A 125333-nucleotide genomic window follows, 5' to 3' on the forward strand; every position below is an offset into this window, starting at 1 on the left:
GATAATAATACTGCTGATTAAGTGCTGGCTCAGCGGGAGTTCATACCGTTTATAGCGCCTTACTCAAGGGCGCTACAGCTTAAGACCAGTGGGGATTGAACTAACGACCTCATAGGTGATGTTAAGTGTTCTTACCGTTTTATCACGTTGCCGGTATAAACAATTAACTGCAAATACAAACAATTAACTGTCCGAAAATTCTATCAAAAACTTTCGGATTGGGTCGAGTAAGACATCTACAAAGGTTATATGGGAAATCCGGTTTTAACTTTTAAATTAACCAAACTAGGATAAAAAAGATTTGAATAAACTTTGAATAATATCTTACACGAATTCGTATTCTACTTCTTGTAGGAAAGCACTTCTCCATCAATTCTAATGCCAAGGCTTTTCTAGCCTCAAATCAGACTTGATGCCGGTTCACACCGAACGACGAGAAAACCGTATATGACCTGTCGGCCAAATTTAATCGTTATTATATTGAACATGGTCCAATTGTGTATTTTTCGCGTGCTCTTGAAAAAATTGTCGCTATTTGTTATGTAGAGCCAGTGTGAACTGTGTTTAATTTCCTGTATAGTTGGACTGTATTATTTTATAAATTTAAAGAATATGGGTTAATAGTGTAACCCTTGGATATACAAAATGTGAATTGACAGTTGTTTGTTTTTTGTGTTTTTCCCGGGCGATTTTATTTGTGACATTTAGTATATATTTTTTGGTTCCTAAAAACATACACCTAATTTTTACTTTGCCAAGTTTTATATTTAGAATTAGTTATCAGTTAAATACCATAAGAAAGGATGTAGTCGATATACGAAAGACGTTGTTGTGTGTAATGTACTCGTGATTATGTTTATCGCTATGTATGTAACCTGGAAACCAGATTTTGTAGTGTGTACGTGTAATAACGTTTTTGTTTATGTGTAATGTTCGGTTTGCTATTTTTGACCATTTCTAACGGGTCTTAAACCCTATTTTAGACATTAGAGACTTAAACTTTATACATTACTGCCATTATATTTGGATAAGAGTACCCTTAGGAGTCGATACTTTTTATGATTAGATTTTTCTTGACCTTAGTCCCTACATTCTAACATCACTAAATCGTAACCAAAATTACACGTTTGACAACCGACACCTTTGCTTAAAAGAGCTAGATATAACCAAGTAGAGACAACTTAACAAGTTGGTCAACGATTCAACTTTCTTTTAAAGGCAATGACATGGGACGAACTTTAATAACGCAACATTGTATTAACACTGGTGACCCTCTTTCAACAAATCAATATCCTAAACGAATGGAGGAATATTATTAACAAACGACAAATAAACGTAGCACCCTTTTTACCTAATCTTTATATAAATATAAGCACATATTAGGAATAAACCAGATGTAATTGCAATACAAATGATATACCAATGTGCTACTAGTTATCCAAGTTTAACCAAAATTAAATTTTAAAAAATACAGATTTTCAGCTATACAAGTGTATTAGAAGTGCCATGACATCACAAACAAATATTGTTGACGTCATATTACAAGATGCTAGGTTAAGAAAAGCAAAACATTAATTATTACAGCTTTAATATAAAACATCAGCAAAAAATTTCTAAAAATAAAGTTATTTAATAAAAGCTACTACGTTTTTAATGCTACAAAACAGTATATGCTTCATTCAATTAATTTTCATATATTCACATTTATTTTAAAATAAAAAAAGATTTTTTGTAAGTTTATTAAAAAGTTTAATTATTATTTGTACCAATGTTAGTCTAAAAATTACAGAAAATAGATTTTGTATTATTATATTTCTAGTTTTATAAATAAAACTTTTAACATATTTTAAAGAAATGAAATATTATAAACTAAAAAGCAAGTTCATTAAAAAGAAAAATTTATACAAAAAGCACAAAAACAAAAATTATATTTTTATCAGTTACAAATTTTTTTTTTTAAATGTTATTTTCTTGACAACAAAAAGCACAAAAATATTTGAATACTGATTAGTTAATGATTATCCACGTGATATATTGAGTGATTGTGACGTAATAAATTAAACCACATAACTAAGCACAGCTTATTTTTTAAATTTTTGTGAAACGAAAATTGTAATTTAAAAAAAAATTTTTTGCACCGGTTTTGATAGCGTTATTTAAAAAAAATGCAACTTTAATAAATGCACGTATTTTAAAATAAAAAAAGTTTGTATATTTTAATCAAATTGTAGTAAATTTAAAAATTATATCAAATAAATTTAGTAACAAATTAGCTTTTAAAAAATAGCCAACATTTAGCAAAATTATTTTTAACCAACATTTGAACAACATTTAAGTGACAAAAAGGTTTGTTTATTTACAGAAATTTTGTCCTTTTTCAATATTTGTTTATTTTTAGACCAACTGCTGCTTCTCAAAGAACTTGTAGGTTGGATTCTCGTAACCATTTTGTTGCATTTGAAGTAATTGTCTTTCTTCTGGAGTGAGGTGGTCGTTAACCTGAACATAAAAAGTTTATTTTTCATATTTTGTGAAATATATTTAGGCCAAAAAAGCAAATTTGGTATTTTTAAAATTGGAATACTTGTGGTTTATGACCTTCAAAAAAAAAAATTTAATATTTATCAAGTATATTGGCATAGGTGTAGTGGTTGTACACTACATAAGGTCCTGGGTTTGATTCCCAATGCTTACATGCTCTTGGGTAAGGCGCTATAAACAGTATAAACTCTGCCAAAAGGCAACACAAGATTGGGTTGGGGTAAATAATGTTACTCTATGTTAAGGTTGTTAGGTCGACCTTTCCACATAAAAATAAAGAAAATTAGTTATGCCAGTTAAATAAGGGAGAAAATTAGGCAGTACAGTGAAGTACAATAAAGAATAAGCTAGGACCACACAGTATCAAAGTTTTTATTAAAACCGTAAGTACAAGAGATCCTGAAATACTAATAGCCTATCATCTGATAGTAAATATTTGAATAGAACTAGGGTATATATAAGGTTGGAATATATAATATATGTCATTAAGAATGGTAAATGTAGTAAGAAATTTGGCAAGAAATAAATGTAAAATGTACAGTCCAGAAAAGTAAAAAATGTTTTTAAAAAACTTTAAACAAAATTTAAAAAAAAACAAAAACAAAAAAGAATTAATTATTTTATTCTTAAGACAAATAACAAAATAAATATTTTATTAACCGTTTTAAAAAAGAGCGAAAATAGTGAACTCATACCTGAAGTTTAGTAAATTTTTTCTGTCTGATTACCGACCTCCTGTTAACACCATGAACAACCACAGCAACTAAGGTCACAAGAACAAGAAATCCAACAGAGACGGCAATCCAACGAGTGAAAGAAGCTTCACTGTAATCCTGGTATTCCTTATCGGTATCCACAACAGCTAGGGGCTAAAAAATTAACAAAATTTTTGTTAAAATTTAATAGATCCTCCACTTATAAACCTGGATTTTTACTTATAAGTTACTGATATATCACTAGTTTGTCTGTGATAACTGCACACCACGAACACAAGTTTTTGTATTTTTTTAAACGGCAATAAATTGCTCATATAAATATATATATGTAAAGTCAACTAGGCTTTATTATATTTAGATTTATATTATTTATTTGCATTTTTAAATTTTAAAAATTTACCAATTTGTGAGCCTATTTTATTTAAATTTTAAATTTTTACTAAGATATGAAATATTAAGATGACCAAAATTAATGCTGCCACCGAGAATTAAACTTAAAGCTAATGTAATAATTCAACATAGAAATTAATCAACTCACTTGTTGTTGGTTAAAGTCAGCATCAAAATCTATTTCAATTTCAGGAGTCTGAAAACATTTACAAAAAATAAATTTTAAGTATTTACCATGAAAATTTTAAAGTATTTACTACACAACTAAAGTAGTAAGAAAAAATTTAAAGTGTTTACTCGATAAATTAAAGTATTTACCGTGGTTTCTTTAAACAACCAATCGTCATCATCATAATCTTCTTCTGAAAAATTAATATTCATTTAAGATAAACAAATACACAAATTAATTAAAACATTTTATTAAATTATTTATCCAGCAGCATTGTGTAGTGGTCAGAACACTTGGCCTCACTACATAAGATCCTAGGTTCGATCCTGACTGGTCTCATGCTGTAGCGTACATAGGTAAGGTGCTATAATCGCTATAAACTCCTGGTGAGCCAGCAGTTTAATCAGCAGCAGAATTATCAGGCAATTATAATCTATAATATCCCAAACTGCCATATTAGCTAAAGACTAGGTTGGAATAACTGTTGTTACTCTATATTTAGGTCATGAAGTCAACCTTCCCACAACAAGAATAAATAAAATAAATAACAAGAATAAATAAATAAAATAAATAAGAATAAATAAATAAAATAAATAAGAATAAATAAAGAATAAATAATAAACAAATAAAAAATTAGCAATACCTTCTTCCTCAAGATCATCTTCATCGTTCATTTCTCCTTCTAATGCTCCTTCAGTTTTTTCTTCGTCATAATCTTCTTCTGTTGCATCCTCATCTTCATCATAATCTTCCTCCATGTCTTCCTTCAGATCTTCCTCTACATCCACTTCCACTTCTTTGTAATATTCCAACTCTTCATCTTCAGGATCTATCATAAAAATCACAAAAAAAAGAATTTAATTTTCTGCATCTAACAAACACTTTATTACAAAAATTTAAATATTTTTGAAATCATGAAAATATTAGAATTTCCAACATTTAATTTAATAATTTACAACCTAATTGAATCTTCCTCTAAAATGTTGCTCTCCTAAAGTCTTTCCAGCCCAGTCCTTTTTATTCTATCTCGATGATTGCCAGAATAAAGAGCAATCAGATTAAATCGTTTTTCACCTTTAAATTCGAGCTCAACACCTGAGCCTACTCCGTCTTGGCTGCTAGGTAATAAACGAACTGTCATTAACAGGTCAGGGCGTGCCCATAACAGTCTTTTAAATATTTTACTTGTGTTTGTTGACTCCATACCAGGGCCTAGCATAATGACTTCACCATTTCCTGAGCGTAATCTCATCCACAAGCTTTTAAGGAACCTAGGGAACGATTGGTTTGGGTTTAAATGAGCTTGTGAGCTTATTTGTTCACTACTTGTGTGATTTGTTGGATTGTTTATGTCTTTTATTTCCCCAATAAATAATCTTGCTTGCTGTCTTTGATATGCACAGTGGAAATAAAGAGCTTTAAAGTTCACGTCTTTTCGAAAGTGTAATCTTCTGTACAAATCGAACGATAATTCTTCAAAGTTTTCGCGGTCAGAATATTCAGGCAAATTTTTAACTAGTTCGTAAAACTCTATTTGAGACAGAAGTGGGTGACTTTTATGACCAATGTTATTCCAGGTTAACATGTCACGTAACAATAACTCTCTCCATAAAAATTGGTCACTACAAACTTCTGACCAATGACGACTTGTCATCGATAAATTACAAATATCAACGGTGTCTAACTTTGATAGTATTACAATCTTGCAATAAAATGGAATATCATCTAAGCTGATCTTTTTACAGTTTTCTGTTGTAAGGTCATCTTGTGTAAAGTGTTCTTTGACTAAATGTAAAATTACTAGATTAATATATTTTACTCAAATCATTAGTTGCTTGTAGTAAATGGCACAAAAACTCATTGAGTTAAAGAAAAAAAAATTGGCCTACCAAGTGCCAACATTAACCTAATTTATTGTAATAGCACAAAATAATATTAAACAAATGGAATATATATTTTTTTTTTTGGGGGGGGGGGGGGGGAAGGGTTTTCGTATATTGATAAAAGTAAATAATAAATATGATAGGCTATACAATTAATATTACAACAAAGCGACGGGAAAAAATGACAAAATCAATTTAATGATTTAAAAAATACCAAAAGTATTAATGTTTACATAAAAATTTTAAGTATGTTATGACATGGTCACCAAACCCAAATTAATACCCCTATTTAACTCATCGAACTTAAAAGTAAAATTTGGCAATATTGTTACTTTCAAACCCTTAAGAAAGACGCAATGAATGGTATGAACTCCTGCTGAACCAATACTTCAGCAGTTTAATTATTGGCCAATTAATTAATCATAAAATCCTAAACTGGCAACTGCGTAACTGATGTTACTCTATCTTTAGGTCGTAAAGTCAACCTTTTCAAATCGAGAAGAAAAAAAAAAGTTTTAACTTTGCTTTTTTACCTTTGCATGAATTTATTTCCATATTCGAAGTCTTAGTAGTTCCATCTTTGAATTTCAACAAACATTGATCACAAAATAGTCGAAAAGCAGCAACCACGGTTCCTTCTTTCTGATTGGTTGAATTTTGTTTAAAATTGTTGTGAAGTAAACCCATTGAACCTTGGCAAATTGGGCGGGTCAAATCAGAGAAGTTTTCTTTTAAATTATTCATTTTTATAAATTTTTCTAAAAGACATACATAGCATTTAGTTAAATGAATATTGTATATATCTTTATCCTCGATGTGGGAAAGTCGAATACTCGACCTAAACATAGAGTAACATCAGTTACTCCGACCCAGTCTCAAGTTGCCTGTTGCAGTTTAAAATATTATATATATTATAATTACCCGATAATTAACTGCGGGTTAAGTGCTGGCTTAGCAAGAGTTTATATCGTTTATAGCACCCTATACGAGGGCGCTACAGCATAAGATCACTGGGGATCAAACCCAGGACCTCATTTAGTGTAGAAAGTGCTGTTACCACTACCAGACTACCACATGCTGCCGGTATATTTAATTTTAATAATAAAAGTAATAAAACCAGCAGGTTTGCACTACTTTAATTTAGAATTGATGCTACTGTACACTTTTTAAGCACAAAAAAATGTAGATAAAGTTGTTTTTATCTTGCCCTTTATTATTTACATATGAAGAATAAACAAGTTAAACTTAAAAATTCCCTTTTTTGTAACTTATCTATGATTAAAAATAAAATACACCATGTTTCCATAATACCCTTTTAAAAATACATTAAAAAATTTGCTGACATATTCGTAAAAAAACTATTTATCCTGCATTTATATTTATAAGTATTACTATTTTATTATTTAATAAACACTAAAAACAACACCCTTATCGTTAATTGCAATGTAATTAAATATATGTTATACAGTTATATTAGTCAGTTAGTGTTATGATAGTCTAATAGTTTACGTTTAAAAATTGTCCAGAATTAGCTTACGTTTCACTTACAGAATACTTTTTTATGTTGTTTTTAAAGTGACGTATTAAAAGTTACGTTGTTCAGAAATTACATTTTCCTTATTTGACTTATGAGAATAAATTTCCCCTATTTCGAAATTCTAAGGGATAAATATTTTTATATATATCTTTATCCTCGATGCGGAATGTCCGACTTCACGACCTAAACAAAGAGTAACAACCGTTACCACGACCCTGCTTTAAGTTGCCTTTGGCAGTTTTGGAAAATACACTATAATCGCTCAAGGTCCTGACTAAGCGCTGGCTTAGCAGGAATTCATATCCTTTATATCGACTTACTCAAGAACGCAACAGCATGGCAGCAGTGGAAATTAAACCCAGGACTTTATATAGTGTAGAAAGTGTTCTAATACTATATTGATACTATATTGAACCCAATTCTTTTGGCTTTTTTGCAAAACTTTCCTTTACGCGTTTTTAATTTTAATTTATACATTAAAAAAATAAACCCATTAAATGTTTTAATTTAAGTATTTTAAATTTAATTTTTTGGCTTTAACTAGTTAATAATTATAAAATTTTGTGTTTTTAAAATTTCCTTAAAATGTTTTATTTTATTTTTTAACAATGACATCATAAAGAAAAAATAAATTCATGATATTTAGCACTTGTTAACTATTACATCATTTTTAAATAAAAATTTATCTAAAGACCCTAAACAAAATACGTCAGAGAGCAAAAGGCAGAGCACTTTAAACACAAAACTTAAACCATACAGAACCGGTAATAATAATATTGACATTAACACAAGACCTTCGTGCAACAGTGTTTTGACAAAGTTCAATAAATATTCCTATTTTAAGCGTTACTTAAAACCACATCCATTATTTGCTTGTTTAAATACAAAGAACGATGGAAACTTATTTTTTGGCTGACTGCATAAAAAACATTACTTCATTTTTAGCCGAACTGACAACAATAGTTCTTTTAGTTACCCAAAACAAGATCACCTTATTTTACTTTAAAATGACGCAATACCTGAATAATCTTCTTCAAAAGCTTTGTTCTTTCTGTGTATAAATATAGGTGTCCTTGCATCTTTAACGACAAAGTACAAGCGAAGAGTGTACAACGAACAATACGATATAGAATAGGGGAGTGCCCCCTAAAAAATTGGGTGTGTTGTTTGTTATTTTAGTAAAATTTATAAAAAAGCAAAGTTATATTAAAGCAGAAATACGAGTTCAAATATTATAAAAATAGTTAAAATATCGTTTTGTGCATATAACAAAGCAATCGTAGTAATACGGTTAATTTACAAAAGCATTTTGTGGTTTTATTTTTTAAACAGTGGGGCTCAGGGTCATTTATCTTTTATATGAACGTATATGTTGTTGTAAGATTATATTTATTAATTTTGGTTGTGTAGTTAATCTGGAACCTTAGTTAAAAACTTTTTCATTTAAAAATGGGTTTTGTCGTCACTCCAGCAGACTATGAATCACAATCCTATTACACTGCGTTCCAAATTTAAGTTAAAAGTTTAAGGCAAAATTGTTGTGGTTTACAAATTTTTACGTGTTTTACTCTAACAGTAAATTTGTCATCAGTGAACCAAAAAGCGTTAGGTTTTTAACTGTATGCATATATCTAAAAGCGAAACTAGACCATTTTACTTTTTCTTACAAACAGCCTTCAAGACTAGCAGTCAGATCGTTTAAGTTACTGCTGTCAACGATTTATAAAACTTGTAGATGTACCTACATAACAAAAACTATTATTATGACATAATTTTTGTTTATTTAACGCTTTGGTTTGCCTTTTTTTTAATATATATATATATATATTTTTTTTTTTAGGTTTTATATTTTTTTGGGTAGTTGTATGATATTGTGACGTGTTTGAGCTATCTGTGAACGCCGGACTCAAGGGCGAATAGTGTGGCAATGGTGCGGTTCAAACCCGAAACCTTTCGGCTCGTAGTCCGACGCCGTGACCGGTTCGCCACACTACCGAACTTCTTATAAAAATATTGCTTAGCCTAACAGAATCGCTCAGCCTATGCGCCCACTAGCTTGAGATTTTATTGATTGGGTTGTCTTACATTATGCTCAGGTTTGTTTTAGCGAACAATAAGTACAAGTTATACTAAAATAAACTTTTATTAAAATATAAATTTATTAAAATTATTAAAAACTTTAGAGTGCAAGAGAAAAATCTACCAAACCATATTTTAAAACAGCGTTTCTACAATTTTTACGTCATAATCTACTAGAGTCTTTTGCGTATTTTTTTAAAACTTGAATAACAGACGATATGTAAAGAATTAAAATATAATATTTAGTGCCTTTTTTAGCATATCATACTCCGTATTTTCATTTAAAAATGTCAGCCAGACAGAGAAACTAAGCTCAATTTTTAACTTAAAATTGTTATGCGAAAACTCTCTTTAAAGAACATTTATTTTTTGTCCGCTCAGAATGATCGGGTATAAGAAAATGTTAAGTATATAAATACATTTAAGTTATTTTAGAGTGAGCCTCTTACTTTAAGTTATAAAGATTGAATCAAAGATTAAGTTTTTGTATGTTGATTGTCGAGTTTACATTTTGTTTATTAATGCTTAACTTTTATTTTTATTTTTTTGTATACATCTTTATTCTCGATGTGGGAAGGTCGACTGCATGACCTTAACATAAAGTAACATCAGTTACCCAGACCCAGTCTCGAGTTGACTTTGGCAGTTTGAGATATTATAGTCGGATAATTAAGTTACTAATTAAGTGCTGGCTCAGCAGAAGTTTATACCGTTTATAACGCCTTATTCAAGGACGCTACAGCATAAGTTCACCTGGGATTGAACTCAGGACCTCATGTAGCGTAGAAAGTGTTCTTACCACGACATCTTGCTGCCGGTGATTGTTCAAGTGATTAAATTTTCTTTAACTTTAGGCTGTAGTTATTGTAAATGTTAATTATAGTTTTTTACTTTTTATGACTTTATTTTGCAGAAATTGCTTAAACAAAAATATGTTTTGGGTTAAGTTATTGGTGTTAGTGTTTTTGTTTGTACGCGGACAAAACGTCAGACAAGTTGTTTTAACTTGTGGCAACGATGACGACACAATGGAACGTGGACAACCTGGGGCTCCCGGAAAGAGGGGACCGATCGGACCTCCCGGATTCAACGGAACTTCCGGATTTCCCGGTGTTAATGGTGTCAGGGGTCTTCCTGGAGCGAAGGGGGAGCCGGGAAACTGTGATGAATGTCAGAGTTTGCTGCTTGAGTTGAAAAATAAACTCACTGAGCTCGAAAATCGATTTAATGAAACCCAAACAGTAAAAAGTAAGTTAACACAAGTAACCTTTTATTAATTTGCATATTTACCCAAGTTTTTGGTTTTTAGTAATGCCTAACATGGACTGTAATGGTTTACCGGACAATGCAGAAAGCGGAGTATACGACATAATCATAAACAATAAAATAACACCAGTTTATTGTGATCAAACCACAGACGATGATTTTTGGATAGTAAATATTAATTAATTTTTGTAATTAGTATTTTTAATTTATTAAAAATATTTAAATTAAATTAACATTTTAACTTCAAGGTCATTCAAAGACATTTCGATGGGTCTCAAGACTTTTACTTGGATTGGGATAACTACGTGAATGGATTTGGAAGTGTATCGGGCGAATATTGGCTTGGTAAGTCCTTGAAATCTAATTCTTTAACTTTATTATTTGTGTTAAAGTTGTCTGTTGCATATAATATATTAAGACATTTATATACAGGTTTAAATAACCTTTACCAGTTGACAAAATCACGAAGATTTGAATTAAGAGTTGATTTAAACTCCTGGAACGACGAAAAAATCTTTGCAAGATACAGGTAAAAAAATATAAATTAAATAAAAAAGTTTTATTATATAAACAACTTTGTATTTTAGCAACTTCAAAGTTGGAAATCCTGAAAGTTTCTATCGATTGACTGTGGAAGGATATAGCGGTACTGCAGGTTTGTAAAATATAATTATGTTACTGGCAGTGTTTTAGTTAAAAAGTTATACATATATGTCTTATGTGGTTAATTAGACCTAATAACAAACAAAAAACAATTATTTAAAATTATTAACTCACAAATACCGCTTTAAATATGATTACAATAAGCGTATGTTAAAGACGCTTTTTTTATCGTAAAATTTATATTTAAAAATATTTATTTTTTATAATTAATAGCTAAAAAATCCTCAAAAAAAGATTAGCATAAAAGGTGTTAGTAGAAATTATAACAGCCTTCTTTTCAGTATAACTTTATCTCTAGACACGTGATCGATCTATGCGAGGTTTCGTGGCAGTTTATAAAATCAATCGCATTTCTAAACTATGGTAAAATATAGATAATTAGATATAGTGCATTTTATATGCTTTAATTTGTACAATTTACCACGATTCAAATGCACCAGCAGTATTTATATGGGTTTAATTGTTTAAATTATAATACTGAGTTTATATATTGTTTAGAAGTGTTATTTAAAAAAATCGATTACAACAATATAATAAATTATGACGTCACAATAGTTTATTATTTTTTGCACAATTTTTATTATTAAAATATTATTTTCGTATTAAAATTTTAATTTCTAAACAAACAATGGCTTAGGTTACGTAACAATGAGAATAAATCTTTATTTTTTTTAAATCTACTAATTTAAAATAAAAACGGAAATTTTGAAATAAAAATTAAATATTTAAGATTATATAAATTAAAATGTTTTTTTTTATTTATTATAAGGCAGTTAATAAATTTATAAAAAAAAATAAAAATTAGTTTTTTTATGTCGAAAAGTTCTCAAAATTATTTAAGTAATTAAAACTTTTTATAATTTAGTAAATTGTTTAACTTTTATATTTATGCAGGAGATTCGATGAGTTGGCATAATGGGATGCCGTTTACAACATTTGATCAAGATCATGATAGGTGGAGTGGTGGTAACTGCGCTAACAACAGTCATGGTGCTTGGTGGTATAACGCTTGTCATTACTCAAACTTAAACGGAGAATATCTTGTTGGGGGAGTTAAAAATGATCGTGGCATAAATTGGTATAATTGGAAAAATAATTATTATTCGTTTAAAAAATCTAAAATGATGATTAGGCCGTTGTAAAACATTCGTTAATTAAGGGAAATAATTAAAAACGCTTATTTGTAAGTTAATTATTTTTACTTATTAAAAAACTGAAAACTTTAAAAAATATGAAGTTTTGCATATAATCCTAATTAAATTAAAATATAAAATTGTTAAGCCTCCTTTTCATTGGTTTTAAGTAAAAATTATTCATTAATAACATATTTGTAAATAAAAGGGAATTAACTAAAATAAAAACCAAATTGTAAAATATTTGTAATAAAAATTGTGTGTATAATTAAAACTAATAAATGTTTATTCATTTAAATATGTTAATAGAATTCTGATCACATATTAAACGTCAATCAAATTTGTTTGCATTTATTGTTAATTTAAATGTGATTATAATGTGTAAATAGTTGTGCTAATTTTTATTTTAACATTGCTTTACCATTAAAATAATTCTGTAAATAATCTGTGTTTATATAAAAATTCAATCAGAAAGTTTAAATATGACGTCACAATACTTAGTTATTTGTAAATTTGTTTTAAACTTTATACCTGCTAACTGACGTCACAAAGACATATCCTATATGACGTAATAAAAATACGTCACACAAGCATACTTCGAAAAAAAAAAATAATTTTATTCATAAAAGTAATAATGTTAATGACGTCACGGGGTAGTGACTTGGTAATGACGACACACAGCTATGTCGAGGTACTGACGTCACATGTACAGTAACGTCAAGGTAATGAATGACGTCACATTAAGTAGTCTGGTACAACCATTTTAACTGGTTTTTGTATTTTAGTAAAATTTTTTTTTTTAAATTACACGTTTGACAACTGACACCTATGCTCAAAAGAGCTAGATATAACCAAGCAGAGACAACTTAACAATCTGGTCAACGATTGATTGGCATGGGACGAACTTTAATAACGCAACATTGTATTAGGTGACCGCCCTTTCAACAAATCAATATCCTAAACGAATGGAGGAATATTATCAACAAACGACAAATAAACTTAGCATGTGTGCCCCATTTATACCTAACCTTTATATAAATATAAGCACATATTAGGAATAAACCAGATGTAATTGCAATACAAATGATATACCAATGTGCTACTAGTTATCCAAGTTTAACTTATTTTTTTAATTCAAAAAAACACAAATTTTTAGCTATACAAATCGTGTTAAAAGTGCCATTTAAATATTACCTCAGAGAAACGATATACATACCTATATAAAAACTATAACTTTAGGTTATCACCTAATCAATTTATTAAGAGAATATATGTTTAATCAATTAGCATCAATATACTATTGCACAAAAATGTAATTTACATGAAGTATTAATATTTGTATAACTAATTAAAACACAAGCATAAAGCACTTTAAATCAGCTGATATATATGGACATAGTGAAAAACGAATAAATTTTAAAATGGCATTTTTACACTTCACAAAAAATCATTTATAATTACAACTATGGTATATTACAGTAAATATTGTTATCAATTTTTTTTAAAGGCTTACTAATACCTAATATATTTTGCAAATTAAAAATCCATCAAATTTAAAAAAATAAATTTTAATATAATTTTAGTAATATTGTAATGACTCTAGGTTGGACAAAAGAATTAAAGCTAAAACCTAAAACTGTAAAATTAGCTTTGTAACATCTAAGTTTGGTAATAAAATGATATTTTGCTTAAACAAAAGTGAAATTTAATTTTAATTTATATGTTTGGGATAAAAATAAAAATGTTTTTTATAGAGGGTTCATAAATCTAATTAAAATTTAAACTGTAACATCAGTGTATGTAAAACTGTAGCGATCAGTAAAATTTTGAGCTTCCTTGACCACTCTGATATGGTTGACTGTGTTGTTAAAATGGGTTTCTATGATGTCATAATTCTCACTATCCTTAATATTTGGAAGATCTTCTTCAATTTTGGAGATCAGTTGATTAAGTAAATCAACCGTTACCTTAATCATAACAGTAAAAAATTGAAAAATTGTTCGATAAAAGTTAGAATAATTACCTATTTTTGGCTACTAATAATTAACGTAATAATTAATTATTTTTGGCTATAATATTTTTTCGTATTACTTTATAACTTACTACATACAGTATACCATTTTTTTATCCATATTTTGAAAAAAAATTATTTGAACATGAGGTCCTAGGTTCAATCCCAACTGCCTCAAGTAAGGCATAACAAACTTTTGCTAAACCAAAAACTAATATTATCAGATTAATTAACAAGCAATTATAATCGAAAATATTCCAAACTGCAAAAGGCAACTCGAGACTAGGTCGAAGTAACTAATGTTACTTCATGCTTAAGCTGTAAAGTCGACCTTTTCACATAGAGGATAAATAAATGCAAAAAAAGACTGTTTAAACCAACTTGCTGATTTGCAACCTTGTTCGAAGAAGTAAATATACTTGTTGAGTATTTCAACAAACAACTGCAACTGAACAGCTGACTCCATGCATTGGTTTGCAGTCTTAATAGCTTTCTTCAAACATTCCATAACTCTGTGGGAATCCTTCATCTAAATAAACTATTGGGTAATTATTATGTATGTTGAATTTAAACAAAAGCTAGCTTAAATGGTAACTTTTTTTACCTTAATTTATGAATTTCGGTTAAGTAGTCTAAGTTAAAATTAGAATTATTCACATTTTTTCTAGAAAAAAACTGTAGTCAGACATTTTACTCCAATTTTAACGTGTTAGGTTTTTATATTTTTTGGGAGGGAAGGATGTGGTGTTATGATGTGTTTAAGCTACATGTAAACGCCGGGCTCAAGGACGAATAGTGTTGCAATGGTGAGGCTCGAACCCGAAACCTTTCGGCTCGTAGTCTGCTGCCATGACTGCTTAACCACACTACCAAACCCATTTTACTCTAATGAAGGATAAACAAATTAAATTACCTCTCCATCGCTCTCTTGCGTTCGTCCTGACCAGAACAAATGTGACACATGTGCCACGGCTCGTGACTGATCAGGTTTTTTCAGCAGATGTGCCGTGGCATGAGCACACTGGGCACGCAAAGGGGCATGGTTTTCCTCGCTGAAACAGTCACAACGCTCAACTGCACTGACAAGAAGGGTCACTGCTGCAAGTTGAGCCCGACTATCTGAAACTTCCTCTTCACATATCGAAAAAGCCTTCAAAAAATGAAGAGTTAAAAGGAAAATCTATTCATAACAGACCTTGAAGGAAGATATATATATATAGATGTATGGTCACAACTCTTAACTAATATTTGCTCGTGATAATTTTTCCTTGCCCCACAAACGAAAGTTTTATTTAATCTGTATATCGTCTACTAAGCTTTATTATATATAAATTATTTAAACTAAAATATGGGTAATAAAAGCAAAAATGATAATATTTATAATTTTAGGAAACTGTTTTCCACTGAAATTGGTTTATTCTTTATTTGTTAAACAGTTAACAGTTTTAAATTGCTTACTTGTGAAAGATATTCATAAGCAATAGCTTCATGGTTGTCAAATTTTAGTTCAGATACCATGATAGCACCTTGTATGAACAACCTTAAAGACAAATCAGGGAAACCAACTGAACAAAGATTGTTGTTCATTGTTCGACATAACTCATAAATCTTGCAGCATTTTTTACTCCATTTTGCATCCTAAAAAATTGAAAAAATATTTTATTATTGATTGACCGGCAGCATGATGTAGTGGCAAGAACATTTGCTACACCACACAAGAGATCAAGAGTTCAATTCCTACTGATCTCATACTGTAGCGCCCTTGAGTAAGGCACTATAAACGGTATGAACTCCTGTTGAGTCAGCACTTAATCAGCAGCATAATTATCGGACAATTAAAATCTATAATATCCCCAACTGCTAAAGGCAATGCGAGACTGGGTCGAAGTAACTGATGTTACTTTATGTTTAGGTCGCGTATTTCGTTCATTTTAACAAAACAACAAACAACCTTTATTGAAAAGTAATCAAATATCTAACAAATGAAAAGCAAAACATTTTGTTTTATTTACCTCTTCACTTATTTGTTTGTATCTGGCAGACAATCTATAAGCAGAAAACACAGCAGAAGTGATTGTGAACGACATCCTTTTGTCCCCACCTTTCTCAAAGTGACCGAATGCTTTGTTTAATATCTGCAACAAATTTTAGTAATTTTTACATTTATTTATCCTCGATGTGAAAAGGTTGACTTTATGACCTAAACATAAGTAACGTCAGTTACCGACCCAGTCACGAGTTGCCAGAAGTAGTTTGGGATATTATTGATTATAATTGCCCAATAATTATGTTGCTGATTAAGTGCTGGCTCACCAGAAGTTTATACCGTTTATAGCACCTTACTCAAGGGCGCTACAGCATGAGAGCAGTAGGGATCGAACCCACGACCTCATGTAGTGCAAGTGTTCTGATCACTACATCAATTAACTAGTACTCTTAAATAACCCGTTTGACACAAGATTGTATAAAAAGTCAATGCAATACATGAACAGATCGCCCTTTGTGCACCAACTTAAATAATAGTAACTGGGAACCTCGACCAACAGCATTTAAACAAAAATTTTCAAAAAAATTGAACAAAATTTTTACCAAATAATGTTGGTCAGGTTCGTCTGAATAAAGAAGATGAACAAATCTTGATACTAGTCCCTGTTCTTCCGCAAAATCCTCCGCATCTTCGTCTGAAGTTTGATCTGCTTGGTCCTGGATCAACGGGGAGATTAACATCAACAAATTATCGACCTGTTGATCAACAAAATGTATTAAACATCAACAAATTATCGACCTGTTAAGCAACAAAATATATATTAAACAACAAAATTTCAATCTGTTAAAGGTGGGTCAAAAAAAGTAATATTAAATAAATTCTGTAGAAACTTTAAAAGGCCAAATGATAAATCTAATTCCAGCAAAAAAATCTTTTAAAGAATATTTATAAATTCCTACTTGTCCAGCATCGAGTATATTCGTTTCATTCTCAAGGGCGTTGTTAATAATTCTAATTGCTATTTGCTTTCGAGAAAAGTAGTCTAAATGTTCATAGAGTGGAGCAAAATACCTAGATTAAGAACATATTTTTTATTTTACATTTACTAGTGAATAGCCTGCTTTATAGTCGGCATTTTAATTGTCATAATATGGTCACAACTCTTAATTAATATTTGTCTGTAATAATTTACCCACGCACCACAAACTGCAGTTTTGTTTATTTTAAAGGTCTTTTAATTGAACATACATACACATATGTATAAAGTTTACTAAACTCCATTACATATAAATAAGGCCTAAGGGTTAATTGAGCATTGACAAAAAACTAACAGATAAAAAAGATAAAATTCTAAAATTAAGCCTGTCCATCAAAACTTTAAAATTAATGTCTTGAAATTTAATTTATAAATGATGCGGTTTGTACGTATACATATAAACCGGCAGCATGGTGTAGTGGTAAAAACACATAAGGTCGTGGGTTTAATCCCCACTGATTTCATCCTGTAGCGCCCTTGAGTAAGGCGCTATTAACGGTACAAACTCCTCCTGAGCCAGTAATCAGCAGTATAATTATCGAGAAATTATAATCTAAAATATCCCTGCCACAGGCAACTCGAGGGTCGGAGTAGCGTATGTTACTCTATGTTTAAGTTGTGAATCAACTTTCCCACATCGAGGATAAAGATGTATACAAAATAAAAATATATAAATAGAAGAAAAAAAATTTTTAATAAAATTTAGTAAATAGGTTGTAAATTAATTTACTTGATTTGCAACACCGTTAAAATGTTGTTGTATTTGTCGATCGGAACCAATAAAAGTTTGGACAACTCTTTGCACAATGCAGCGTCTTTTACACTTGAAATTCTACAGAAAAAAATTGTAAATATTAAAAAAAAAATTCTGAAGTTCTATAAAAAAACTTTAATTAAAGAACACAAAAAAAAACGTAAATGTGGAGTTTAATTAAAGTTATAAGAGAAAAGAGATCACATATTTTGTCCGGTTCCAGACAAAACATAATTACACAACGACTCTCCTAAATTCCCTCGTCTAGATTACAGTGTGAGAGAATTATCACCTACGGATTACGCTTCAAGAGAATTCTCTCCTATGGTAAATGGTACGTTGTTTTGCCTAGACCCGGACAACATAGACCCGAGAAAAGAAAACACAAACGGCTTACGTCTCAATTTTTCTTTTCCCGAACAATTCCATCGTAGACTCGAACACTTTATCAATATAATCTACTCTGTCCGTGTAACATTTAAAAGCAAGGTTCACCAACGCTGTATGCATGGACACTACATCTTCAAGCAGCATCTCTTGTCTTTGCTGGATATTTAAACAACAATTACTTTGGTTTAAATAGTTAACTGTCCATCCTACAAGCTGGGGTACATTTAAAGTGTTGAAGTGTGTTTAAAAGAAGTTTAAAAGAAAGTTAAGTTATCAGCGCACCACAAACAGCAGTTTTTTTGATTTAGAAGGGCCATTTAATATAATGTATTTGACAATGAAAATAAAAAGAATATTGGTTAACTGGTAATTTGGTATACTAGCCATAGCGGGAGACAACAAACCGAAAAATTTCAGGGTTTGAACAACACCAATGTCACACTACTCGCCCTTAAGCCTGGTGTTAACATAGAGCTTAAAACATGTCAGAGTAGCACACCCTTACCTCAAAAAATGTAAAAACCTACTTTAAAATGACATAAAAAAAAGTAAACCATTTTTTGTATAAAATACATTATTTGGTAATACTTGTAATAAATTACCTCAGTTATTTTGTCAATTTGTTCAGAGAAAATATCGAACAACATAACTTCCGGTGGGATTGCATTTCCTTTGTTTCTTGTCACAAATAATGCTAATCTGAAATACAACAAAATAGTTGTTGTTTGTTTTATAAAGTGTTAAATTTTGAACATATTAGAACTACGGCTTTACTCTTAAATGTTGCAATTTAATATAATTAACAGTTTAATAAATTTAACATTTTATCCACTAATTAATAGCTTGCCCTATAGTCAGCATTTAATTTGTTGAAATCTAGTCGCAACTTTCAACTAACATTAGCCAGCGATAATTTACCTACTTTTACAAATTGCAGTTGGCCTGTATTTGGACATAAACATACACATTGTCCACTAAACTTTAATATATGTAAGTATCATAATTGTACAGGTTATTGTTAAAAGATATTTTAGAACACAAATTATTTTACAATTTTGTCAACTTTTTTGCGTTAAAAAAACCCACACAAAAAAGTTTCTACCCTATAAAAAGAGCCTACCTCTCGATAAGAGCAATAATGGTGTTTTTAATGTTAACATCAGGATGGACATCAGCACAAGCGCAGAGGAATCCACGAAGAGTTTGGATGTGAAATTCATCAGGAAAAACCTATTAAAAAAATTACAATATTAAGATTACAAATTATTCATTCACTAATTGAAGATCAGCTTAAGGTCAAAATATTAATAGTGTTTTTTTTGTATATATCTTTATCCTCGACATGGGAAAGTCGAATGCACAACTTAAACATAGAGTAACATCAGTTACTCCGACCCATTGTCGAGTTGCCTGTGGCAGTTTGGGACATTATAGATTATAATTGCCCGATAATTATTTTGCTGATTAAGTGCTGGCTCAGCACGAGTTTATACCGTTTATAGCACCTTACTAAAGAGTGCTACAGCATAAGATCACTGGGGATCGAACTTAGGACCTCATTTAGTGTAGAAAGTGTTGTTACCACTATCAGACTACCACATGCTGCCGGTATATTTAATCTTAATATTAAAACTAATGAAACCAGCAAGGTTTGTACTACTTTAATTTAGAATTGATGCTACTGTACACTTTTTAAGCACAAAAAAATGTAGATAAAGTTGTTTTTATCTTGCCCTTTATTATTTACATATGAAGAATAAACAAGTTAAACTTAAAAATCCTTTTTTTTGTAACTTATCTATCATCAAAAATAAAATACACCATGTTTCCATAATACCCTTAAAAAATACATTAAAAAATTTGCTGACATCTTCGTAAAAATCCTATTTATCCTGCATTTATATTTATTACTATTTTATTATATAATAAACACTAAAAACAACACCCTTATCGTTAATTGAAATGTAATTAAATATATGTTATACAGTTATATTAGTCAGTAAGTGTTATGATAGTCTAATAGTTTAGGTTTAAAAATTGTCAAAAATTAGATTACGTTTTACTTACAGAAAACTTTTTTATGTTGTTTTTAAAGTGACGTATTAAAAGTTACGTTGTTCGGAAATTACATTTTCCTTATTTGACTTATGAGAATAAATTTCCCCTATTTCGAAATTCTAAAGGATAAATATTTTTTTGTATATATCTTTATCCTTGATGCGGGAAGTTCGACTTCACGACCTTAACATAACAATCGTTACCCCGACCCTGTTTTAAGTTGTCTTTGGCAGTTTTGGAAAATACATTATAATCGCTCAAGGTCCTGACTAAGTGCTGGCTTAGCAGGAATTCATATCCTTTATATCGACTTACTCAAGAACGCTATAGCATGGTAACAGTAGAAATTAAACCCAGGACTTTATCTAGTGTAGGAAGTGTTCTAACTATTGCACCACACTGCCAGTATTTTTTAAAACGCGATTTATTTTTACCCATTTATTTTAAGTATATTAATTTTTTTTTAAATAGCAAAAATTGTTTATTTAGTTTATGATACTATATTGAACGCAATACTTTTGGCTTTTTTGCAAAACTTTCCTTTACTAGTTATTATTTTAATTTAAACATTAAAAAAATAAACCTATTAAATGTTTTAAATAATTTAAGTATTTTAGATTTTATTATTTGACTTTAACTAGTTAATAATATTAAAATTTTGTGTTTTTAAAATTTCCTTAAGGTGTTTTATTTTATTTTTTAACAATGACATCATAAAGAAAAAATAAATTTATGATATTTAGCACTTGTTAACTATTACATCATTTTTAAATAAAAATTTATCTTAAGACCCTAAACAAAATACGTCAGAGAGCAAAAGGCAAAGCACTTTAAACACAAAACTTAAACCATGCAGAACCGGTAATAAGATTACTGGCTTTAACACAAGACTTTCGTGCAACGGGGTTTTGACAAAGTTCAATAAGTATTCCTATTTTAAGCGTTACTTAAAACCACATCCATTATTTACTTGTTTGAATACAAAGAACGATGGAAACTTATTTTTTGGCTGACTGCATAAAAAACATTACTTCATTTTTAGCTGAACTGACAACAATAGTTCTTTTAGTTACCCAAAACAAGATCACCTTATTTAACTTTAAAATGACGCAATACCTGAATAATCTTCTTCAAAAGCTTTGTTCTTTCTGTGTATAAATATAGGTGTCCTTGCATCTTTAACGACAAAGTACAAGAGAAGAGTGTACAACGAACAATACGATATAGAATAGGGGAGTGCCCCCTAAAAAATTGGGTGTGTTGTTTGTTATTTTAGTAAAATTTATAAAAAAGCAAAGTTATATTAAAGCAGAAATACGAGTTTAAATATTATAAAAATAGTTAAAATATCGTTTTGTCCATATGACAAAGCAATCGTAGTAATACGGTTAATTTACAAAAACATTTTGTGGTTTTATTTTTTAAACAGTGGGGCTCAGGGTCATTTAACTTTTATATGAACGTATATGTTGTTGTAAGATTATATTTATTAATTTTGGTTGTGTAGTTAATCTGGAACCTTAGTTAAAAACTTTTATATTTAAAAATGGGTTTTGTCGTCACTCCAGCAGACTATGAATCACAATCTTATTACACTGCGTTCCAAATTTAAGTTAAAAGTTTAAGGCAAAATTGTTGTGGTTTACAAATTTTTACGTGTTTTACTCTAACAGTAAATTTGTCATCAGTGAACCAAAAAGCGTTAGGTTTTTAACTGTATGCATATGTCTAAAAGCGAAACTAGACCATTTTACTTTTTCTTACAAACAGCCTTCAAGACTAGCAGTCAGATCGTTTAAGTTACTGCTGCCATCGATTTATTAAACTTGTAGATGTACCTACATAACAAAAACTATTATTATAACATACTTTTTGTTTATTTAACGCTTTGATTTGCCTTTTTTTTAATATATATATATATATTTTTTAGGTTTTATATTTTTTATTGGGTAGGGGTATGATATTGTGACGTGTTTGAGCTATTCGTGAACGCCGGACTCAAGGGCGAATAGTGTGGCAATGGTGCGGTTCGAACCCGAAACCTTTCGGTTTGTAGTCCGACGCCATGACCGGTTCGCCACACTACCGGACTTCTTTTAAAAATATTGCTTAGCCTAACAGAATCGCTCAGCCTATGCCCACTAGCTTAAGATTTTATTGGTTTGGTTGTCTTACATCATGCTCAGGTTTGTTTTCGCGAACAATAAGTACAAGTTATACTAAAATAAACTTTTATTAAAATATAAATTTATTAAAATTATTAAAAACTTTAAAGTGCAAGAGAAAAAACTGCCAAACCGTATTTTAAAACAGCGTTTCTACAATTTTTACGTCATAATCTACTAGAGTCTTTTGCGTATTTTTTTAAAACTTGAATAACAGACGATATGTAGAGAATTAAAATATAATATTTGGTGCCTTTTTTAGCTTATCATACTCCGTATTTTCATTTAAAAATGTCAGCCAGACAGAGAAACTAAGCTCAATTTTTGACTTAAAATTGTTATGCGCTTTTAAAGTGCATTTTTTGTCCGCGCAGAATGATCGGTTATAAGAAAATGTTAAGTATATAAATACATTTAAGTTATTTTAGAGTGAGCCTTTTACTTTAAGTTATAAAGATTGAATCAAATATTAAGTTTTTGTATGTTGATTGTAGAGTTTACAATTTGTTTATTATTGCTTAACTTTTATTTTTATTTTTTTGTATACATCTTTATCCTCGATGTGGGAAGGTTGACTGCATGACCTTAACATAAAGTAACATCAGTTACCCCTACCCAGTCTCGAGTTGACTTTGGCAGTTTGAGATATTAAAGATTATAATTGTCCGATAATTAAGTTACTGATTAAGTGCTGGCTCAGCAGAAGTTTATACTGTTTATAGCGCCTTATTTAAGGACGCTACAGCATAAGTTCACCTGGAACTGAACTGAGGACCTCATGTAGCGTAGAAAGTGTTCTTACCACGACATCTTGCTGCCAGCGATTGTTCAAGTGATTAAATTTTCTTTAACTTTGGGCTGTAGTTATTGTAAATGTTGATTATAGTTTTTTACTTTTTATGACTTTATTTTGCAGATATTGCTTAAACAAAAAACATGTTTTGGGTTAAGTTATTGGTGTTAGTGTTTTTGTTTGTACGCGGACAAAACGTCAGACAAGTTGTTTTAACTTGTGGCAACGATGACGACACAAGAGAACGCGGAGAACCCGGGGCTCCCGGAAAGAGGGGACCGATCGGACCCCCCGGATTCAACGGAACTTCTGGATTTCCCGGTGTTGATGGTGTCAGGGGCCTTTCCGGAGCAAAGGGGGAGCCGGGAAACTGTGATGAATGTCAGAGTTTGCTGCTTGAGTTGAAAAATAAACTAACCGAGCTCGAAAATCGATTTAATGAAACCCAAACAGTAAAAAGTAAGTTAACACAAGTAACCCATAATTAATTTGCATATTTACCCAAGTTTTTGGTTTTTAGTAATGCCCAACATGGACTGTAATGGTTTACCGAACAATGCACAAAACGGGGTATACGACATAATCATAAACAATAAGATCACACCAGTTCATTGTGATCAAACCACAGGCGATGATTTTTGGATAGTAAATATTAATTAATTTTTTTAATTAATATTTTTAATTTATTAAAAATAATTAAATTACCATTTTGATTTTAAGGTCATTCAAAGACGTTTCGATGGGTCTCAAGACTTTTACTTGGATTGGGATAACTACGTGAATGGTTTTGGAAACATATCAGGCGAATATTGGCTTGGTAAGTCCTTGAAATCTAATTCTTTAACTTTTTTATTTGTGTAAAAGTTGTCTGCTGCATTTAATATCATAGGACTTTTATATAGGTTTAAATAACCTTTACCAGTTGACAAAATCACGAAATTTTGAATTACGAGTTGATTTAAACTCCTGGAATGACGAAAAAATCTTTGCAAGATACAGGTAAAAAAATATAATTTAAATAATAAAGTTTTATTATATAAACAACTTTTTTATTTTAGCAACTTTAAAGTTGGAAATCCTGAAAGTTTCTATCGATTGACTGTGGAAGGATATAGCGGTACTGCAGGTTTGTAAAATATAATTATGTTACTGGCAGTGTTTTAGTTGAAAAGTTAAACATAAATATGTTTTATGTGGTTAATTGGACTGACTACCAAACAAAAAACAATTATTTAAAATCTTTAGCTCACAAATACCGCTTTAAATATGATTACAAAAAGCGCATGTTAAAGACGCGTTTTTTATCGTAAAATTTATATTTAAAAATATTTATTTTTCTTATAATTAATAGTTAAAAAATACTCTGATTTTTAATCCAAATCGGTCTTTTTTAAAAGATCAGCATAAAAGGTGTTAGTAAAAATTATAATAGCTTCCCTTTCAATATAACTTTATCTCTAGACACGTGATCGATCTATGCGAGGTTTTGTGGCAGTTTATGAAATCAATCGCATTTCTAAACTATGGTAAAATATAGATAATTAGATATAGTGCATTTTATATGCTTTAATTTGTACAATTTACCACGATTTAAATGCACCAGCAATATTTATATGGGTTTAATTGTTTAAATTATAATCCTGAGTTTATAATTTGTTTTTGGAGCGTTGGATAAGTGTTATCTAAAAAATTCGAGTAGAACAATATAATAAATTATGACGTCACAATAGTTTATTATTTTTTGCACAATCTTTATTATTAAAATATTATTTTGTATTAAAATTTTAATTTGTAAACAAACAATGGCTTAGGTTACGTAACAATAAGAATAAATCTTTATTTTTTTAAGAATCTACTAATTTAAAATAAAAACGTAAATTTTAAAATAAAAATTAATTATTTAATATTATATAAATTAAAATGTTTTTGTTTTTTTTTATAAGGCATTTAGTAAATTCGTAAAAAAATTAAAATTTAGTTTTTTTTTATGTCGAAAAGTTCTCAAAATTATTTAAGTGATTAAAACTTTTTATATTTTAATAAATTTAACTTTTATATTTATGCAGGAGATTCGATGAGTTATCATAATGGGATGTCGTTTACAACATTTGATCAAGATCATGATAGGAGGCATAGTGGTAACTGCGCTAACAGCTATCATGGTGCTTGGTGGTACAACTATTGTGGTTACACAAACTTAAACGGAGAATATCTTGTTGGAGGAGTTGAAAATGATCGTGGCATAACTTGGTTGCGTTGGAAAAATAATCGGTATTCGTTTAAAAAAGCTAAAATGATGATTAGGCCGTTGTAAAATATTTGTTAATTAAGAGAAATAATTAAAAACGCTTATTTGTAAATTAATTATTTTCACTTATTAAAAACTAAAAACTTTAAAAAATTTAAAGTTTTGCATATAATCCTAATTAAATAAAAATTAAAATATAAAATTGTTAAGCCCCCTTTTCATAGGTTTTAAGTAAAAACAAATCATTAATAACATATTTGTAAATAAAAGGACATTAATTAGAATAAAAACCTAATTGTAAAATATTTGTAATTAAAAATTGTGTGTATAATTAAAAGTAATAAATACTTTTAAAATATGTTAATAGAATTCTGATCACATATTAAAGGTCAATCAAATTTGTTTACATTTATTGTTAAATTAAATGTGATTATAATGTGTAAATAGTTGTGCTAATTTTTATTTTAACATTGCTTTACCATTAAAATAATTCTGTAAATAATTTGAGTTTATATAAAAATTGAATCAGAAGGTTTATATATGACGTCACATTACTTAGTTGTTCGTAACATAGAAGAATTTAAATAGAACAATTAAATTTAAGTAAATTCTACTTAAAATTTGTTTGTATTAAATGTAAATTATTTTAATAAAACATCATAATAGTTTTGAAAGTTTTAAACTTTATATCTGATTTATATTAAGTAAATTATTTTAAACATTTGCAAATATTAAGCTTATTTCTTATTTAAAAGAAGCTAATTGACCAATACATAAAATATTTACAAATTTTTAATCGAATAAATTTGTGTTTTAATATCATGCACTTTTATTAAACTTGTTTGCAAACTTATGACGTCATATAATAGAAATTAAATGCCCCAAGCTAAACAAAATTAAGCGTCAAAATTTAAGCAAATTTTGCAAATTATAAATATCGTTTAAAATGTTATTTAGGCATATTTATATATTTGCAGTAATGGTTTTATAAAAGCAATTTAATTTTAAGTTTCGACGACTTTAAGCAAATAATTTTAAAATCTCTGATTTGGAAACTTATCTAGTTATAAATATTAATATAGTAGAAATTAATTTATATTATAAAAGACAAATTAATTAAGTGAAGTTAGGTTAATGTTACAATCATATTTTCAGAATTTTGTTTAATCAGTTTTAAAAACGCTGTGACCTTATTCAAAAAGAATCACACATTACATATATAATATAAAGATTAAGCTATAATATAAATACTCATTCAGTCCAAAACTAAATAATCTAATCAGGTACTTAACTTAAATAAAAGGAACAAGTTAACAACTTTGACTTTTTTAAAGAAAGATTTATAAAAAAAAACATTTATTATATAAAACAAGCAGGTTTTTATATTGGTCACCCCGATCTAGAAGTAGAAGAAAGTTGAAAGTTTAAGTCATCAGGTTCATCGTCGAAGTATATATTGTCGTCGCTAGGAGGGGCAGTAGGCATGGGTTCACGCAAAAAAAACATGTTTGATTTGTTGGGTTTATTAAACCAAATAAGGGGGGGTTCCCTTATATCGCCAATAGGAACCACTTTTAGTTTGTATTTAAAAAAAACAAAAAAACACAGTTTTTATCTTAGTTAATATTTAAACTAAACGAACTTAAGTTTAAAAGACGTTTTCAAAACTTAAAAAATGCCCAAATAACAGCAGCCAGACGGTAGTGGCATACATCGTTTAAAACTGAAACGATTAAACCCAATAAACGGCAAAATAAAACATATATACTTTTATATTTCCATAGTTTACTGTAAAAATATTAAATTAACGGACTTAATTTAACGGAAACACAATTTAACGAAAGTTAACAGGTCCGTAAACGATCTTTAAAGTTAACTTAAAAGTTAAATTTTAACAAAAAATTTAACTTCGTTATTTAACGATTAACGCAATGACATTTTGGTAACCACCTTTAGAGGTACTTCGTGTTTTAACTACGCCAAACGATTATAAAATTATTTTCAAACAAAAATGCTTTGAAGTTGGAGCCTTAATCAGAAAATAGTTCGCAGATACGTCCAAGTCGTGTAAAAAGTTGCAAAGTTAAACCTTCGACCACAGTTCTTGCCTCCTGGTCAGGTATTGGATAAGCCTCTGGCCACTTAGAATAATAGTCCATAGCTACAAGCATGTAGCAATTTCCTTTTGTTATACAGAGCATTGAACCTAGCACGTCGATTGCAACTTTTTTCACTGGGTATCTCACCGTGTGTAACTTTAATAAAAATTTTAATATTTCAATTCGATTTTTTCGGGAGGCACACTGTTTACAAGTTTTGCAAAATGTGCCTATATCTGTTTTACTGCAGGACCAGTAGTAAATTCTGCTCGACATATCAAAAGTTTTCTTTACGCCAAAATGTCCGGTAGAAGGCGCCCCATGCATTAATTTGATAATTACTTGGTGCATTTGATTTAATACAAGTAATTAAAAATAACAGTTTCTTTTATCTGTACTTTCCCATTTTCAATATAATCTTTTATTTTGAAAACTAGCGAATTCCATTAAAAGTAATAAGATTTAGCCGCTTGACTTAATGGTGAAATTATATCCCATTCAGGCCGTACATTGTTTATTTATATCCCATTCAGGCCGTACATGTCTTTTTTTCAACTTTACTGCACGATTTAAATGATTCACCACAAGAGCGCTGTGATAATGCATCAGCATTGTTATGTCGTACAATAATTTTGTTCTGCTTTCCAAAGCGACTTGGTAAAATATTCCATAACACCTTTGGTCCCGTCAACTTGGACCTAACTCAGTACGGCACCCACGGCATAGTTGCTGGCATCGGCATCTATTATATATTAACCCTTTTCTGGTGGAAATTGCAATATGGGTGCGGAAACCAAAACAGTTTTTAAATTACAAAGAACTTGCTCACAATCGCTTGAACATGTCTACTTAACTCATGTAGGAGCCTAGCAATATCGATGAACCCGCGAATAAACTTTTTGTAATAGAAACATGAACCCATAAAACTTTACATTTTTTTAACATTCTTTGGTTCAGGCCATTCCTTTATTGTTTCTATTTTCTTTGTTAACGTTAAAATTACCTTTCTTGCTATACCACTTGTCCAAGATACTCCACATTTTGTTAAAATAGTGCGTATTTCCTGGGGTTCAGTACCAGTTTAGCGTTAGATAAACAACTAAAAACTTCTTTCATATTATCAGTCTTTCAAAAGTGCGGCCATAAACTAAAATATCATCTATAAAGTACACAATACATTTAGAATGGGGTACGACTGAAAGTAAAACTGATAAACACCACGTACCTCCCGAATTTACTCGTAGCTTGTACGTAACTTTCGTAGCTTGTACGTAACTCTCTTACGCAACGCCGTTTTCGTTTTGTGTGATTCTCTCGTTTTGTGAACAAAACGTTGTTTTATCTAAGGTGTTTTATCATCTGAGTCTTTAAATATATATACCCTTACCCCAACCCTATCTAAGTTTGTTGTTAAAAAACATTCAACAAACGTAAATAGGGTTGGGGTAAGGGTATATATATTTAAAGACTAAGATGATGTCTGCAAAACAACCGTCGGTGTTCAGTAAAGTCGCAAACTTAAAACAATAGGTCTTGTCAATAGGTCAAACTTAAAACAATAGGTTTTGTGTACGACAATTGTTTATCAACAAGCGTACTGCCTAATTTGGGACATAATCGAACTTATAACTGTTTAATTAAACTATATTACAGTTTAATTAAATTATATTACACTAAAATGTAGTAATTTATAGCTGATGTTTATTATTCGCATAGGCTACATTGCGAGAGAGCTATCTCGTAAATATTACGCAACTCCTAAATTCACTGGTTTTGAGAACGTAACTTTTTTTTTGTTGAGTTACGGACAGTTAACGTGAACCGAAAAAAGTATACAACTTCAATATTATTAAAAAGGAAAGGCTTTAAAACTAACAACACGTCGCACATAAACACATTTAGGATAAAATAACCACGTTGCCTTAAAATATGTTACAATACTAACAATCACAACTACGATCGCCCATAACAACTGCACGGCCAAATGAAATTGCCTGCGTAAGCCAGCAGGGTTATAGTTTATAAATAATATGATTTATGATTGGTGTAAATGTTGGGACAAAAACAATGGCTAAAATTATTGAACTACAATCACCGTTCTTATTGTCTTTATGACGTCATGGGGTTGTTAGTCTTAATATAACGTTACGCTAATTTAGCTATTAGCTCCATGTGGGTATTTCAGTTTCTAATAACTGATTTTAATAAACAATGTTTTAATAAAATGAATGTAAATTAACATTATTTAATTACCTTTTTCTAATATTGTAAACCAATTCTCATATTTCAGACTTAATTGTCTGTTAAACATACAAGTTAGGTGGCGCATTTTGTTCAAATACCTTTTTAAGGCGCGAAAAAATGTTAGAAACATAGCAGCATACTGTTTCGTTATTTTAGATTAATTTATTTTTGATGTTACAAAGTAAATTTAGTAACACAACCCTAATGTAATTTTTGTTACTTCGACCCAGGTTAATTTTGTCAAATTTTCATACATTAAACCTATTAATATCATATAAGTAATACCAACCCAAATATATTTAAAGTCAAGTTAGTACTGACAACGGATTAATTATAATGTTACTATAGAAAAGCAGCAAGCGTCGAACCAGGGACTTCGTGTAGTAATGCCAAGTGCGACTGCGCCACGTGGCCGGTCATAAATTTGTTAATTAAAAACAAAACACATAACTACAATAAAACAAAACTCGACAAAACACTAAAATTTTAGCTAATAAACTTATTAACTTTAAATTGTAGAAAGTTAAATTTTCATGACACGACATATAGTTTTAAGGAGAATTAACTCTAATTTAAGATAACATTGATTTACATATATTATTTGTTGTGTTTTACAGAGAGTTATTAAAATGCATAAAATCTTTGTTAAATTCCTGTGCTTTGTGTTTTTGTTCGCACAAGTTCAAAACACCAAAAAAGTTGTTTTAACTTGTGGGAATAATGATAACACATTAAGAAAAGGAAATTTCGGAAAGAGAGGACCGATTGGACCTCCCGGAATCAATGGTGATGGTGTTCCAGGTGCTCCCGGTGTCCCCGGTGCAGATGGTGCTCCAGGTGATAATGGTGCCCCCGGTGCTGATGGTGTTCCAGGTGATAATGGTGTTCCAGGTGTTCCCGGTGATAAAGGTCTTGATGGTGCCCCCGGTGCTATGGAAGCTTCGGGTTCTTCCGGAGCGAAAGGGGAACCGGGAATCTGTGATGACCGCCAAGAATTGCTTCTTAAACTGGAAAAGAAAATCTCTGGGCTTGAATCTCAGCTAAGGGGTATGGAATAATTTAAGTAAATATAAACAGAGTTTATTGCAACAACCTGGCAATTTTCGAATACCTAGGATTAATATTACCAGGATTTAAATCCTAATAAACTGTATTTATATATATTTTAGCTTTGCAACTCCCACATTGTAAGAGTATAATCATAAACAATGATACTGCTATTTTAGGATTGTCACTGTCGGATTGTAAAGGTTTTACCAACAATACAGAAAGCGGTGTATACAACGTTATTATAAACCAAAAAATAACTTCAGTTTATTGTGATCAAACTACACATGGCGGTGGATGGACAGTAATTATTATTAACTTTTGTGCTAAGGTTTTTGTAATTATTAAGTTTTCATAGCCTTAAGCAATAGATTTAGTAATTTACAAATATTAATTTACTTTTACACTTTAAAGGTCATTCAAAGACGTTTTGATGGGTCTCAAGACTTTTACTTGGATTGGGATAACTACGTGAATGGTTTTGGAAACATATCAGGCGAATATTGGCTTGGTAAGTCCTTGAAATCTAATTCTTTAACTTTATTAGTTGTGTTAAAGTTGTCTGTTGCATTTAATATATCAAGACATTTATAAACAGGTTTAAATAACCTTTACCAGTTGACAAAATCAAGAAATTTTGAATTACGAGTTGATTTAAACTCCTGGAATGACGAAAAAGCTTTTGCAAGATACAGGTAAAAAATATAATTTAAATAATAAAGTTTTATTATATAAATAAACTTTTGTATTTTAGCAACTTTAAAGTTGGAAATCCTGAAAGTTTCTATCGATTGACTGTGGAAGGATATAGCGGTACTGCAGGTTTGTAAAATATAATTATGTTACTGGCAGTGTTTTAGTTGAAAAGTTATACATAAATATGTCTTATGTGGTTAATTAGACTTAATAACAAACAAAAAACAATTATTTAAAATCATTAGCTCACAAATACCGCTTTAAATATGATTACAATAAGCGCATGTTAAAGACGCGTTTTTTATCGTAAAATTTATATTTAAAAACATTTATTTTTTTATAATTAATAGCTTAAAAAATACTCTGATTTTTAATCTAAATTGGTCTTTTTTTAAAAGATCAGCATAAAAGGTGTTAGTAAAAATTATAATAGCTTCTTTTTCAATATAACTTTATCTCTAGACACGTGATCGATCTATGCGAGGTTTTGTGGCAGTTTATAAAATCAATCGCATTTTTAAACTATGGTAAAATATAGATAATTAGATATAGTGCATTTTATATGCTTTAATTTAAACAATTTACCACGATTTAAATGCACCAGCAGTATTTATATGAGTTTAATTGTTTAAATTATAATACTGAGTTTATAATTCGTTTAATTGGAGGGTTAGTAAGTTATTACCTTAAAATGCGCGTAAAACAATTAAATTAACTATGACGTCACACCAGTCTATATTTTAGTATTAAAATTATAATTTGGAAACAAACAATAACATTTACTTCGTAACAATTACAATAATTTTGGTGCGTTGGATAAGTGTTATTGCAAAAAATCCGAGTACAAAAATATATCAACGAAGACGTCACAATAGTTTATTATTGTTTACACAATCTTTATTATTAAAATTTTATTTTGTATTAAAATTTTAATTTGTAAATAAACAATGGCTTTACGTAACAATAAGAATAAATCTTTGAAAATTTATTTAAAAATTCTCAAAATTATTTAAGTGATTAAAACTTTTTATATTTTAATAAATTTAACTTTTATATTTATGCAGGAGATTCGATGAGTTTCCATAATGGGATGCAGTTTTCAACATTTGATCAAGATCATGATATGTGGAGTGATGGTAACTGCGCTAACAGCCATCATGGTGCTTGGTGGTACAACGTTTGTCATCACACAAACTTAAATGGAGAATATCTTGTTGGGGGAGTTATAGATACTCGTGGCATAACTTGGTATCGTTGGAAAAATATTCATTATTCGTTTAAAAAAGCTAAAATGATGATTAGGCCGTTGTAAAATATTCGTTAATTAAGGAAAATAATTAAAAACGCTTATTTGAAAATTAATTAATTTTACTTATAATAAACTGAAAACTTTTAAAAATAATTAAAAAATTTAAAGTTTTGCATATAATATAATTAAATTTTACTAATTACAAGAAAAATTGTTAAGCCCCCTTTTCATAGGTTTTTAGTAAAAACTAATTATTAATAACATATTTGTAAATAAAATGGCATTTTTTAATTGTAAAAATATTTGTAAATTGTGTGTAAAATGAAAATATTTTTTTTCATAAAGTTGTAGCTTATTATGCATAAGCTAACCTTTTAATAACATTAAAAACAAAGAAATTTAACAGCTTAAAATTACGTGAGAATTATTTTTGTAATCTTTCATGATTTTGTTAAAACTTCATATTAACTTCTATTACGATATACTTTTTTTAACGTTTTTTAATCTTAGACTTGTTTTCCTTTTTTCCAGATTTTGACTATTTTTCTAACCCTATACTATATAAGAGTCTTTTTTAGCCTATATCTAACCAAAATTAATAAAAAATCATACTAAAATTTAAAACCTTAATCCACTCTTGAAACCCAAAATCGCACACACCAGAAGCGTAAGGGGTCGGCAAGGGGGGGCAAAACTTGTTAGAGATCAGGTAATTCGCTCAAAATTATCTAAGGGCATGTAAGGAACATATTACATTCTTGTCCATTACTACTTAACATTGTATTATATTGTGCCGCTCGTATTTGTATGTGTTGATTGCTTTTGTAATGCTATCTACTACAAAAAAAATTAAAAAAATGTATATTTTTTTCACTTATAAAAAATAATTAGTAGATTGTATTTTTTTGTGCTTGTATCATGTGTTTATTGTTTCATTTTTTCGTTATCCCGAACTTTCCTTTAGCTGGAATGATGTAACTTATTATGCATAAGCTAACCTTTTATCAACATTAAATTTAACAGGTTAATTTTACGTGGAAATTATTTTTGTAATCTTTCATAATTTTGTTAAAAATTAATATCAACTCTTATTATGATATGTTGTTTAAATGTCTTTTAATCCTGGACTTATTTTTATAATCTAAAATTTTCTTTTAACATGTTGTTTTATTTTGTTCTATTCTTAATAGTAAGTTACTTTTGTGTCTTACAAAAAGAGTTATCTAATGTCTTACTAAAAAGCAGTTTTAATTTTGAAAATCAGGATTTTAACGTTTTGTTTTCATCGTTAATGAATTTTGGAACTTTATTTTAGTAAGAAATTGCCGTATAATATAATTATACCTGCGTATACAGTGAATTTCCTGCGTGGTTATTTTAAGAAATCCTGCGTATACAGTGAATTTCCTGCGTGGTTATTTTAAGAAATTCTAACTGTCAGTCAGACAATACCAAATTAACTATTTTTTGTATATATCTTTATCCTCAATGTGGGAAGGTCGAATGCGCGATCTAAACATAGAGTAACATCAGTTACTCCCGACCCAGTCTCGAGTTGCCTTTTAGCAGTTTGAGATATTATAGAATATAATTGCCCGATAATTATGCTGCTGATTAAGTGTTGGCTCAGCAGGAGTTCATACCGTTTATAGCGCCTTACTCAAGGGCGCTACAGCTTGAGACCAGTGGGGATTGAACTAACGACCTTATAGGGGGTGTAAAGTGTTCTTAACGCTACATCACGCTGCCGGTATAAACAATTAACTGCAAATACAAACAATTAACTGTCCGAAAATTCTATCAAAAACTTTCGGATTGGGTCGACTAAGACCGCTACAAAGGTTATATGGGAAATCCAGTTTTAACTTTTAAATTAACCGAACTGGGGAAAATAGTTTTAATAAACTTTGAATAATATCTTACACGAATTAGTTTTATATTTCTAACATCACTAAATCGTAAAATTATTAAAATTACACGTTTGACAACCGACACCTTTGCTTAAAAGAGCTAGATATAACCAAGCAGAGATAACTCAACAATCTGGTCAACGATTTAACTTTCTTTTAAAGGCAATGGCATGGGACAAACTTTAATAACGCAACATTGTATTAGGTGACCCCCCTTTTAACAAATGAATATTCTAAACGAATGAAGGAATATTATCAACAAACGACAAATAAACTTAGCATGTGGGGCCCATTTATACCTAACCTTTATATAAATATAAGCACATATTAGGAATAAACCAGATGTAATTGCAATACAAATGATACACCAATGTGCTACTAGTTATCCAAGTTTAACTTATTTTTTAAATCTAAAAAAACACAAATTTTTAGCTATACAAATCGTGTTAAAACTGCAGTTTAAATCTTACCCCAGAGAAACGATATACATACCTATATAAAAACTATAACTTTAGGTTATCACTTAATTAATTTATTAAGAAAATATATGTTTAATCAATTAGCATCAACTAATTAAAACACAAGCATATAGCACTTTAAATCAGCTGATATATATGGACATAGTGAAAAACGAATAAATTTAAAAATGGCATTTTTTCACTTCACAAAATGGCGTTTTTACTCTTTAGCATACTACAGTAAAAAATGTTACCAATTTTTACTAAAAACTTACTAAATGCCTAATATATTTTGCAAATAAAATTCACCAAATTTTGGTAAATTTACAAATAAATTTAAATACGATTTAGTAATATCTTTTAAGGAAATAAACGTAAAGCAAAAAAAGCTTTTAAACATTAAAACTGACTTATAAGAATGAATTTCCCCTATTTCGAAATTCTTAAAGATAAATATTTTTTGTTTATATCTTTATCCTCGGCATGGGTAAGTCGACTTCACGACCTAAACATAAAGTAACAACCGTTACCCCGACCCTGTTTTAAGTTGCCTTTGGCAGTTTTAGAAAATACACTATACTCGCTTAAGGTCCTGACTAAGTGCTGGCTTAGCAGGAATTCATATCCTTTATATCGACTTACTCAAGAACGCTACAGCATGACAACAGTGGAAATTAAACCCAGGACTTTATGTAGTGTAGGTAGTGTTCTGACTATTGCTTTTCTAACCATTGGCATTATTTTTTAAAACGCGATTTATTTTTACCTATTTATTTTATGTATATTAATTTTTTTTTAAATAGCAAAAATTGTGCATTTAGTTTATGATACTATATTGAACCCAATTCTTTTGGCTTTTTTGCAAAACTTTCCTTCACTAGTTATAATTTTAATTTAAACATTAAAAAAATAAACCTATTAAACGTTTTAAATAATTTAAGTTTTTTACATTTTATTTTTTGGCTTTAACTAGTTAATAAATATAAAATTTTGTGTTTTTAAAAATTTCCTTAAAGTGTTTTATTTTATTTTTAACAATGACATCATAAAAAAAAATTTAATTCATGATATGTAGCACTTGCTAACTATTACATCATTTTTAATTAAAAATAAGCTTGCGACCCAGTGTTAAACAAAATACGTTAAAGTACAAAAGGCAAATCATTTTAAACACACAACTTAAACCATGCAGGACCGGTAATAATAATATTGACATTAACACAAGACCTTCGTGCAACGGGGTTTTGACAAAGTTCAATAAATATTTGTTTTTTAAGCGTTACTTAAAACCACATCTATTATTTACTTGTTTGAATACAAAGAACGATGGAAACTTGTTTTTTGGCTGACTGCATAAAAAAACATTACCTCATTTTTAGCCGAACTGACAACAATAGTTCTTTTAGTTACCCAGAACAATATCACCTTATTTTACTTTAGAATGACGCAATACTTCCTAAATAATCTTCTTCAAAAGCTTTGTTCTTTCTGTGTATAAATACAGGTGTCCTTGCATCTTTAACGACAAAGTACAAGAGAAGAGTGTACAACGAACAACATAATATAGAATAGATAAGTGCCCCAAAAAAATTGGGTGTGTTGTTTTTTATTTTAGTAAAATCCATAAAAAAGCAAAGTTATGTTAAAGAAAAAATACGAGTTCAAATATTATAAAAATAGGTAAAATATTGTTTTGTGCATTTGACGAAGCAATCGTAGTAATACGGTTAATTTACAAAAGCATTTTGTGGTTTTATTTTTTAAACAGTGAGGCTCAGGGCCATTTAACTTTTATATGAACGTATATGTTGTTGTAAGATTATATTTAATAATTTTGGTTATGTAGTTAATTTGGAACCTTAGTTAAAAACTTTTTTATTTAAAAATGGGTATTGTCGTCACTCCAGCAGACTATGAATCACAATTCTATTACACTGCGTTTCAAATTTAAGTTAAAAGTTTAAGGCAAAATTGTTGTGGTTTACAAATTTTTACGTGTTTTACTTTAACAGTAAATTTGTCATCAGTGAACCAAAAAGCGTTAGGTTTTTAACTGTATGCATATACCTAAAAGCGAAACTAGACCATTTTACTTTTTCTTACAAACAGCCATCAAGACTAGCAGTAAGATCGTTTAAGTTACTGCTGTAAACGATTTATTAAACTTGTAGATGTACCCACATAACAAAAACTATTATTATAACATAATTTTTGTTTATTTAACGCTTTGGTTTGCCTTTTTTTTAATATATATATATATATTTTTTTTTAGGTTTTATATTTTTTATTGGGTAGTTGTATGATATTGTGACGTGTTTGAGCTATCCGTGAACGCCGGGCTTAAGGGCGAATAGTGTGGCAATGGTGCGATTCGAACCCAAAACCTTTCGGCCCGTAGTCCGCTGCTATGACCGTTTAACCACACTAGCGGACCTTTCTTTAAAATATATATTTTTTTATATCATCTTTAATAGGTTTTGTATTATTTTATTGGGGAAGGGTGTGCTGTTATGACGTGTTTTGAGCTATCTGTAAACGCCGGGCTCAAGGTCTAATAGTGTGACGTTGGTGCGGCTCGAACCCGATACCGTTCGACCCTTAGTCCGATGCCGTGACCGGTTCGCCACACTACCGAACTTCTTATAAAAATATGGCTTAGCCAAACAGAATCGCTCAGCCTATGCGCCCACTAGCTTGAGATTTTATTGGTTAGGTTGTCTTACATCATGCTCAGGTTTGTTATAGCGAACAATAAGTACAAGTTATACTAAAATAAACTTTTATTAAAATATAAATTTATTGAAATTATTAAAAACTTTTAAGCGCAAGAGAAAAAACTGCCAAACCGTATTTTAAAACAACGTTTCTACAATTTTTACGTCATAATCTACTAGAGTCTTTTGCGTATTTTTTTTAAACTTGAATAACAGACGATATATAGAGAATTAAATATAATATTTAGTGCCTTTTTGAGCATATCATACTCCGTGTTTTTATTTAAAAATGTCAGCCAGACAGAGAAACTAAGCTCAATTTTTAACTTAAAATTGTTATGCGCTTTTAAAGTGCATTTTTTGTCCGCGTAGAATGATCGGTTATAAGAAAATGTTAAGTATATAAATACATTTAAGTTATTTTAGAGTGAGCCTCTTACTTTAAGTTATAAAGATTGAATCAAATATTAAGTTTTTGTATGTTGATTGTAGAGTTTACATTTTGTTTATTAAAGCTTAACTTTTATTTTTTTGTATACATATTTATCCTCGATGTGGGAAGAATGACTGCATGACCTAAACATAAAGTAACATTGGTTACTCCGACCAAGCCTCGAGTTGACTTTGGCAGTTTGAGATATTATAGATTATAATTGTCCGATAATTAAGTTACTGAGTAATTGCTGGCTCAGCAGAAGTTTATACCGTTTATAGCGCCTTATTCAAGGACGCTACAGTAAAAGTTCACTTGGAATTGAACTCAGGACCTCATGTAGCGTAGAAAGTGTTCTTACCACGACATCTTGCTGCCAGCGATTGTTCAAGTGATTAAATTTTCTTTAACTTTAGGCTGTGGTTATTGTAAATGTTAATTATAGTTTTTTACTTTTTATGACTTTATTTTGCAGATATTGCTTAAACAAAAACATGTTTTGGGTTAAGTTATTGGTGTTAGTGTTTTTGTTTGTACGCGGACAAAACGTCAGACAAGTTGTTTTAACTTGTGGCAACGATGACGACACAAGAGAACGCGGAGAACCTGGGGCTCCCGGAAAGATGGGACCGATCGGACCTCCCGGATTCAACGGAACTTCCGGATTTACCGGTGTTGATGGTGTCAGGGGTCTTCCCGGAGCGAAGGGGGAGGCGGGAAACTGTGATGAATGTCAGAGTTTGCTGCTTGAGTTAAAAAATAAACTCACTGAGCTCGAAAATCGATTTAATAAAACCCAAACAGTAAAAAGTAAGTTAACACAAGTAACCCATAATTAATTTGCATATTTACCCAAGTTTTTGGTATTTAGTAATGCCCAACATGGACTGTAATGGTTTACCGAACAATGCAGAAAGCGGGGTATACGACATAATCATAAACAATAAAATCACACCAGTTCATTGTGATCAAACCACAGACGATGATTTTTGGATAGTAAATATTAATTGATTTTTGTAATTAATATTTTTAATTTATTAGAAATAATTAAATTAAATTAACATTTTGATTTTAAGGTCATTCAAAGACGTTTCGATGGGTCTCAAGACTTTTACTTGGATTGGGAGAACTACGTGAATGGATTTGGAAGTTTATCGGGCGAATATTGGCTTGGTAAGTCCTTGAAATCTAATTCTTTAACTTTATTATTTATGTTAAAGTTGTATGTTGCATTTAATATATTAAGACATTTATATACAGGTTTAAATAACCTTTACCAGTTGACAAAATCACGAAGATTTGAACTTCAAATTAGTCTTAAAGATTTCAAAAATATTCGAGCTTTTGCAAGATACAGGTAAAAAAATATAATTTAAATAATAAAGTTTTATTATATAAATAAACTTTTGTATTTTAGCAACTTTAAAGTTGGAAATCCTGAAAGTTTCCATCAATTGACTGTGGAAGGATATAATGCCAGTAGTACGGCAGGTTTGTAAAATATAATTATGTTACTGGCAGTGTTTTAGTTGAAAAGTTATACATAAATATGTTTTATGTGGTTAATTAGACTGACTAACAAACAAAAATCAATTATTTAAAATTATTAGCTCACAAATACCGCTTTAAATATGATTACAATAAAAGACGCGTTTTTTATCGTAAATATATATTTGAAAATATTTATTTTTTTATAATTAATAGTTAAAAAATACTCTGATTTTTAATCCAAATCGGTCTTTTTTTAAAAGATCAGCATAAAAGTTGTTTGTAAAAATTATAATAGCTTCTCTTTTAATATAACTTTATCTCTAGACACGTGATGGATCTATGCGAGGTTTTGTGGCAGTTTATAAAATTAATCGCATTTCTAAACTATGGTAAAATATAGATAATTAGATATAGTGCATTTTATATGCTTTAATTTGTACAATTTACCACGATTTAAATGCACCAGCAGTATTTATATGGGTTTAATTGTTTAAATTATAATACTGAGTTTATAATTTGTTTAATTGGAGGGTTAGTTGTTACCTTAAAAATGCGCGTAAAACAATTAAATTAACTATGACGTCACACCAGTCTATATTTTAGTATTAAAATTATAATTTGGAAACAAACAATAACATTTATTTCGTAACAATTACAATAATTTTGGTGCGTTGGGTAAGTGTTATTGCAAAAAATCCGAGTACAAAAATATATCAACGAAGACGTCACAATAGTTTATTATTGTTTGCACAATCTTTATTATTAAAATTTTATTTTGTATTAAAATTTTAATTTGTAAACAAACAATGGCTTAGGTTACGTAACAATAAGAATAAATCTTTGAAAATTTATTTAAAAAATTCTCAAAATTATTTAAGTGATTAAAACTTTTTGTTTTTAAATAAATTTAACTTTTATATTTATGCAGGAGATTCGATGAGTTATCATAATGGGATGCAGTTTTCAACATTTGATCAAGATCATGATAGGGATATTGGTGAAAACTGCGCTAACGGCTATCATGGTGCTTGGTGGTATAATGATTGTCATCTATCAAACTTAAACGGAGAATATCTTGTTGGGGGGGTTATAAGTAGTCGTGGCATAACTTGGTATTATTGGAAAAATAATTTTTATTCGTTTAAAAAATCTAAAATGATGATTAGGCCGTTGTAAAATATTCGTTAATTAAGGAAAATAATTAACGCTTATTTGTAAATTAAACGCTTATTTGTAAATTAATTATTTTCACTTATTAAAAAATTTAATTAAAAAATTTAAAGTTTTGCATATAATCCTAATTAAATAAAAATTAAAATATAAAATTGTTATGCCCCCTTTTCATAGGTTTTAAGTAAAAACTAATCATTAATAACATATTTGTAAATAAAAGGGCATTAAATAAAATAAAAACCTAATTGTAAAATATTTGTAATTAAAAATTGTGTATATAATTAAAATTAATAAATGCTTGTTTATTAAAATATGTTAATAGAATTCTGATCATATATTAAAGGTCAATCAAATTTGTTTACATTTATTGTTAATTTAAATGTGATTATAATATGTAAATAGTTGTGCTAATTTTTATTTCAACATTGCTTTACCATTAAAATAATTCTGTAAATAATCTGTGTTTATATAAAAATTGAATCAGAAAGTTTAAATATGACGTCACAATAACTTTACTTAAAATTTGTTTGTAATAAATGTAATTCACTAAAATCTTGTAAAACATCAAAATATTTAAATGTTTCAAACTATATCTGCTGAGTGACGTCACAAAGACATATCATATATGACGTAATAAAAATACGTCACACAAGCATACCCCGAAAAAAAACACAAATTTTTGTTGACAATTATGTTAATGACGTCACAGGGTAGTGACTTGGTAATGACGACACAAAGCTATGTCGAGGCAGTGACGTCACATGTTAAGTAACGTCAAGGTAATAACGTCACACCAAGTAGTCTGGTATAACCATTTTAACTGGTTTTTGTATTTTTGTAAACTTGCCAAATTGTGTTGCTGCTTTTACCTATTTTGACTTTTTTTTTTAGATTTTTTACTTAAACAAAGAGTAATAAGGTTTAAATATAAATATGGTTTTAACTTTTAAATTAACAAAAAAATAATATATCGCGAGATAGTCGCATATAAACCCACACATAGGATATAGCAGTTAATTCGACAACTAATCGCATTTAACCCGGATAACATAATATTGCCCACACTTACATATGGGAGATGATTCGACAGTTTGTCGTAATCTTCCCGGATATCAAAGACCCACACATAGCATATAGTATGTAAGTAACTGGCCAAAAACTGAGCAATACGTGAAACTATAAGACGAGTTACGAACAGTAAAAAAGTAAAGCCAGGCTTTTTCATTAGGGTTATGTGTATATTAAAAATATATTTAAAAAATAACGTAACACTTTTCGTAAGTATGTCACTGACTGTATTAATATAAAAAGTTGTCAAAAAAAAATCCAATTAAGTTTTGCACTAAAACAAATTTATTCAAGTTAAAAAAATTACCCAGATATTAGAAATTAATCTAATAAAATGTAATTTTGTTATGAAGTCCCAATTAGTTTAAAAATAAATTTTAAAGGGGTTAATATCACTAAATTTTATATCTCTGTTACATAAAACGTTAAAACTAAACCTTAATGAGTGTGTATAAATAAGTAAATACAGGTAAAAATATTGTCTTTTTGTGTCAGAAATGGAAGTTTTAAACAATAAAAAAACTTTTGAGGATAATTAGCTGCTTATTAGAATAAGGTTAAATTGTATTTTAGTAAAACAAAGGGTTTAATAGTAGGTTCAGTTGTCAAATCTTACGTAATATATGTATTTAATTTTCTCTTTGTTTTATGTTTGTTTTGTTTTTTTTTAACGTCACGTCATAGTTATGACGTCACACTAAGTAGTCTGGTAGTACAAATTTAACTAGTTTTTGAATTTAAGTAAATTTTTGTAAACTTGCCAATTTGATTGGTGGTTTTTATTCGAATTCCAATAAAAATTAACGAATAAATTAAAATTTTAATTCGTTAAATTTCTTTTTTAAACAGAAAACATTTATGATGTTTTCTAAGGGGTGTAAGTCAATAAACAATATTTAAGAAATAAATAAATAAATGAAACTGTTTTTAAAATAGGAAGTGTTTGAATAAAATATAAAAAAAAATTGGTAAAAAGGTAATCATTAATAAACTGAAATATAAGCACATATTAGGAATAAACCAAATGTAAATGCAATACAAATAATATACCAATATGCCACTAGTTATTTAATATATTGCGCGATAGTCGCATATAAAGTAAAGCCCACACATAGGATATAACAGAGAATTCGACAGTAAGTCGCATTTAACTCGGATAACATATTACCCACACTTACATATAGGAGATGATTCGACAGTTTGTCGTATTCTTTCCGGATATCAAAGGCCCACACAAAACATATAGCAGGTAGTTTATTGGTCGAAAAGGATCAATATGTTAAACTAAGACGGGTTACGAACAGCAAAAAGTTAAGCATGTAAAATTACATAACAAAATTATTTAATTCGTTTGCTTTTTTAGGTTTCCTTGGCTTTTGATATAGTGTTTGTGACAATAACAGAATAATTAAATACTTTAAATTAATAAAGATAAACGACTATCCTAAAAAGAGGGTTATTTTAGAAAAAAGTCAATGTCTATTCCAGTTTTTAAATGTGAATTTGCAATACCTAGTATTAGGCTTTTAATTTTATAATTTTTAGAATTTACATTTATCGCACTTTTTATTTTTGCTGCAAAAATCCACGCGATTACCACTTTTTCTTGAAATAAAAAATAATGTTAACCAGTATATTAGCATAACTATGCACCCTGAGTTTTGCCTTCTTCTAAACAACATAATCATATTGGGTATTAATGTTTAACGGTTGTTAATATATTTAAAATATTGTTAACAGTTCTGTTTATTTTTATCGACTAAATTTACTTTTGTTTTGAAGGAATTACCAAAACAAAAATATGTTTTTTGTTAAACTTTGATGTTTAGCGTTTTTGTTTGCACAAGTTGAAAACTTTAGTCAAGTTGTTTTAACTTGTGGTAAAAATGACAATACGATGGAACGAGAGAATTCAAAGAATGGAGTGAGGGGACCTAATGGTGCTCCCGGTGCTGATGGTGCTCCCGGTGCTGACGGTGCTCCCGGTGCTGCAGGTGATAATGGTGTTCCAGGTGTTAACGGTGCTCCAGGTGTTAGTGGGGCTCCCGGTGTTGATGGGGCTCCCGGTGCTGTTGGACCTCCCGGTGCTAACGGTTCTGCTGGTGCCGATGGTGGTCCCGGTGCTGTTGGAGCTCCCGGTGCTGTTGGAGCTCCCGGTGCTGATGGAGCTCCCGGTGCCGATGGAACTAATTGTACTAACGGAGCCAAGGGTCTTCCTGGAGCAAAGGGGGAGCCGGGAAACTGCGATGAATGCCGAGATCTGTTGCTTGAGATAGAAAAGAGAATCTCTGACATCGAAAATCGAATAAATAAAACCGAAGAAGTTAAAGGTAAGTCAAAACAGGACATTTTTAAATTATTTGCTCATAAACACACTTTTACATTATTTGCTCGAAAAAGTAAGGGTTGACCCGACAAATTTTTTTATATCATCCGCATGTTTACCAAAATTTTTGTTTTTAGGATTGCCAATAATAGACTGCAAAGATTTACCAAGCAATGCAGAAAGCGGGGTTTACGACACAATCATAAACAATAAAACAACTTCAGTTTATTGTGACCAAACAACAGACGATGGTGGGTGGACAGTAATTATGACTAAACATTTTTAATTAGCATTTAATTTAAATTTTAATATTGATAAAGTTATTTAACATATTAATTTCAAGGTATTTCAAAGACGTTTTGATGGGTCTCAAGACTTTTACTTGGATTGGGATAACTACGTGAATGGTTTTGGAAACATATCGGGCGAATATTGGCTTGGTAAGTCGTTGTAAACTGATGTGAAACTATTACTTTTTATCAGTGGTGCAAACTAACTGCAAATTTAATTGGAAGGCAATTTATTGTTTTTTTTTTGTATTTTAGTTGACTGCGATGTTAAAAAACTTAAAGCAAAATTATATACAATAAAGCTTATATATACAGGTTTGAACAACCTTTACCAGTTAACAAAATCACGAAGATTTGAACTCAGAATAGATCTTGCCCTTTAGGACGAAACTCAAATTTTTGCTACATACAGGTTAGAAAAATTTCAGAAAAATTTTTAAGTTTTTTTGTAGAGTTTTATTATATTAATTAAACTTTTGTATTTTAGCAATTTCTCAGTTGGAAATCATGACAGTTTCTATCGATTGAATGTGGGAGGATATAGCGGTACTGCAGGTTTGTTAAATACAAACAAGGAACAACTATTCAGAAATTATTAACGCACAAATATCGCTTTAAACATAATTACAATAAGCGCATGTTGAAGACGCTTAACATCGAGGTTTTGTGATTTTTATAAAATCAATCGCATTTCTAAATAATAGATAATTAGATATAGTGCATTTTATATTCTTTAATTTGTACAATTTACCACGATTTAAATGCACCAGCAGTATTTATATGGGTTTAATTGTTTAAATTATAATACTGAGTTTATAATTTGTTTTTGGAGCGTTGGATAAGTGTTATCTAAAAAGTCTGAGTACAACAATATATTAAATTATGACGTCACGATAGTTTATTATTGTTTGCACAACTTTTTTTATTAAAATATTATTTTCGTATTAAAATTTTAATTTGTAAACAAACAATGGCTTAGGTTACGTAACAATAAGAATAAATCTTTATTTTTTAAGAATCTAATAATTTAAAATAAAAATTAAATCTACTAATTTAAAATAAAAAATTTAAAGTCAAAATTAAATTTAAAGTCAAAATTTAAAGTCAAAATTAATTATTTAATATTTTATAAATTAAAATTTTTTTTTTATTTATTATAAGGCAGTTAATAAATTTATAAAAAAAAATAAAATTTAGTTTTTCGACATAAAATAAAATATTTTTTTTTATGTCGAAAAGTTCTCAAAATTATTTAAGTAGTTAAAACTTTTTATATTTTAGTAAATTGTTTAACTTTTATATTTATGCAGGAGATTCGATGGATTGGCATAATGGGATGTCGTTTACAACATTTGATCAAGATCATGATACGTGGAGTGGTGGTAACTGCGCTAACTACCGTCATGGTGCTTGGTGGTATAACGCTTGTGGTTACTCAAACTTAAACGGAGAATTTCTTGTTGGGGGAGTTATAAGTGGTCATGGCATAAATTGGTTTCATTGGAAAAGTTATTCATATTCGTTTAAAAAATCTAAAATGATGATTAGGCCGTTGTAAAATAATTGTTAATTAAGAGAAATAATTTAAAACGCTTATTTGTAAATTAATCATTTTCACTTATTAAAAAACGCAAAACTATAAAAAATAATTAAGAATTTAAAGTTTTGCATATAATCTTAATCAAATAAATAAATAAAAATAAAAATTGTTAAGCCCCCTTTTCATTGGTTTTTAGTAAAAACTAATAATTAATAACATATTTGTAAATAAAAGGGCATTTTTTTAGTTGTAAAAATAATTGTAAATTGTGTGTAAAATCAAAAAAATTTTTTTATAGAGTTGTAGCTTATTATGCATAAGCTAACCTTTTATTAACATTAAAAACAAAAAAATTTAACAGTTTAAAATTACGTGAGAATTATTTTTGTAATCTTTCATGATTTTGTTAAAACTTAATATCAACTTCTATTACGATATATATTTTTTAATGTTTTTTAATCTTAGACTTGTTTTCGTTTTTTTCCAGATTTTGACTATTTTTCTAACCCTATACTATATAAGAGTCCTTTTTAGACTATGCTTAACCAAAATTAATAAAAAAACTTACTAAAATTTAAAACCTTAATCCACTTTTGAAACCCAAAATCGCACACACCAGAGGCGTAAGGGGTCGGCAAGGGTGGCAAAACTTGTTAGGGATCCGGTAATTCGCTCAAAATTATCTAAGGGCATGTAAGGAACATATTATATTCTTGTCCATTACTACTTAACATAGTATTATATTGTGCCGCTCGTATTTGTATGCGTTGATTGCTATTGTAATACTATTTACTACAAAAAAATTTAAAAATAAAAAATATGGCACCGGATATATTTTTTCACTTATAAAAAATAATTAGTAGATTGTATTTTTTTGTGCTTGTATCATGTGTGTTTTCTGTATAATTTTTTCGGTATTTCAAACTTTTTTTTAGCGGGAATGATGTAACTTCTTATGCATAAGCTAACCTTTTATCAACATTAAATTTAACAGCCTAATTTTACGTGGAAATTATTTTTTTGTATCTTTCATGATTTTGTTAAAAATTAAGATCAACTTCTATATTATGATATGTTGTTTAAATGTTTTTTAATCTTAGACTTGTTTTTAAAATCTGAAATTTTCTTTTAACATGTTGTTTTATTTTGTTATATTCTTATTAGTAAGCTACTTTTGTGTCTTACAAAAAGAGTTATCTAATGTCTTGCTAAAAAGTAGTTTTAATTTTGGAGATCGGGATTTTAACGTTTTGTTTTTATCGTTAATGAATTTTGGAACTTTATTTTGGTAAGAAATTGCCGTATAATATAATTATACAGTGAATTTCCTGCGTGGTTATTTTAAGAAATCTTAACTGTCAGTCAGACAATACCAAGTTAACAATTTTTTTGTATATATCTTTATCCTCGATGTGGGAAAGTCGAATGCGCGATCTAAACATAGAGTAACATCAGTTACTCCCGACCCAGTCTCGAGTTGCCTGTGGCAGTTTGGGATATTATAGAGACTATAATTGCTTGATAATAATACTGCTGATTAAGTGTTGGCTCAGCGGGAGTTCATACCGTTTATATCGCCTTACTCACGGGCGCTACAGCTTAAGACCAGTGGGGATTGAACTAACGACCTCATAAGGGGTACCAAGTGTTCTTACCACTACACCACGCTGCCGGTATAAACAATTAACTGCAAATACAAACAATTAACTGTCCGAAAATTCTATCAAAAACTTTCGGATTGGGTGGACTAAGACCGCTACAAAGGTTATATGGGAAATCCAGTTTTAACTTTTAAATTAACCGAACTGGGATAAAAAAGTTTTGAATGAACTTTGAGTAATATCTTACACGAATTAGTTTTCTATTTCTAACATCACTAAATTGTAACCAAAATTACACGTTTGACAACCGATACCTTTGCTTAAAAGAGCTATTTAACCAAGCAGAGACAATTTAACAAGTTGGTCAACAATTCAACTTTCTTTTAAAGGAAATGGCATGGGACGAACTTTAATAACGCAACATTGTATTAACACTAGTGACTCCCTTTCAACAAATCAATATCCTAAACGAATGGAGGAATATTATCGATAAATTAACTTAGTATGTGTGCCCCCTTTATACCTAACCTTTATATAAATATAAGCACATATTAGGAATAAACCAGATGTAATTGCAATACAAATGATATACCAATGTGCTACTAGTTATTCAAGTTTAACCAAAATTAAATTTTAAAAAATACAAATTTTTAGCTATACAAATCGTGTTAAAAGTGTCATTTAAATCTTACCTCAGAGAAACGATATACATACCTATATAAAAACTATAACTTTAGGTTATCACATAATCAATTTATTAAGAAAATATATGTTTAATCAATTAGCATCAACTAATTAAAACACAAGCATATAGCATTTTAAATCAGCTGATATATATGGACAAAAATGGCATTTTTTCACTTCACAAAATGGCGTTTTTACTCTTTAGCATACTACAGTAAAAAATGTTACCAATTTTTACTAAAAACTTACTAAATGCCTAATATATTTTGCAAATAAAATTCACCAAATTTTGGTAAATTTACAAATAAATTTAAATACGATTTAGTATTTCTTTTATGGAAATAAACGTAAAGCAAAAAAAGCTATTAAACATTAAAACTGACTTATAAGAATAAATTTCCCCTATTTCGAAATTCTTAAAGATAAATATTTTTTGTATATCGGCATGGGTAAGTCGACTTCACGACCTAAACATAAAGTAACAACCGTTACCCCAACCCTGTTTTAAGTTGCCTTTGGCAGTTTTGGAAAATACATTATAATCGCTCAAGGTTCTGACTAAGTGCTGGCTTAGCAGGAGTTCATATCCTTTATATCGACTTACTCAACAACGCTACAGCATGGCAGCAGTGGAAATTAAACCCAGAACTTTATAAAGTGTAGGAAGTGTTCTAATACTATATTGATACTATATTAAACCCAATTCCTTTGACTTTTTTGCAAAACTTTCCTTTACGCGTTTTTAAGTTTAATTTAAACATTAAAAAAATAAATTCATTAAATGTTTTAAATAATTTAAGTATTTTAAATTTAATTTTTTGGCTTTAACTAGTTAATAATTATAAAATTTTGTGTTTTTAAAATTTTCTTAAGGTGTTTTATTTTATTTTTTAACAATGACATCATAAAGAAAAAATAAATTCATGATATTTAGCACTTGTCAACTATTACATCATTTTTTAAATAAAAATTTATCTTAAGACCCTAAACAAAATACGTCAGAGTACAAAAGGCAAAGCACTTTAAACACAAAACTTAAACCATGCAGAACCGGTAATAAGATTACTGGCTTTAACACAAGACCTTCGTGCAACAGGGTTTTGACAAAGTTTAATAAATATTCCTATTTCAAGCGTTACTTAAAACCACATCCATTACTTGCTTGTTTGAATACAAAGAACGACGGAAACTTGTTTTTTGGCTGACTGCATAAAAAACATTACCTCATTTTTAGCTGAACTGACAACAATAGTTCTTTTAGTTACCTAGAACAATATCACCTTATTTTACTTTAGAATGACGCAATACTTCCTAAATAATCTTCTTCAAAAGCTTTGTTCTTTCTGCGTATAAATACAGGTGTCCTTGCATCTTTAACGACGAAGTACAAGAGAAGAGTGTACAACGAACAATACGATATAGAATAGGGGAGTGCCCACCCAAAAAAATTGAGTGTGTTGTTTGTTATTTTGGTAAAAAAGCAAAGTTATATTAAAGTAGAAGTACGAGTTCAAATATTATAAAAAGTTAAAATATCGTCTTGTGCATATGACGAAGCAATCGTAGTAATATGGTTAATTTACAAAAGCATTTTGTGGTTTTATTTTTTAAACAGTGGGGCTCAGGGTCATTTAGCTTTTATATGAACGTATATTTTGTTGTAAGAATATATTTATTAATTTTGATTGTGTAGTTAATCTGGAACCTTAGTTTAAAACTTTTATATTTAAAAATGGGTTTTGTCGTCACTCCAGCAGACTATGAATCACAATCCTATTACACTGCGTTCCAAATTTGAGTTAAAAGTTTAAGGCAAAATTGTTGTGGTTTACAAATACAGTGTTTTACTCTAACAGTAAACTTGTCATCAGTAAACCAAAAAGCGTTAGGTTTTTAACTGTATGAATATATCTAAAAGCGAAACTAGACCATTTTACTTTTTCTTACAAACAGCCATTAAGACTAGCAGTCAGATCGTTTAAGTTACTGCTGCCATCGATTTATTAAACTTGTAGATGTACCTACATAACAAAAACTATTATTATAACATAATTTTTGTTTATTTAACGCTTTGGTTTGCCTTTTTTTTAATATATATATATATATATTTTTTAGGTTTTATATTCTTTATTGGGTAGGGGTATGATATTGTGACGTGTTTGAGCTATCCGTGAACGCCGGACTTAAGGGCGAATAGTGTGACGTTGGTGCGGCTTGAACCCGAAACCTTTCGGTTTGTAGTCCGACGCCATGACCGGTTCGCCACACTACCGGACTTCTTATAAAAATATTGCTTAGCCTAACAGAATCGCTCAGCCTATGCGCCCACTAGCTTGAGATTTTATTAGTTGGGTTGTCTTACATTATGCTCAGGTTTGTTTTCGCGAACAATAAGTACAAGTTATACTAAAATAAACTTTTATTAAAATATAAATTTATTAAAATTATTAAAAACTTTTAAGCGCAAGAGAAAAATCTGCCAAACCGTATTTTAAAACAGCGTTTCTACAATTTTTACGTCATAATCTACTAGAGTCTTTTGCGTATTTTTTAAAACTTGAATAACAGACGATATGTAAAGAATTAAAATATAATATTTAGTGCCTTTTTTAGCTAATCATAATCCGTGTTTTCATTTAAAAATGTCAGCCAGACAGAGAAACTAAGCTCAATTTTTAACTTAAAATTGTTTTCGCTTTTAAAGTGCATATTTTGTCCGCGCAGAATGATCGGTTATAAGAAAATTTTAAGTATATAAATACATTTAAGTTATTTTAGAGTGAGCCTCTTACTTTGAATTATAAAGATTGAATCAAATATTAAGTTTTTGTATGTTGATTGTGGAGTTTACATTTTGTTTATTAATGCTTAACTTTTATTTTTATTTTTTTGTATACATCTTTATCCTCGATGTGGGAAGGTTGACTGCATGACCTTAACATAAAGTAACATCAGTTACCCCTACCCAGTCTCGAGTTGACTTTGGCAGTTTGAGATATTATAGATTATAATTGTCCGATAATTAAGTTACTGATTAAGTGCTGGCTCAGCAGAAGTTTATACCGTTTATAGCGCCTTATTCAAGGACGCTACAGTATAAGTTCACCTGGGATTGAACTCAGGACCTCATGTAGCGTAGAAAGTGTTCTTACCACGACATCTTGCTGCCAGCGATTGTTCAAGTGATTAAATTTTCTTTAACTTTAGGCTGTAGTTATTGTAAATGTTGATTATAGTTTTTTACTTTTTATGACTTTATTTTGCAGATATTGCTTAAACAAAAAACATGTTTTGGGTTAAGTTATTGGTGTTAGTGTTTTTGTTTGTACGCGGACAAAACGTCAGACAAGTTGTTTTAACTTGTGGCAACGATGACGACACAAGAGAACGCGGAGAACCCGGGGCTCCCGGAAAGAGGGGACCGATCGGACCCCCCGGATTCAACGGAACTTCTGGATTTCCCGGTGTTGATGGTGTCAGGGGTCTTCCCGGAGCGAAGGGGGAGCCGGGAAACTGTGATGAATGTCAGAGTTTGCTGCTTGAGTTGAAAAATAAACTCACTGAGCTCGAAAATCGATTTAATAAAACCCAAACAGTAAAAAGTAAGTTAACACAAGTAACCCTTTATTAATTTGCATATTTACCCAAGTTTTTGGTTTTTAGTAATGCCTACCATGGACTGTAATGGTTTACCGAACAATGCAGAAAGCGGGGTATACGACATAATCATAAACAATAAGATAACACCAGTTTATTGTGATCAAACCACAGACGATGATTTTTGGATAGTAAATATTAATTAATTTTTGTAATTAATATTTTTAATTTATTAAAAATAATTAAATTACCATTTTGATTTTAAGGTCATTCAAAGACGTTTCGATGGGTCTCAAGACTTTTACTTGGATTGGGATAACTACGTGAATGGTTTTGGAAACATATCAGGCGAATATTGGCTTGGTAAGTCCTTGAAATCTAATTCTTTAACTTTTTTATTTGTGTAAAAGTTGTCTGCTGCATTTAATATCATAGGACTTTTATATATAGGTTTAAATAACCTTTACCAGTTGACAAAATCACGAAATTTTGAATTACGAGTTGATTTAAACTCCTGGAACGACGAAAAAATCTTTGCAAGATACAGGTAAAAAAATATAATTTAAATAATAAAGTTTTATTATATAAACAACTTTGTATTTTAGCAACTTTAAAGTTGGAAATCCTGAAAGTTTCTATCGATTGACTGTGGAAGGATATAGCGGTACTGCAGGTTTGTAAAATATAATTATGTTACTGGCAGTGTTTTAGTTGAAAAGTTAAACATAAATATGTTTTATGTGGTTAATTGGACTGACTACCAAACAAAAAACAATTATTTAAAATCTTTAGCTCACAAATACCGCTTTAAATATGATTACAAAAAGCGCATGTTAAAGACGCGTTTTTTATCGTAAAATTTATATTTAAAAATATTTATTTTTCTTATAATTAATAGTTAAAAAATACTCTGATTTTTAATCCAAATCGGTCTTTTTTAAAAGATCAGCATAAAAGGTGTTAGTAAAAATTATAATAGCTTCCCTTTCAATATAACTTTATCTCTAGACACGTGATCGATCTATGCGAGGTTTTGTGGCAGTTTATAAAATCAATCGCATTTCTAAACTATGGTAAAATATAGATAATTAGATATAGTGCATCTTATATGCTTTAATTTGTACAATTTACCACGATTTAAATGCACCAGCAATATTTATATGGGTCTAATTGTTTAAATTATAATCCTGAGTTTATAATTTGTTTTTGGAGCGTTGGATAAGTGTTATCTAAAAAATTTGAGTACAACAATATAATAAATTATGACGTCACAATAGTTTATTATTTTTTGCACAATCTTTATTATTAAAATATTATTTTGTATTAAAATTTTAATTTGTAAACAAACAATGGCTTAGGTTACGTAACAATAAGAATAAATCTTTATTTTTTAAGAATCTACTAATTTAAAATAAAAACGTAAATTTTAAAATAAAAATTAATTATTTAATATTATATAAATTAAAATGTTTTTTTTTATTTTTTTATAAGGCATTTAGTAAATTCGTAAAAAAAATAAAATTTAGTTTTTTTTTATGTCGAAAAGTTCTCAAAATTATTTAAGTAATTAAAACTTTTATATTTAAATAAATTGTTTAACTTTTATATTTATGCAGGAGATTCAATGAGTTATCATAATGGGATGTCGTTTACAACATTTGATCAAGATCATGATAGGAGGAGTAATGTTAACTGCGCTAACATCTGGCATGGTGCTTGGTGGTATAAATATTGTCATTACTCAAACTTAAACGGAGAATATCTTGTTGGAGGAGTTGAAAATGATCGTGGCATAACTTGGTTGCGTTGGAAAAATAATCGGTATTCGTTTAAAAAAGCTAAAATGATGATTAGGCCGTTGTAAAATATTCGTTAATTAAGAGAAATGCATATAATCCTAATTAAATAAAAATTAAAATATAAAATTGTTAAGCCCCCTTTTTTTATAGGTTTTAAGTAAAAACTAATCATTAATAACATATTTGTAAATAAAAGGACATTAATTAAAATAAAAACCTAATTGTAAAATATTTGTAATTAAAAATTGTGTGTATAATTAAAACTAATAAATGCTTATGTTTATTGAAATATGTTAATAGAATTCTGATCACATATTAAACGTCAATCAAATTTGTTTACATTTATTGTTAATTTAAATGTGATTATAATATGTAAATAGTTGCGCTAATTATTATTTTAACATTGCTTTACCATTAAAATAATTCTGTAAATAATTTGTGTTTATATAAAAATTGAATCAGAAAGTTTAAATATGACGTCACAATAATTTTATTTAAAATTTGTTTGTAATAATTGTAATTCACTAAAATCTTGTAAAACATCAAAATATTTAAATGTTTCAAACTATATCTGCTGAGTTACGACACAAAGACATATCATATATGACGTAATAAAAATACGTCATACAAGCATACTCCGAAAAAAAACACAAATTTTATTCATTAAAGTAATTATGTTAATGACGTCACGGGGTAGTGACTTGGTAATGACGACACACAGCTATGTCGAAGTACTGACGTCACATGTACAGTGACGTCAAAGTTGTGACGTCACATTAGGTAGTCTGGTACAACCATTTTAACTGGTTTTTGTATTTTAGTAAATTATTGTAAACTTGCCAAATTGTGTTGCTGCTTTTACCTATTTTAACTTGTAGATTATTTACTTAAACAAAGAGTAATAAGGTTTAAATACGGTGGTGATATATACCGGTCATGGCAGTGTAGCTGATTTAATAACTTTAAAATTGTCTTTGTGGTTAAGCAAGTTCAAAGTTCCCATGTTAAAATGGTTGCTAAATATAAACCGCGAATTCGATAAACAAGTTATAGCTAAAAGCAAGCGATATACTTAATAAAACAAAAATTCAATGACGCTTATTAACTTTAAATTTTAAAGTATATTCATTTTTAAATATTAATGTAAGATTATATGAATTTATTTAAAATAGGCTACACTATGTTTTTGCGAACCGAAAGGTTCCGGGTTCGAGCCGCAACAATACCACACTTTTGTCATTCAGCATAGTGTTAACTAATATCTTGAACACATCACAACAGCACACTCTTACAAAACACACAAGGTGATATGGAAAATATGGTTTTAACTTTTAAATTAACCAAACTGGAATAAAATAGTTTTAATACACTTTAAATATTATCTTACACGAATTAGTTATCTAATTCTAACATTACTAAATCGTAACCAAAATTACACGTTTGACAACCGACACCTTTGCTTAAAATAGTTTTGAATGATCTTTTTATATTAAAAATAAAGATATATAAAAATTCTTTATACAGTCTTCTTTTTATCTTTATACGCATTTCATTAACCAGGCTGACATGTACGATTTTCAACGCCGACCTGTTTCGTTTACCGACGTCGACCGTCACAGTTTAAACAGCACGTCATCGCTCACTACGCCGTCTAGCGGAAGTCACACAAGCGCCCAAGCGAAATTCTCGGGCAGCAAACTCGAGTTTGTCGGCGGGCAAGAAGAGCCTAACGTCATCGTTTTGACGCGCCATAATGACGTCACAGACCAGCCAAAATGGTTGCCGGACGAGCACGAGATACCGACGAGGCAAATGGGAAAAAACTTTTGTTCGGTCGCGCGTTTGCTCCAGCGCAGCGAAATCTTCCGTACATGGACGATGAACAAATGTAGCGTGACGTCACAATCAGATTAACTATGCGTCACTTTAATAACGACAAAAATGACGTCATATTGAAGATAATATTTGTGCTTAAATGTTTTAGGTTCATCAATTTTGTTAAACGCGGGGTAGTAACTTGATAATGACGTCACACGTACAGTTACGTTAAGGTGATGACGTCACACTAAGTAGTCTGGTACAACCATTTTAACTAGTTTTTGTTATTTAGTAAAATTTTGTAAACTTGCCAATTTGTGTTGCTGCTTTTTATTCAAATCCCAATAAAAATCAGCGAATTTATTTAACATTTTAATTTAATTTTTTTATTAAATCATTTCTGATGTTTTCTGAATGGTGAAGGTTATTTATAATATTTAAGGACATAGCCTGGGTTTTTATTTCCATAGCATTAACCGGCATGGTGTAGTGGTTTGAACACATGGCTTTAACTATGGGTCTTGTGTTTAATCCCTACTACTTACTTGCTGTAGTATCCCCAAGTAAGGAGCTATAGATGGCATATACTCCTGCTAAGCCAAAAAACAATTAACAGTTTAATTATCTGGCAAAATGGTTCAGGCCGTAAAATCGACTTTCCTACACCAGGGATAAAAAATACAAAAAATAAAAACAAAACAACATTTGAATTAGTTTCTTTAAAGTAAATCGGTGTTGTTGGTTAGTTGGTTATCAGTTAAAATTCAACTAATTGATTACCTTTTGAAATTTTAAAGCCTATTTTTAAATGTTCATGTCTAATTTAGTCCAGAAAAAAATTCTCTAAAAATTAAGTAACTTATTTTAAAAGTATTTAAATAAACAATAATAAAATTAACAGTTGTAAAAATGAATCACTGTTATAATTAAAAGGTAAACATATATTAAAAATAAACCAAATGTAATTGCAATACATATGATATACCAATGTACTATAGGTATTTAATATATTGCGCGATAGTCGCATGTAAAGTATAGCCCACACATAGGATATAGCAGAGAATTCGACAACTAGTCGCATTTAACCCGGATAACATTATATTGCCCACACTTACATATAGGAGATGATTCGACAGTTAGTCGTATTCTTCCCGGATATCAGAAACCCACACATACCAAATAGCAGGTAGTTTATTGATTGAAAACCGAGGAATATGTGTGACTAAAACCGTTTACAAACAGTAAAAAAGTTAAGCATATAAAATTACATACCAAAATTATTTAATTCATTTGCTTTTTTAGGTTTCCTTGGATTTTGATTTAGTTTAATGACAATAACAGAATAATTAAATACTTTAAATTAATAAAGATGATCGACTTGTTTAAGAAGAGGGTTATTTTAGAAAAAAGTCAATGTCTATTCCAGTTTTTAAATGTGAATTTGTAATACCTAGTATTAGGCATTTAATTTTTTAAGCTTTAAAATTTACATTTATCGCATTTTTTATTTTTGCGGCAAAAATCCATGCGATTACTACTGCTTTCTTGAAATAAAAAATAATGTTAACCAGTATATTAGCATAACTATGCACCCTGAGTTTTGCCTTCTTCTAAACAACATAATCATATTGGGTATTAATGTTTAACGGTTGTTAATATATTTAAAATATTGTTAGCAGTTTTGTTTATTTTTATCGACTAAATTTTCTTTTGTTTAGAAGGGATTACCAAAACAAAAATATGTTTTTTGTTAAACTTTGGTGTTTAGCGTTTTTGTTTGCACAAGTTGAAAACTTTAGTCAAGTTGTTTTAACTTGTGGCAAAAATGACAATACGATGGAACGAGAAAAATCGGGGGATGGAGTGAGGGGACCGATTGGACCCCCTGGTGCTGATGGTGCTCCCGGTGCTGACGGTGCTCCCGGTGTTGACGGTGCTGCAGGTGATAATGGTGTTCCAGGTGTTAACGGTGCTCCAGGTGTTAGTGGGGCTCCCGGTGTTGATGGGGCTCCCGGTGCTGTTGGACCTCCCGGTGCTAACGGTTCTGCTGGTGCCGATGGTGGTCCCGGTGCTGTTGGAGCTCCCGGTGGTGACGGTTCTGCTGGTGCCGATGGTGCTCCCGGTGCTGTTGGAGCTCCCGGTGCTGTTGGAGCTCCCGGTGCTGTTGGAGCTCCCGGTGCTGATGGAGCTCCCGGTGCCGATGGAACTAATGGTACTAACGGAGCCAGGGGTCTTCCTGGAGCAAAGGGGGAGCCGGGAAACTGCGATGAATGCCGAGATCTGTTGCTTGGGATTGAAAAAAGAATCTCTGAGCTCGAAAATCGAATAAATAAAACCGAAGAAGTTAAAGGTAAGTGAAAACTAGACATTTTTCAATTATTTGCTCATAAACACGCTTTTACATTATTTGCTCGAAAAAGTAAGGGATAACCCAATTTTTTTTTTGTTATTCGCATGTTTATCAAAGTTTTTGTTTTCAGGATTGTCAATAATAGACTGCAAAGGTTTACCAAGCAATGCAGAAAGCGATGTTTACGACACAATCATAAACAATAAAACAACTTCAGTTTATTGTGACCAAACTACAGACGGTGGCGGATGGACGGTAATTATTATTAATTTCTGTAATTGGCATTTTCTTTAAGATAAATAATTATATAAAGTTAGTTAAAATATTGATTTTAAGGTCATTCAAAGACGTTTCGATGGGTCTCAAGACTTTTACTTGGATTGGGATAGCTACGTGAATGGATTTGGAAACAAATCGGGCGAATATTGGCTTGGTAAGTCGTTGGTAACTGATGTGAGACTATTATTCTTTATTAGTGTTGCGAACTAACTGCAAATTTAATTGAAAGATAATTTATTGTTGAAAGAATTTAACATTTTTTTGTAATTTAGTTGATTGTGATGTTAAAAAACTTAAAGCAATCTTATATATAATAAAGCTTATATATACAGGTTTGAACAACCTTTACCAGTTGACAAAATCACGAAGATTTGAACTCAGAATAGATCTTGCCCTTTGGAATGAAACTCAAATCTTTGCTACATACAGGTTAGAAATATTTCACTTAAGTTTTTTTGTAGAGTTTTATTATATTATTTAAACTTTTGTATTTTAGCAATTTCTTAGTTGGAAATCCTGACAGTTTCTATCCATTGACTGTGGGAGGATATAAGGGAACTGCAGGTTTGTTAAATACAAACATGGAACAACTATTTAAAATTATTAGCGCACAAATATCGCTTGAAATATAATTACAATAAGCGCATGTTGAAGACGCTAAACATCAAGGTTTTGTGATAGTTTATAAAATCAATCGCATTTCTAAAATATAGATAATTAGATATAGTGCATTTTATATGCTTTAATTTGTACAATTTACCACGATTTAAATGCACCAGCAGTATTTATATGGGTTTAATTGTTTAAATTATAATACTGAGTTTATAATTTGTTTTAGGAGCGTTAGATAAGTGTTATTTCGAAAAGTTCGAGTACAACAATATAATAAATTATGACGTCACAATAGTTTATTATTTTTTGCACAATCTTTATTATTAAAATATTATTTCGTATTAAAATTTTAATTTGTAAACAAACAATGGCTTAGGTTACGTAACAATAAAAATAAATCTTTATTTTTTAAAAATCTACTAATTGAAAAAAAAAATTAATTATTTAATATTATATAAATTAAAATGTTTTTTTATTTATTATTGAGCATTTAGTAAATTCATAGAAAAACTAATTTTTTTTATGTCGAAAAGTTCTCAAAATTATTTAAGTGATTTAAACTTTTTATATTTAAATAAATTTAACTTTTATATTTATGCAGGAGATTCGATGAGTTATATGAATGGGGTGCCGTTTTCAACATTTGATCAAGATCATGATACGTCTAGTGGTAACTGCGCTAACCTACGTCATGGTGCTTGGTGGTATAACTATTGTGCTTACTCAAACTTAAACGGGGAATATCTTGTTGGGGGAGTTGAAAGTGGTCGTGGCATATGGTGGTATACTTGGAAAAATAATCAGTATTCGTTTAAAAAAGCTAAAATGATGATTAGACCGTTGTAAAATATTCGTTAATTAAGGGAAATAATTTAAAACGCTTATTTGTAAATTAATTATTTCACTTATAAAAAACTGAAAACTTTTAAAAATAATTAAAAAATTTAAAGCTTTTCATATAATATAATTAAATTTTACGAATTACAAGAAAAATTGTGAAGACCCCTTTTCATATATTTTTATCTAAAACTAATTATTAATAACATATTTGTAAATAAAATGGCATTTTCTAGTTGTAAAAATATTTGTAAACTGTGTGTAAAATCCAAATATTTTTGTCATAAAGTTGTAGCTTATTGTGCACAAGCTAACCTTTTATTAACATTAAAAACAAAGAAATTTAACAGCTTAAAATTACGTGAGAATTATTTTTGTAATCTTTTATGATTTTGTTAAAACTTAATATTAACTTCTATTACGATATATATTTTTAATGTCTTTTAATCTTAGACTTGTTTTCGCTTTTTTCCAGATTTTGACTATTTTTTTAACCCTATACTATATAAGAGTCCTTTTTAGACTATCCCTAACCAAAATTAATAAAAAATCATACTAAAATTTAAAACCTTAATCCACTCTTGAAACCCAAAATCGCACACACCAGAGGCGTAAGGGGTCGGCAAGGGTGGCAAAACTTGTTAGGGATCCAGTAATTCGCTAAAAATTATCTAAGGGCATGTAAGGAACATATTATGTTCTTGGCTATTACTATTTAACATTGTATTATATTGTGCCGCTCGTATTTGCATGTGTGGATTGCTACTGTAATGCTATCTACTACAAAAAAACTTTAAAAAAATATTAAAAATAAAAAATATGGCACTGTATATTTTTTTCACTTATAAAAAATAATTAGTAGATTGTATTTTTTTGTGCTTGTATCATGTGTTTTTTGTTAAATTTTTTTGTTATCCCGAACTTTCCTTTAGCTGGAATGATGTTGCTTATTATGCATGAGCTAACCTTTTATCAACATTAAATTTAACAACTTAATTTTAGGTGGAAATTATTTTTGTAATCTTTCATGATTTTGTTAAAAATTAAGATCAACTTTGATATGTTGTTTAAATGTCTTTAAATCTTAGACTTGTTTTTAAAATCTGAAATTTTCTTTTAACATGTTGTTTTATTTTGTTCTATTCTTATTAGTAAGCTACTTTTGTGTTTTACAAAAAGAGTTATCCAATGTCTTACTAAAAAGTAGTTTTAATTTTGAAGGTCGGGATTTTAACGTTTTGTTTTTATCGTTAATGAATTTTGGAACTTTATTTTGGTAAGAAATTGCCGTATAATATAATTATACAGTGAATTTCCTGCGTGGTTATTTTAAGAAATCTTAACTGTCAGTCAGACAATACCAAGTTAACAATTTTGTTTGTAAATATCTTTATCCTCGATGTGGGAAGGTCGAATGCGCGATCTAAACATAGAGTAACATAATTTACTCTGACCCAGTCTCGAGTTGCCTTTTAGCAGTTTTGGATATTATATAGAATACAACTGCTCGATAATAATACTGCTGATTAAGTGCTGGCTCAGCGGGAGTTCATACCGTTTATATCGCCTTACTCACGGGCGCTACAGCTTAAGACCAGTGGGGATTGAACTAACGACCTCATAAGGGGTACCAAGTGTTCTTACCACTACACCACGCTGCCGGTATAAACAATTAACTGCAAATACAAACAATTAACTGTCCGAAAATTCTATCAAAAACTTTCGGATTGGGTCGACTAAGACCGCTACAAAGGTTATATGGGAAATCCAGTTTTAACTTTTAAATTAACCGAACTGGGATAAAAAAGTTTTGAATGAACTTTGAGTAATATCTTACACGAATTAGTTTTCTATTTCTAACATCACTAAATCGTAACCAAAATTACACGTTTGACAACCGATACCTTTGCTTAAAAGAGCTATTTAACCAAGCAGAGACAATTTAACAAGTTGGTCAACAATTCAACTTTCTTTTAAAGGAAATGGCATGGGACGAACTTTAATAACGCAACATTGTATTAACACTAGTGACTCCCTTTCAACAAATCAATATCCTAAACGAATGGAGGAATATTATCGATAAATTAACTTAGTATGTGTGCCCCCTTTATACCTAACCTTTATATAAATATAAGCACATATTAGGAATAAACCAGATGTAATTGCAATACAAATGATATACCAATGTGCTACTAGTTATCCAAGTTTAACCAAAATTAAATTTTAAAAAACACAAAATTTTTAGCTATACAAATCGTGTTAAAAGTGCCATTTAAATCTTACCTCAGAAAAACGATATACATACCTATATAAAAACTATAACTTTAGGTTATCACTTAATCAATTTATTAAGAGAATATATGTTTAATCAATTAGCATCAATATACTATTGCACAAAAATGTAATTTACATGAAGTATTAATATTTGTATAACTAATTAAAACACAAGCATATAGCATTTTAAATCAGCTGATATATATGGACATAGTGAAAAACGAATAAATTTAAAAATGGCATTTTTACACTTCACAAAATGGCGTTTTTACTCTTTAGCATACTATAGTAAAAAATGTTACCAATTTTTACTAAAAACTTACTAAATGCCTAATATATTTTGCAAATAAAATTCACCAAATTTTGGTAAATTTACAAATAAATTTAAATACGATTTAGTATTTCTTTTATGGAAATAAAAGTAAAGCAAAAAAAGCTATTAAACATTAAAACTGACTTATAAGAATAAATTTCCCCTATTTCGAAATTCTTAAAGATAAATATTTTTTGTATATCGGCATGGGTAAGTCGACTTCACGACCTAAACATAAAGTAACAACCGTTACCCCGACCCTGTTTTAAGTTGCCTTTGGCAGTTTTGGAAAATACATTATAATCGCTCAAGGTCCTGACTAAGTGCTCGCTTAGCAGGAGTTCATATCCTTTATATCGACTTACTCAAGAACGCTACAGCATGACAACATTGGAAATTAAACCCAGGACTTTATGTAGTGTAGGAAGTGTTCTAATACTATATTGATACTATATTGAACCCAATTCCTTTGACTTTTTTGCAAAACTTTCCTTTACGCGTTTTTAAGTTTAATTTAAACATTAAAAAAATAAATTCATTAAATGTTTTAAATAATTTAAGTATTTTAAATTTAATTTTTTGGCTTTAACTAGTTAATAATTATAAAATTTTGTGTTTTTAAAATTTTCTTAAGGTGTTTTATTTTATTTTTTAACAATGACATCATAAAGAAAAAATAAATTCATGATATTTAGCACTTGTCAACTATTACATCATTTTTTAAATAAAAATTTATCTTAAGACCCTAAACAAAATACGTCAGAGTACAAAAGGTAAAGCACTTTAAACACAAAACTTAAACCATGCAGAACCGGTAATAAGATTACTGGCTTTAACACAAGACCTTCGTGCAACGGGGTTTTGACAAAGTTCAATAAATATTCCTATTTCAAGCGTTACTTAAAACCACATCCATTACTTGCTTGTTTGAATACAAAGAACGACGGAAACTTGTTTTTTGGCTGACTGCATAAAAAACATTACCTCATTTTTAGCTGAACTGACAACAATAGTTCTTTTAGTTACCTAGAACAATATCACCTTATTTTACTTTAGAATGACGCAATACTTCCTAAATAATCTTCTTCAAAAGCTTTGTTTTTTCTGCGTATAAATACAGGTGTCCTTGCATCTTTAACGACGAAGTACAAGAGAAGAGTGTACAACGAACAATACGATATAGAATAGGGGAGTGCCCACCCAAAAAAATTGAGTGTGTTGTTTGTTATTTTGGTAAAAAAGCAAAGTTATATTAAAGTAGAAGTACGAGTTCAAATATTATAAAAAGTTAAAATATCGTCTTGTGCATATGACGAAGCAATCGTAGTAATATGGTTAATTTACAAAAGCATTTTGTGGTTTTATTTTTTAAACAGTGGGGCTCAGGGTCATTTAGCTTTTATATGAACGTATATTTTGTTGTAAGAATATATTTATTAATTTTGATTGTGTAGTTAATCTGGAACCTTAGTTTAAAACTTTTATATTTAAAAATGGGTTTTGTCGTCACTCCAGCAGACTATGAATCACAATCCTATTACACTGCGTTCCAAATTTGAGTTAAAAGTTTAAGGCAAAATTGTTGTGGTTTACAAATACAGTGTTTTACTCTAACAGTAAATTTGTCATCAGTAAACCAAAAAGCGTTAGGTTTTTAACTGTATGAATATATCTAAAAGCGAAACTAGACCATTTTACTTTTTCTTACAAACAGCCATTAAGACTAGCAGTCAGATCGTTTAAGTTACTGCTGTCAACGATTTATTAAACTTGTAGATGTACCTACATAACAAAAACTATTATTATAACATAATTTTTGTTTATTTAACGCTTTGGTTTGCCTTTTTTTTAATATATATATATATATATATTTTTTAGGTTTTATATTCTTTATTGGGTAGGGGTATGATATTGTGACGTGTTTGAGCTATCCGTGAACGCCGGACTTAAGGGCGAATAGTGTGACGTTGGTGCGGCTTGAACCCGAAACCTTTCGGTTTGTAGTCCGACGCCATGACCGGTTCGCCACACTACCGGACTTCTTATAAAAATATTGCTTAGCCTAACAGAATCGCTCAGCCTATGCGCCCACTAGCTTAAGATTTTATTGGTTTGGTTGTCTTACATTATGCTCAGGTTTGTTTTCGCGAACAATAAGTACAAGTTATACTAAAATAAACTTTTATTAAAATATAAATTTATTAAAATTATTAAAAACTTTTAAGCGCAAGAGAAAAATCTGCCAAACCGTATTTTAAAACAGCGTTTCTACAATTTTTACGTCATAATCTACTAGAGTCTTTTGCGTATTTTTTTAAAACTTGAATAACAGACGATATGTAAAGAATTAAAATATAATATTTAGTGCCTTTTTTAGCTAATCATAATCCGTGTTTTCATTTAAAAATGTCAGCCAGACAGAGAAACTAAGCTCAATTTTTAACTTAAAATTGTTTTCGCTTTTAAAGTGCATATTTTGTCCGCGCAGAATGATCGGTTATAAGAAAATTTTAAGTATATAAATACATTTAAGTTATTTTAGAGTGAGCCTCTTACTTTGAATTATAAAGATTGAATCAAATATTAAGTTTTTGTATGTTGATTGTGGAGTTTACATTTTGTTTATTAATGCTTAACTTTTATTTTTATTTTTTTGTATACATCTTTATCCTCGATGTGGGAAGGTTGACTGCATGACCTTAACATAAAGTAACATCAGTTACCCCTACCCAGTCTCGAGTTGACTTTGGCAGTTTGAGATATTATAGATTATAATTGTCCGATAATTAAGTTACTGATTAAGTGCTGGCTCAGCAGAAGTTTATACCGTTTATAGCGCCTTATTCAAGGACGCTACAGTATAAGTTCACCTGGGATTGAACTCAGGACCTCATGTAGCGTAGAAAGTGTTCTTACCACGACATCTTGCTGCCAGCGATTGTTCAAGTGATTAAATTTTCTTTAACTTTAGGCTGTAGTTATTGTAAATGTTGATTATAGTTTTTTACTTTTTATGACTTTATTTTGCAGATATTGCTTAAACAAAAAACATGTTTTGGGTTAAGTTATTGGTGTTAGTGTTTTTGTTTGTACGCGGACAAAACGTCAGACAAGTTGTTTTAACTTGTGGCAACGATGACTACACAAGAGAACGCGGAGAACCCGGGGCTCCCGGAAAGAGGGGACCGATCGGACCCCCCGGATTCAACGGAACTTCTGGATTTCCCGGTGTTGATGGTGTCAGGGGTCTTCCCGGAGCGAAGGGGGAGCCGGGAAACTGTGATGAATGTCAGAGTTTGCTGCTTGAGTTGAAAAATAAACTCACTGAGCTCGAAAATCGATTTAATAAAACCCAAACAGTAAAAAGTAAGTTAACACAAGTAACCCTTTATTAATTTGCATATTTACCCAAGTTTTTGGTTTTTAGTAATGCCTACCATGGACTGTAATGGTTTACCGAACAATGCAGAAAGCGGGGTATACGACATAATCATAAACAATAAGATAACACCAGTTTATTGTGATCAAACCACAGACGATGATTTTTGGATAGTAAATATTAATTAATTTTTGTAATTAATATTTTTAATTTATTAAAAATAATTAAATTACCATTTTGATTTTAAGGTCATTCAAAGACGTTTCGATGGGTCTCAAGACTTTTACTTGGATTGGGATAACTACGTGAATGGTTTTGGAAACATATCAGGCGAATATTGGCTTGGTAAGTCCTTGAAATCTAATTCTTTAACTTTTTTATTTGTGTAAAAGTTGTCTGCTGCATTTAATATCATAGGACTTTTATATATAGGTTTAAATAACCTTTACCAGTTGACAAAATCACGAAATTTTGAATTACGAGTTGATTTAAACTCCTGGAACGACGAAAAAATCTTTGCAAGATACAGGTAAAAAAATATAATTTAAATAATAAAGTTTTATTATATAAACAACTTTGTATTTTAGCAACTTTAAAGTTGGAAATCCTGAAAGTTTCTATCGATTGACTGTGAAAGGATATAGCGGTACTGCAGGTTTGTAAAATATAATTATGTTACTGGCAGTGTTTTAGTTGAAAAGTTAAACATAAATATGTTTTATGTGGTTAATTGGACTGACTACCAAACAAAAAACAATTATTTAAAATCTTTAGCTCACAAATACCGCTTTAAATATGATTACAAAAAGCGCATGTTAAAGACGCGTTTTTTATCGTAAAATTTATATTTAAAAATATTTATTTTTCTTATAATTAATAGTTAAAAAATACTCTGATTTTTAATCCAAATCGGTCTTTTTTAAAAGATCAGCATAAAAGGTGTTAGTAAAAATTATAATAGCTTCCCTTTCAATATAACTTTATCTCTAGACACGGGATCGATCTATGCGAGGTTTTGTGGCAGTTTATAAAATCAATCGCATTTCTAAACTATGGTAAAATATAGATAATTAGATATAGTGCATCTTATATGCTTTAATTTGTACAATTTACCACGATTTAAATGCACCAGCAATATTTATATGGGTCTAATTGTTTAAATTATAATCCTGAGTTTATAATTTGTTTTTGGAGCGTTGGATAAGTGTTATCTAAAAAATTTGAGTACAACAATATAATAAATTATGACGTCACAATAGTTTATTATTTTTTGCACAATCTTTATTATTAAAATATTATTTTGTATTAAAATTTTAATTTGTAAACAAACAACGGCTTAGGTTACGTAACAATAAGAATAAATCTTTATTTTTTAAGAATCTACTAATTTAAAATAAAAACGTAAATTTTAAAATAAAAATTAATTATTTAATATTATATAAATTAAAATGTTTTTTTTTATTTTTTTATAAGGCATTTAGTAAATTCGTAAAAAAATAAAATTTAGTTTTTTTTTATGTCGAAAAGTTCTCAAAATTATTTAAGTAATTAAAACTTTTATATTTAAATAAATTGTTTAACTTTTATATTTATGCAGGAGATTCAATGAGTTATCATAATGGGATGTCGTTTACAACATTTGATCAAGATCATGATAGGAGGCATAGTGGTAACTGCGCTAACAGCTATCATGGTGCTTGGTGGTACAACTATTGTGGTTACACAAACTTAAACGGAGAATATCTTGTTGGAGGAGTTGAAAATGATCGTGGCATAACTTGGTTGCGTTGGAAAAATAATCGGTATTCGTTTAAAAAAGCTAAAATGATGATTAGGCCGTTGTAAAATATTCGTTAATTAAGAGAAATAAATAAAAACGCTTATTTGTAAATTAATTATTTTCACTTATTAAAAACTAAAAACTTTAAAAAATATAATGTTTTGCATATAATCCTAATTAAATAAAAATTAAAATATAAAATTGTTAAGCCCCCTTTTCATAGGTTTTAAGTAAAAACAAATCATTAATAACATATTTGTAAATAAAAGGACATTAATTAAAATAAAAACCTAATTGTAAAATATTTGCAATTAAAAATTGTGTGTATAATTAAAAGTAATAAATACTTTTAAAATATGTTAATAGAATTCTGATCATATATTAAAGGTCAATCAAATTTGTTTACATTTATTGTTAACTTAAATGCGATTATAATGTGTAAATAGTTGTGCTAATTATTATTTTAACATTGCTTTACCATTAAAATAATTCTGTAAATAATTTGTGTTTATATAAAAATTGAATCAGAAGGTTTATATATGACGTCACATTACTTAGTTGTTCGTAACAAAGAAGAATTTAAATAGAACAATTAAATTTAAGTAAATTCTACTTAAAATTTGTTTGTATTAAATGTAAATTAATTTAATAAAACATCATAATAGTTTTGAAAGTTTTAAACTTTATATCTGATTTATATTAAGTAAATTATTTTAAACATTTGCAAATTTTAAGCTTATTTCTTATTTAAAAGAAGCTAATTGACCAATACATGAAATATTTACAAATTTTTAATCGAATAAATTTGTGTTTTAATATCATGCACTTTTATTAAACTTGTTTGCAAACTTATGACGTCATATATTAGAAATTAAAATGCCCCAAGCTAAACAAATTAAGCGTCAAAATTTAAACTTATTTTGCAAATTATAAATATCGTTTAAAATGTTATTTAGGCATTTTTATATATTCGCAGTCATATTTATATATTCGCAGTCATTTTTATATATTCGCAGTCATATTTATATATTCGCAGTAATCGCAGTAATTTATAAAAGCAATTTAATTTTAAGTTTCGACGACTTTAAGCAAATCATTTAAAAATCTCTAATATTGAAACTTTTCTAGTTATAAATATAAATATAGTAGAAATTAATTTATATTATAAAAGACAAATTAATTAAGTGAAGTTAGGTTAGTGTTACAACAATTTTCTCAGAATTTTGTTTAATCAGTTTTAATAACGCTGTGACCTTATTTAAAAAGAATCACATATTACATATATAACATAAAGATTAAGCTATAATATAAATAATACTCATTCAGTCCAAAACTAAATAGTCTAATCAAGTACTTTACTTAAATAAAAGGAAAAGGTTAACAACTTTGACTTTTTTTAAAGAACGATTTATATAAAAAAAAACATTTATTATATAAAACAAGCAGGTTTTAAATTGGTCACCCCGATCTAGAAGTAGAAAAAAGTTAAAAGTTTAAATTATCAGGTTCATTGTCGGAGTATATATTGTCGTCGCTAGGAGGGGCAGTAGGCATGGGTTGTCGCAATAAACCCATATTTGATTTGTTGGGTTTATTAAACCATATAAGGAAGGATTCCCTTATATCCCCAATAGCGATTGCAATTAACCACTTTTAGTTTGTGTTTAGGTAAAAGACCAAATCGTTTATTCGCTGAATTACTGTGTATGGGCCTTGCGATAGTTTAGATAACTTTTATTCCCCTTTTTCGTATAGGCTGATATAACCAAACACAATCGCCTTCGCTTATGGAAATCAGCTATGGTTTTACGATCGTAATGCCGTTTCATGCGATGCGTTGATATTTGCAATTTTTCGCGGGAAAAATTGTGGGCAGAATCCATTGCCATTTGCTTTGCGTATTCAATTGTTAAGTACCGGGTGCTTTTTGGTCTGCCAAATATAAAATCCATTCGCATAAGTTCCAAAAATTATAATTGCCGGCGTCCGTGCTTTCATGAATTGCAGTAGGATAAGCCATTAATAAATATAACTGGTGTTGGCCCCAGTCTTTTGATTAGGATCGACGTACATATGCAGCTGTGCGAATATAGTTTGGTTAAAGCGTTCAACCATTTACGTTTGAGTTTAATATAGGGTAGTCATAGGTGGGCACAGTTAACCGAGAATGTAACTTCGTAAAATGGTGATTCGTTACACAATACATTAACTTTGTTAATCTTGATTAATTAAATCGAATGTAACGGAAGTTATCGAAAACCGTTAACGGTAAAATTTAAATAAAACAAACAAAGAAACGAACTTTTTAAAAAAAAAAATAGTTTTTATCTTAGTTGTTATTTAAACTAAAACAAACGTTTTCAAAACTGAAAAAATGCCCAAATAACAGCGGCCAGACGGTAGTGGCATACATCGTTTAAAACTGAAACGATTAAACCCAATAAACGGCAAAATAAAACATATATACTTTTATATTACCATGGTAAACTTGTAAAAATATTAAATTAACTTAATTTAACGGAAGCACAATTTAACGAAAGTTAACAGGTCCGTAAACGATTTTTAAAGTTAACTTAAAAGTTAAATTTTAACGAAAAATTTAACTTCGTTATTTAACGATTAACACAATGACATTTTGGTGCCCACCTTTAGGGGTAGTCCTTGTTTTAACTACGCCAAACGATTATAAAATTATTTTCAAACAAAAATGCTTTGAAGTTGGAGCCTTAATCAGAAAATAGTTCGCAGATACGTCCAAGTCGTGTAAAAAGTTGCAAAGTTAAACCTTCGACCACAGTTCTTGCCTCCTGGTCAGGTATTGGATAAGCCTCTGGCCACTTAGAATAATAGTCCATAGCTACAAGTATGTAGCAATTTCCTTATGTTGTACAGAGCATTGAATCTAGCACGTCGATTGCAACTTTTTTTTCTCACTGGATATCTCACCGTGTGTAACTTTAATGAAAATTTTGATATTTTAATTGGATTTCTTCGGGAGGCACGGGCTTTGGACTAAAAATTAGCCCAAAGTCCAATAAAAAGCCTGGCTTTATTTTTGGACATGGAAACGGGCTAATTGTTTACAAGTTTTGCAAAATGTGCCTATATCTGTTTTAAATACTCTTTAACTAGCACTTAGTAGTCAAATGCCGGAGTATATTATGGCAACAAATTTGTAACTGCCTATAGCCGTTTGCCTTATAAAGTAAGTAGCGCTTAGAGGCACACTACAGCAATAACTCTTCTTGGATAAAAAACCACTTCGTTTACATGTATTTAACACGAATAACGGCACACAAATTTCATCCACGTTCAAGAATTAGTACCCAAAGTTTCTAAAAGAAACGAATAACGCGTGTGAATATACTAAAGTAGGATAACAATAACTACACAGGTATTAACTATAGTAAGGCACAAATTAAGCTTACCAACACAGTATGCTAACCACTCAAAATACTGGCAAATTCGGCAAAAACAGTGATACAACAACAGTATTGAACACTAGAAGAATAAAAAACCTAACGTTAGTCTATATGCATTAATAAGAGGTTATTTGGCATAAAAGTAAATCCATTAACAAAATTTACAAGTATCAATAAAAACATACCAGTTATTAAAAAAGGTGTTCAACTCTTAATGGGCAGTGTGACACAATAAGGTAAGCTGCTCACTCACTGCAATAGTAGGCAAGCATGTTAAAAATAAGAAATTACAGTCTACATCAAATAACACAAATAGCAGTTAACAATATAGCAATATTAAAATACCTAATATCCAGTCAGTAAGACCTAACAGAAAAACAGTGTCAACCAACAGTACTACCCAAGTGAACAATCACAGTTCTAAAAGTGTGTTATAAAAAACAGTAAAAAACACTGTTAAGATACTCCAAGACTATGTATGTTATTGGCAAGTTTTGCACGTGGTTAAAGATTAAGACATATTTTAAACATTTAAAAAACAGATTAGTAACTTATTTACACTAAAAGGAACAAAAAATAATTACCAGAAATTCCAATCAGTCAATGAAAGATCCGCCGTGATTAACAATTAACTATTATATCAGTAAAAACTAATTTACATAAAATTCTTCCAAATTGTAACGATTTACTTTGATAACAATCAGTTCTAATGACTGTTCTAGAAAGTTCTTTTACGACATGTGGTGCAATACATTGCATGAGAGTATTAACCGCAATACGATTCAAAATTAAGGATAAACATATTAGCGCGTATTTAACAATCTGTTTTACTGCCGAACCAGTAGTAAATTCTGCTCGACATATCAAAAGTTTTCTTTACGCCAAAATGTCCGGTAGAAGGCGTCTCATGCATTAATTTAATGATTACTTGGTGCATTTGATTTAATACAAGTAAAAGAAAATTTTAAGTATTTTAAGAGGTTTTTTGATATAGATAATATAGATAATTAGATATAGTGCATTTTATATGCTTTAATTTGTACAATTTACCACGATTTAAATGCACCAGCAGTATTTATATGGGTTTAATTGTTTAAATTATAATACTGAGTTTATAATTTGTTTTTGGCGCGTTGGATAAGTTTTATCTAAAAAGTTCGAGTACAACAATATAATAAATTATGACGTCACAATGGTTTATTATTCTTTGCACAATCTTTATTATTAAAATATTATTTTCGTATTAAAATTATAATTTGTAAACAAACAATGGCTTAGGTTACGTAACAATAAGAATAAATCTATATTTTTTAAGAATCTACTAATTTAAAATAAAAATTAATTATTTAATATTTTATAGTTTAAAATGTTTTTTTTTATTTATTATAAGGCAGTTAATAAATTTATAAAAAAAAAAAAATGTCGAAAAGTTTTCAAAATTATTTAAGTGATTAAAACTTTTTATATTTTAGTAAATTGTTTAACTTTTATATTTATGCAGGAGATTCGATGAGTTATCATAATGGGATGCCGTTTTCAACATTTGATCAAGATCATGATAGGTGGATTGGTAACTGCGCTAACAACTGGCATGGTGCTTGGTGGTATAACGCTTGTCATCGCACAAACTTAAACGGAGAATATCTTGTTGGGGGAGTTCAAAGTCATCGTGGCATAAATTGGTATCATTGGAAAAATAATTTTTATTCGTTTAAAAAATCTAAAATGATGATTAGGCCGTTGTAAAATATTCGTTAATTAAGGGAAATAATTAAAAACGCTTATTTGTAAATTAATTATTTTCACTTATTAAAAAATTTAATTAAAAAATATAAAGTTTTGCATATAATCCTAATTAAATATAAATTAAAATATAAAATTGTTATGCCCCCTTTTCATAGGTTTTAAGTAAAAACAAATCATTAATAACATATTTGTAAATGAAATGGCATTAAATAAAATAAAAACCTAATTGTAAAATATTTGTAATTAAAAATTGTGTGTATAATTAAAAGTAATAAATACTTTTAAAATATGTTAATAGAATTCTGATCATATATTAAACGTCAATCAAATTTGTTTACATTTATTGTTAATTTAAATGTGATGATAATGTGTAAATAGTTGTGCTAATTATTATTTTAACATTGCTTTACCATTAAAATAATTCTGTAAATAATCTGTGTTTATATAAAAATTAAATCAGAAAGTTTAAATATGACGTTACAATACTTAGTTATTTGTTTTAAACTATAAATCTGCTAACTGACGTCACAAAGACATATCCTATATGACGTAATAAAAATACGTCACACAAGCATACTCAGAAAAAAAACACAAATTTTTGTTGATAATTATGTAAATGACGTCACGGGTTGGTGACTTGGTAATGACGACACACAGCTATGTCGAGGTAGTGACGTCACATGTACAGTAACGTCAAGGTAATGACGTCACATTAAGTAGATTACAACTTAATCCACCTGACGAGAATATATTTTCGGATCGTATGGATTGATTGACGGATAGAAGGATCGAATGAGTCGGATGTGTTAATGGGTAATCTGAATAGGTGAGGGTTAGGGTTTAATTTATGAAACTTCTTTGTTTAATTAAATATCCGTCAAATATGCATTTAAATTATGTAATATCTATTTAATATATATTCGATTCAGTTAATAAAACTTGATCCATTAATCCGTTCGATCCGTCAAATATATATTTTCGTCAGGTAGATTAAGTCCGATTCCATTAAGTAGTCTGGTACAACCATTTTAACTGGTTTTTGTATTTTAGTAAATTTTTTTTTTTTAAATTACACGTTTGACAACTGACACCTATGCTCAAAAGAGCTAGATATAACCAAGCAGAGACAACTTAACATGCTGGTCGACGATTCAACTTTCTTTTAAAGTCAGTGGCATGGGGCGAACTTTAATAACGCAACATTGTATTAGGTGACCCCCCTTTTAACAAATCAATATCCTAAACGAATAGAGAAATATTATCAACAAACGACAAATAAACTTAGCATGTGGGCCCCCTTTTTACCTAACCTTAATATAAATATAAGCACATATTAGGAATAAACCAGATGTAATTGCAATACAAATGATATACCAATGTGCTACTAGTTATCCAAGTTTAACTTATTTTTTTAATCTAAAAAAGCACAAATTTTTAGCTATACAAATCGTGTTAAAAGTGCCATTTAAATCTTACCTTAGAGAAACGATATACATACCTATATAAAAACTATAACTTTAGGTTATCACTTAATCAATTTATTAAGAGAATATATGTTTAATCAATTAGCATCAATATACTATTGCACAAAAATGTAATTTACATGAAGTATTAATATTTGTATAACTAATTAAAACACAAGCATATAGCACTTTAAATCAGCTGATATATATGGACATAGTAAAAATCGAATAAATTTAAAAATGGCATTTTTACACTTCACAAAAAAACAATTATAATTACAACTATGGTATATTACAGTAAATATTGTTATCAATTTTTTTTAAAGTTTTACTAATACCTAATATATTTTGCAAATTAAAAATCATCAAATTTTTAAAAAAATAAATTTTAATATAATTTTAGTAATATTGTAATAGCTCTAGGTTGGACAAAAGAATTAAAGCTAAAACCTAAAACTGTAAAATTAGCTTTGTAACATCTAAGTTTAGTAATAAAATAATATTTTGCTTAAACAAAGGTGAAATTTAATTTTAATTTATATGTTTAGGATAAAAATAAAAATGTTTTTTATAGAGGGTTCATAAATCTTATTAAAATGCAAATTTAAACTGTAACACCAGTGTATGTAAAACTGTAGCGATCAGTAAAATTTTGAGCTTCCTTGACCACTCTGATATGGTTGACTGTGTTGTTAAAATGGGTTTCTATGATGTCATAATCCTCACTATCCTTAATATTTGGAAGATCTTCTTCAATTTTGGAGATCAGTTGATTAAGTAAATCAACCGTTACCTTAATCATAACAGTAAAAAATTGAAAAATTGTTCGATGAAAGTTAGAATAATTACCTATTTTTGGCTATTAATAATTAACGTAATAATTACCTGTTTTTGACTATTATATTTTTTCGTATTACTTTATAACTTACTACATACAGTATACCATTTTTTTATTCAACATACATTAAAAAAAAATTATTTTAACTTGAGGTCCTAGGTTCAATCCCAACTGCCTCAAGTGAGGCATAACAAACTTTTGCTAAACCAAAAAGTAATATTATCAGATTAATTAACAAGCAATTATAATCGAAAATATTCCAAACTGCAAAAGGCAACTCGAGACTGGGTCGAAGTAACTAATGTTACTTTATGCTTAACCTGTAAAGTCGACCTTTTCACATAGAGAATAAATAAATGCAAAAAAAGAATGTTTAAACCAACTTACTGATTTGCAACCTTGTTCGAAGAAGTAAATATACTTGTTGAGTATTTCAACAAACAACTGCAACTGAACAGCTGACTCCATGCATTGGTTTGCAGTCTTAATAGCTTTCTTTAAACATTCCATAACTCTGTGGGAATCCTTCATCTAAATAAAATATTGGGTAATTATTATGTATGTTGAATTTAAACAAAAGCTAGCTTAAATGGTAACTTTTTTTACCTTAATTTATGAATTTCGGTTAAGTAGTCTAAGTTAAAATTAGAATTATTTATATTTTTTCTAGAAATAAACATTGTAGTCAAACATTTTACTCTAATTTTAACGTGTTAGGTTTTTGTATTTTTTATTGGGGAAGGATAAGGTGTTATGACGTGTTTAAGCTATATGTAAACGCCGGGCTCAAGGGCGAATAGTGTTGCAATGGTGAGGCTCAAACCCAAAACCTTTCGGCTCGTAGTCTGCTGCCATGACTGCTTAACCACACTACCAGACCCATTTTACTCTAATAAAGGATAAACAAAATAAATTACCTCTCCATCGCTTTCTTGTGTTCGTCCTGACCAGAACAAATGTGACACATGTGCCACGGCTCGTGACTGATCAGGTTTTTTCAGCAGATGTGCCGTGGCATGAGCACACTGGGCACGCAAAGGGGCATGGTTTTCCTCGCTGAAACAGTCACAACGCTCAACTGCGCTGACAAGAAAGGTCACTGCTGCGAGTTGAGCCCGACTATCTGAAACTTCCTCTTCACATATCGAAAAAGCCTTGAAAAAATGAAGAGTTAAAAGTAAAATCCATTTATAACAGACCTTGAAGGAAGATATATATATATGTATGGTCACAACTCGTAACTAATATTTGCTGGTGATAATTTATCCTTGTACCACAAACGAAAGTTTTATTTAATCTGTATATCGTCTACTAAGCTTCACTATATATAAATTATTTAAACTAAAATATGGGTAATAAAAGCAAAAATAATAATATTTATAATTTTAGTAAACTGTTTTTCACCAAAATTGGTTTAACAGTTAACAGTTTTAAATTGCTTACTTGTGAAAGGTACTCATAAGCAATAGCTTCATGGTTATCAAATTTTAGTTCAGATACCATGAGAGCACCTTGTATGAACAACCTTAAAGACAAATCAGGGAAACCAACTGAACAAAGATTGTTGTTCATTGTTCGACATAACTCATAAATCTTGCAGCATTTTTTACTCCATTTTGCATCCTAAAAAATTGAAAAAATATTTTATTATTGATTGACCGGCAGCGTGGTATAGTGGTAAGAACACTTGCTACACCACACAAGAGATTGTGCGTTCAATCTCCACTGATCTAATGCTGTAGCGCCCTTGAGTAAGGCGCTATAAACGGTATGAACTCCTGCTGAGCCAGCACTTAATCAGCAGCATTATTATCAAGCAATATTAATCTATAATATCCCAAACTGCTACAGGCAACTCGAGACTGGGTCGGAGTAACTGATGTTACTTTATGTTTAGGTCGCGAATTCGACTTTCCCACATCGAGGATAAGGATATATAAAAAATAATGATAATTTAGTTTAAAAAAAAAAACTGATAATCTTTTAATAAAAAATAGCATTTAAGTTCATTTTAACAAAACAACAAACAACCTTTAATGAAAAGTAATCAAATATCTAACAAATAAACAGCAAAACATTTTGTTTCATTTACCTCTTCACTTATTTCTTTGTATCTGGCAGACAATCTATAAGCAGAAAACACAGCAGAAGTGATTGTGAACGACATTCTTTTGTCCCCACCTTTCTCAAAGTGACTGAATGCCTTGTTTAATATCTGCAACAAATTTTAATTTTTTTACATTTATTTATCCTCGATGTGGAAAGGTTGACTTCATGACCTAAACATAAGTAACGTCAGTTACCCCGACCCAGTCACGAGTTGCCAGAGTTAGTTTGGGATATTATAGATTATAATTGCCCAATAATTATGTTGCTGATTAAGTGCTGGCTCACCAGAAGTATATACCGTTTATAGCACCTTACTCAAGGGCGCTACAGCATGAGAGCAGTGGGGATCGAACCCACGACCTCATGTAGTGAAGGCAATTGTTCTGATCACTACATCAATTAACTAGTACTCTTAAATAACCCATTTGACACAAGATTGTATAAAAGGTCAATGCAATTCATGTACAGATCGCCCTTTGTGCACCAACTTAAATAATAGTAACTGGGAACCTTAACCAACAGCGTTAAAACACAATTTATCTTAACTAAAATTGAACAAAATTTTTACCAAATAATGTTGGTCAGGTTCGTCTGAATAAAGAAGATGAACAAATCTTGATACTAGTCCCTGTTCTTCCGCAAAATCCTCCGCATCTTCGTCTGAAGTTTGATCTGCTTGGTCCTGAATCAACGGGGAGATCAACATCAACAAATTATCAACCTGTTGAGCAACAAAATATATTAAATATCAACAAGTTATCAATCTGTTGATCAACAAAAAAATAAATATCAACAAATTATGAACCTGTTGAGCAACAAATAATTAAACATCAATCTGTTGATCAACAAAATATATTAAACATAAACAAATTATCAACCTGTTGAGCAACAAAATATATTAAACATAAACAAATTATCAATCTGTTGATCAACAAAATATATTTAACGTCAACCTGTTGATCAACAAATAATTAAACATCGATCTGTTGATCAACAAAATGTATTAAACATCAATCTGTTGATCAACAAAATAATAAACATCAATCTGTTGATCAACAAAATGTTTTAAACATCGATCTGTTGATCAACAAAATAATAAACATCAATCTGTTGATCAACAAAATGTTTTAAACATCGATCTGTTGATCAACAAAATAATAAACATCAATCTGTTGATCAACAAAATGTTTTAAACATCGATCTGTTGATCAACAAAATAATAAACATCAATCTGTTGATCAACAAAATGTTTTAAACATCGATCTGTTGATCAACAAAATAATAAACACCAATCTGTTGATCAACGAATAATTAAACATCAACAAAGTTTTAACCTGTTAAAGGTGGTTAAAAAAGATAATATCAAAAAGAATATTTATAAATTCCTACTTGTCCAGCATCGGGTATGTTTGTTTCATTTTCCAAAGCGTTGTTAATAATTCTAATCGCGATTTGCTTTCGAGAAAAGTAGTCTAAATGTTCGTATAGTGGAGCAAAATACCTAGAATTGAAAACATATATTTTATTTTACATTTACTAGTGGATAGCCTGCTTTATAGTCGGCATTTTAATTGTCATAATATGGTCACAACTCTTAATTAATATTTGTCTGCAATAATTTACCCACGCACCACAAACTGCAGTTTTGTTTCATTTAAAGGCCTTTTAATTGAACATACATACACATATGTATAAAGTTTACTAAACTCCATTACATATAAATAAGGCCTAAGGGTTAATTAAGCATTGACAAAAAACTAACAGATAAAAAAGATAAAATTCTAAAATTAAGCCTGTCCATCAAAACTTTAAAATTAATGTCTTGAAATTTAATTCATAAATGATGGGGTTTGTACATATACAAATGAACCGGCAGCATGGTGTAGTGGTAAAAACACATGAGGTCGTGGGTTTAATCCCCACTGATTTCATCCTGTAGCGCCCTTGAGTAAGGCGCTATTAACGGTACAAACTCCTGCTGAGCCAGTAATCAGCAGTATAATTATCGAGAAATTATAATCTAAAATATCCCTGCCACAGGCAACTAGAGGGTCGGAGTAGCGTATGTTACTCTATGTTTAAGTCGCGCATTCAACTTTCCCACATCGAGGATAAGATGTATACAAAATAAAAATATATAAATAGAAGAAATAAAATTTTTAATAAACTTTAGTAAATAAATTGTAAATTAATTTACTTGATTTGCAACACCGTTAAAATGTTGTTGTATTTGTCGATCGGAACCATTAGAAGTTTGGACAACTCTTTGCACAATGCAGCATCTTTTACACTTGAAATTCTGCAGAAAAAAATTGTAAATATTAAAAAAAAAATATTCTGAAGTTCTATAAAAAAACTTTAATTAACGAACACAAAAAAAAAACGTAAAAGTGGAGTTTAATTAAAGTTATAAGAGAAAAGAGATCACATATGTTGTCCTGTTCCAGACAAAACATAATTAAACAACAACTCTCCCAAATTCCCTCGTCTGGATTACAGTGTGAGAGAATTATCACCTACGGATTACGCTTTGAGAGAATTCTCTCCTATGGTAAACGGTACGTTGTTTTGCCTAGACTCGAACAACATATGTGACTCGAGAAAAGAAAACAAAAACGACTTACGTCTCAATTTTTCTTTTCCCGAACAATTCCATCGTAGACTCGAACACTTTGTCAATATAATCTACTCTGTCCGTGTAACATTTAAAAGCAAGGTTCACCAACGCTGTATGCATGGACACTACATCTTCAAGCAGCATCTCTTGTCTTTGCTGGATATTTAAACAACAATTACTTTGGTTTAAATAGTTAACTGTCCATCCTACAAGCTGGGGTACATTTAAACTGTTAAAGTGTGTTTAAAAGAAGTTTAAAAGAAAGTTAAGTTATAAGCGCACCACAAACAGCAGTTGTTTTTTTATTTAGAAGGGCCATTTATTAAATATAATGTATTTGACAATGAAAATAAAAAGAATATTGGTTAACTGCTAATTTGGTATACTAGTCATAGCGGGAGACAACAAACCAAAAAATTTCGGGGTTTGAACCGCACCAATGTCACACTACTCGCCCTTAAGCCTAGTGTTAACATAGAGCTTAAAACACGTCAGAATAGCACACCCTTACCTCAAAAAATGTAAAAACCTACTTTTAAATTACATAAAAAAAAGTAAAACCTTTTTTGTATAAAACACATTATTTGGTAATACTTGTAATAAATTACCTCCGTTATTTTGTCAATTTGTTCAGAGAAAATATCGAACAACATAACTTCCGATGGGATCGCATTTCCTTCGTTTCTTGTCACGAATAATGCTAATCTGAGATACAACAAAATAATTGTTGTTTGTTTTTAAAGTGTTAAATTTTGAACATATTAGTATGGGAACTACGGCTTAACTCTTGACATTTAGTAATGGAACTATGGTTTTACTCTTAAATGTTGCAACTTAATATAATTTACGGTTTAATAAACTTAACATTTTATTCACTAATCAATAGCTTGCCCTATAGTCAGCATTTAATTTGTTGAAATCTAGTCGCAACTTTCAACTAATATTTGCCAGCGATAATTTACCTACTTTATAATTGAACATAAACATACACATTGTCCACTCATTGTCCACTAAACTTATAATTGTACATGTTAACACAAATTATTTTACAATTTTGTCAACTTTTTTGCGTTAAATAAAACCCACACAAAAAGTTTCTACACTATTAAAAGTGCCTACCTCTCGATAAGAGCAATAATGGTGTTTTTAATGTTAACATCAGGATGGACATCAGCACACGCGCAGAGGAATCCACGAAGAGTTTGGATGTGAAACTCATCAGGAAAAACCTATTAAAAAATTACAATTTTTTAAGGATTATAAATTATTCATTTATTGGTTGATAGCTCAGCTTAAGGTCAAAATATTAACAGTGTTTTTTTTTTGTATATATCTTTATCCTCGACGTGGGAAAGTCGAATGCGCGACTTAAACATAGAGTAACATCAGTTACTCCGACCCAGTCTTGAGTTGCATGTGGCAGTTTGGGATATTATAGATTATAATTGCCTAATAATTATGCTGCTGAATAATGGCTGGCTCAGCAGGAGTTCATACCGTTTATAGCGCATTACTCATGGGAGCTACAGCATGAGATCAGTGGGGATTGAACACACGACCTCATGTGTGGTGTAAAAAGTGTTCTTATTACTACACCACGCTGCCGTTTTTTTGTTTGCAACTTTTAACAAATATTTGCCTGCGAAATTTAGGCAAGCACCACAAACAGCAGTTTTATTTGTAGAGCTATAAATTAAGCATAAAAATATCTTTTACTACCTTTGTTTTATCTTGGCTTATTCTTTTCAAGCTTAGGACTAAAAATTACCCAAATTTTTAGAATTATATTCCCTTTTTTAAAACAGTAATACAGTCGAACAAATTACTAATGGTTAACTGAAAATTTAAATTTGTTTTTTTAATGTGGCTTATTCATTAACACAAAATATATGAGTATTAAATCACCTGTATAATGCACTCCATTAGATACTCTTGAGCCATAGCATCTCTGCAGTTCACAACCTGCTCCAATACTCCATTTAAAACAATCTAAAACAACAAGTTAAACAATTTTGTGGGCGCAGGTTACTGATCTATTCTTATAGTGTAAATGATAACCCCACAAAAATAATTAACTATCTTATCAGTAGAAAATAATTAAATAAATGAAGCCAAAAACATACTATATACATAGATTTAAATAAAAATTAAATTCCAATTTTCAGGGTTCCATTACCACTGCTTTTACTAAAATGCCCTTAAGAAATGCATTATTAATATAAATAAATCTTTCTCAAAACTGGGTCAGGGTGACACATAGGCTGTAAAGCCGGCTTTATTATATAGGCTTACTTTTTAATCAATTGTTTTTTCCGGTCAAAATATGTGGGCTTTTAAATCAGTGTTTTATATAGTAACCACATAAGTTAAACAAGTTGTTTATTAGCTTATTTAAAAGATAAACCAAATATCTTGCCTTCCTATAATCATTCACATCAATCCCTTCCAGTTGACTTAATCTAACTAAGTTGGTTCCAACCAAAATTCGAAGTTCTTGTCGTTCCTTTTCCCTTTTTTCCTTATCACGACTATGCCCCTACAATTTTTATAATATTTGATATCTTTATCCTTGATGTGGAAAGGTCAACTTCACGACCCTAACATAGAGTAACATTAGGTACCACAACCCAGTCTCGAGTTGCCTGTGGCAGTTTGGGATATTATAGATTATAATTGCCCGGTAATTAAGCTGCTGATTAAGTGGTGGCTCAGTAGAAGTTCATACCGTTTATAGCGCCTTACTCAAGTGCACTACAGCATAAGAGCAGTGGGAAACAAACCCAAGACCTCATGTAGTGTAGCAACTGTTCTAACCACTACACTTTGCTGCCAGCCATATTTAATATAATTGATTACTTTAAGCAAAAGATATTTTTAAACAGTTTAAATTTCAGACAATTTTTGTTTATTATTCAAATGGAAAAATTATTTAATATGCCAAAAATTATAAAAACAGTTTATTTTAATTTTCAGGTATCATGTTTTAAAAACTTTTAATGTTGTCAAAATTAATAATTTTTATGTAACAAAATAAAAACTCACCAAATGTTGCATTCTAACCCATAGCTTGTTCATTTCAGCAAAATTAAGAAGAATAAATTCAATCGAGTTTAGAATAGAAGCGGGTTGGTTTTCATCGCTACAATGAATGATTTAAAATAAAAATTAATATTTATAACAAATTTAATTGTTTTAAGTATAAAAAAAAGAACATAAACAAAAAAGTTGTATTATGTAGGTAAAAGTTGGTTTATTTGGAAACACTGAGTTTGATTTTTTCAAAAAAATAATTTAAACCATTTCGGTATTTTAATAAAAAAATTTAAAATTTTTTTTTGTAAGAAATCATTTTTTTTGTATATTGAGTTATCTTGATGAATAAAGGTCAACTTCACGGCCTAAACATAGAGTAACATCAGTTACCCCGACTTAGTCTCGAGTCGCATTTGGCAGTTTATGATATTATTATAGATTATAATTGCTCGATAATTGTTCTGCTGATTAGTTTTTGGCTCGGCAGTATCGTTTATAGCACCTTACTTAAGGGCGTAACAGCACTTAAACCATAGCAGTATTTTTAATTTAAAAAAAAATTACCAAAAAATTTTTTACAAACTTGATTTGAGATGGATCTAACCGAGCATCCGGCAGGACATTCTTGGAGCACTGAAGTAGAAAATTCCTCAGGAACAATCCCCTTAATGGATGTTGCACTCCCCTGCACATCTCAACCAAGTCCTTGATGATGGTCTTACAAGATTCTGGTTTAGTTTTAATGTAAACTACTCCGATAGTAACTAATAGATACCTAAAAATAAGATTTTTTTATCTGTATATATTTGATTTTTGTTATAAAATCATTTAATATATATTATTAAAAAACCACAATTGACTAAAAATTATTATGTAATTTAAAAAAATGGCAAGTTTTAAAAAAGATGGAAATCTAACAAATTGAATGAATCACGTATGTTGTCCGGGTCTAAACAACACAACGTTCTGCATACCGCAGGAGAGGATTTAGGAGGACCGTAGTGTAATTATGTTTTGTCTAGAACCAGACAACATACGTGGCCCAATTAAATTACTGAATAAATTGGTACTTTATGTTACTATTAATTTTTGCTATAAAATCATAGGGTAAACAGTATCCAAAAATTACATTATTATGTCATTAGAATTTAAGAAATTTTTGCCATTGAAAAGAAATCTGCCTTTTAAGTTAAAAGTCACGTGGTAATTAAAAATTAACAATTAAATTTCTGGTTAGGTTAGTTCCTTAAGTTAAACAACAAATTAAAAAAAAATTTAATAAGGGGAAGACCATAATATTGAAAAAATAATTACAATCATAAAAATTTAAAATATTTAAAAACCTACAGTCTGGGAATAATATTGCCAGCATATTGAACCAATTCATACAAATCAGTTAAAACTTTTCCTTTCTGGAACTCCTCCGTCAAATAATTTTGCAAATATCTCAACTCATCACAAACTGCCATGTCTGCATAAAAACAATTGGTAAAGGAATTTTAATAAACAAAAATTAAAATTTTACACAAATTAAAAAAACATAACAAACACAAGTTTTAAACATTTTTTAATTAAAAAATGTATATTTATTTCGAAGTTAATTTTAAGCTATTAATCAATTTTTGAACTTAATCAAAATAACATTCTAAGGCTTAGCTTACTTTTTCATGTATATATATTTACATTCAATTAACCAATTAGTTTTTAAACTTAACTAAAAGTATTATTAAAAAAATTAAACTTTTTTGAAAACGAGTTGCAAATTTTTATTATATAAAAAGATTTAAACCTAATATGTTAAATCAAAAGCAACAAAAAAAACAAGCAAAAAATAAAAATGTTTTAACACTTACACAGCTCGTAATAATTTTTTGGAGTCAGCGCCGAAGTTCTCAGTTCTTTTAATAAATCGGAAGCATGTTTTAAACCGTCCATCAACTTGTTTTTATCCAACTCTCGCTTCATGTGAAAACTCTCCATTTTAACCACTTGGAGTGCCTCGTCTAGTAAGCGTTCCTGGTCAACTGAATTTTGAGATAAATTGTTTTCGGAAACCGACATTTCGTTGATTTTAAATTTTTTTAGGATCACAACTTAGATAAAAAACTAAAAAAGTGAAGATACTGACTGATTAACCATTTAAAACAATGTGATTTAACATTTTCTATACACAGTTTTCGTTTTAATGCATTTTTCAATTTTTATCCTAGATCTAAAAAGAAAATCCCTTAACACACCGGCACTGGCAGCGTGGTGTAGTGGTAAGAACACTTGCTTCACCACACATGAGGTCGTGGGTTCAATCCCCACTGATCTCATGCTGTAGCGCCCTTGAGTAAGGCGCTATAAACGATACGAACTGCTGCTAAGCCAGTACTTAATCAGCAGCATAATTATTAAGCAATTAGAATCTATATTATCCAAAACTGCCACAGGTAACTCGCAACTGGGTCAAGGTAACAGTTAGACAGTAGTTAGTCTAATGTTAGGTCGCACATTTGAGCTTTTTGTAAGAGGATAAATGTATATACAAAAAAGTAACCATATTTAGATATTACCGCATTAACAGTTTAACATTTTTGAATTTCAGTTTACGTGCAAATGTTATTTCACATAAACATACAAAAACTACAATAATATAGCAATTAAATGATTGTTTATTCTTAATCTAATTTTATTCTCCATTTTAGTTGTTGTTTCTATCAACTTTGAACTTTATACCCAAATGCGTCATAATATTAAAGATGTTGTCAAAAATGTTTAAATCGCCAACACATTATTTTTAATCATTTTATGGATAAAGCTATTATAAAATATTAAATCAATAATAGGGACTAACTTCATTTAGTTACATACACATTTTTACGTATGTGTTTAAGAAAATACGCGTATGTGTTTAAGAAAATAAGTATTGTTTGTGTTTAACAAATTAACAAACCGGCAGCATGGTGTAGTGGTTAGAACACTTGCTACACCACACATGAGATCATTAGTTCAATCCCCACTGCTCTCATGCTGTAGTGCCCTTGAGTAACGCGCTATAAACTTATGCTGAGCCAGCACTTAATCAGCAGCATAATTATCGGGCAATTATAATCTCTATAATATCCCAAACTGCCACAGGCAACTCGAGACTGGGTCGAAGTAACTGATGTTACTTTATGTTTAAGCCGCACATTTGACTTTCCCGCATCGAGGATAAAGATATATACAAAAAAAAAACATACAATCTTTAAAGTAAAATATATTATAAATAAGTTTTGTTAATTTAATATTACTGATTATATACTAAACTTTTATTAAAAACTATAATATTCTGTTGGGTTTATTTACAATTATTACAGTTTTATTATATCACTTAAATGCAATCAGAAAACAACAGCATGTTAATCAACAACTATCTAAATGCATAAACAAAATTAAATAAGAATAGAAAAGCATTACAAATAAATATCAAAGGTAAAAATTGGTTAAGTACGAATATAATATTTTCTGCACAACTTATTTTAAATTTAAACATTGCACAATTTTTTTTAATCAAAACATATATTATATTAAACAGCATTACGGCCGGAAATCATTGGGAAAACTTAAAATTAAAAACTAAAAATGGAAAATTTCTATCGACCATAACTAACATTTAGTACAAATCATATTTTTGCATAATAGAAAATATTTAAGGTAATTAGTATATATTAATGTACCTTTAAACTTTGAAATATAAGAATTAAGTAAGGCATACAGCAAAATAAAAAAGGCAATTTTTGGTATGGTGACCATGCCATTTAATACTGTAAAATCATGTATAAATATTTATTAATTTTGGCATGTAAAATGTAGATAAAAAAGATTTATTTTATATTAAGAAACAATTGAACATAAAAATTTTGTTGAAATTTTAATTATATCTGTAACAAAATAAGTTAAAAAAATGATTTTATTTTCTTGGCTTAATACTGTAGTTATAAAGCTTAGATCCAACTGCAGAATAAAACTTAAAATCAAGTTGCTCTTTGGTGCCATTTAGTGTTGCATAACCTCCAAGTCCGAGAATATTAGCCCAATGAAACTGCAGTGATCCAGCTGGTATCGAGTTTTCATGTTTCATGCTAGGATCAACCACGTCAACTGCTCCACTCAGAAAATATTCAACATTCGATGTGTTGGTATGAATATGCTACAAATATATAGACTTTTTAAGGAAAAAAATTAACTATTACTGCTCTTTGTGTCTTAACTTAGTAGCTGATTGCGCTGTGTTGGCGTTTAAACTGTCATAATATGGTTGCAAATCTAAAATTTGCCCACCTACCACAAATGACAGTTTTTAATTCTAATAGTTTATAAATTGAACATACATATATGTATATGAATCGCCTACTAATCCACTATATACGACCGGCAGCGTGGTGTAGTGGTAAGAACACTTGCTACACCACACATGAAATCATGGGTTCAATTCCCACTGCTCACATGCTGTAGTGCCCTTGGTTAAGGCGCTATAAACGGTATGAACTCCTGCTGAGCAAGCACTTAATCAGCAGCATAATTATCGGGCACTTATAATCTTTAATATTTCAAACTGATACAGGCAACTCGGGACTGGGTCGGAGTAACCGTTGTTACTCTATGTTAAGGTCGCACATTTGACCTTCCCGGATCAAAAATAAAGATATATACAAAAAAAAAATTAAAATTTAACCCGACAGTTTTTACCTGTAAATTATGGTCATGTCCACACAGATAAGCAGAAACTTGATATTTTTCTAGCAGGGGTTTTATTTTGTCCAATAAGCACTGAGTGGGGCCATGTTCAGCAACTGAGTATACCGGAAAGTGGCCAGCAACAAAAATAAACGGATTTCTATATAAATCAAAGAGTGTAAATTAATACTAAATTTTTAAAAAATAAAAAATTTGCCCAAAAATAATAAATTTATAAAATATCTATATACAGCTTAACTTTACAACAAAAAACTAAGATTAAAATTCACTTATCTGTACTTTATGATTTAGTATTTATTAACAAATGTATAAAAACAGTCAAGTCATATATTAGCAATATTTTTATAAGAATTAATAAAGTTGGTGTCACTGAACACAAAAATGATTTTAACTTTAAATAATTTTACCTACTATTTTTTTTTATGTTAATCATTTTTTAGTGCTTTTGAAAATTAAATTATAAGTACCACAGACATTTTTTAAAGGTTCTAAAGCCATTTTATGATTCATTGTCAACCATACTAACATGTTATATACATCACTTACAAAATTGCAAAACTCTGTAACATAACCCTTTAAAATATGTAAACAAACATAATTATAGGCATGGTAAATATTGTATCTTGTGACTACAAAAATATTTGTAAATAATTAATTTATTTGATCATAACTTAATGCAGTCAAAGCAGTAAGTTGTTAAAAAAATTAAACCGCTAAAATTATTAAAAGAAATTTATTATATATATCTTAAATCTTTAAACTTTTGCCTAATGGAATTTATTATACTTTAATAAATAAATATATTTAAGCCTATAAAAAAATATAACCATTTTTTTTTTGTATATATCTTTATCGTCAATGTGGGAAAGTCGAATGCGCGACTTAAACATAGAGTAACATTAGTTACTCCGACCCAGTCTCGAGTTGCCTGTGGCAGTTCGAGATATTATAGATTATAATTGCTCGATAATTATGCTGCTGATCAAGTGCTGGCTCAGCAGCAGTTCGTACCGTTTATAGCGCCTTACTCAAGGGCGCTAAAGCATGAAAGCAGTGGGGATTGAACCCACGACTTTATGAGGTGTAGCAAGTGTTCTTATCACTACACTACGCTGCCATTGTCTGCGTGCTTGTATTAATTATCACAGGCAAATATAAGTTGAGAGTTGCAACAATCTATCAACTAGTTTAAAATTAGTTATTAAGATCATGAATTTTTGTTGAATATTTAAACTTACGTATTCCCTTTTAATTTGTTCTCAATGAAGGTTAACTGATCTTGAACTGCCTTAAAATCATTTGTTCCCTTCGGTTGCCCACCTTCAATATCAGGTAGTGTATTACCACATAAGGTCACCGTATCAATCATAATTATTGTTGTGTTAAAATCAGAACGCTGTATTTCCACACTGTACCTGAAAGGTACATTGTTTAATTAACCTCTTTTTAGTTGTTTTTAATGGTTATCACATTTTAACCTGTCTAAAGTGACTTTGTATATGTATAATTTATTTCTTACAAACTATGTAATATAGTCACCGGCAGCGTGGTGCAGTGGTAAGAACACTTGCTACACCACTCATAAGGTCGTGGGTTCAATCCCCACTGCTTTCATGCTGTAGCGCCCTTGAGTAAGGCACTTTAAACGGAAGGAACTCCTGCTGAGCCAGCACTTCATCAGCAGCATAATTACCGGGCAATTATAATATATAATATCTCAAACTGCCACAGGCAACTCGAGACTGGGTCGGGGTAACTGATGTTACTTTATGTTTAAGTCGCGCATTCAACTTTCCCACATCGAGGATAAAGATATATACAAAAAAAATAGATCATTAAGATATAGATGTTTTTAAAGACTTGACAGAATTAGATATATACTCCATGTTTTTAGATAAAGGACACAGTTTAAACCAAGGACCTCATGTTTCGGTGCCAGTGCCTTAATTACTATGCTCAAGGGAAAACAAACCAATTTGTATCTGGTATTACTTTACACATTCTGTTAATAGATTAAATTACAGTTTGAAACAACTTAAATTATAAATATCACAATGGACCTAATACAACTGTCCTATAACAATATAAAACCCAATGCTTTTAACATAATAACAACATACTGTTAATGTTTTTTTGTACTTGTATAAAACTTAGGTTTAATAGTAGGTAATCTAATATTCAATGTGTTGTTTTTGTTTTTTTTGTATATATATATCTTTATCCTCGTAAGAAGTGTTCTGCCCACTACTTTTTTTGTATATATATATCTTTATCCTCGTAAGAAGTGTTCTGCCCACTACACCACGCTGCCAGTACTATATATTACCGGCAGCTGCTGCCGATATTCATTATGCATTCACATAGCATATGGCCATATTCATAACTACTTGTTATTTTTCTAAATTCTCAGTAGTAATAACATCTTACCATAAATCCCAGAAGTTCCACCTGGACGAGTGATGAGAGTAAGCTAACTCTCCGGTTACATTTCCATAATGATCATGGTTCCCAGCTAACACAAACCATGGAATGTTCTTAAATGTTGAATCGCCAAAAACTTTCTCAAAAGTTTCCTAAAAAATTTTTTTTTAAATTAAAATAATAAAAACCTATTTTGTTATATCTGTCCTTAATGTTAAAAGTTAACTTTACGGCCTAAACAAAGAGTAACATTTGTTACAGTAAGTAACCAAGTCTTGAGTTACATTTGGCAGTGTAATATGTGATGATTATAATTGCCCAATGATTAATTAAATTATTTTGGCTTTGCAGAAGTTCATACCGATTATGATGCCTTACTTAAGGTCACCTGGACATGGAATCAGTAAGAAATAAACTCAAGGCCACAAGTAGTGTAGCCAAGAATACTTACCACTGAAAAAATTGAAAAAAAGTTTGTTATGTGCTAAATACAAAGAAATTGTTAGTTGCCAGAAAAATATATATAATTTTCGAACCTCGAATCTGGCATCATTTTCATTGGTGACTCCATTTTCGTAAAAATTATCACCAAGCGCAAGCAAGAAATCAAAATGTTCTAGAGTGGCATGTTTCATCATTCTCTGTGCAGTGGCTTGTTCAAATGGGGAGTAGTAAGGAGGAACGGGTAATCCCCCCCAATCCCCCATTACAATCGAATTAAATGAATCCGAGTCTGATAAAATGTAAATAAATTACTTTATCAAAGATTTTTTAAGTGATCCATTTATGGTGTATTAAATTTTATATTTATGAACTTTTTTTAAAATTAATATCAAAATGGCAATTTTAAGAAAATTAAACTAGTTTAAAATATAAAAAAAAGTTTTAAATTATAAGAGTTATATATCGTTGTAATATCTTTAAAATAAAATAATAAAAAACAGAGATACTAATAACTATGTGAAATATAAAGTTAGTTACCTATTTTTTGATATAACGTTCTTGTCTTTGAATCATAATGAAGTTTTGGAATATCACAACTCACATTTAAAAAATAACAACCAAGTATTAGAAATAAAGTTAAAGATTTTTTCATTTCTCACTTTTACTCGAAATCTAAAAGATCATTTCAAAAAAGGTAAAATTTAACACTTTGAATTTTAAATTATAAAATAATAAATTTAAATATAAACTTATTGTACTGTATATAACCTTTATGAACAAATATATATAAAACATGACAATTAAAAAAAACTAATAAATTAACTTGCCTAAAAATAATGAAACTGCTGAACAAAAGCTAATATCATGCATATTATAAACATTTTTTGGCTCGGTTTTAGTATTAGTTATAATTCATCAATTTAAGATGCCATGCAAAAAAAATGTATTATTCTTTTTTATTTTTATTTAAATTTTTACTAACATACAGTGAAAAATAAAAACAAAATAATGAAACTAAAATTTTTAATCGACATAATTTGAAGTAAAAATATGTGAAACTTTACTAAATCTCTGTTAAACTTATCTGACATAGCATGTTGTAAATTTTGATGTTAAACTAAACATGCATAAAGTCATGTAAGCAGTTTATAAATAAAGAAAGCATTTTAATCAATAATTTATAAATGCAGAGGTCATATGACCTCAATTTAAAAGATTGCAAATATTATTATTTGTTATAATAATAAAGTGTTTCGTATTTATTTAATTTTTATTTTAAAATAAAATTTTACAATGACAAATATAAGTCTATATGTTAATTTTTGTTTAAAAAAAATTGAAAATAATTTTAAACTTTTTTGCAAATTTTGATAAATAGTTTTGCAAAACAAACAACAAATTATCCTAAACAACACAAAGTGTTTTGTCATGATAAATAAAATTGCATAGAAAATTAATGACATCCTGTTGTTATGTTGCAAGAATAGTACAGTTTGTTTATTATAAACACTAGAAATTACCTAAAATGCTTGAGATTTATAACATTTAAATACATGGTTTTCAACACATTTTAAATTACATTTTAATTCAAAAAATTGATAATTGTTTCATATTTTTTTTAACTAAACCTATAAAGTAGGATTAAATAGTATTTAAAACTAAACATAAAATAGTATTACTAGTTATATATAACCAATATATTAATAGTTAATAAAATATCTCCATTTTATTAATAAAATATCTCCATTAGATATTCATAAGAAGTGTTAATGATACCCCACGACATAAATGACCTTATAAAATTAATATGGACGCCGCGGTATAACTTTCTGAGTTTTTTATTTCGTTCTTTCCAGATTATTTTCCAAGTGCTATTAAAAGTTGGAAACTCACCTCCTAAATTTGACTGCATTCTAGTTTTAATAACATTGACAGGGTAAAATAATGAACTACAGCCAGCCCCAATAAAAGCACCACTTATAAAATCATTTATAGAATTTTGAAAAGTGTTTTTTTCAGCATGAGGTAACATTTCCTTTAAAGGGCCTCTTAATGAAAAATAAATATAAGTAGAAGGTCCGTTTCGAAGCAATATAGCCGTTGTCCCACGGAAATATTCCTTTACTCCATATCTGGAACGTAATGATGTAAAAGCATGGTAGGTGTTACGAAATGTATTGTGATGTTTTGTGTCCATTAACAGAGTCTGGATTCGCTCAAACGGGGCTAGTAACCCCTCACAGCCACCTGCAAACATCGCCGCTAATAGAGTTGCAGATTTATTCTGAAACCCCATTTCGTTAATTAATTTATGATGCATATGATTAAACAACCCGAACATAAGAGCAGTAGATGATGATTTTTGAAGTAATGGTGGCATAAGACCTCTGTATAAATTTAAAACGCCTTCTCTTGCTAATTGTCTTAAGGCATTATTTGTCCGAAAGCCGTACAATTGTTGTCGAAACATAACCTTGTTAACTGGAAACGTAATCGTGATATTAATAAGAGAAGAGCCAGCACCACAAATGAAATGTTTTGAAGAGTTTTCATCGCTTAAATTATTTCCACTTTCCATGCTTGATTTCAGTCTAGTGTTCTTCATATTAAATTAGTTATCCTAATGATAGTTTTTGCAAAATAAAAGCACTTTTGTGCTTTTAACCATAATTTAAAAAGCAGCACCAAACCTAATAAATAATACTCAAATGATTACTAAAAATATTTTTAAATTATTCTTAATCAGCAGCTTAATTATCTGGCAATTATAATCTATAATATCCCAAACTGCCACAGGCAACTCGAGACTGGGTCGGAGTATCTGATGTTACTCTATGTTTAAGTCGCGCATTTGACTTTCCCACATGGAGGACAAAGATATATACGAAGAAAATAAATAAATTCAAACTTTTTTGAATATTTTTTGTCAAGTTTATGTAATAATAAATTGGTTATATAAACCTGAAGTCTGTGCTATTAATTTCTAAACACTAGTCTTTGTACGTTTTAAATGCTAGGTTAAGTTTATACAAATGTAAAAATACAAATTTATACAAATAGTACGGGTAGTGATGATAGTCAGATAGTTTTGTTAGTAATTCACAAAACTGCATTTTTAAAACATAACCTTATCTAAAAAGCGGAGTGCGTTAACGGATAGCGGAGTTTTTTTCTGCTTTTTATTTTAATTGTGGACTATTTTAAGTGACGTCATCGGCATAATACAAAACCTTTCACCTAAATAAAATATGCAATTAATTAGGCATACAACATGGCGGAACTAAATAAACCGGTAATGAAAACAGAAATAACGGGTTTTGGCAGAAATAACGTCACTTACCCTTTGTACACATTTAAATTGCTCCTATCTTAAAGTAAAATCAATTGGCAATCAAATAAATATATATTAAAAGTAAAGCCTAAAACGAAATAAATGTCTTACAATATAATTGTTTCGTATATCTTTATTTTTAATATGGGAAGAATGACATTGCAGCTCAAACAAAGGGTTATAAATGTTACCTCGACCCAGTCCCAAATTTTTCGAAATATCATTAAAAATGTGATCGGGTAACTAATTTGGTTAAATAGTGGATGACAGTGGTATTCTACTAAAACATTTTTAATTAGCATTCTTATGATTAACTTGCGAAATTTGTAAGCCATTCCTTTTTATAGAAAATTGTAATGATCCTGTGACAACATAAGATTGATTGCACTTTAGGTTTCATTATTGTTTGTTTATTCTTTTGATAATTTTTTTTTCGTTTTACGATCTGTAAAATCTATTACCTTTTCCGTTTTAGTAAACAAATATCAAAGCACATGAAAAATATAACCTAAAAAAAGTAATTTAACTTCAGTAGCCAACTTTTAAAATTCAAAAGTCAATTTTGTTGACTCAGAAAGATCAAAGCGTTTTTCAATGCAAAGACTTGTTTGCCTATCTTTTATACAGCGTTAACCTATAGCGCCTTTAATTTAATTTAATCATTTTTAATATCTTAAAATATTTTATTAGCATTCTATAAAGTTTAAGACATTATTTTAAAAAGTTTTTTTCATAAATAGGTAGTAAAAAAGGATATAAAATAACCTTTAGCGAAAATTTAACGTTACATAATAAGGGATAGTTTTTAATAGAATTTATTCATAAGATTTTAGTTTTTACTGTATATGACCTTTTTTAGTCTAATAAGCTAAAATTAAATTACATTTTTAGGTGCGGTATTATCTAAAAAATCAGGACTTAAAAATTAAAAGTGTTTTATGACTAGAATGGGGTTTTCAAGCTTAAGATCGTAAGTATAAAATTGAGTATTATTAATTCTCATAGCAAATTAATTTCGTTTATGCCTATATTTAATAAACCGTATTTATTTTTAGGACGTTGTGCCTTATTTTAATCTTGGTGAGACTCGTTTCTGCACAACCTGAAGCTTTTAAACCTGAAATAATCAAAGTTACTGAAAATATTTTTGTTGCAGTTAACTATGCGATCGCAAACATGATTGTTATTGAAGGTATTTCCTTTTTTAATCATGATAATGACTATTTTAAATTAATTTTAAATTTTAATATCGCAATAAAAGTACAAAAAAAGTTAATTTTGTTTATTATCCTACAAGAAAATTAAATTTTGATTAATTTCTTCAGTTCAAAAAAATTCAGAATATTAAATAAAAAATTTGCATAATCATTGCGTTATGTATAACGTTATAAAAACCTAGGATCACTTGTACTATACGGTCTCTGAACGAACCTTTTTACTGTACTATCCAACAAATCTTGTCTTGACTTTTACAAAGACCTAGTTAAAACTTTGTCGTACTTAACAGCCCCAGCTAATTTTCTCTCGTTCTTTAAATTTCTAAGTTTTATAAGCACCGTACAGTACAAGGTATTTAAAGGCTGAAACAAGTACAGCTTTATATTTTTATTTATAAGTTAAGTGGTTTTATATAACTTGCACAATATTGTTTAAGGCCCAGATGGACTTCTCGTTGTCGACACAACTGAAAATCAGCCAATTGCCTTACAATTAATGGAACAATTTCGAGCACTAACCAACAATAAAACCATTAAAGGGATTGTCATAACACATAATCATGCTGGTTAGTTTTTTCTGTTAAAAAAAAAGGTCCTGATTCCCCTTTTTTCACATTTATTTAACCTCGATATTAAAAGTTAACTTCACGACCTAAACACAGAGTAACATCTGTTACCCCGACTCAGTCGGAAATTGTCTTGGCAGTTTGGAATATTATACATTTATATTTGCCCGCTAATTATTAGCTGCTGATTAACTTGCCTTAGCAAGAGTTCATACAGTTTATAGTGCTTTACTCAAGAGTGCTACAGCATTAGAGCAGGAATTGAACCGGCGACCTCGTGTATTGAAGCCAAGTGTTTTGATCTCTACATTACGCTGTCAGTTCGATTCTCACTGCTTTCATACAAAGGCATTCTTCAGTAGGATGTCAACGTTACTTAATATATTCTAAGTCGATGTTTAAAGCAATGTTACCATGTCACAAGTAATTAATATTAGTAAAAACGTCTTGAAAGAGGCTAAAAATAAGATTTCTGTATAATTTGGATTATTTTACGTTTAAACATACAAATATAACATCATTTATATTAAATTAAGATCACCTTATCGGAGCAGCAGCGCTGTTAAACAAATACCAAACTGCTGAAAATCCAATTGAAGTCTACGCTCATTCCACAAATGTCCAGCAACAAAATAGGATCGGTAAGTTGAAAAATGTTTATATTTACTTTAGATATAAACAAATATTCGTTTTGGTGTCCAGCCACAACATATTTGTGCTTTTGAACTATCTGTAAACGCTGGCCTCAAGGGTAAACAGTGTGGCGTTGATACGGCTCGAACCCTACCCTTTTCAGAACGAAGTTAAAGCAAATATAAGGTTAGGCTGCTAGTCGACATAGCCCTAAAATATTATATTAAAATCGCATTAAATTAACAGTTCTATTTGGTTAAATAGATTTATTATTTGCAAGCCTTAAAAAAATCAGACAAAATTGTAGCAACTGTCAATAACTACTTAAATAATTAAAAAAGAAAATTGTTTTAAATACTTTACCACATTAAGTTTTTATCACAAATCAATTGTATGAAACTTTGCTGTTAACCTAATATTTGAAAATTATTTAATCCTCTAAAACTGCTAACATTTCAATGTTTTTAACATGTAGTATCTTACTTTCGTGTGGGACGACAGTTTGGAATACAGAGCTTAACCCATGACCATGGAGACGGAATCGGGCCTCACCTTAATGCAAATGCAAATATGTACCCTATAAAAGCAAAGCCAACAATAACTTTTAATACCCGCGAAAACTTTACTTGCGCAGGTAAACAGTAGACACTTTTTATTAATTATCATTTATCCTCATAGTAAAAATGTGCAATTTATTTGTTTATACTGGGATTTTTTTATTAATTGTTTATTCTTGACATAAAAATGATATTTTGTCAACTATTAAATTTTATTGCTTATACTAACTTACTCAAGGGTGCTACAGCATAGAAACAGTGGGGATCGAACCCACGACCTCATGTAGTAAAATTCATTTTTCCTAAGTTCAAATAAATACAAGTCATACCTATCCAATGTGTCAAATATACTACGTGGTTTAATGTGTTTTTAACATACTCTTAATGTTATTACGGTGCTTAAAAAAGAGTTAGTAGATTTGTATTCATTTAGGTATTTTATTTGAATTACTCCATATTCCTGGCGAGACAAGTGATCAAATTGCTGTTTGGTTACCCGATAAAAAGGTGATAATGCCTGGTGATAACATTTACAGTGCTTTTCCTAACATTTATGCCATAAGAGGAACTCCATCTAGAAATGTTAAAGACTGGTATCAAAGCATCGATCTTATGCGATATTTAAACCCAGAGTTTTTGGTGCCATCTCATACTCGTCCGGTTAGTGGAAAGGAAAATGTAAGCTCCATTTTGACAGCCTACAGAGATGGCATTCAGTACGTCCACGATCAAACTTTAAGACTAACGGAGCAAGACTATTTCGTTGATGAAATAGTAGAGATTGTTAAGTTACCACCTAGCCTAGCTACACACCCTTATTTAATCGAATATTACGGTACAGTAGCTTGGTCAGTTCGTCACGTGTTTGCATTCTATGTAGGCTGGTTTAGTGGTGACGTCGTCGACCTTAATCCTTTAACTCACAGGGAGCAAAGTTTTAGAATTAAGGATTTGCTTTTACTAGATTCTGATGCTAAACCTGTTAATAAAATGATTCAATCAGCGAGGCAAAGCATCGATAAATCTCAGGACAACGAAGATTTAACTGGTTTACCTTTGGTAAAAGAACTTCAGTGGGCGCTCGAAGTTTCTTCAATGGCATTGTCAATAGCGACAACTAGCGAATACAACAACTCAAAGGCGATAAAGGAAGAAGCACTCCGTAAACTTGGTGATACGCAAGTCAGTGCGACTGGGTTTAATTATTACTACAGCGTTGAACATGAAATGAGAGTTGGCGGGAATTTGCCAAACGTTGGGGCTCGAAGGGCTCGACAGGAACAAAATAAAGATATCACATTTTTTATGGAAAGTTTCGCGCATCGACTAAATCCGGCATTGTGCAACGAGAGCGACACCATAACAATTAAATTCATTCTGACGTCACAACAACAAAGTACAAGTTTCGGGTACGTCACCAGGCATTGCGTTATTGAGTTTCAAACTGACTACGTCGACCAAATGGGTTCGTTTGATGCAGTTGTAACAGCAGACGAAGAAATTTGGAGAAGTGTCGTTCTTAATGAGCTTACACTAGAGGAAGTGCGACCTCAGTTGGATGTTTCTGGTAGTTTTGTGTCCCTGCAAAAGTTTATGGCAGTTGTCGACCCGTTTTATTTTCCACCCAAGCTTGAACCAACTATACCAAACAGCGCCACATCTAATATTAAAGGAAAACATTTTTATCCCTTAAAAATAGCCTTCGTGATTTTTTTTATAATGTTTAAATAAACAAGTTTATGTGTGTAATCAAATTTGAAATAGTAGAAATGTAACAAAATGTATGATCGAGTTGTTTTTTATGTATATTAGCAATATAATTTTTTTAATAGCAATATAATTTAAATGTACTATAATTTAATAATTACAGCATCAATAAACAACTACACCACAAACAGTGTTTTTATTTTGAAATAATGTGTTAAAATATGTCTTTGAATAGGTATTTTCCCAGTAGGGAGATTTTTGCAAATGTTTCTGAATCTTGAAACTTTAAGGTTTGAACAATTAAAGAATAAAGAATGTGGATGCTTCAATTTTTACATGGTATTTTTAAAATTAATTGCATATAAATTTAAAAGGAACTGAATTTAATTAAGTATTATAAACATAGATAAGGCGTCTATTTTTTAAAGTTTTTTTCTGTTATTTATATCTTTTTAATGGGTTCTACGAAATACCACACAGGAACAACCGGCAGCGTGATGTAGTGGTAAGAACACTTGCTACACCACACATGGGGTCGTGGGTTCGATCCCTACTTTATGCTGTAGCGCCCTTGAGTAAGGCGCTATAAACGGTATGAACTCCTGCTAAGCCAACACCTAATCAGCAGCTTAACTATTATGCAATAATAATCTATATAATATTCCAAACTGTTAAAGGCAACTTAAGACTGGGTCGAAGTAACTGATGTTACTCTATGTTTAAGTCGCGCATTCGACTTTCCCACATCGAGGATAAAGATCTATACAAAAAAAAAACTTGATAAAATGTATTTTATATAAATTGAATTTATAGGCCGGAGAAAAGTTTATCTTCTCACAGGAAAAGTTTACTCAATTGGCAGAAAAGGTGAACATTTAAATTCATTTAATTTGTTGTAGCTGTGGACTATAATGTTAAATTTTTTTCTTTTTTATTTGTTAAATGTTTATTAATTTTTCATTTGCTTTTGACTACTTTATATTAATTAAAAACTTAATATAAGCTATACATTAATATCAGGAAAAATTTTGTTCTTAAATTTAAATTTTAATATATTTATTTTCATTTATGCTATCTGTTTTTTATTTCAAATTTGTATTTTATTTAATTTAATTTTGATTTAAGATACTGATATTGTTATACCCAATGATAACTCAATCAGTAGAAAACATACAACAATTGAAATTAAACCATCACAAAATGTAAGTTAAAGGATAATAAGTAATTTACCCTTTTCTGTCTTTAATACTTAGAACTTTACTGACAATTGACCAAAAACCAATTAGCAGGTAAAATATCAGACAATATGGTTTATATTATTTATAAATGACAGCGTGGCGTAGTGGCCAGAACACTTTCTACACTACATGAGGTCCTGGGTTCGATCTTCAGTGATCTCTTGCTGTAGTACCCTGGGGTAATGCACTATAAACGGTATAAACTCCTACTAAGCCAGCACTTAATTGGCAGCTTAAATATCGGGCAATTATAATCTTTATAATATCCCAAACTGCCAAAGTCAACTTAAGACTCAGTCAGGTAACAAATGTTACTCTATGTTAAGGGCCGTGAAACTCTATTCTGATTGTGTTGTCCTTTCCAATTTCTTAAATCAAGAACAAATAAAAATAAAAAACATTAATTAATATATATTTTTTTAAAACAGGAAAGTGGATACCAGATCATATTAACAGATTACTCCAAGTTTGGACTGTTTTATGCAAGGGGAAGTACCAAAGATGATACAAGTAAAGATATGTCATTTATTAAAGTTGTTAAACAGAAAGAATTACAAACTGGAGATGTTTTGAGAATTGGATTACAAAACAGTTTGTTAAGGTAAATGGTAAAATGAAAATTAAATCTGGTTGTATTTTATAGATTTAATAGTAAGTTGTTCAAGTTAAAATAAATTTGATTCATTGTCTAATAAAGAAAGTTTTAAATTATGGTTCCCTTAATTTATATGGTACTTATAATATCGTTTATCTTATATGTTTATCTTAAATGGCTAAATATAAGGTAACTTTTTTTTTATATACTTGTCCTTAATGTGGGAAGGTTAACTTCATGACCCAAATATAGAGTAACATCAGTTAATTTTTCTCAGTCTTAAATTGGCTTCGGCAATTTGTTACTTTTAGCCCAATCTTGAGTTGACTCTTGGCAGTTTTGAACATTCTTGATTATGTTACAATATAATTTACTTTTGACTCTACCAGATTACTACTTATAGTGCCTTTATTGTAAGCAGTAGAACAAAAAAGCAGTGGGGATTAAACCCAGGACCTCATGAAGTAAAGCGAAGTGTTCCTACCAACCATTTCTTTTAAATAAAATTTAAAAAGTTAAAATTTTTCTGATTAATAATTTAAGGTTGGTTAAGGAACCATTGACGGTTGTGACTTCGACGATGAATTCTCAATCTGTACAACAACTTCAAAATGTAATTTCTCTGCTCGGGGGCAGGGTTGTAACTGTTTGGGGACCTGAAGTCACACATTTAGTGACACAAAAAATTGTCCTCAATTTAAAGGTTATTTTAGTTGTTTTTAAATTTTTTGGTGGGTTTTAAGCATATAATCACTAAGACTTATATTTAAATATTTAAAAGAAGATAGAATATATATGGAGTTATATTTATTATAGGTGTCACAAGCTTTAGCATGTGCTTATCCTATAGTTACTGCAGAATATTTCAACGAAGTCAAAAAAGTTTTCCTTAAAGAAGGATTACAATTGCCTGAAACAAATAAGTAAGTTTAACAAAATATATAAATGATGTAAGTTGTTTTTGTAAGGGTAAGAATACAGCTTTTAACAAAAATGTTACCAGCAGCGTGGTGTAGTGGTAAGAACACTTGCTACATCATCATGAGGTTGTGGGTTCAAACCCCACTGATTTCATGCTGTAGCGCCCTTGAGTAAGATGCTATAAACGGTATGAACTTCTGCTGAGCCAGCACTTATTCAGCAGCATAATTATCGAGCAATTATAATTTCTATAATATCCCAAACTGCAACAGGCAACTCGAGACTGGGTCAAAGTAACTGATGTTACTTACTCTATGTTCAGGTCGCGTATTCGACTTTCCCACATCAATAATTAAGATATATACAAAAAAAATGTGCATTTAAGCTATATTTAAAACATTGTAAAAAAGGGATTTAATTTTTGCTCTTTTCTTTAAGTTACCTTCCTGCAGTGAATGAACAAGGTATAAATGAAAATGAATGTTCATTTTTTCCAAATTTACAAAGAAAAATGCTTTTCAATGGAAAGACTTTTGTGTTTCTAAGCAAGAAACAAGTAGGTTAAATTGTTAGTTAATAGGACTGGTAAAAAAATTTATATTGCTCTATGAGTAGTATCTTATTGTTTAATTATAAATTTATTAGACTGCCAATGCGGGCTAGTGGTTAAAACACTTGGCTTTACTACATAAGCCCATTAGTTTAATCCTTACTGCCTTTATTATGTACCTTTTTTAAGTGATGGACTATAAACCATACATAAGCCTGCAGAAACCAACAACAAATTTGCAGATGAATTATCTAGTAATTATTATCAATAATATCCTGAAACTAGCAAAGTCAACTCAAAACTTGATCGGGGTAACACATGTTACTCCATGTTTAGGTCGTGCAGCCAGCCACAGTTTTATTAATATAAATGGTAAACTGGGTTTAGACTTTGTACCTTCCTATATCATAAATAAATATTATTTTCTACAGTACAAAAGATTGAGCCCATCTTGTGAACTAGCAGGGGGTTTAACAACTTTAATCAATGCCGATTCCTTTAACTTAAAAATGGTGAGAAATCCACAAACTTGCGTCATTTTCTGTCCAAACGTTGTAGAGTCTCAAATTATTCCAAATCACAAATATGAAAACTTGCAAGAACAATTAATTAAGTGAGTAATAGTGTCAAAAATTTTGTTTTTTAAGCAACTTTTTAAGAAATATATAAACTGTAGCTGTTAAAAAACATTAATTTTCAATTTGAATAAAATTGTTATTGTCTTATAAGTATATTTAGGTCAAGGCACAACTCCTGTTGCACCAAAAGCTTATTAGTACATTAATTTTTAAAGTCATATATTAGCGATATTTTTATACTCAGAAATTAATAAAGTTGGTGTCACTTAACACAAAAATGATTTCAACTTTAAATAATTTCACCTACTTTTTAAATTATACAACTTTAAAAAAAAAAATTAAAATTAATTAAAAAAAAGAGAAGGGAAGCCCTGTTTGTGATGTAGTAGAAAGTACTAACTTGTATACATTCACTACGCAACTTAGTACTTTCTACATCACACAAAAAATATGGTAACCTGGTTTTTTATGTTAATCATTTTCCAGTATTTTTGAAATTTAAATTCTAAGTACCACAGCCATTTTTTAAAGGTTTTAAAGCCATTTTGTGATTCATTGTCAACCATACTAACATGTTATATATATCACTACAAAATTGCAAAACTCTGTAACATAACACTTTGAACTTTTAAAGTCAACTCGAGATTGGGTTGGTTTAACAAATTTTACACTATTTTTAGGCTGTGAAATTGACCCTTTCATATTAAGAATAAATAAACATAAAAAAAATCAATTTGTTTAATATTTATTTTAGGTCCAACTTTCGTTTTATTAAAGAACATGAAATTTCATTGTCCCTACTGTATATCTCAACTGAAGTTTATTGTAACCCCACTTTTGAGTTAGATATTGACAATTCTATCTTGCAACAACAAAACATAGCTTCAGCATCTCAAGTGTTTACTGAAAAAGTTGAGGTACAGAGTTTAAATACAACTAAAGGCATAATAATAAAAAAAATTAACTGTTAGGCAGCATGGTGTAAGGGTTAATTAGTAGAATGCTTAATAAGATTTGAAACTACTTACATTGGCCCAAGAATACTGAAAGCGTGGTGTAGTGGTCACAACATCTCCTACGTTACATGAGGTCCTGGGTTCGATCCCCAGTGATCTCATGCTGCAGCACCCTTGAGTAAGGTGCTATAAACGGTATAAACTCCTGCTGAGCCAGCACTTAATCAGCAGCTTAATTATCGGGCAATTATAATCTATAATATCCCAAACTACCAAAGGCAACTCAAGACTGGGTCGGAGTAACTGATGTTACTCTTTGTTTAGGTAAAGCATTCGATCTTCCCACATCGAGGATAAAGATATATACAAAAAATAAAGATATGAAAACATATATTTTATATATTGTATCACAAAAAAATAACTTAATTTTATGGCATTAAAAATATTGAAATTTAATACACATAATTTAAAGGGGTTTATAACATAGCAAGTCATAGCCTTTGCAATGTTGATTTATTCTGTATTGTAATGTGGTAATAATTACGTAGAATATTTGTGATTAATTATACAATAATTCAAATAAATTTTAAATTAGGTGAATGAAACCTTGGACTTTAATTCAGAAAATTTTGATCAAAACTCACCGTCAACTTCTGGGACCGGAAAACGAAAAAGGTGAAATAAGTTATTTATATTTTAAATAAATTTGTTTAATTTAAATCATAGTTAATTTCTATTTATGTAGTAGAAACTGTAAACAAATACAGAACATTGGCAAATTTTTACAGTTTTGTCTACCAAAAATAACATCATATATAGTAATTACAAAATTGTTTAATTTATATTTTTAATTCTGTAACATAATTATTATTCCTAATAATACTTTTTGTCTACAGGTCAGTAGAAGAAAATATCACTAAAAAAACCCCTTCGAAATCTGTGAAGACCAATGAAAGCATGTCAGCTGTTGCCGATGACAACGCCGATCCATTTTTTAGCGGTCTTACCAGTTTTCGTAAACCAAAAAAACGACCACCACCTAAATCTGCACCAAAATTTAAAAAGGAAAATCCAATTATTATCATCGACGACGATGATGATGTACCAGTAAAAAAACAACAAACAAATAAAGTTTTAAGCAAGAATTCTATTGGTAAACCGACTTCCGAAGACTGCAATCAAGATTTAAATACTGAGATTGAAAATGGACAAAAATCTATGAGTAACGAATTCAAGTTTCAGCCAATGATGGAATCTACAGAAAAAATTTCTGATGACGAAATTAATTTTGACAATTTTCCTGACAGTTGTATTTCTGATGACAGTTTGTGGGCATGCCGCGATGAAGAAGTAATTACAAAACCATCGTCAAAAGTCAAACATAAAAAAATTAGGCTAACAACTATAGATGATGCTCCAGAAAATTTTCCAAGTCCTGTAAAAAAGTTGGTTCCAAATCCTCAAAGTTACACCGAGTCTGCAAGTGATGGTATTGGTAAACCTAAGTTAAATGAGGATAAACCTAAAAAGGTTTCAACCAGTGTGAAAGTAAAGCAGGAGAATTTGGATTCTTCACCGGTTCAAGTTGGTGATTGGATTAATTCCGTTCCAAGCCAGGTCCTAACTTAAAATCAGTTAAACTAATATTGTTCGACATTTCACTAAAACTTTAGATCACTTGTACTTTACGGTCCTCACTAATTCTCTCTCGTACTTATGGTCCTTGCTGAGTCTCTATCAGACTTTCTTGTCCCCGCTAATTCCGTCTTGTACTTTACGGTCCTCCCTTATTCTTTCTTGTACTTTACGGTTCTAACTAATTTCATCTTGTATATTGCAGTCTTCGCAAATTCATGCTTAACAGTTCTATCTAATTCTCTCTCTTACCCTACGAGACTAGCTAATTATCACTTGCTTTTAATGTTTCTAAGTTTATCAAAGGACAAGAAAGTACAAGTGATCCAAAAGTTTTACTAATTAAAAATGTAAATTAATTACCTAACATCTAAAATTTAAGCATTAATTAAGTACCACAAAATTTAGAATGATGTCAATTATTGTTTTAAATATATTTTAAACATTATTTTAGGTTGTATTGACCAAGGTTAAACAAGAAGAAGACAACAAAGAAAATTTTAACCTTGTTAAAGTTGTTGAAATATCGCTGGTTGTAAGGAAAAATAGAATCCAATCAAACAGTGAATCTATGACATTTCATCAGGTAAATACAAATTACATTTTCTGAGTTACATTTAAACAACAATGGAGGCCATTGTGCATACATTACTTAAACTACATTGGATTGACCTAATAATGTAAATAAACTTAATATACGAACATGCTTGCCAACTCTTGGTAAGGTTTGTAAATAGTGTTAAGAGCGATACAAAAAAACTTTATTTTTACCTCTATGATAAAACTTATTTTAAACTTAGCTGAAAAATCAGCAACTCAATACTTCCTATACTACGTAAGGTCTTGGGTTTGATCCTCGATGATCTCATTCTAAAGCGCCCTTGAGTAAGGTGCTATAAATTATATAAACCTCTTCTGAGCCAGTACTTAACCAGCAGCTTAAGTTTTGGGCAAATATAATTGATAATATTTTGAACTGACAGTGTCAATACTAGTCAGTGTTACAGTTTTTATTCTACACTATAGTCATAAAGTCAACCTTCCCACATGAAGGATAAAAATATATACAAAAAAGGCGACCCTTGCTTTTCGAAATTGTTAAATTTACGTGGTAGACACGGCCAAAAATACATAAATATTTTTTAGGGTAAGAACTTTAAAAAGTTTAGAAAGGTTCTACCAACTTATATGGTAAGTAGCTTCCCACAACAACAACCACAACAAGAATCTCATCAGCTTCCCAGAATTATAGGTGGTAGTGACCTTATCAGGCACGAAAACAGGTTCTTATATTTTGGATTTTTATGTTTTTTTAAAGTGGCTAAAAGTTTCTAATTTTTTAAATACTTTTTTTGTATTACTAAACAAAAATATGATTGTGCTTTTTTTTGCAGGATGGAAGGAGATATCGGATCTCATTGGGAAGTTAGGGAACAAGAAGAAAGGGAGGAAGATTTTGGATTTGAGTTTAGTCAAGATTCAAATCCTTTTAGGTAATTATTTCTCGTCAAATGACTGCATTTTGATTGCGGCAGTTTGGGATATTATAGATTATAATTGCCCGATAATTATGCTGCTGATTAAGTGCTGGCTCAGCAAAAGTTCATGCCGTTTATAGCGCCTTACTCAAGGGTGTTACAGCGTGGGATCAGTGGGAATTGAACCCATGACCTCAATGTGTGGTGTAGCAAGTGTTCTTACCACAACACCACGCTACCGGTCAATATCTAACGCTTTAATAAATAAAATTTTATTTAATTATAGGAAAACCAATAACAGAAATCAACGTCGTAGATAAAGACAACAAAAGACCATAAATATTCTAACTAAAATATTTTGTTGTTATACAATGACCATAAAAAGCAACAAAGGCAACTTGTGAAGTTAAAATAAATATTTTAACATTTATTTTGTTTTTGACTTAGTTTTTTACAGTTCAGTTAAACTATTGTGTAATAAATATGGTCGTATTATAAATATGTGTTATGTTCTTTGAGTTTCTCTTACTAAGTACTCGTGTCGTTAAAATCAACATTAAGTTAAAAACTTGATTAGAAAGGAAAATTTCTTACAAGCCAAAGTTTATTAGGTAGGCCAAAAATACTATAAAAAGTATTATCAGGAAGACTTTAGCAAATATTTGTTAACACTTTTACTTAAACGGTTAAATAAAGATGGTGTTTTACTGTGGCAAGCGCTTAATTCTTAACCGCTTTCCAACGGGTTAAGTTCATACGAGTTCACCGAGCCGACACGTCTTCAAAGTTGGTTCGGGCGTCAAGAAATTAGCGGCAAATGACGACGTTTTACCGGTCAGGCCATAAACAATACAATTTAACAGGCCAAACAACGCAATTTATCGGAACAATGCCAGCAATCAGACTTCTAACCGCTCCACGCCGGTTCTAAAACGTCATCGCAATAGAAGAAACCAAGAAAAGGACGACTCGTATAACCTTCCCGACGCCACCTTGTTTTTATAATTATCCCGCCTTTTGGGTATATAAGCTTGTATTTTATTTTATAAAATCACTTACGCTCTGACGCTCTTGCTCTTACGCTCTTACTCTTACGCTTACTCACTTAGTTGCTTAGTTTTTATTTACTCGCCGACTCTGAAGTTTAGACAACAGCAGTCAAGTCTGGCCTTCCATTTCTGTAGGGTTTTCTTAACGTTTTAATTAAATTAATATGAGTAAGCGTAAGAGTAAGAGCGTAAGAGCAAGAGCGTCAGAGCGTAAGTGATTTTATAAAATAAAATACAAGCTTATATACCCAAAAGGCGGGATAATTATAAAAACAAGGTGGCGTCGGGAAGGTTATACGAGTCGTCCTTTTCTTGGTTTCTTCTATTGCGATGACGTTTTAGAACCGGCGTGGAGCGGTTAGAAGTCTGATTGCTGGCATTGTTCCGATAAATTGCGTTGTTTGGCCTGTTAAATTGTATTGTTTATGGCCTGACCGGTAAAACGTCGTCATTTGCCGCTAATTTCTTGACGCCCGAACCAACTTTGAAGACGTGTCGGCTCGGTGAACTCGTATGAACTTAACCGGTTGGAAAGCGGTTAAGAATTAAGCGCTTGCCACATTACTACCATATTTACCTAATACTTAATAAATATTGTGAACATTTTAACTTTTACTACCAGGGTACACAAAAATTACAAATTTTATTTTTTTAAATTTTATTAATAAATTAGCAATAGTTGGATTTACAAATTTTACATTACGTTTTAAAAAAATATTTTTTGGTTGTAGATCGCTGTGTGGTCGTAATTTGGTTATATCTAGTTACTATGGCGTTGTAGCACGACGCGCGAAACAAAACGGAAACAAAATAAAATGAGTCATCAATATCCTTGAGTGTACAATATTGGGACTGTTAACCCCACTGTTTTGCTTTAAAATGAGTGGTTTTTGATTCATAAATTCAGTCAGTCTTTTGTGGTTGTTTACATTTTTAAATAAAATTTGCAGTCTTTATGTTTTTTGTCGGTTTGTCGGTTTATTGTTTAAATACCACGTGCGTTGATAATTTTACGTACAGACTTATATATTTAACATGTTATTTAAAAGGGAACCGTAAAATAATATAGGCTTTTGTATTTAAAGGCTTTTTATATTTTAGGTTTTTAATAGCAAGATAAAAAAGGTTTGCGTTTAAATTTAAACTTTCGTTATATAACAAACAAAAAAAAATTTTAAAAAATTTCAAATTTTTGAATAGAATAATAGGTAATCAAATTGGCAAAATATTTTGAAATATAATTATGTTTTAGGTTTAATAAACAAAATAACTTAACCAAATTTCTGTTTTAGGTGCTAAATTAGGTCATCAAATATTACAATTATGGATGTTCAAGATAGGGGTTTATGGAAAAATAAAAAACAGTTCCTTCTTGCTTGTGTGGGCTATGCTGTCGGTTTAGGAAATGTTTGGAGATTTCCTTATTTATGTTTTAAAAGTGGAGGGGGTAAATTATAATAATTGATTTGTGAAATTTTTTCTATAATATTTAAATTGTAAAGTGTAAAAAATGTTACACGAAAAGCTCTTTTTTTGTATTGTATGGTAAATATTTTTTATCACTTTGCAATTAAAGAAAATATTCAAAAAATCTTTATTTACATATTACGCAAACAAATCCTATATTCATGGTTTAGTAGTAACATTACTTACCTTTACTATCTGAAGTCATTGCTTTAATTCCGACTACTTCTATACAATATCATCATTGTTATAGTGGGGGGGCATAGTGTAGTGGTAAGAACACTTGTTATACCACACATGAGGTCGTGGGTTCAATCCCCACTGCTCCCATGCTGTAGCAACCTTGAGTAAGGCGCTACGCCAGCGGTATAAACTTTTGCTAAGTCAGCACTTAATCAGCAGTATAATTATCGGACAATTATAATCTGTAATATCTCAAACTGCCACAGGCAAATATACCTTAATGTACAACACATAAAAGACTGGGTTGAAATAATATATATTACTCAATGTTCAGGTCGTGACGTCGACCTTGTCACTTTGGAAATAATTAGTTTACATAATAAAAAAAATATATTGTTATGTTTAACTAAATTAACACCTTATTTTTTTAACAGGGGCTTTTTTATTGCCATATTTTTTGACATTAATATTATGTGCAATTCCTCTTTTGTATTTGGAGATGGCAGTTGGTCAATATACCCGATACGGTCCGGTGCACGCACTCGGACTACTTTGTCCTCTTTTTAAGGGTATGTGTTTAAATATTTTTTAATATATAAATCGTTTTATGGGTTAGCCCTTTAAATGTATTTTAGTGTATTTTTATCTACCTAAATTTGGACAATTCCTAAAACAAAATTAACAAAAACTAATTTTTTTTTATCTAGGCGTTGGCATAGCAACGGTGGTGATAAGTTTTATGTTGTGTACCTACTACAACGTTATCATCTCATGGGCCATATATTACTTCTTCAACACATTTCGATCTACATTACCATGGTATAGTTGCAACCAAACCTGGAGTTCGGTTAATTGCACGGAGCATACAAGTTTGCCAAGCAATCTAACTTCAAATTATTCTGTTTCGGCGACCCAAGATTTTTTCGAGTAAGTTTGCATATATATAAACAGTTGAGTTAATATTTAAAGTTAGTTATATGTGTCAAAATAAAAAAAAATAAATATATAGACGTTTAAAGGATCCATAAAGTTTAACATAAAAAAATGTATCTATTAATATGTAATAAATTTAAAAAAAAATAAATAAAAAAAAAAAAAAATAAAAAAATTTTTAATATGCATTAAATATTTAAAAACAATACCCATATACAATAAAATGCTATATTATCAACAAAAAAACAATATCTATTAACCCAGGCTTACCTGAACCCTCTTCTGGGAAATGTTCATTTCAAAATTATAAAAATATTGACCTAAATTTTTGTAAAATGTGGTATTCAGAAATTTATTTTTTGGGCAAATCTTTCATATACTTACAAATATATATACTTTATAAAAAATTTGATTTTGAATTTTTTTTTCAAATTTTTGATTTTAGTCGAATCGTGTTGGGAAAAACAGATGGAATTCATAACATGGGAAATATGCAGTGGGAAGTATTCGGTTGTTTTGTTCTAGCTTGGATTCTCTGTTATCTTTGTGTTTTCAAGGGAATTAAATCGGCAGGAAAGGTAATTGTTAAGTTTATAAAAAAGTGATAAAAAAAATTTGATTTAAAAAAATTTAACTTGGGTTCTTAAACTAGAATTTCTAAATATGTTTATTAAAACGGCGACTCTAATTGGTTAAAGATGAATTTCACACAATATGCTAGGTTTCAAATTTCAAACTGAATACAGATATAATTCAAATTAATTATAATATGCTAATTTAAGGCAGCAAACGAGTATAAGATTGCAAATATAATATGTGTATATATCTATTACACTTTATGCTAATTTAAATTAAACAAAACTTTACCTTAATAAAATTATTCACAAAATAATAAGAGTTATATATGTTTTGACGTATATTCAAATTAAGATATACATATTTTATGTTTTTTTTTTGTATTTGAAAAGAATATTTGATTTTATTTTGCAATGTCATGGCCTTTTAAAGTCAAAGACCATCAGTGTCATATATAAATAAGGGTTAACATTTGTTTTATTTTATATAAAACGTAAAAGAAAAAACAATTTTCTAAATGTTTTAGAATTTGGTAAAATATTAAGTTAAAAATGTTTTAATAATTTTCTCAGTTTAAATCATATTTACATAAAATGATTATACTAACACAACGGGTATTAAATTAAAGATAAGGATATGTTAAGGATAAGATTCTGTTTATGAGACAGGAACTTAACTTCCTGGTATACCGACTTACTGGTATCCCCCGCTGTTCTGCTTATTGTTAAACCTTACAGACTTACCCTATGTTCTATATTGTTGTAATGTTGTCATGAAAAACTGGTTTTCCCCCCTATTTTAAGTGTGGTATTGTTCTAGGCCTTGATGTATTTTACCAAGTGCTTAATTTGTTTATTATTGAGTTTATGTTTTTTTTATAAAAGTAAAAGTTTTAAATAATATTTTTATAGAATTTTTTTAATTGTTTTTCTTAAATTTTTGTTTTGTGCTAAAATGCTAAAATTGGTTAAAAAGAATTAAAAATTTTTTTTTTTACTTTGCCAAAATATGGCGCCAAAAATTTAACCCTTTATTTAAACTACAAAACACGGTATTGAGCCATTATTTAATGTATTATAATGGAAGTAAATACTAGTAGCAATTTCTATTGTTAAGAGGACTAAACCTACCCACAGATAATCCAAATAACTTTTATTATATTCATTGTGTATAAGCGGTGCACTCAAATCAATTTATCTTAAATTTCCTTTTATTAAATTCTGATCAATTATTCATTTCCATTACTCTAGTCAGGAATAATTTGATTAATGACTAGGTGATAATAAACAGATGCTCTAAAATGTTTATCTTTTGACTATTGTTATGCATTTTTGTGGTTTTTCTTGTCAATATTATGAATAAATTACGGTTAGTTAGGGCAAAAATTTTAAATATTCATTACAAAATAATTTTTTTTCACAGTATTATCCAGCAAAAATTATATAAATTAAATTTTATTCAAATAATATTTTAATATAATTTTTTTTATTAGGTGGTTTATTTTACCGCTACATTTCCTTATGTGATTCTTTTCACCTTATTTTTCGCAAGTGTTTTTCTACCGGGGGCTACAGATGGGATTATTTATTTTCTTAAACCGGTGTGGCATAAATTACTGGATGTTGAAGTAAGTTTAACATCATTATTTATTTTATTTTTAGAAAATATGGTATTTGAAGTTAAAAATAATGTACTGGCAGCGTGATGTAGTGGAGAGAATACTTGGCTTCTCTACATGAGGTCCTGGGTTCAATCCCCACTGCTTTTATGCTGTAGTGCCGTTGAGTAAGGCGCTATAAACGGTATGAACTTCTGCTGAGCCAACACTTTATTAACAGCTTAATTTTAGCCTATATTATCCCAAATTGACAAAGGCAACTTAAAACTGGGTCAGGGTAACAAATGTTACTCTATGTTTAGATCGTGAAGTCGACCTCCCCATATCGTGAAGTCGACCTTCCCACGACCTTCCCACACTTTCCCCCCAAAAACTTTTAATAATTTTTTAGGTATGGATAAGTGCTGCTGCTCAAAACTTTAACTCAATTGGGATTGGATTTGGTTCGCTAATCGCTTTTTCTAGTTACAACCCCCGTAACAACAACATATTACGAGATACTCTTTGTATTTCATGTATTAACAGTATGACCAGTATTCTTGCTGGTAAGTTGATCAATATGCTTTTTTAAATTAATGTTTTAAGGCATTTTTTACATTTTTTTCTTCGATGTGGGAAAGTCGAATGCGAGACTTAAACATAGAGAATGCGAGACTTAAACATATCTTTGATGTGGGAAAGTCGAATGCGAGACTTAAACATAGAGTAGCATAAGTTACTCCGACCCAGTCTCGAGTTGCCTGTGGCAGTTTGGGATAATATAGATTATATTTGCCCGATTATTATTCTGCTGATTAAGTGCTGGCTCAGCAGGAGTTTATACCGTTTATAGCACCTTACTCAAATGCGCTACAGCTTGAGAGCAGTGGGGATGAAACCCATGACTTCATGTGTGGTGTAGCAAGTGTTCTTACCACTACACCACGCTGCCTGTAGAATTGATTTGCAGTTTTAAATATACTAGTCAATAGCCACCACTATGAGTAAAATTTTAGTTATCATAATATGGTTGCAACTCTTAAATAAAATTTGTTAGTGATAATTAACTCACGCACCACAAACGGCAGTTTTATTTATTTTGTAGGCTTATAAACTGGACTCGTACATATATATATTGCTAACTAAGCTTCATTATATATACATATGGATTACAAAATTTTGCCCTTTTTTGGATTACAAAATTTACAGAAATTAAAAATTGTTTTTTTAAAAAGATGGTTCGGTCGCAAAGTTTCTTTTTTAATTATGTTGGAATTTTTTTACGGCTCAGAGAGGACAAAATAGAGTCATTTTCCTATGTTTGCCAGCATATGATCTTACGATAGTGACGTCGTGCATCACGTGATACGCAAGCATTGGGACTTTCCCTTTTACTTTTAAATCCAGATATCTCAAAAACTACTTGACCAAATTTTAAAATAATGGTATCCTCGTGCAAGTTGGAAAAATTCCAACATAATTAAAAAAGAAACTCTCCTACCGAACCATCTCTTTAATTTTTTAAATAAATTTACACATTGTTTAATAAAAAATGTTTAGATATTTTGTATAAACATAACAAAAATTTTTGTTTGTTTATATTTTTTTTTTAAAAACAAATATTAAGTCCTAAAACATATGTTATTTCCTATTCCGTTAACAATAAATACACAGGATTTCCTTTTCCTTATTAATAAAAAAAAAATCAAAACATACTTGTAAATAACAACATTGCTCTGTTTTTTTTACACTAAACAAAACAAAAGTCAGGAAGTAAATAATTAGTTTCGAAATTTAAATTAATCTATATATATTTAACGAACCACAACCACAACTTGAGACTGGGACAGGGTAACAGGGTACAGGGTAGTCAACCTTCACACAACAAAGACTAATAAATTTAAAAAAATTTTAAAGATTTATAGTCTATTAAAAATCTGTCTAATTTTTAGAAATTTTTTTAAAAACTATTTTAATTTTTACAGGTTTTGTCATTTTTTCTGCCATGGGCCACATGTCGTACATTTTAAATCGTCCAGTCGAGGAAGTGGCCACCGGGGGTCCTGAGCTTGTATTTATAGTTTATCCTCAAATCTTTGCTAACCTACCTGTTCCAGCGATGTGGGCGGCCATATTTTTTATAATGTTGGTTTGCTTGGGGATTGATAGTCAGGTAAATTGAAAAAATATTTTAATCTTTCAATTTTTTGAGTAAATTTAGTCAATTTAATTTTTTAATTTTTTTTTATATATTTCTATCTTCAATGTGGTAAGGTCAAAGGCGTGACCTAAACATAGAGTAACATTAGTTACCCCGGCCCGGTCTTCAGTTGCCTTTGGCAGTTTGGGATATTATTGATTATAATTGCTCGATAATTATACTGCTGATTAAGTGCTGGCTCAGCAGGAGTTTACACCGTTTATAGCGCCTTACTCAAGAGCACTACAGCATGAGAACAGTGGGGATCAAACCCAGGACCTCATGTAGTTTAGCAAGTGTTCAGACCATTACACCTTGCTTTATAAAATATATATAAAACAATTTTATACTTCTTGTTAAGTGATTAACTTTTAAATTTTTTTTTTAATACTTTTAATTTTTTTCTAGTTTGCAATGATTGAAGTTGTGAACACAACATTAGGTGATGCTTTCAACGGCAAACTTTTAAAGAAATTCTTTAAACGACAAGAATTTCTAGCTGCAGCCGTTTGCTTTGTCGCTTTTCTTATTGGAATTCCCAACTTGATGCAGGTAAGGTCATGGGTTCAATTCCCGCTGATGGCAAGTTTTATTATTTTTTTTTTAATTTAGCTTATAATTATAAATTAAAAAAGTGTTTTTTTTTAATAAAAGATTTAAGGTCTTGGGTTTAATTCCCACTCTAAGTGTGTTTTTGTTTTAATTAATTAATATTAAAAATAATATTAAAAGTTGTATTTAAACATTAAAATGATTTTTTAAGTTTTGTAAACTTGAATTCTTAATACTAAATAGGGTATAGTGATATTTAATTGTTGTTACCCAATATAATTTATAAAATAAATATTTAAAATTTTGTTGTTACTTGTAATTCTGTCAAAAAAATTGGGATTCTGCTTCCCTTAATTTCCTGTACGAATAAAAACATAAATATTAGCTAGAATTGTTATTAAATTATGGGATGTTATTGTTATGTTATAGCATTATGGGCAGTGTGGTGTAGACCGGTAAGAACACTTGCTACACCACACTTGAGGTCGTGGGTTCAATCCCCACTGATCTCATGCTGTAGCGCCCTTGAGTAAAGTGCTATGAACGGTGTAAACTCCTCCTTAGCCAGCACTTAATCAGCAGAATAATTATCGGGCAATTATAATCTATAATATCCCAAACTGCCACAGGCAACTCAAGACTGGGTCGGAGTAATTGATGTTACTCTATGTTTAAGTCGCGCATTCGACTTTCCCACATCAAGGATAAAGATATATATAAAAAAAAATTATATATTTGCATGAAATTTATCAAAAAAATAATTTTATCACTGAACACAAAAATAGTTTTAACTTCGTTTAATTTTACTTACTGTTTAAGTTATACAACTTTAAAACAAATTAAAATTAATTAAAAAAGGAAGGATAGCCCTGTTTGTGATGACATAGAAGGTACTAGCTTGTTTATATTCACTAGGCTAACTTAGTACTTGCTCTGTCACACAAAATATAGTAACCTGGTTTTTGGTGTTCATTATTTTCAATACTTTTTAAAAATTAATTGTCAGTACCACAGACATTTTTTAAAGGTTCTAAAACCATTTTGTGATTCAGTTTCAATCATTCTAACAGGCAATATACAAAATTGCAAAACTCTCTAATATAGAACTTTAATAATTTTGCCCTTTAAATTTATTTAAATTATTTGTTTTTTTAGGGGGGCATCTATGTTTTTACTTTGATGGACAACTACACTGCTATTGTGTCTCTAATGTTCTTGGCTTTTTTTGAAGTAATTGCATTATGTTGGGTCTATGGGGGTAAAAGAGTAGCAGAGAATGTTCATGAAATGACGGGAAACTACCCCCCAAAATATTTTATTATTTGCTGGATGATTTGTGCTCCCCTATTAATAACAGTAAGTAGTTTTCTAACTAAATATTTGTTGAACCGGCAGCGTGGTGTAGTGATAAAAACTCTTGCTACACCACACATGAGGTCGTGTGTTCAATCCCCACTGATCTCATGCTGTAGCGCCTTTGAGTAAGGGGCTATAAACGGTACGAACTCCTGCTGAGTCAGCACTTAATCAGCAGCTTAATTATCGGGCAATTATAATCTATATAATATCCCAAACTGCCACAGGCAACTTGATACTGGGTCGGAATAACTAATGTTACTCTATGTTTAGGTCGTGAAGTCGACCTTCCCACATCGAGGATAAAGATATTTAAAAAAATATATATATATATTAACAAAAAGTTATAAATTTTATTGTTTTTTGTTTAGATTATCTTAATCTTTAGTGTAATCCAATACAAACCCGCACATTATGGAAGTTACACCTACCCTGTATGGGCAGATGGGTTGGGATGGTTGGTCTCCTTATCTTCACTTATTTGTATTCCTATTTGTGCTGTCATTGCTATACTACAAAGACAAGGAACATTTATGGAGGTAAGTCTAACTTTTATTAACTAGACACACTACATTTACCGGCAGCATGGTGTAGTGATCAGAACACTTTCTACACTACATAAGGTCGTTAGTTCGATCCCCACCGATGCCATGCTGTAACGCCCTTGAGTAAGGCGCTATAAACGGTATGAACTTCTGCTGAGCCAGCACTTAATCAGCAGCTTAAATACTGGGCATGATTAGTCATTTATTGAAAAGTATAAATTTCAAAATTTTTTACAGATAAATGTATTTATTTTTAACTTTTTTTTGTTATTTTTCAGAGATTATTAAACTCTACAAAACCTGTTCTACCCAAAAAAGAGCAAGTAGAAAAGATGACCCAGTTAAAACAAATCTCAATATCTTCTGATGATAATCAACCCCCGTCTTATTCTTCCGGGTCTAATTCACCCTTTTTGGGGGCTGGTGATGTAGGGGTAGTTAGTGAAATGTAAAAGAGAGTAACTTTAGATTTAGGGTTTATTTGGGGCAGTATGTAAAAGGGGGGTTTTTGGGGCAGTCTTGCAAAAATATTTTTTTAAGTTTAAGTGACTGAATAAATTTTTTGAAAGATTAAAGTTTTTTGGGGGTAAATGTGGGGTTAAAGGGTAAGTTTGGGGATTTTATTAAATTCAGGGTCATGCTATTTATAAAAACTTTAAAAAATGTTTCCTAAAAAATAAAAAAAAGTTTTCCTAAAAAATATAAAAATAACTTGATAACTTACTGTAATCAAAATTACAGATCAATATTAATATTATTAAACTTATTAATAGTTAGCTAAGTTTTAAGTGTTTTTTTAAAGGATTTAGTATATTTACTTAAAAAAATTATGCGATTATTAATATTTTGTTTTATATATTTAGTAATTATCAAGTTTAGAATTATATTTAGTTATTAGTTTTCGTTAATCAAATTATATAATTTTTTGTAGCAAAATTGTAGAGTTTTTGTAATCTTAATTCACATTGAAAAATTCTAAAAAATTAATTTTAATTTTTGTTTTTTATAAAAACATTATTATAGTATTCTGTTAGTTTATATACTTAGATAAAACTAGTTTTTTTATTTTTTTTTTATATTTTTTGTTGTTGTTTTTTGTACAATTTAAGTTACACTTATTTTTTGATTAAATATTTCTTAAAATACACAAAAAGTAGAAGTACTATTAACCTAAATTGTTGTAAAAGATTTATTTAAATTAACAATATTTTGATGCACTATCTTTGTTACTTTTAAAGTAATTTTTTAAAAACTACTTTTTAGAAAAATATTCGATAATTAAAGACTTAAAAATTACTATCATAAAACTGTTAATAACAATTTCTAAAAACTTCAATTTTGTTCTGTTTTTTATGAACTAACATCTGCACTTCCTTTTTTTTAGTTCACTCGTTAAACTAACAATTATTTATGCAACCCCATATTTTAAATTAAATATTATGTTACTATTACTTAAACAACCTTTTAATAATTTGAACAAATATATTTATATGTGCTAGGGCGAAATCTTTAAACATTTTTCTTCCTAAAACTGTTACTCTTATAACGTTTAACGTTTTGTTGCTATTGGGTTACTTTTTTAAAAAGTGCCGGCTTGTTAAAAATTAATCTTTAAATTTTTCGAATAATTGAGCTATTTTTAAAATTTTGTTAAAAAATTAGCAAATTGCTCTGTTTCTTAGGTAGTTTTTTTTATTAAAATGTAGTTTATTCTATGCACTTTTTATCAAAGTTCCTATAGACTAAAATTTCATTTATATTTGGGTATTATTAGTTTAAATTCTGAATTCTTCATTAGGCCTTTATTATTTTTGTATTAAAAATAATTTATTGCCTAAATTCATTTGTACTTTCTGATAACATTTATCTCTAAAATGTTTTTTTTTTCAAAAATTAAGTTACTTTTTTATAAATTAAAATTTGTTTTATTAAAGTATAAATTTTAAAACAGTTTAATTTGTTTAATAATGTGTTAAAATTGTGTTCGTTTTTTTACAAATAGAGATTGAAATATAAAAAAATTTTTCAATAGTAACATTATTATTAGCACTTCAAAGTTTTTCAATTATGAAAATTTTTAATTTATTTTATTTTTTCTTGCTATAGTCAATTAATTTAACAGGTCAAAAAGTCTTTATAACTTAAAAATTTTGTTAAATTTATTAATAACAAACAGGCAGTAGTTGTAAAACTAATTTGCTTTACCACATGGTCTTGGTTTTGATCCCAACTGCTTCCATGCTGTAGCGCCCGTGAGTAAGGCTCTATAAACTGAATAACATTTTGCTGAGCTGAACCAATCAGCAGATAAATTATCAGGCAATTATAATCCATAATATCAAGAACTTCCAAAGTCAACTCGAGACACTTGGTCATGGTAACCAATGTCACTCAGCACTTCGCCTTTTAATAAGATCCATGGTTGCTTTAAGATGAGAATTAGTGATATACACCAACGAGCTATGTATACATGACCCTTTTGCCAGTACATATGATACTAGCACTAGGTAAGGGTTAACATATACATAATATAAATTTAAAATAACAACAACTGAAAACGGGACCCAAGATAATATAAACAATATCATAATTAGAATCACAGATTTTAGTATCGCCAACTCTTTGACTTGTTTTTTACGACGACCGGAGCTAATGTTACTACCTCTACTGCATTGGCTTAATGTATTTGATTTTTCGCGTCTCAAAATTTTTTTCGGGGTTAGTTTTGGTGAGCTCTAAACAAATTAAAATACATTAAAATAACCAATAAAGTAGTGGTAAGAACATTTTCTACACCACATGATGTTGTGGGTTCAATCCCCACTGATCGCATGCTGTAGCGCTCTTGAGTAAGGCGCTATAAACAGTATGAACTCTTGTTGAGCCAATACTAAATAAGCAGCATAATTATCGGGCAATTATAATTTATAATATCCCAAACTGCCACAGGCAACTTGAGACTGGGTCGAGGTAACTGATGTTACTCTATGTTTAGGTCGCACATTCGACCTTCCCACATCGAAGATAAATTTATTTAAATAAAAATAGTTTGCCTGGTCTCCCGCTGATGGCAATTAAGTGTGCGTGGGCACAAAATTATACACAGTAATTATAGTTTAAGTTCTTTCAATTGAAACTTACGATTAACAAATAGTTTTTCGGTTCTATGACGTCACAAATTTCGCTTGTTATTCTTTCTTTTCCACCTAGGTAACAGAATTTGTTAAATTTGAGGTTGTACTGTTTTCTATTAACAAATATTATTCTTTAGTGCCTAAACCTAATATATATCGGTAAAATAAAAATGTAGTATCAGTTGGAATTGAACCCACGATCCCATGTTTAAAAAAAAGTCAAACTGAACCTGAATGTGATGGGGTGGTATTCGTAGTAGCGATTTTAACTCGGATCGAAAATTGATCGGTTTTTATTTCATTTGAAGAACAGCGAAGTGATCTAAAATCATAAAACAAATTATTTTTAAATTTTAATTGTAGAACCTTAACATAAAGTAACATTCGTTACTACAACTCAGTCTTAAGTTGACTTGGCAATTTGGAATATTATTAATTAGAACTGCCAGATAATTAAACTGCTTATTAAACTTTGGCTCTGCAAAAGTTTATATGATATTTAGTATAAAAGCGCAACACTAAATAAAAGCAGTAAAAATCAAACCAAAGACCCTATGTATAATAAAGCCAAGTGCATTTATTAATATGGGTTAAATGTATTTGTTTTTAAAAATAAATATAGATAATATCTTACCTTTTGCTTTCTTTACGAATTAAGGATCCCTTACTTCGAAATCCCTTAAAAAATCAAAAATATGTCATTTAGATTCAAAAAAATAATATCATGTTTAAATATAGAAATAAAAAAATGTTAAATGTTTAAGTAAAATTTTTTTTAACATAACTGCAGTTTATCATATAAACCTTACCTTAAGCGGGGGTGTAATGATATAAGATAATAATTGCTGTGATTAAAATGATAAAGTTTTGCGAGAAAGCAATAGCCTACCTCATGTTTTTTCAATATTTTTGTGCTTTTTTTAACATATCTGTAAATCCTGATTAAGCAATACCCAATAAACACAGATGGTAAAAACAACACGAAAACACACATCCCGATCACGTAGGTTCGATTCTCGGTAGATGCAGTAATACGATCAAATATACAGCAAGGCATGAGCGGTTCTTTTATGTAATTAGGAATGTAGGGTAAGAACGGGAGGCTGCTCCAAGTTACACTTTATAATAATAAAAATGTTGTTTTAATTTAAAATCTAATGGAAAACTACCTAAGAAAATATTTACGTAAATGTTGTTAATTCGAAAAAAGTCTAATTTGGTTCTTTTAGTTTTTTTGTCAAAGTCGTTAAGTTTTGTAGTTTTTTGAAGTCAAACCCTTAAGTAAGTTGCCATGAACGATACAAACTTTTGTTGGGCCAGAAACCAATCTGCAGAATTAATTTTCGGGCAAATATAAGAAATATCTTTTAAATTGACAAAGTTAACTTGTGGCTGGGTCGGAGTTATTAACATTAATCAATTTTTTAAGTATAATTAGCATACATCAAGGAAGAATAGTTTAACAAAAAGGTAGTTGATGATTGTTATATTAAAATCGAATAAATCTTATGTTATTTTATTTTATTAACTTTTTTAGTATAATTTATTTTGTCGTAAGCCCGTCCTACAGTCGGCATCTTAATTGTTAATATTGTCAGAACTCTTTACTAATATTTGCCAAAAATAATATACCCGCGCACCACAAACGGGAGTTTATTTTGAAGGCCTATAAATTTGACATTCACCTGTATATCCATATGAACATTAACGTAGTGAGCGGAAACTTGTGAACAAATTTGAATCTAGTTTCCTTGTGACAAATCACGTGATATCTTTCCGTTATCATGACCATGATCGTGATCATCACGGAAATATGAATCGTCGAAACTAGGAAACCATTCACGGCGCAGTCGTCTGCAAAAATTAAAATTTTAGAAGATTAAAAAAAAAAATTAAAAATTTTGAAAATCCGGTAAGGTGATAGACCATCCATGGTGTCGGACTACAAGCTATAAGGTTTCGGGTTCGCACCGCACCAATGCCACACTATTGTTTTTTAACTGGTGTTTATAGATAGCTTAAAACATGTCACAACAGCACATTCTTACCCGTTAAAAAAGCGTTAAAAATCGTAAAAGAAAATGTTTGAAAACCAACTTTTATAAAAAAAAAAAAAATTTTAATAAAAATAAGTTTAGAAATAAGAATTATGTTCTAACGTTTGACGATGAAATTTCCATTAAGAAGTTGACCGCTGATCATCCCGGCAAAAATCCCCAAACAAAAATTACCGAAGGCCAAATTAATTGTGTAAATATTTGAAGGCCTGCGTCGTAAGTTTGATTTTCTAAAAACAAAAAAATTTAAGCGTTTACATTGTTTTATTTGATACCAACATAATTGTTTAAACAGCAGATCCTGGGTTTGATTTCTACTAGCAGCTGCATGCTATAGTAATCTTAAGTAAGGAAATAAGTTGCATGAACTCCTTAAACTGCTGAATGCACTAGGTCGAAGTAACTGATGTTTTTCATGTTTAGGTCGTAGAGTCAACCTTTTACATAAAAAATAAACAAGTAAAAAAACTAACGTCAACAAGACTTAAAATGGTACAAAGTGGAAGCAGTGGGATTTAAACACATAGCCTAAATAAAAAAATGTTTTAAAAACAACATTGAGATAAAAAAAACACAAAATTTACCTGCAGAAACTTAAAATAACCAGACCATTTCCACTGACTGCAACGAAAAATGTGACACTTAAAATAGCACACAAAACGTACATAACCCTTGTGTCGATAGGATGTACGTATGTTGCATTTATGACGTCATAAATCGAACTATTTATTGACATTATTGGTATTCTGTTTAGGCGAAAGTGATTTAATTTTTTTTTAGATTTATGTGTTAGATAATAAAACACAAAACTTATTTTTTACGTAAGTTCACATGCTTCTCTAAAACTTTGACAAATAATCAATTTGCTTACCGAAGTTAATTAAGTTTTGCAATATTAAAACGGAAGAATTGCTTATTATATTAATTAATATTTAAAAACCTAAATTTATAAAATTTCGATATTAATTTTCAAGATTAAATATGCAAACAATTTTTGCAAACTTAGTTAGTTTTGAATTTTTGAATGTTTTATAACTTAAATAAGCAATACTCTATTTTCGTTTATTTTTTATAAACCTTTACAAACAGAAAATCTTGTTTTTTTGCTCAATATTTCAAATTAACAGCATTTTACCTTGAAAGTTGTTCTTTACTTATACTAACATCTTCTAAACATAAGTCCTAACGTTGTAGATAGTACTTATAATTTGAAATACTAAATACTAAGGCTAAATATTGTTTAAGCCTCTTATGCTTTATAACCTAACTGTCATATAGGCTTAGTATAATGTCGTGCATTTACATTGATTAAAACAAAAGATTGAAAAAAGGGGATTTACAATTTATGAAAACAAAGTTGTTTTTATTATGTTGAACAACCATTACAAAATTCATTGATTTTTACTAGTGAATTTTTAATTTCTATTAAATAATTTAGGAATTTTTAAAGATAAAATTAACAATTTTGTTTTCTTAATTTAAATGCTTTTTTATAAACTAAAAAATTCTTCTAATTCGCCTTTGACATACGGCTTTAAAACTATAATATAGTGAAAAATATACAAATTTAACGATCAATATTTTTTACCTTTTTTTTAAACATCAATTTTTCAATAACAATTAAAGTTCTTACAATAAGCCCAGTTGGCTTTATTTATTTCTACATTCTTTAATTAACACTTCACTTTAACGTTCTTGTGTTTTTATATGATTTTAGGTTGTAATAAATATTAAAATTGCATTTATATTTCACATATTTAGCCTAATCTATATTTTAAAAAGCATTTTTTTCATTAAAAACAAAATTCAATCTATTTATATAGTTACATGTAGGGCTTATTTATTTTAATGTGTTTTTTATCTGTATTTTAGGCACCAGATTCATTTTGAAATGCGGAAATCTTTAAAAATTTATGACATTTGTCAATTTAAGATATAGATAATAGTACAATAATCAATAATATTTTGCATTTAAAAGATTAAAAAACGATTATATATCAATGTCAAGATTAATATACTTGATTAAAAAAAAAAAAAAAAATTTATATTTAATCTGTAATAACAATAAATTTTAATGTTTTACTGGCTAGTTTTTTAAACTAGTTAAAATATAAATACTTTATGCTATTAACAAGTTACAGTTTTTAAATTATTAACTCTTATTTACTTTATTCGATAAATAAATTTGTTTCCTTTAGCAGTTTGAGTTTCCTTTAGCAGTTTGGGATATAATATGTATTATAATTGCCCGATAAATATGCTGCTGATTAAGTGCTGGCTCAGCAGAAGTTTGCACCGTTTATAGCACCTTACTCAAGGACGCAACAGCATGAGAGACGTTAAAGCAATATTTTTAAGTGTTTTTGCTTGTTGTTGTATATGTTAACTAATAAATGTACAAAAGTTGAATGTAAGTGACCTTTACAGTTATATTTAAGACAATACTTTTAATTATTTTGGACGTTGATACGTAAAACGTTTCACTAACGTGTTAATATTCAAGTGTGCAAATTCCAATACACTTTCTAAATCCTATTTCAATTCATTCGGGTTTTCTTAATCCCCCGCGGTCAATTAAAACAAAACATAAAAACTCAGTAACGTGGATTTAAATGCAAGTTGATTTTACAGCTGTTAAAAATTAAAAGTTACTAATAAAGCAATAAAATATGATGTTTTAAAAGTGTAAAAATGAGGGATAATATATTGAACGCGCGAATTTTAAGTGCGTTTTTGGGTATATAGATATACATATATATATTTAACTTTAGCTATTTTTGATTATGAGTTTAGGTAATTAGTAAACTAGTCAATAGCCCAATTTAAAGTCAGTATTTGAATTGTTGTAATATGGTCGCAACTCATGGCTAATATTTGCCTGCGATAATTTACCCGCCCAAACGGAAGTTTTATAAATTTTCTACGGCTATGAATTAGACATATATCGCTCAGTAGCTTTATTATATATAGATGTGTAGAACTAAATAAACGTTTGGTACAAATTAAATATATGCTTCTTTTTAAATT

At 29.6% G+C, this 125333-nt stretch overlaps 18 protein-coding genes across 18 annotated transcripts; 11 read left to right on the forward strand and 7 right to left on the reverse strand.

Annotated features, from left to right (window-relative positions):
* Nucleotides 1–2029: 2029 nt before the first annotated feature.
* Nucleotides 2030–4652, reverse strand: LOC145741213 (uncharacterized). The gene is made up of 5 exons (XM_082558760.1): nt 4460–4652; nt 3966–4009; nt 3796–3843; nt 3237–3410; nt 2030–2499 (listed from the first exon to the last, which is right to left on the reverse strand). The coding sequence occupies exons 1-5, from the start codon at nt 4650–4652 to the stop codon at nt 2395–2397; spliced, it is 564 nt and encodes a 187-aa protein (XP_082414886.1). The 3' UTR covers nt 2030–2394.
* Nucleotides 4653–4806: 154 nt separating this feature from the next.
* LOC145743874 (uncharacterized) lies at nt 4807–6443 on the reverse strand. Its single transcript, XM_082561933.1, has 3 exons — nt 6233–6443; nt 5002–5601; nt 4807–4934 (listed from the first exon to the last, which is right to left on the reverse strand). Exons 1-3 carry the CDS (start codon nt 6441–6443, stop codon nt 4918–4920), a joined length of 828 nt encoding a protein of 275 aa, XP_082418059.1. The 3' UTR covers nt 4807–4917.
* A 3789-nt stretch (nt 6444–10232) lies between these two features.
* Nucleotides 10233–12798, forward strand: LOC145743870 (microfibril-associated glycoprotein 4-like). Its single transcript, XM_082561930.1, has 6 exons — nt 10233–10563; nt 10625–10749; nt 10830–10926; nt 11014–11110; nt 11169–11236; nt 12139–12798. The coding sequence occupies exons 1-6, from the start codon at nt 10248–10250 to the stop codon at nt 12384–12386; spliced, it is 951 nt and encodes a 316-aa protein (XP_082418056.1). The 5' UTR covers nt 10233–10247; the 3' UTR covers nt 12387–12798.
* Nucleotides 12799–13860: 1062 nt separating this feature from the next.
* Nucleotides 13861–20658, reverse strand: LOC145743867 (vacuolar protein sorting-associated protein 35-like; the record flags this gene model as incomplete). The annotated part of the gene is made up of 12 exons (XM_082561927.1): nt 13861–14344; nt 14774–14917; nt 15302–15538; nt 15847–16026; nt 16401–16523; nt 16978–17130; nt 17335–17446; nt 18142–18243; nt 18563–18711; nt 19158–19254; nt 19676–19785; nt 20623–20658. Coding segments are annotated over 12 exons (1632 nt in total), but the record flags the coding sequence as incomplete, so codon positions are not given.
* Nucleotides 20659–21847: 1189 nt separating this feature from the next.
* On the forward strand, nt 21848–26294 carry LOC145743873 (angiopoietin-related protein 1-like). The gene is made up of 7 exons (XM_082561932.1): nt 21848–21868; nt 23695–24030; nt 24092–24216; nt 24292–24388; nt 24474–24570; nt 24630–24697; nt 25638–26294. Exons 2-7 carry the CDS (start codon nt 23715–23717, stop codon nt 25883–25885), a joined length of 951 nt encoding a protein of 316 aa, XP_082418058.1. The 5' UTR covers nt 21848–21868; nt 23695–23714; the 3' UTR covers nt 25886–26294.
* A 4688-nt stretch (nt 26295–30982) lies between these two features.
* Nucleotides 30983–33217, forward strand: LOC145741216 (angiopoietin-related protein 1-like). Its single transcript, XM_082558763.1, has 6 exons — nt 30983–31209; nt 31389–31513; nt 31624–31720; nt 31808–31904; nt 31964–32031; nt 32970–33217. Exons 1-6 carry the CDS (start codon nt 31095–31097, stop codon nt 33215–33217), a joined length of 750 nt encoding a protein of 249 aa, XP_082414889.1. The 5' UTR covers nt 30983–31094.
* A 5933-nt stretch (nt 33218–39150) lies between these two features.
* LOC145743868 (microfibril-associated glycoprotein 4-like) lies at nt 39151–41657 on the forward strand. Its single transcript, XM_082561928.1, has 6 exons — nt 39151–39479; nt 39541–39665; nt 39746–39842; nt 39930–40026; nt 40087–40160; nt 41089–41657. Exons 1-6 carry the CDS (start codon nt 39164–39166, stop codon nt 41334–41336), a joined length of 957 nt encoding a protein of 318 aa, XP_082418054.1. The 5' UTR covers nt 39151–39163; the 3' UTR covers nt 41337–41657.
* A 2641-nt stretch (nt 41658–44298) lies between these two features.
* On the forward strand, nt 44299–46575 carry LOC145741220 (microfibril-associated glycoprotein 4-like). Its single transcript, XM_082558768.1, has 6 exons — nt 44299–44731; nt 44865–44989; nt 45071–45167; nt 45333–45396; nt 45505–45572; nt 46328–46575. The coding sequence occupies exons 1-6, from the start codon at nt 44299–44301 to the stop codon at nt 46573–46575; spliced, it is 1035 nt and encodes a 344-aa protein (XP_082414894.1).
* A 5540-nt stretch (nt 46576–52115) lies between these two features.
* LOC145743871 (microfibril-associated glycoprotein 4-like) lies at nt 52116–54619 on the forward strand. Its single transcript, XM_082561931.1, has 6 exons — nt 52116–52444; nt 52506–52630; nt 52706–52802; nt 52890–52986; nt 53045–53112; nt 54056–54619. Exons 1-6 carry the CDS (start codon nt 52129–52131, stop codon nt 54301–54303), a joined length of 951 nt encoding a protein of 316 aa, XP_082418057.1. The 5' UTR covers nt 52116–52128; the 3' UTR covers nt 54304–54619.
* Nucleotides 54620–57778: 3159 nt separating this feature from the next.
* LOC145743864 (uncharacterized) lies at nt 57779–61436 on the forward strand. Its single transcript, XM_082561923.1, has 6 exons — nt 57779–58406; nt 58537–58661; nt 58743–58839; nt 59018–59114; nt 59182–59249; nt 59899–61436. The coding sequence occupies exons 1-6, from the start codon at nt 57797–57799 to the stop codon at nt 60141–60143; spliced, it is 1242 nt and encodes a 413-aa protein (XP_082418049.1). The 5' UTR covers nt 57779–57796; the 3' UTR covers nt 60144–61436.
* Nucleotides 61437–65755: 4319 nt separating this feature from the next.
* On the forward strand, nt 65756–68384 carry LOC145743869 (angiopoietin-related protein 1-like). The gene is made up of 6 exons (XM_082561929.1): nt 65756–66087; nt 66149–66273; nt 66349–66445; nt 66533–66629; nt 66688–66755; nt 67698–68384. Exons 1-6 carry the CDS (start codon nt 65772–65774, stop codon nt 67943–67945), a joined length of 951 nt encoding a protein of 316 aa, XP_082418055.1. The 5' UTR covers nt 65756–65771; the 3' UTR covers nt 67946–68384.
* Nucleotides 68385–74909: 6525 nt separating this feature from the next.
* On the reverse strand, nt 74910–85209 carry LOC145743857 (vacuolar protein sorting-associated protein 35-like). Its single transcript, XM_082561912.1, has 17 exons — nt 84962–85209; nt 84456–84579; nt 83692–83883; nt 83118–83214; nt 82492–82611; nt 81981–82064; nt 81195–81304; nt 80684–80780; nt 80083–80231; nt 79656–79757; nt 78848–78959; nt 78027–78179; nt 77442–77564; nt 76793–76972; nt 76267–76503; nt 75737–75880; nt 74910–75304 (listed from the first exon to the last, which is right to left on the reverse strand). The coding sequence occupies exons 1-17, from the start codon at nt 85167–85169 to the stop codon at nt 75116–75118; spliced, it is 2421 nt and encodes an 806-aa protein (XP_082418038.1). The 5' UTR covers nt 85170–85209; the 3' UTR covers nt 74910–75115.
* A 1342-nt stretch (nt 85210–86551) lies between these two features.
* LOC145743172 (tartrate-resistant acid phosphatase type 5-like) lies at nt 86552–91372 on the reverse strand. The gene is made up of 6 exons (XM_082561082.1): nt 91236–91372; nt 90791–90987; nt 90261–90406; nt 89072–89248; nt 87825–87972; nt 86552–87285 (listed from the first exon to the last, which is right to left on the reverse strand). Exons 1-6 carry the CDS (start codon nt 91348–91350, stop codon nt 87046–87048), a joined length of 1023 nt encoding a protein of 340 aa, XP_082417208.1. The 5' UTR covers nt 91351–91372; the 3' UTR covers nt 86552–87045.
* A 795-nt stretch (nt 91373–92167) lies between these two features.
* Nucleotides 92168–93384, reverse strand: LOC145743038 (mitochondrial nicotinamide adenine dinucleotide transporter SLC25A51-like). The gene has a single exon (XM_082560904.1). The coding sequence runs from the start codon at nt 93301–93303 to the stop codon at nt 92428–92430; it is 876 nt and encodes a 291-aa protein (XP_082417030.1). The 5' UTR covers nt 93304–93384; the 3' UTR covers nt 92168–92427.
* A 1592-nt stretch (nt 93385–94976) lies between these two features.
* LOC145741221 (linear primary-alkylsulfatase-like) lies at nt 94977–98733 on the forward strand. The gene is made up of 6 exons (XM_082558769.1): nt 94977–94999; nt 95085–95221; nt 95684–95812; nt 96349–96453; nt 96921–97079; nt 97436–98733. Exons 1-6 carry the CDS (start codon nt 94977–94979, stop codon nt 98731–98733), a joined length of 1851 nt encoding a protein of 616 aa, XP_082414895.1.
* A 230-nt stretch (nt 98734–98963) lies between these two features.
* LOC145743129 (uncharacterized) lies at nt 98964–107128 on the forward strand. Its single transcript, XM_082561032.1, has 15 exons — nt 98964–99048; nt 99523–99576; nt 99835–99911; nt 100376–100548; nt 101086–101245; nt 101359–101465; nt 101902–102019; nt 102445–102626; nt 103346–103508; nt 104143–104222; nt 104444–105164; nt 105637–105768; nt 106329–106465; nt 106577–106675; nt 106947–107128. Exons 1-15 carry the CDS (start codon nt 99024–99026, stop codon nt 106978–106980), a joined length of 2262 nt encoding a protein of 753 aa, XP_082417158.1. The 5' UTR covers nt 98964–99023; the 3' UTR covers nt 106981–107128.
* A 1883-nt stretch (nt 107129–109011) lies between these two features.
* On the forward strand, nt 109012–117765 carry LOC145742921 (sodium- and chloride-dependent GABA transporter ine-like). Its single transcript, XM_082560763.1, has 11 exons — nt 109012–109156; nt 109791–109925; nt 110064–110283; nt 110735–110867; nt 112358–112492; nt 112875–113028; nt 114448–114635; nt 115071–115214; nt 116370–116570; nt 116942–117109; nt 117394–117765. The coding sequence occupies exons 1-11, from the start codon at nt 109033–109035 to the stop codon at nt 117565–117567; spliced, it is 1776 nt and encodes a 591-aa protein (XP_082416889.1). The 5' UTR covers nt 109012–109032; the 3' UTR covers nt 117568–117765.
* A 2703-nt stretch (nt 117766–120468) lies between these two features.
* Nucleotides 120469–123042, reverse strand: LOC145741223 (melanopsin-A-like). The gene is made up of 6 exons (XM_082558772.1): nt 122891–123042; nt 122409–122536; nt 121935–122103; nt 121139–121367; nt 120884–120927; nt 120469–120571 (listed from the first exon to the last, which is right to left on the reverse strand). The coding sequence occupies exons 1-6, from the start codon at nt 123040–123042 to the stop codon at nt 120469–120471; spliced, it is 825 nt and encodes a 274-aa protein (XP_082414898.1).
* Between the last annotated feature and the right edge of the window lie 2291 nt (nt 123043–125333).

Source organism: Corella eumyota, chromosome 2 (assembly GCF_963082875.1).
Source record: "Corella eumyota chromosome 2, kaCorEumy4.1, whole genome shotgun sequence".
Classification (NCBI taxonomy): domain Eukaryota; kingdom Metazoa; phylum Chordata; class Ascidiacea; order Phlebobranchia; family Corellidae; genus Corella; species Corella eumyota.

Excerpts from the sequence above, each read along its gene's own strand:
- LOC145741223 (XM_082558772.1), bottom strand. The coding sequence starts at position 123,042 with ATGTCAATAAATAGTTCGATTTATGACGTCATAAATGCAACATACGTA. Across the intron at positions 122,537-122,890 it reads GTTATTTTAAGTTTCTGCAG|AAAATCAAACTTACGACGCA; the intron begins GTAAATTTTGTG and ends TTTTGTTTTTAG. Across the intron at positions 122,104-122,408 it reads TGGAAATTTCATCGTCAAAC|ACGACTGCGCCGTGAATGGT; the intron begins GTTAGAACATAA and ends TAATTTTTGCAG.
- LOC145743857 (XM_082561912.1), bottom strand. The coding sequence starts at position 85,169 with ATGTCGGTTTCCGAAAACAATTTATCTCAAAATTCAGTTGACCAGGAA. Across the intron at positions 83,884-84,455 it reads GGCAATATTATTCCCAGACT|GTATCTATTAGTTACTATCG; the intron begins GTAGGTTTTTAA and ends TCTTATTTTTAG. Across the intron at positions 81,305-81,980 it reads TAATGGAGTGCATTATACAG|GTTTTTCCTGATGAGTTTCA; the intron begins GTGATTTAATAC and ends ATTTTTTAATAG.
- LOC145743871 (XM_082561931.1), top strand. The coding sequence starts at position 52,129 with ATGTTTTGGGTTAAGTTATTGGTGTTAGTGTTTTTGTTTGTACGCGGA. Across the intron at positions 52,445-52,505 it reads TAAAACCCAAACAGTAAAAA|TAATGCCTACCATGGACTGT; the intron begins GTAAGTTAACAC and ends TTTGGTTTTTAG. Across the intron at positions 52,631-52,705 it reads CAGACGATGATTTTTGGATA|GTCATTCAAAGACGTTTCGA; the intron begins GTAAATATTAAT and ends TTTGATTTTAAG.
- LOC145743864 (XM_082561923.1), top strand. The coding sequence starts at position 57,797 with ATGTTTTTTGTTAAACTTTGGTGTTTAGCGTTTTTGTTTGCACAAGTT. Across the intron at positions 58,407-58,536 it reads TAAAACCGAAGAAGTTAAAG|GATTGTCAATAATAGACTGC; the intron begins GTAAGTGAAAAC and ends TTTTGTTTTCAG. Across the intron at positions 59,250-59,898 it reads AGGATATAAGGGAACTGCAG|GAGATTCGATGAGTTATATG; the intron begins GTTTGTTAAATA and ends ATATTTATGCAG.
- LOC145743868 (XM_082561928.1), top strand. The coding sequence starts at position 39,164 with ATGTTTTGGGTTAAGTTATTGGTGTTAGTGTTTTTGTTTGTACGCGGA. Across the intron at positions 39,480-39,540 it reads TAAAACCCAAACAGTAAAAA|TAATGCCCAACATGGACTGT; the intron begins GTAAGTTAACAC and ends TTTGGTATTTAG. Across the intron at positions 40,027-40,086 it reads CGAGCTTTTGCAAGATACAG|CAACTTTAAAGTTGGAAATC; the intron begins GTAAAAAAATAT and ends TTTGTATTTTAG.
- LOC145741220 (XM_082558768.1), top strand. The coding sequence starts at position 44,299 with ATGGAACGAGAGAATTCAAAGAATGGAGTGAGGGGACCTAATGGTGCT. Across the intron at positions 44,732-44,864 it reads TAAAACCGAAGAAGTTAAAG|GATTGCCAATAATAGACTGC; the intron begins GTAAGTCAAAAC and ends TTTTGTTTTTAG. Across the intron at positions 44,990-45,070 it reads CAGACGATGGTGGGTGGACA|GTATTTCAAAGACGTTTTGA; the intron begins GTAATTATGACT and ends ATTAATTTCAAG.
- LOC145743172 (XM_082561082.1), bottom strand. The coding sequence starts at position 91,350 with ATGAAAAAATCTTTAACTTTATTTCTAATACTTGGTTGTTATTTTTTA. Across the intron at positions 89,249-90,260 it reads TGGAACTTCTGGGATTTATG|GTACAGTGTGGAAATACAGC; the intron begins GTAAGATGTTAT and ends TGTACCTTTCAG. Across the intron at positions 87,973-89,071 it reads AACAAATTAAAAGGGAATAC|AAATCCGTTTATTTTTGTTG; the intron begins GTAAGTTTAAAT and ends TGATTTATATAG.
- LOC145743874 (XM_082561933.1), bottom strand. The coding sequence starts at position 6,443 with ATGAATAATTTAAAAGAAAACTTCTCTGATTTGACCCGCCCAATTTGC. Across the intron at positions 5,602-6,232 it reads GGAAATAAATTCATGCAAAG|TCAAAGAACACTTTACACAA; the intron begins GTAAAAAAGCAA and ends TTTTACATTTAG.
- LOC145742921 (XM_082560763.1), top strand. The coding sequence starts at position 109,033 with ATGGATGTTCAAGATAGGGGTTTATGGAAAAATAAAAAACAGTTCCTT. Across the intron at positions 112,493-112,874 it reads ATAAATTACTGGATGTTGAA|GTATGGATAAGTGCTGCTGC; the intron begins GTAAGTTTAACA and ends ATAATTTTTTAG. Across the intron at positions 113,029-114,447 it reads TATGACCAGTATTCTTGCTG|GTTTTGTCATTTTTTCTGCC; the intron begins GTAAGTTGATCA and ends TAATTTTTACAG.
- LOC145741216 (XM_082558763.1), top strand. The coding sequence starts at position 31,095 with ATGGAAGCTTCGGGTTCTTCCGGAGCGAAAGGGGAACCGGGAATCTGT. Across the intron at positions 31,210-31,388 it reads GCTTGAATCTCAGCTAAGGG|GATTGTCACTGTCGGATTGT; the intron begins GTATGGAATAAT and ends CTGCTATTTTAG. Across the intron at positions 31,905-31,963 it reads AAAGCTTTTGCAAGATACAG|CAACTTTAAAGTTGGAAATC; the intron begins GTAAAAAATATA and ends TTTGTATTTTAG.
- LOC145743129 (XM_082561032.1), top strand. The coding sequence starts at position 99,024 with ATGTGGATGCTTCAATTTTTACATG. Across the intron at positions 102,020-102,444 it reads TGTTTCTAAGCAAGAAACAA|TACAAAAGATTGAGCCCATC; the intron begins GTAGGTTAAATT and ends TATTTTCTACAG. Across the intron at positions 105,165-105,636 it reads TTAATTCCGTTCCAAGCCAG|GTTGTATTGACCAAGGTTAA; the intron begins GTCCTAACTTAA and ends ACATTATTTTAG.
- LOC145743038 (XM_082560904.1), bottom strand. The coding sequence starts at position 93,303 with ATGAAGAACACTAGACTGAAATCAAGCATGGAAAGTGGAAATAATTTA.
- LOC145741213 (XM_082558760.1), bottom strand. The coding sequence starts at position 4,652 with ATGATAGATCCTGAAGATGAAGAGTTGGAATATTACAAAGAAGTGGAA. Across the intron at positions 4,010-4,459 it reads AGATGATCTTGAGGAAGAAG|AAGAAGATTATGATGATGAC; the intron begins GTATTGCTAATT and ends TTAATTTTTCAG. Across the intron at positions 3,844-3,965 it reads GGTTGTTTAAAGAAACCACG|ACTCCTGAAATTGAAATAGA; the intron begins GTAAATACTTTA and ends AAATGTTTTCAG.
- LOC145741221 (XM_082558769.1), top strand. The coding sequence starts at position 94,977 with ATGGGGTTTTCAAGCTTAAGATC. Across the intron at positions 95,222-95,683 it reads AAACATGATTGTTATTGAAG|GCCCAGATGGACTTCTCGTT; the intron begins GTATTTCCTTTT and ends ATATTGTTTAAG. Across the intron at positions 95,813-96,348 it reads CATAACACATAATCATGCTG|ATCACCTTATCGGAGCAGCA; the intron begins GTTAGTTTTTTC and ends TATTAAATTAAG.
- LOC145743873 (XM_082561932.1), top strand. The coding sequence starts at position 23,715 with ATGTTTTGGGTTAAGTTATTGGTGTTAGTGTTTTTGTTTGTACGCGGA. Across the intron at positions 24,571-24,629 it reads AAAATCTTTGCAAGATACAG|CAACTTTAAAGTTGGAAATC; the intron begins GTAAAAAAATAT and ends TTTTTATTTTAG. Across the intron at positions 24,698-25,637 it reads AGGATATAGCGGTACTGCAG|GAGATTCGATGAGTTATCAT; the intron begins GTTTGTAAAATA and ends ATATTTATGCAG.
- LOC145743870 (XM_082561930.1), top strand. The coding sequence starts at position 10,248 with ATGTTTTGGGTTAAGTTATTGGTGTTAGTGTTTTTGTTTGTACGCGGA. Across the intron at positions 10,564-10,624 it reads TGAAACCCAAACAGTAAAAA|TAATGCCTAACATGGACTGT; the intron begins GTAAGTTAACAC and ends TTTGGTTTTTAG. Across the intron at positions 11,111-11,168 it reads AAAATCTTTGCAAGATACAG|CAACTTCAAAGTTGGAAATC; the intron begins GTAAAAAAATAT and ends TTTGTATTTTAG.
- LOC145743869 (XM_082561929.1), top strand. The coding sequence starts at position 65,772 with ATGTTTTGGGTTAAGTTATTGGTGTTAGTGTTTTTGTTTGTACGCGGA. Across the intron at positions 66,088-66,148 it reads TAAAACCCAAACAGTAAAAA|TAATGCCTACCATGGACTGT; the intron begins GTAAGTTAACAC and ends TTTGGTTTTTAG. Across the intron at positions 66,756-67,697 it reads AGGATATAGCGGTACTGCAG|GAGATTCAATGAGTTATCAT; the intron begins GTTTGTAAAATA and ends ATATTTATGCAG.